This window comes from Stomoxys calcitrans, chromosome 1, assembly GCF_963082655.1.
Source record: "Stomoxys calcitrans chromosome 1, idStoCalc2.1, whole genome shotgun sequence".
Taxonomy (NCBI): domain Eukaryota; kingdom Metazoa; phylum Arthropoda; class Insecta; order Diptera; family Muscidae; genus Stomoxys; species Stomoxys calcitrans.
Genome location: NC_081552.1, coordinates 160,373,383 through 160,491,119, shown reverse-complemented (window position 1 = coordinate 160,491,119; position 117,737 = coordinate 160,373,383). Strand labels below are relative to the sequence as shown.

The window sequence follows — 117,737 nt, the reverse complement described above, 5'->3', positions numbered from 1 at the left end:
TCATTCATACCAAGTATCCTTCAGATAGGTCAATAAATGGATATAGCTCTTATTTAAATCTATTCATGATATGATATTGTATATTGAGCACCTAGAAGCCTCAAATAAATCTAATAATAATAATAAATATATTTTTTATCTGGAATCCATATGCCAGTTTGCATATAATGTCGAATTAATACAACGAAGCCAGGAGCTACGACATTCAAGCGTATATAAGCAATAGTAATTATAAGATAGCTCAGCCAACTTTCGAACTGTTCAATAAATAACTAATAATTTTCTTCTATTTACTTGGATACTTGATGATAGAAAACTTCTTTACCAACATACTACTTTTTACCCAACGAGATAGAGCTGTGTGTGTCCGGACAATGGTCTCTCCGGTTTCGTGTGCTAAATAAAAGTATCACATTTAATTTTCAAAGGCATTACGTCCACCATGTCCAAAAGTTGGGGCGACTATGTTGGAGGTGAGATTGGCGAAAAAAGTGAGCGAAACATGCGCCCTTGTTGGAAAATGTACTCAAATTGTCAATTGAGTGAAATTTTAGCTCGGCATACATCAGTGTTAAAAGAAAATTGTTAGCTGCAAAAACAATTTTTAATGTTTGTTACAAGCGCATGGGGCTTTTGTTTTGCGGAAGAGTTTTATATCAGAGTCACTGATTATAATTGTGATTGATAAAATGTTACATGATAAGTAATGTCCACATCTTATAACAGCGAGTATCGAGTGTATGGTGGGATTGGCGTGGGTCATTTTAAACACTTGTGAAAATCGTAATCTACAAGCTCGGAATTTTGGTTTATATGAGAGACGATGAGGGCAAAAGTGGCTTTTACTTTGCAAATTGCAGGCCAATCTTGTTCCCTTCCCCTCATTTCAACAGGGAACACTGGACTCCCCGTGGTGTCACCTGGTGTAGCTGCTTTTATCACCTGGATTGAAGCCTCATTCTTAGTTGTCCAAATTTATCACGTTGTGATAGATGGAAAGCATTCATCCAGAGTGTTAGTCGCACGATCGATACGAGGAGCAAACACTAATCCGGATTATTTCGTTGTTGCTGCAAAGGTTCACGTGTCGAGATCTGACTCTTAATGGAAGCTTGACGTCGGACAGTTGCAATCGCAACAGGTGGCAACGGCATACTCGACTGCCATACGTTTCTTAGTTAAATCTAGTTCTGACTTCGAATTTTCGCCCGAAAAACGCATTATAAATAAGTAAAAGCGTGGCTCCAGAAGTCAAGACCCAAAATCGGTTTTTATGGCAGCTATATCAAAACATGGGCCGATTTGATGCATTTACAATCCCAACCGACCTACACTAATAAGAAGTATTTGTGCAAAATTTCAAGCCCATAGCTTTATTCCTTCGAAAGTAAGCGTGCTTTCGATAGACAGACGGGCGGACATGGCTAGATCGACTCAAAATGTCATGACTTATACTGTTTTTACTTTATGGTGGATGCCGTGGTGGAGGCTATGAAAAATGACGAAGAAGAAAGTGCGAAAACATTCCGTAGTAGTGGTACTAAGTTCTACGAGCAAAATAGAAACGACAAGTTGCTAAGTCAGTTTAAATTTCGCTTCAATTGCAAATTTAAATATATTATGCTCACGAAATGGGTATTAATAAATTCTACTTTAATGCTGTTGTCTTTACTGTTTTTTGTTGTTTGACTTTTGTTTGTGTTCTGGCGAAGAATAGAGTCCGTCGGACTTCGCAATAATTTAATTTCCAAAGAAGTCAGTACTAGGCTTTAGAATAGGAAAGAACCTCTCCGAAACGCTCAATAGAGCTCTAAAATTTGGCAAGCAGTTAATATGCAGGCAGAAAATACATATTGGTTTGTAAATGGCTTTTTCACAAATCGTACATTTTGGTACCAAAAAGTACTAAATAGTACGATACAGCTTATTTACTTTTACAATATGTTGTGCCAAATACGAAATGCTGCTTAAATGTACAAAATAGTGCTTTCGTCACTGACTGAGCTATATCTCTCAAAACTGGGATTTAGTTACACCTTCATTTTCTTTTCCGATTGAACAAAAACTGTCAAAATTGGTCATTAAAACATTTTGGAAAAGAAGTACCAAAGTGGAAAAATGTGTCGTTATACTTGGTACTATTTGGTACATTATTGCTTCATAATTTTATAAACTGTGTGACTGCATGGGCTTTCGGAAGTCCAATACTAAAACGGAGGTACTGCTTAAGGGTATCATTTCGCCCATAGTGTGGCGATAGGAAACCCGGATGGATTAGAAAAAGTTTCCGATCGGATACCTAAGACGACACTTGTGGTCGAGTACGAGGCACTGCTTCAGCGGCATAGTCGTGGATTGAAACGTTGGCATTGCCATCTGGAAGATCATGCTGGATGGATCAAAGATAGAGGATAGAGTGGGTTTGGGATCTGTTTTAGACTCCCCGAAAATAAAACGGTTCTGCACGCGGAGATCGGGGCGATCACGGAATGCATGGGGTGGTGTGGTGTTAACGCGAGGACATTAAGTGTGAACATCTTTACGGACAGTAAACTGGGCAATAACAACTAGGACTGTAAAACCACTCTGAGGATGGCACGATCCGCATCATTTGGGTACCGGGCCATAGCGGAGTAAGGGGGAATGAAAGAGCAGACAATTTGGCAGTGAAGGCCAGAGGACTGCCTTCAATAAATTTGGTTAACCTAAACCTATCAGGGCGACGCAGTCCGAGCTAAGGGCGTGGGCTACGTAATTCTGTAGAACAGCGAAACTTTCAGTAGGACAACGAAAACCCTATGGGGAGATCGGGATTGTGAAAAGACAAGGCTATTACTGATAGGAAGTATAAAGGAGGTCAGCATGGCTTTCAGTATCTTGACGGGCTACGAGCTCACTTGTGCAAAATCGGTGCGGCAAGTGATAGCATGTGTAGGACATGAGGGGAAGATGACGAGACGTTGTAGCATTTCCTATGTCATTACCCGGCTTACGCGGCTAACAAACACCGGCAATTACTTGGGGACACTATACCAAACATGGGCCAACTTAGAGGCGTGGTATGGAAAACAATTAAGGATTTTGAAAGTTGCACGGAATTCCTAACATAGATTTTATTTTTGGGGTTACTTTTAGAGGTGTTTGTCCATAGTGGCATGTGGCGGATTAATATCCGCACCCTTTTTCAACTTTACCTAACCTAATGGGAAAAAATAAGGCTCATATGTGTTTGAAAAAGTCATTCAAGGAACTTGAAAAATCGAGGTCAGATAGCAATCCACACGTACTCCATGAGTCATTATTGCATCTCGAAAAAATACGGTTTGGTGCGGCTTTGGGGCGGGCGGCATCATTTGACCGCACTCCTTCTGTGATGATCAAGAACGTGTTATCTCACGAAATGGTCCAGTCAATGGGCCGCTTTGGTCGTGCGATTTGAAGCCGTTGGACTATATGCTAACAAACCAACGATGATTGACGACTTCGTACGAATATCGAACGCGAGATTGCGGAAGTTACAGCCGATTTATCCTTGAAAACCGTCGAAAATTTGGGTTAAGCACCTGGACTTCTGCAAGCGTTCCCGCGGTGGCCATGTAAACTTTTACAAAAATAAAGACAGGGTTGTCGAGCGTGGTTAATGTGGTAATTGCATCATAGATGCGTTTTCGATATTAATACGATTCAAATACAACATACAAACGCACGGCCCTTGAAGCCATGACACTTAATATGGTTGAAAAATCTTCTAACCAAAGACGAAACGCGTCCCATAATGGTTGGTGTGTGTTGCTATCTTTGGCTTTCCTTTTCCATTTGCATATCCGATCATTGAGCTCGTCTCGAAAGAGAAACAAAGAACCGTTTGTGTTTTATTTGAAAAAAAGTAAAAGCGTGCTAAGTTCGGCCGGGCCGAATCTTACATACCCTCCACCATGGATCGCATTTGCCGAGTTCTTCTCCCGGCATCTCTTCTTAGGCAAAAAAGGATATAAGAATAGTTTGCTCTGCTATTATTATATTATTAAATGTTGGAGACCTGTGTAAAATGTCAGCCAATTCGAATAAGAATTGTGCCCTTTGGGGGCTCAAGAAGTAAAATAGAGAGATCGATTTATATGGGAGCTGTATCGGGCTATAGACCGATTCAGATCATAATAAGCACGTATGTTGATGGTCATGAGAGGATCCGTAGTACATAATTTCAGGCAAATCGGATAATAATTGCGACCTCTAGAGGCTCAAGAAGTCAAGAACCCAGATCGGTTTATATGACAGCTATATCAGGTTATTAACCGATTTGAACCGTACCTGGCACAGTTGTTGGATATCATAACGAAACACGTCGTGCAAAATTTCATTCCAATCGGATAAGAATTGCGCACTCTAGAGACTCAAGAAGTCAAGATCCCAGATCGGTTTATATGGCAGCTATATCAAAACATGGACCGATATGGCCCATTTACAATACCAACCGACCTACACTAATAAGAAGTATTTGTGCAAAATTTCAAGCGGCTAGCTTTACTCCTTCGGAAGTTAGCGTGCTTTCGACAGACAGACGGACGGACATGGCTAAATCGACATAAAATGTCGCGACGATCAAGAATATATATATATGGGGTCTCAGACGAATATTTCGAGTAGTTACAAACAGAATGACGGAAAAGATCCCATTAGGCATAAAATCCGATATTCCCTGTGTTAGTAAAGAAGTTGGTTGATTTGAGGCAAGCTTGTATTTTGCTGTCTTTTTCAGCTTTTCTCTTCACAAATATGAAATTTTGGAATTATATGGCGGTTTCCTCCAAATAATACAGTTGACCCACGACATACATAACCATCATTCATATGAGAGAAATATACCCGCTGTTCCTTAATGGGATGTTTGTGGTAAAATTTGCGTATAGGAACTATATCTAAATCTTAATCACGAAATCCTTTTACTTGCTTAATACAATTCTAATCTCAAATAAGAGAACTTGTTTTCCTGAAAAAATTGTCATAGTCTTATACTCAGATCTGGTATTAACAGTAAGTTTAAAAAGATGGTAAATTCAGAGTCATTTTCCTCTTTTTAGCTGTGTACGGAAATGAAGTATTATGAAGTAACTGACCTAATTTAAGACTTTCAAATATTATCGTACTTGGTCCCCTGAAGAAAGAAATTATGAAAATGGATTTGTTTTTATTTTTGTTGTTTGTAATTTTTATGATTTACCAATTCGACTTTGTTTACTATTCCATGTTCTTCCTTGCCTTAGACCAGATGGGGGAGGATTGTGTGTGAAACGAAAACGTTGCTTTAATATCAACCGGAAATGACTCCATGTTTTCGAATATCAAAATAAATATAAAACGGCTCACTCATTTGAATTTCTGTATAACACGAGATATTCAAATTTTTATTTTGTGTGCGTTTCAATTTTATAGTTTCTTTTTAGATTGTTTGTGCTATTTCGCTTAAGCTGTGTAAGCGCTGTGAATGCCAAGTCATGGCATGTTCCCAAATTCAAATTTTTGCTTAAAACTATTAGGTCGCAGTATTTTTGAAATGACAGCACAAGATATACCAAGTTACGGTGAATTTTTTTTAGAGAGCCATTTTGTAAATAAAAGCGTTTGGGAATGTCGAAACAAAGGTTCTGCTCTACCTTAGTGATAATAAACAGCGATTTATGCTCTTAGTCAGTTACGACAAATGTAATGCTCAAATGTTATTTCCATTTTTTCCCTTGTTCATCAATTTAGTAGGAGTAAAGAACTTATTTGTCCTTTTAATTGCATTTTGGGTATTTTTTTGGTACTTCTCCTTTAGAGATTCAGATAAAAATAAACAATATCATTGGAGGGGCATGAGCAAAAATTTTGAATTTCAAAAGTTATTGAAAACAAATCGACCAAGGTGGGACGGAAGAAGAGTTAAGCGTTAAAAAGTCAGCCATTTTTGAGCGGGTAGAGATATCTTTACGCCAATTTTAAATTGTTATAGCTGAGGTGTTAACCAGATTCCTTGGGTAATTTCGGTCCTACGCAATTTTGTGATTTATTGTTTTGTAAGTGTCTGAAACCCCATAAAAAATTTGCATTATATGTGCGATATCTCTTATAGACTGTATTAATATTCTATAACTCGTAAAAGGTAGTTATTTTCGAAAAAATGTTAAGTCACTGATGGATAGATACGATAGTGTCATCCAATCGAATGGACTCCAAAACCCAACAGCTGCGGTGGTGGTATCAGGGCGTACCATGTTGTCTGCTTCCGACACCTCGACTGGTAGAGGGTCAGCAGGTGACAGGTGACTAGTCAGCAGGGGCTTTTGACGAAGATGATTCTGGATTTAAACTACTCAAGGGTACGGGGAATGGGAGCCACAGAGCTTGTATTCTTGAGTTAAACTTTTTTCATCATCCGTCGCTTTCCTATATATGGCACACGATTCAAAGATGCCGCCTTCAAGCCTTAAATTGCCGGGTGTAGTCGGGTTTGCAGAGAAAAGCCTCATTGTAGGAAGTGATGCTAATACACATCACCAGATATGGGGAAGTTCGGATATCAACGAAAGGGGAGCTGATTATTGAATATATTATAAGTTTCAATCTGGCGATTTGTAATAAAGGGAAAAAACCGACCTTTATTATCAGGAACAGGAAGACGGTACTACATGAAAAAAATGGTTGCCCTAATTGCAAAGATTCGAGGCAAAGATTAGCAAAATTAATTTAAAGACGATCTATTTTCGAGCTTTCCCTTTGCACTATGGGCTTAAATTCAAAATTTGCGCTAAAATTATATACAATCAAGCTAACGTTTGCAAACTTTGTAAATTAATGTCTTATCACAATAAGGGTTACAAATGATTTAAAAAAAATCGGTTCAGACTTAGATATAGCTCCCATATATATCTCTAGAAGCCATAATTTTGCTCCGATCTGTTTCAAATTTTGCGCGAGATATTCTATTTGATAATAAAACACCTGTGCATTTCATCCAAATCGAATCAGATTTAGATATAGCTTCCATATATATATTTTGTCCGATTTGCACTTTTTGGCTGTGGTGGCCACAATTTTGGTCCGATTATTACAAAATTTGGTACGAGGAGATCTTTTTTTCTTCTTTCTTAATACTCGTGTCAAATTTTATTTAAAGTGGTTCAGATTTAGATATAGCAGGTTTAGATATATGCAGGCACATTTGACACAACGTAAAACCAGACACTCACACGAACAATACAAAGTGGGAATTATCAGTAACAAATGTTAACATTTCTAGTTCTAATTTAAATAAAATGGAAAATATGTTAAAATCTTCACAAAAAACATTACAGTATAAACCCCAAACATAACTATTAAAACAAAAATATATTGAGAATCTATACCACATATTTTAAGTACTCACCTTTACCATTAGAATCCATATAAAAACGTTATTGGAATTCAAACTCATTAAAAGAATATAAAACCACCGAAGTATTTGAAATTTCAGCTCTGTTTGTTGCTTACCATCTATTTAAATTTTGCAGACATTATCAGCTGTTTGCTTATAATCAGGGTTGCCAAATTTTATAATTACTTGTGATTCTTACTCTCCGGGGTGTTCTAAAGCAAATTCAATTAGAACATCTCATATTGAAAAATTAACTTTTTGCCACTGTTTTACGATTTAAGCCCATAGTGCTTTGGTGAAAAATATTTTCCTTTATATTAAGAATTTTTATTATAGTTAAAGAATTCATCAGAAAATAATAATTGGACAGTCATCTATGACGTAAAATAAGAATCAATCAGCGATCGAAATTTGGAACGGATGATCATGTATGGATTTCATAAAAAGAATTGAAATATAGAATCCTTATTTTAAAGTTTTCATTGCTTAAATCCTACAAATAAGGAAAAATCTTCAATTTTGGGCCATCTTTTTTTCAGTGTGGATGTTTCCTTTGTATCGGAGGATATATGCGGAAGAATATGCAACTGGAAAGTGTTTGATGGCCACAGTATCACTGATCATCTTTATATATTAAAAAGTTTCGACTCCTTCAAATCGCCAGGGTCTCGCCAGGGAGATACACTCTGCTTATATCAGCATGTCGTTGGATGGAGGGACACAAAGCTCATTTTCATTCCAAAAGCAGAAAACCGGTACCATATGAAGGCGAACATATTTTGACTTATAAGTCTGTCGTCCTTTATGTTGAAGATTCTAGAGAAGTTGACAGAAACATATCTTAGGGCAAAGATCCCTGGAGATCGCCTCTCTCGGCAACAGCATGCATATAGTAAGGGCAAGTCTACTGAAACAGCCCTTCACGACCTAGTCGGTAATAAGGGAGCTGGAGTTTTTAACAGAGCACTTAATTTTTTTTTTTAATTTAAAATTTTTTAAAAAAATTTAAAAAATAAATTTGTTTATTTCCTAAGCCAATATGATTTATAACAAAAACAAGTAAAAAGACATTAAGTTCGACCGGGCCGAACTTTGGATACCTACGACTTCGGGTGTATATGTAAACCCCCTTTCGCCAAAATTTGGTGAAAATTGGATAACTTATGCACCCAAATTCGACAAGAACATTGAGTGGTCTAAAAAATGTAAGTCACTGTGGAATTTTGTATTTCAAATTTCAATAAAATCAGGTAATAAATAAAGCTTTTATGAGCTTCAGACCCTTAACCGGCATATCGGTCTAAATGACAGCTATATCTAAAATATAGTCCGATATTTACCATATTTGGGTCGGATGACGGGTGGCCTAAGACTATTCACTGTTTCAAATTTTAGCGAAATCGGATAAAAAATAAAGCTTTTATGAGCTTCAGACCATTTATCGGCAGATCGCTCTGTATGGAAGCTATATCTAAATATTTTCCGATCTTAACCATATTTCGGACGGATGTCGGGTGACCTAAAACTACCCACTGTTTCAAATTTCATTGAAATCGGGTAACAAATAGAGCTTTTATGGGCTTCAGACCCTTTATCGGTAGATCGGTCTATATGGCAGCTATAAAATAAAATAAAGCTTTTATGGGCCTCAGACCCTTTATCGGCAGATCTGTCTATATGACAGCTATATCTAAATATAGTCCGATCTGAACCATATTTAGGTCCTATATTGGGAGGCGTAAAACTACTCACTGTTTCAAATTTTAGCGAAATCGGGTAATAAATAGAGCTTTTATGGGCTTCAGATCCTTTATCTGGAGATCGGTCTATATGGCAGCTATATCTTAATATAGTCCAATTTGATCCATATTTAGGTCAGTTGTCAAGAGGCTTAAAATAACACTGTTTAAAATTTCAGCGAAATCGGGTAATAAATAAAGCTTTTATGGGCTTCAGAACCCTTATCGGCAGATCGGTCTATATGACAGCTATATCTAAATATAGTCCGATCTGTACCATATATGGGTCCTACGTTGGGAGGCGTAAAACTACTCACTGTTTCAAATTTCAGCGAAATCGATTGAAAAATAAAGTATTTATGTGTGTTAGACCCTTTATTTGAAAATCGGTCTATATAGCAGCTAGATCCAAATATGGTCCGATTTGGCCCGCTCAAGAACTTAACCAGACGTATCTGTGCCAAATTTCAGCTGAATATCTCAATTTTTGAAGGCTGTAGAGTGATTACAACAGACGGACGGACAGACGGACGGACAGACGGACTGACACACGGACATCGTTAAATCGTCTTAGAATTTTACGACGATTCAAAATATATATACTTTGTAGGGTCGGAAATTGATATTTCGATGTGTTGCAAACGGAATGACTAAATAAATATACCCCCTATCCTACGGTGGTGGGTATAAAAATATTTGTTTAATATTTTATGGCCATTTAGCGAATAAAAGTGGATTTTAATGACTTTGACAACAAGGCTCTAAAACGGTTTCCAAAAATCTCACTTGTAAGAGAAGATTTTTTGCTTGATTTTTTGAACAATAAAAATATTGCCGACTTTCGACAAGCCAATTTTGCTCCGAAAACATGACCTTCTATGACGAGAAAATTTTTCTAAACTAGTTCCACTCGTCCACTTTACTCGTCCACAATTAAAATTTCACTAGATTACCTCTTTTTTAACTCGAGCTAGAATTTGTCAAAAACAGTTCTATTCTTGGGTATTTTTTTCCCCTTCATCGTTAATGGGTTAAGTCAGTCTACCCATATTCGTCCATCCGTTTGGTTTATAATATTAAACAATTAAAAAACACTTAAAAATTGTTTCATACAACGTTTCTGAATACGGACTTTCAATCTGTTCGAAAGCTGAGCATATTCTAAAAACGGGTGCAAGTTTTATACCCTTCACCATATGATGGTGATGGGGGTATACTAATTTCGTCATTCTGATTGTAACTACTCGAAATATTCGTCTGAGACTCCATAAAGTATATATATTCTTGATCGTCGTGAAATTTTATGTCGATCTAGCCATGTCCGTCCGTCTGTCTGTCGAAAGCACGCTAACTTCCGAAGGAGTAAAGCTAGCCGCTTGAAATTTTGCATAAATACTTCTTATTAGTGTAGGTCGGTTGGTATTGTAAATGGGCCATATCGGTCCATGTTTTGATATAGCTGCCATATAAACCGATCTTGGGTCTTGACTTCTTGAGCCTCTAGAGTGCGCAATTCTTATCCGATTGGAATGAAATTTTGCACGACGTGTTTTGCTATGATATCCAACAACTGTGCCAAGTACGGTTCAAATCGGTTAATAACCTGATATAGCTGCCATATAAACCGATCTTGGGTCTTGACTTCTTGAGCCTCTAGAAGGCGCAATTCTTATCCGATTGGAATGAAATTTTGCACGACGTGTTTCGTTATTATATCCAACAACTGTGCCAAGTATGGTTCAAATCGGTCTATAACCTGATATAGCTGCCATATAAACAGATCTGGGATCTTGACTTCTTGAGCCTCTAGAGTGCGCAATTCTTATCCGATTGGAATGACATTTTGCACGACGTGTTTTGTTACGATATCCAACAACTGTGCCAAGTATGGTTCAAATCGGATCATAACCTGATATAGCTGTCATATAAACAGATCTGGGGACTTGACTTCTTGAGCTTCTAGAAGGCGCAAGTCTTATCCGATTGGAATGAAATTTTGCACGACGTGTTTCGTTATTATATCCAACAACTGTGCCAAGTATGGTTTAAATCGGTCTATAAAATTATATAGCTGTCATATAAACCGATCTTGGGTCTTGACTTCTTGAGCCTCTATAAAGCGCAATTCCTATCCGATTTGAACGAATTTTAGCACGTAGTAATTTGTTATGATATCCAACAACTGTGCCAAATATGGTTCAAATCGGATCATAACCTGATATAGCTGTCATATAAACCGATCTGGGGACTTGACTTCTTGAGCTTCTAGAGGGCGCAAATCCGCAATTTGGCTGAAATTTCGCAAGACATTTTTTATTGTTACTTTCAACAACTATGTCAAATAAAGTACAAGTCGGTTCATAACCTGATATAGCTGCCATATAAACCGATCTGGGATCTTGACTTCTTGAGCCTCTAGAGGCCGCAATTATTATCCGATTTGCCTGAAATTTTGTACGACGGATTCTTTCATGACCATCAACGTACGTGTTTATTATGGTCTGAATCGGTCCATAGCCCGATACAGCTCCCATATAAATCGATCTCTCTATTTTACTTTTTGAGCTCACAAAGAGCGCAATTCTTATTCGAATTGGCTGACATTTTACACATGTCTCCAACATATAATTTAATTATGGTCCAAACCGGACCATATCTTGATATCGCTCTAATAGCAGAATTCGACAAATGCGATCCATGGTGGAGGGTATATAAGATTCGGCCCGGCCGAACTTAGCACGCTTTTACTTGTTTTATATTGCAATACCCTACACCACTGCTGTCGTGCAGGGAAGAGAGATAGATCCCTTACCAAGCAAACCGATCGACTCAGAATCACTTTCAGATGTATTAAAGCTATCTTTTTTGGCCTAGAGACGAAGTCTATTTAAATTGGAAGAAATGGGTTTAGATTTGGATAAAGCTCCAATATATATGTTCGTCCAATTTGGACTAACACTGCAATGATATCATTTGTCAACCGATCCTCGCGAAATTAGATACGAAGGTTTCTCTTGTGACTCTTCTGATCACTAGTGAATTTCATGTGTGTCGCCCGATTTTTACTTCTAGAGCCTTTGAAAGCGCATTTATCAACTGATCTTCTCAAAATTTTGCGCAACTTAATAAAATTTTTCCAAAAACAATTTTCAATGCAGTGTTTTAAGATAGAATTGCAATGATTTTTTTCTAAAGCTTAAAATTGTAATGATTTTTTTCAAACATAAAATTTTAGTGACATTTTTGCTAAACGCAAAATTTCAATAATTTTTTTTTATCAAAATTTCAATGAATTTTTATAAACAAAATTCAATGCAATTTTTTCTGAAGAATTTTTCATTGAAATCCTTTTAAAACAATCTTTAATAAAAAATGTTCTATACACAAAATTTCCAGGAAATTGTTTATGATAATATTTCAGACATTTTTAAAGAACTTTTCAATGCAAATTTCTCCAAAGACGAAATTTCAATGAGAATTTTTTCCAAATTTCTTAACACAAGGTTCTAATGAAATTTTTTCTTAAGGCAAAACTTTAATTAATCTTTTTTTCAAATTTCAATGGCATTTTTGTAAAAATTTATTGAGAGTTTCTTTAAGGAAAACATATAAATAACATTTTCTCTAAACACAATATTTCGATAAAAGTTTCTCTAAGAAAATTTTTCTTAAAATTCACCACCACCGAAGGATGGGGGTATATTCATTTTGTCATTTTGTTTGCAACACATCGAAATATCCATTTCCGACACTATAAAGTATAAATATTCTTGATCGTCGTAGAAATCTAAAACGATCTACCCATGTCCGTTCGTCTGTCTGTTGAAATCACGTTACAGTCTTTCAAAATAGAGCTAACTCTGTGCGCAGATTCTTTTTTGTCCATAAGCAGGTTAAGTTCGAAGATGGGCTACATCAGACTATATGTAGATAAAGCCCCTAATATAGACAGATCCGCCTATTTAGGGTCTTATCTTAGGCCCATAAAAGCCACATTTATTATCCGATTTTGCTGGAATTTGGGACAGTGAGTTGTGTTAGGCCAGTCGACATTTTTCTTCAATTTGGCCCTGATCGGTCTATATTTAGATAGGCTACAAAAAGGACCAATACTTTGTTCTCCAAAATTGAACGGTGACTTGTACTCATTAGACCACTTAATAATGTCCGTGTCGAATTTGGTCCAAATCGGACCATATTTCGATATAGTTGCTATTGACACATAAATTATGCATTATTCACTGGATTATGACGAAGGGTGGTTTACATATATACCCGAGGTTGTGGGTATCCAAATTTCGGGCCGGCCGAATTTAACGCCTTTTTACTTGTTATACCCTACACCACCACTGTGGTACAGGGTATTATTACTTTGTGCATTTGCTCTACGTCCGCGCAAGATGGAAGTGGTTCTTTTCAGCAGGAGATACAAGTTATCTAAAGTGGCACCAGTCTCCTTGGGAGGAGAGAATGTTACATTTACTGCAAACGCAAAATATCTGGGTGTTTTACTGAACAGGAAATTGAACTTCAAATCCAACATTTTGGAAAGGGCAAGAAAGGTAATTATTGCCCTATACACCAGCAAAGGAGCCGTTGGTAAAAGTTGGGGTTTTAAACCGCGTGTAATGCGCTGGGTATATACTGCAGTTGTTAGACCAATAATGCTATATGAGGTTGGCAACGGATGATAGATGGTCATAGAGTGCGGGTTGTGAACGCTGAATCGCTGAATCTAGAATTGATGAGGTTTACTGTTTTGCTGTCGTGGGCTTTTTAAAGCCATCGGGATGGCTCAGCGGTAGGAACTGGAAGGCATCTTGCTTCTGTTGTTCCTGAACGAAAACGTATGATTGCAGAAGCCATTAAGACTTATCCTAACCGATATCCAATTTGTTAAATATCACATGTCAACGTCCGTTCCTGCCGTCCAAAGTTTTACAGGATACAAATCAAGAGTATGTGGGAGATGTGTAAAACTGGAAAACCATTCGAGTTCTCAAAACTCAAAGCGGAAATCCCCATGGGGTCCTAGATCGGGCGCAAGAGAACTGAATATTCTTACGGAGGCACATCCACACGGCTTTTAAATAAGGCGAAGAGGAATAACACAACAACAGGCTGGGACGAGTTTCGCAAAGCCCTGAGCAAGTTAAAGAAGGAGACGTGGAGAGAGAAGAGGAGTTCCAGGGCAAAATTCTGTGCAGAATTGGAAGGCACTAGTTAGGCAGCTAGGCTTTCTAAAGTGTTCTTTAAGGATCCCAGCGCGCTAAGCTTCTTGAAAGGGGGTTTGGAACTTACGAGACGATAGACAATGGAACTGTTGGATGAGGTCAGCGATTAAGATTTCGCAATATCCACAGTAGCGGGTGTTACGAATGCCCTTATCGGTGACATTGTCGACGAGGAGAAAATAGTGTGGGCTATTCATTCCAACACGACTGTACGAATCTCTTACATTTATTCTGCCGTGGCTTAGTTGGACTTTCAGGGTAAGCCTGTCATGTGCTACATACCAAGGGCATGGAGAGAGGTTAGAGTGCTCTTTATCTCCAAGGTGGGAAATATAAAAAAGGGATTATAGACACATTATTGGTTTTTCTCAAAGCACTGGAAAGACTGCTAGACAGGAAGGTGGGAGAGGGATTGACACCGTAGGACTTCAGTGGTGCACAAAACGCACACCTGAATAGTTGGTCGGTGGAGACGGACCTCCACCAGGTAATAAGAGAATTTCCCCCAATTGAAGGAGTACGCTATGACGGACTTTTCCAGATATCGAGGGACATATAGCAACCATACGGGGTTTGGGAATTCTCGTCCTCCTTTTAAAAACAACCTGGAAACAACCATTGTAAATGAAGACCAAAAGTTTTGTTAGCAGCTAGAAGCTGTTGCATAAAAGTTTTATAATACTATACATTTGGGCTGATTTTCATTTGCCATAATGAAACCTAATGCATTGACATTAAAATAATTATGCAAAAAAAAAAAATTAAAAACTACATCAATTATTTTATACTACACAAAATGTTATTGAACAAACCCCATGGCTTGTTAGCAATTGAACGAATTTATTAAATAGTCATAAATCACACCAGGCTTGTGCCGGAAGATTGATGTACAGACACTCACATGAGTGTGTCCTGACACTAACACACACTTGTACTATGTATAATACACACGAACTGCGTATTTCAATTTCAGTGAATAAAATCGTCACAGATTTGAACGAATCCTTTTTTACAACAATAATAGAGACAAGTTTTGCTAATTTTGTGGTTGCAAGTAGATTGAAATCACAAATACTGCCACACATTGTAGTGATGGCTTGCTGACTGCCCTTCTAGAAGAGAGAACTTTGGGTGAGAAGATTTAAAAAATATTTTTTTTCTTCTTCTCTTTTTCGGCTATGAGAGAAAATGTAAACAATTGACTGAAGCTTCAAATGAAACACCGCCAAAGACGAAGAAAACCCATGTTCATTGTTCTCCTTCATCACTTGTTTTTCTATTTGAATGGTTGATTTGAGCATGAAATAAAGTTGCAACGTGTTACTGTTGGGGGTGGCTATATCTACTAGTGATGGATGATTGGGTCTATGTGTGTTGTATTTGATTGCTATTGCCATAGGCTTTCTCTCCATGAGAGAAGGTGAGGTGAAAGTGGTGATAATAGTTCTCGCTCAAACGAATAAGAAATGAGAGCTGCTAGCCGATTCCACCATTTCACTGCTCTGAGTGTGGGTGGTTTGCTAAGCGAAGGAAACTCACACAAAAAAGTAATAGCAGCGACGGCAACAACAAAGTCAACATCCTAATATTTGGCTGCAACAACAACAACAGTAACAACAAGTCTATTACTACAACAGAGAGCAGGCCACACCGAGTGTGTGCAGTTGGAAAATGTTAAGTTCAATACTCTGGGGTATTCTCGCATCCTTTTGCGTTAACAGCTTGCAAACGACTCAAGGCGGAAAATTCAAATCAGTCTACAGAAAACGCGTACGTGAATAAGAAGTAGCCGGTCGTGGCTACACTTTCGGCGTGTAATATTTTGTCGGTATGATAAATAAGTGATACACCCTGTAAAAGTTCTGTAAGTTGAGACATAAGCAAAAAACAAAAGAAGAAAACACAAAAAAGAAAGAATCAAACAAACATTCACATATTTATAATCAAAAATCAAAGAAACAGCGTCAAAAAATACTGCCATTTAAGAAATACCTGGCGGCGAGTGCTCTCACTCTCTTTCTATTCTCTGTCTATGTCTTTCATTGTTCATATGTACAAAAGAAAAGAAAATTAAGAAGAATTAATAAAAATTTTAATCTAATCAAGGTTTGCTTGCTTAGTGGAAGTTTACAGCCTGTTTCACAATATTTCCATGTGCAAGCTCAAAGGACCTCTACTCAAGGATACTTACAAAGGAATACAGAAATAACAGAGTGTTCTCGCTCTACAGAAAAAAAAAAGATCAAAACAAAAAAAAAAAAAAAAAAAATATATCAAGGAAATTAATAAAATGTGAATGACTTAAAAAAGGTTAAATGGATGGATAAACGGATGGTTGGATGGATACATACAGTTAAAAGAAAAACTAAACAAATGAATGAATAAACTACAAATAAATTAGCTAGAATTAATGCAAGCCGTTGAAAATAAAAATACAATGATTGTACTCATAAATCAAAAACTCACCCAAACAAGTGCAAACTGATTAACAAAGGACACAAAAACTCTTTCACGCAAAGGACTATTTTCTTAAAACCACAAAGACATGTCGCAAATTTGAAAATATTTCGAATCCGGTGTACTTTGCTGAGCCAAACATGACGTTAATTGTTGCCATATTGCTCATTGAAAACTCTTTTCACAAACATTTACAGTTAAGTTATGAAAGGACTATGCCTGGAGACATTGTGAGTCCCACAACAATTCAAATATTGTACTTACATATCTTCAGCAACTCAATATTCTAGTAATTATCTATACGCCAAAATAGATTGTTTGCTAATCCTACTCAAAATATCTTCTTAATAACCTCCTGCACCATATCCGCATCCGTTTCCTCCATTAATAGGCTCTGAAAAAAATTGATGAAAACTAATTGGATATTTAAAGAAAATTATGCAACAAAATTTGCTAAAATTAACCCTAGTTGAAAATTAATATCAATTGGAAATTGGTTGAAAAAAAAAAAAACAATATGAACCACCAATCAATCCCTAACCATAAATCCCTTTAATGCTCGTATTTGTGATGCTGCATACACATACATATGTACATAATATACATACATGCATATGTTGTACTTGTATATAATAACCCTTATTAAAATATATATTTATAAATATAACATTAATATACGTTTACATATACATATCTAACTACCACACTTTCGATTTGTTACAAAAAAATAATGAAATTTTAAATAAACAAAGTATAAAGATCATATGGAAAAAAAGGAAAAAGTTAGAATAAAGTTCAAGGGATCATTTTCGATCTTCTGGTAACTACGGGGAAGTCACTTTTTATACCCTCCACCATAAGATGGGGGTATTCTAATTTCGTCATTCTGTTTGTAACTACTCGAAATATTCGTCTGAGACCCCATAAAGTATATATATTCTTAATCGTCGCGACATTTTATGTCGATCTAGCCATGTCCGTCCGCCTGTCCGTCCGTCCGTCTGTCTGTCGAAAGCACGCTAACTTCCGAAGGAGTAAAGCTAGCCGCTTGAAATTTTGCACAAATACTTCTCATTAGTGTAGGTCGGTTGGTATTGTAAATGGGCCATATTGGTCCATGTTTCGATATAGCTGCCTTATAAACCGTTCTTGGGTCTTGACTTCTTGAGTCTCTAGAGTGCGCAATTCTTATCCGATTGGAATGAAATTTTACACGACGTGTTTTGTTATGATATCCAACAACTGTGCCAAGTCTGGATCAAATAGGTCAATAACCTGATATAGGTGCCATATAAACCGATCTTGGATCTTGACTTCTTGAGCCTCTAGAGGGCGCAATTCTTATCCGATTTGAATGCATATTTGCACGAAGTGTTTTGCTATGATATCTAACAACTGTGCCAAGTGTTCAAGGTTCAAATCGGTTCATAACCTGATATAGCTGTCATATAAACAGATCTGTGGACTTGGCTTCTTGAGCTTCTAGAGGGCGCAATTCCTATCCGATTTGGTTGAAAATTTTCATGAAGTATTTTATTCTTACTTTCAACGGCTGTGTCAAAGAAGGTTCAAATCGGTTCATAACCTGATATATCTGCCATATAAACCGATCTGGGATCTTGACTTCTTGAGCCTCTAGAGGTCGCAATTATTATCCGATTTTCCTGAAATTTTGTATTACGGATCCCCTCATGACCATCAACATATGTGTTTATTATGATCTGAATCGGTCTATAGCCCGATACAGCTCCCATATAAATCGATCTCTCTATTTTACTTCTTTAGCCCCCAAAGGGCGCAATTCTTATTCGAATTGGCTGCTAAAGGGTTTACAATGAACAAAGTTAGATACGTTCAATAATGCTACGTGTATGGCTATTGTTTGATATGGTGAAGCTAAATATTACACAGTTACAATAAAAGAAAAACTTCGTAATAAAAGTAGTTTGTCTGTAGTAAAAATGTTTCAAGATGTGTCAATGTTTGTAGAAACACTTATTTGCAGCACTATAAAGTATCTATTTGTAACACTACGAGTACTTTTTGTGTTAAGGCCGTTACTATGATCCATTTTTGCAGCAGTTTCGCCAGCTATTGTAGATTTTACAAAGAGGTCTTCATAAAAAATGCTTTCGCTACGTTGATTGGTACAAAATAACAATGTTTAAAAAAAGCTTTTAAAATTTTAAGCTTGCAAACTCTAAACATTTTAAGATTTCAAAAGTTGTTTTTTTAAGAAATATTTTGGGCATACTATGATATATGTATATAATATGAATAGGTTACCTTACTATGTTGATTAAAACGCAGGCTTGCCACCTTAAAATTGGTGTTTTCCTCTACAAACTATATTTATTTCATTCAATATTTCGCCCTTTCATTGAAGGAAATCATCCTGGAAACTATATTAAAGAATTAAAACATTTTTTACTACTTATTTACTAACACTAAAGGCATTCAAATGGAAGAGAAAAATTAGAGAAATTAAGATATTTAGTAATAAAACGAAATTCATTTGGTAAAATTTAAGTAGCATGTTCACGAAGAGTCGGTTTTTATAGGATTACCCTTATCCCAGCTACTTTTAGATTATTTTCAAGCAAGGAAACACCAATATGATGGTTTTGACTTGTGTTTTTTACAGTTTTAACACAATTTTAATGCAGTTTTTGCCAATCAGAATAGATTGTGGATAACATTTTGGAAGAGAAATATTTTAAAGGACGCAAAGACTTCAAGATACTAACTTTGACTGGTCTTAATCTTCGACATTTTTTCATACAAATTGCTAGAAACATGTTTCTTAATTCAATTAACAGCTCGTACAAGGCAAGTGATTGCTAGTTTTCTACTTGCCAACTCTATCACTGGATACAAAACTCTTATTTTAGCTTTTCAATGAAAACAATTAAGGATTTGAAGTTCTCTGACATAAATACTAGCATGAAGCGCTTAAACCAAACGGATTTTTCTGTGTCAGTAATTATCCGCTAAATATAATCTATACATTTTAGATGTATAACCATGGCCAAAAATGGTGCAACTGATACAAGTTAATACTCATTTTTGGCCACGTTTATACCCACAATTAGTTGCTCTTGTTTGGCACATTTGAAAATATATAATTTTTGAACAAAACCTCATTTATATAAAAATATCGGTCTTAAACCACGATTTGATATATGGCTTTTAATGCTCATAGTAGGGCAAAACTTTGCAAGCGCATAATGCATCACGTTGCTTTGTTTTGCATGACGCTGCATAAGAATAGGTTATATTAGGATAAGCTTTATTTAATTCATTAAATTGAATGGAGAAAGAAGAGAAATGAAGGCATCTCACGAATAAATGTTTCAATGTTGTCTTCCAATGCATCAATAAAAGTGTGCTTGTCTGTATAGACATGTGCTTTAACATAGCCCCAGAAAAAATAATCTAAAGGCGTTAAATCGCACGATCTAGGCGGTCAATCTCTTCTTCCTCAACTTCCTAACAGCTTCTGCAGAAGTCGTTACTTGCAACCCTCAGTCTGTCAGCATATTTTCTGATCAGACAGTGACAGCAAGGCCACATACTTTTGGAGTGTTCAGTTCTCCTGGAATGTGTAGGGTTGTTCCTAGTCTTGCTAGCTCCTCTGCTCTACAGTTTCAGTTAGCTCTGTGGCCCGGCACCCAAAACATTTGAATTTTGAACTGTTCCGCCATCTCGTTGAGAGATTTGGGACAGTCGTGGGCTGTTTTTGAGTTCAGAGTTATGTTCCCCAGAGATTTAACGGCTGCCTATCTGCAAGGATCTCTCAGAGATATACTTCAGAAAACTCTACGTACGACAGCAAAGTTGGTTAACGAAAGTAATCTAAGCGTAAATCCATGCACCTCTTTGACGAGTTTTTCTTCTGATCCATCTTTTCAGGTCTGCAGATCCTTAGCCTGCCGTAATGCATCTTTTAGTAGGTTAGCCTGGGTTGAAAAGAGGGGGCAGATATTAATCTAGATATAAAAAAAGTAACCTCGAAAAAGAAAATCTAAGTTAGGAATTCCGTGCTACTTACAAAATGCTTTATTGTTTTCCATTCCACTCCCCTAAGTTGGTTCATGTCAGGTACAGTGTTCCCACTTAAGTGCCGGTATCTGTCAATGACACATGAAATGCTCCAATGTCTCATCATCTTCTCCGCATGCCCTACATATGTCATCACTTGCCGTACCGATTTTATAAAAGTGAACTCGTAGTTCTGTGTCTCGTTATAATACCAAGAGCTATACTGACCTCCTTCTTACTTCCTTTCAGTAATAGCCTCGTCTTATAACGATCTGGAACCCCCATAGGATTTTCGCGGTCCTACCGACCGTTTCGCTGTCCCATAGTGTTGCATGCGCATTATTTTTGCAAGTATTAACAAACTTTCTAATGTTAATGCTTAAAAACTCCACCACCTTCATGATTGATGTCGGTTTAACATTATTGAAAGCAACTTCTATGTAAAGAAATGATCCCATTGTATATTCCTTGACAGCGAGAAAACTCTCTTTGTAGGCGACTAGGCTGTTTAATTGGACTTACCCTTACTATTTGCAAGCTGTTGCCGAGACAGGCGATCTCCAGGGACCATAGTCCTAAGATATGTTTGTATTAACCGCTCTAGAGTCTTCGGCAACAAACAGACTTATAGGACGAAAATCGTTCGCCTTCGTGTGGTACGGTTGCCCTGCTTTCGGAATGATAATGACCTTTGTGTCCTTCCACCCCACGATGGGTCCAATGACCAGTTTCAGAGGCAAAAATTCCATTTAGAACCTAGCAATTTTCAAAAAGGAAAGTTTTATGGTTAAAAATTAAGCGCCAAAAATTTAATATTGGCAAGCTTGTATTTATAAATCATCTGGTAAAGTTGTCCTATGCTGAGATGCTTAATGGTTTAGTTTTTCTTATATCCACCACCGAAGTATGGGGGTATATTCATTTTGTCATTCCGTTTGCAACACATCGAAATATCCATTTCCGACCCTATGAAGTATATATATTCTTGATCAGCGTAAAAATCTAAGACCATCTAGCCATGTCCGTCCGTTGAAATCACACTACAGTCTTTAAAAATACAGATATTGAGCTGAAACTTTGTATAGATTCTTTTTTTTTGTCTATAGGCAGGTTAAGTTCGAAGATGGGCTATATCGGACTCTATCTTGATATAGCCCCCATATAGACCGATCCGCCTATTTAGGGTCTTAGGCTCATAAACGCCACATTTGTTATCTGATTTTGTTGAAATTTGGGACAGTGAGTTGTGTTAGGCCAGTCGATATCCTTAGGCTCTTCAATATTCTTCTTCAATTTGGTCCAGATTTGGATATCGCTGCCATATAGATCTCTCGATATAAGGTTTTGGGCCCATAATAGGCACATTTATTGTCCGATTTCACCGAAATTTGGAGCAGTGAGTTTTGTTAGGCCCTTCGTCAGCTTTCTTGGCCCAGATCGGTTCAGATTTGGATATAGCTGCCATATAAACCGATCTCTCGATTTAAAGTCTTGGCCCCATAAAAGGCACATTTATAATCCGATTTCGCGGAAAATTGACGCAGTGACTTATGATACGATTTTCGACATCCGAGTCGTATGTGGTTCAGATCGGTCTATATTTGGATATGGCTACCAAAAAGACCAATATTTTGTTCTACAAAATGGATTTGCACCTTATATCCGTTTAGAATTTGGTCCAGATCGGACCACATTTCGACAAAGCTGCTATGGGGGCATAAATTATGCTTCTTTCAACGGATTATGACGAAGGTGGTTTACATACATACCCGAGGTGGTGGGTATCCAAAGTTCGGCCAGGCCGAAATTAACGCCTTTTTACTTTTTTAAATTCAATTATGAAAAATAAACGTTTGAGTGTCAAAAAAAAAACAAGTAAAAGCGTGCTAAGTTCGGCCGGGCCGAATCTTATATACCCTCCACCATAGATCGCATATGTCGTGTTCTTTTCCTGGCATCTCTTCTTAGGCAAAAAAGGATATAAGAAAAGATTTGTTCTGCTATTAAAACGATATCAAGATATGGTCCGGTTTGGACCACAATTAAATTACATGTGGGAGACCTGTGTAAAATGTCAGCCAATTCGAATAAGAATTGCGCCCTTTGGGGGCTCAAGAAGTAAAATAGAGAGATCGATTTATATGGGAGCTGTATCGGGCTATAGACGATTCAGACCATAATAAACACGTATGTTGATGGTCATGAGAAAATCCGTGGTACAAACCATTCAAATCGGATAAGAATTGCGCCCTCTAGAGGCTCAAGAAGTCAAGACCCAAGATCGGTTTATATGGCAGCTATATCAGGTTATCTACCGATTTGTACCGTACTTGGCACAGTTGTTGGATATGATAACAAATTACGTCGTGCCAAAATTAATTTAAATCGGATAAGAACTGCGCCCTCTAGAGGCTTAAGAAATCAAGACCCAAGATCGGTTTATATGGCACCTATATCAAAACATGGACCGATATGACCCATTTACAATACCAACCGACCTACACTAATAAGAAGTATTTGTGCAAAATTTCAAGCAGCTAGCTTTACTCCTTCGGAAGTTAGAGCACCTGGTCATTCGAGTCGATCGGCGAAGGTTAAGAAAGTTATTTATTTACCTACTTTCTTAAAGACATATTAAGGAAGGCTAGAGATTTTGACTTTGGAAGAAAGCGGTTATGACGTTATTATTTCGGTTAGGGTTTCTCGGCACTGTTAGAGAAGGAAGCTCTAGAAACGACGGAGAGGTGGGCGGCCGAACGTGGTCTGAGCTTTAATACGTCCAAGGCGGAAGTTGTTCTTTTAAGCCTTTCTTCCTGGTAGGAACGCGCAAAATTCCTGGGTGTTATTTTCTGTGCAGGAGGTCAACCATGTGTTTTCATGAAGGTTGTCGACGAATGTCTAAAATTCTCCTATGGACACCTTAGTCTATAATTTGAGTCTTCGATTTCATGTTTTGATTCAATATGTAATGTTTTTAATATACCCAATCAAATATTGTATTTGACCTATACAAGTTTTCCAATGGCGTAATTGTTGTGTGGCATTATCAATCATAGTCGTTTCCTGCTATAAGCCAATGTGCGGATTTTATCTTTATAAACAAGCAAAAAATAATAAAGTTTTTTAGATATTTTTATTTCAGCGATAAAGTATCTTTTCGGAACCGTTACTTCGCTCCACGATAATATTCCACATAATGTGTAGCACACGTTTCCCCAAAAACAAAAAACAGGAAATCTATCATCGAGAAATTACAACTGAAAAATATGGGGGTTGTTTTAAGTGTTGCTAGGACTGCATAGACTGGCAAACTGGTTGTGAATTGGTGTAGAGTCGTTCGGGTGTTGGACTCAGAGGGGGTGGGTGGTTCAAGTGTGGGTGGTTCATTCTTTTCGTTTGGCTGGGTGCGATGGTTATTGTTATGAGTTATTTGCCAAAGATTAAAACAATTTTTAATAATGTTCAGTAATGAAAATATAAAATTCTTCCCTTAGCCGCCAGCCCCTGCCAAAGAGGTGGTCGGAGGACAAGCAGGCAAGCGAACTAGACGATAAGATATTTTCAATGTGTTTGTGTGAAAACGAAGCCATATAAAAAGCAAAGGGAAATAAAGTTTTGGGGCTAAAAATATTTGTTTTTATATAAAAATCAATAAATTCTCCATTGCTTGATATGGCGTTTACTTTTTATTGTAGACATTCTGTATTCCGCTCTGCTCTGTGTTGGGCTGCCTTGTGCTGCTAGGTTTTTGTTCATCTCATGCTGGTTCTAGGGGTTTCTATACTCCTTTAATGAAATTTATATATTTTTTTTTTACTTCACTTTTTTACTCCATGTGAAAGAAATCCATGGAATTTTAAATCGATTTTTGCTGGAAATGTAGGTCATATAATTTAAAAATTTTGAAGTATTTTTTATATATGGAAATTTTAGGAAATTGTCGCAAGTTTCATTTTATTAAGAAAAATTTTTACAGAAAGATTTATTTTATTTTTTTGTCGTAAATAATCCATCATGTGAAACAATTAATCTAAAAGGAATTCCATTACAATATCATTATTTCATTTCTTTGGGAATTATTTTCAACATTTATTGTCAGCATTTAATTTCTGCAGAATGTTTTTCTACAGGAGCACTGCAATTTGGACAACATTAAAAATTTCATTCATCATACAAAGTTTGTTAAAATTTTATTTTTCTAGCATGTACTGTTTTTCTTAGAATGCGAAGATATATTTTGTTTACATCTTAAGTTTGAAACAGCTTCATAGAAATGTTATAAGGACAGCAGCTTAAAATCCATTTCCACAGGAACTAATGTTCATTTCATCATTTTTATTCAGAGAGAAATTTTCTAAAAAGTTTTTTTTTTTTTTTTTAAGGAAACTGAATTAACATTTCATTTCTATAGCAACTTTTGCCAATTTTTATTTGTTAAGAAAATTTTGCAAAACTTTAATTATTTTGAAGATTTCATCATTACAGATTACAAAATCATTGCAGAGCCAGAGCTCCCTAATTGGGAGCTTTCTCAAATTCTGAACAGAATTTAGTGGACTTCGGTGGAGGTTTTCAGATGGGTTATTATACAATCCGTATTAAATTTCGAGCAAATGTGTTCAAAATTGTAATAAAAAAGAATCGGTCAACAAATGACCCCATTAATGCAATATTACTCAAAATCGGACTAACATATCTATGGGAGCTATGTCTAAATCTAAACAGATTTCTACCAAACTCCTTAGATATTGTGGCAGTTATGGAAGAAAGCGTTCAAAATTTTAAGAAGATTGGCTAGGATTGTTGCCAAAAAGATAATAGCTAAAAAATCAACCTTTATATACACATTTGTTGTATCTCTATTTTGCGACTGATGATGGCAAATTGATACATTACATCAAGCCAATGCTCTATATTTCTGTGATCAGAGGAGTGTTTTGTGTAATAAACTACTGAAATCGGGTCAGACGATCACAGCGGAAGTGTACTGAATACAATTGATTCGTTTGAAGAGGGCAATTAACCAAAAAAAACGACCCCAGAAGTTTCCTTCACGACAACGATCGGTCACAACACAAGGCCGGTCAAAACTTTTTCGAACACTGTGGACTAGGAGTTTTGACTCTCCCGCCCTCCAGCACAGACATTGCTTCTTCTGACTGCCATTGGATTAATTTATTCTTTACCTCAAAATCGGAGCAGTTTTTATGACAATAATTAGGATATTAAGGATATTAAATAGTGTCCAATGATGGACAATACTTGGAATATTTTACAAAATGTCAATATTTTTCACCTATACACCCAATATAATATTTTTTAACGTAGTATTCGTAGGTCATCCTCGATCAACTTAAATTTAAATTCTTTTCTGGACCGATCGGAGCCAAATTGAAGACGGATATTGAGTGGTCTTACACAAATCACTGTCCCAAATTTTAATAAAATCGGATAATAAATGTAGCTTTTATGGACCTAAGACCTGAAATCGGCGGATCGGTCTATATGGGGGCTATAGCAAGATATAGTCCGATATAGCCCATCTTCGAACTTAACCTGCCTATGGACAAAAAAGAATCTATGCAAAGTTTCAGCTCAATATCTCTTTCCGTCCGTCTGCCGAAAGCATGTTAACTTTCGAAGGAGTGAAGCTAGACGCTTCGATCTTGACTTCTTGAGCCACTAGAGGGCGCAATTCCTATCCGATTTTGCGTATTGTTTTACTATGACTTCCAACAACTGCGCAAAGTATGGTTCAAATCGGTCTATAACCTGATATAACTGCCGTATAAACTGATCTTGGTTCTTGACTTCTTGCGCCACTAGAGGGCTGTAGAACGGCTTCCCCATTACCTACAACAATATGGTCTGAATAGATCTTTAGTCTGATACAGCTCCCATATAAACCGATCTGCCGATAATGCTTCTTGAGCCCATACAAGGAGCAATTCTTAACCAGATGGACTGAAATATTACCCAATGACTTCTACTACGGTCTTCAACATTCAGTTCATTCGTTTCAGTTTCATCATTTTCGGTCTGGTTCACACTATAACTTGAAATTGCTCCAACATCATAACAATTCTTATCCATTATTCTTTGTTTGCCCAAAAAGAGATGCCGCGTAAAGAACTCAACAAATGCGATCCATGGTGGAGGGTATATAAGATTCGGACCGGCCGAACTTAGAACGCTCTTACTTGTTATTTCTTAAATATTACTGAAAGTAGAGGATTTTTTTTTAAATTTAAGATTTATGATGTAATTCACATATCAAAATGTCGGTACTTCCTTTTAATACACATCATCAAAAAAAAAAAAAAACAAAAAAAAAAAAATATAATGGGCCTCTTGTACGGTTCAGAAAATGGCGTTGTTCGTTCACTAACATATAGATTTAACTACTCACTTTTCAAATTGAGTTGACTCATAAGTCAACTCATTGAAGTTTTAATACTCAGTACTTCGTTCGCTACTGCTTTGTCTGAGAAGAAGTAAAACAATTGAGTTTTAATATCCTGCATCAATATAAAGTGGATTTTTTCATATTTTTCTCGCTTTTACTTCATTCCGTATTGCAAGCATCCGTTTGCCGCTTTTGTAGTCGTGCCCTGGCGTTAAAAGTTTTCATATCAGACTTTTATATTTTTAGGGATATCGTTTTCTATTTGTTAAGGAAAATTTGTTTCTCAAGTGATTGTTATATTTTTCCTTTGATAAAAGAATAAAAAATTAAAACAACTAAAAAATGGTAACACTGCACATAAAAAAATGATGTGAAATGCATTTATGGCAAGCTGAATAATTCTATTCTATTCTAGCAGTTATCAACTGAATAAACCAATTTATAGGAAAACTGTTTATTTTTTCAAAAAAAAAAAAAAAAAAAAACATTTAATTGACCTAATAAAATAAATAATTGATTTAATAATTGATAGATGATTGTCGAATTATCATTTTTTATCATTCCTCGAAATATTGATCTAGGACCCGATAAAGTCAGTCAGTCGGCGCCATATGGGTTCAGGTTTAGATAAGCTCCCATATAAACCGATCTCCCTATTTGACTTCTTCAGCCCTTACATGCCGCAATTTTTGTCCGATTTGGCTGAAATTTTGTACATAGTGTTCTGTTATGACTTCCAAAAATTGTGCCAAGCACGGTCTAAATCGGTTTATAACCTGATATAGCTCCCATATAAACCGATATCCCGATTTGACTTCTTGAGTCCTTATAAGCCGCAATTTTTGTCTGATTCGTCTGAAATTTTGCATGCGGTGTTCTGTTACGACTTCCAAATACTGTGCCACTTACGGTCCAAAACAGTCCATAACCTGATAAAGCTCCCATTAAAACCGGTCTCTCGATCATCGTTGTTCGGTTCCTAAAGACGCTCTTGTATGTGAGGCTAATTTGCCTTTAATTACGTTTCTCTGTAGTCTTGTACCAAGGTTACTTTCCTAACTTTCAACGATATTTTGACTTCATTTAAAATGTTTCTCTTTAATAACAAGACATAATGTAAAGAATTTATTAAACTACAATCTAAAATGAAAATCCTTAATATGAAGGAATGAATTGTTCACCAAAGGGAATGCTTACTTAAAAATTGGAAAATTGTTCATCTTTAAATTATGTTTGCCAATCTTTGACTCGAATCTTTGAAATTAGGAAAACAATACTTTTCAGTGTATGGACAGCAAACGCTTTTTTTGATATATGATATAAGGGGCTCTAGATAAGGACTTTTCCTGACGCAAAAACATTTTCGGGGACTTGCGGCCGAAATTTAAGCACAAAATGCGTCTTTTCGTGTGGTTTTGACGGCTTAAATTTGGATTTAAACCTATTTAAATATTTTTGAATGAGTATATGGATTGGAAAACCGGGAACAACAGTCTTCTCTAAAAAAACTGTTTGAAGGAAAAAACAGTCCTGGGAGTTATACGATTTCATATCAAAAAGGATAACGCAATGGATCCTTAAACAGGATAAAGATATTACTTATGCAATATGCTGAAAAAAACGTCGTACTCAATTTAGAATGCTTCACTAATAATATTTGACTTTAACTTTCATGTCTATACCAATTTCAATTAGGATGTTCTTCATCATTCCTTCATTCATTCCTTCAAAATGTTTCTTCAAAAATTTTGCTGCAAACAGGTAAGCTCTTGAACGGGCCAAATTGGGCCATATTTGGATATAGCTGCCATATAGACCGATGTGCCGGTTAAGGGTCTCAAGCCGGTAACATTTATTATCCGATTTCGATTAAATTATAGACAGTGAATTATTTGAATCCTCCCGACATTCGACTTAAATATGGATCAGATCGAACCACATTTAGATATAGCTGTCATATAGACCGATCTGCTCATAAAGTCATAAAAGCCGCAATTATTATCCGATTTTGCTGGAATTTGACACAGTGACATGTATTAAGCCTAACAGAATGACTTGTATTAAGTCAGATCAGACTATATTTAGATATAGCTGCCATATATATTGATCTTCCAGTTTAGGGTCTTATAAATAATAATAATGTCAAAACAATTTCAATTGTTTTGCACCACAGTTTGCCTATTTTCATAGTTCAGTAGCTATCTTAACCACGATACAATAAATAGGGTTAAAAGAAGATACTACTTACCTATATATCAGTTTCATCAATCATTTTCATAAAAATTAAATTCATTTTACTTCTGCCAATTGTATCCACAACTTTTTATTTTCTGCAGTATCAAAAAGAGTTAGCACATCGCCCTTACGGTAGTTTGCTTATTACCCTACTGATAGTTGTGCTAACTGCCATACCGTAGTTCTACTAACCCCTAACCGGTAGTTGTGCTAACTATCCTTTCGGCAGTTAGAACTGCATATGACATATTCACACCTCTAAAGAATTCGGAAACCGAGGTTCGAGTCCCTCGGCCGGCCAATTTTTTTGTTATTTTTTCTTTAAACTTATTAAAGAAATTTCGGCTTAAAATATATATATTTCTTATTAAACATTTTTTTTAAAAAAATGGATTCTACACATTTTTTTAATTTTAAATAAATTTTTATCTGTACAGTAATGCTTATTGCCCATTATCATCATCATCAAATCTCCCCTCGACCACCGACAAAACTAATAGAATTAATTTTAAAGCGTAAAAAGTCAAGAGAGAAAAATCCGAGGGAGAGCAGTAGCAAGCCAAAAGGATGAAAAAGCGCAGCCCACGAACGACGACAATAACCTTGTCACAGCAGCAAAATTGCGGTTGGCGAAAAATTTGATTGAAGAAACAAATCTGTTTTGCGGGGTGTGCCTAATTTTGCTGAAACTGTGACTGTGTATCCTCTGACTAGCCATCACTTAATAAAAAAAACCCAAAAGAGAGATGTTAAATCGTGCACCCTTATACATGAGTTCACACGAATGAAAGAAAAACAAGGGAGATAAACAAACAGATAAACATTTCTAACGAGTCTCCTTTTCCTATAACAAAACATTTTTTTCCTGTAAACAAAACTTTTTTGGCTTAATTTTTCCCATACTGCAGTGATTTATTTGTAACAAAGATTTTTCAAATATTTTATTAATTACTTTGTCAGAAGAAAGTGATTGGAGTTGTGAAGTATAATTAAAATTCACAGATGAAGACAATTGGCGGTTTTCGAAATATTGAATTTTTCAAGAATAAAACAATTACCAAAATCGCACACACCAGGTTTTCAATAAGTGTTATCATGGCCTCGAGCCTAACAAACCAAAAAAGATAAAATAACAAAGGGCAACCATACACAACACAGCAAATTTTTTTATGTGTGGTACATATAAGTTGCTCACCTCTTAAAATACCCACGAAATGGACACGCAGGTCTTCCGAGACAAATGAAAGGTCTATTAGAGTAATCCACCTCAAAAAAATCCCCAAAACAGACTCCGATGAAAGGACTTTGGTAGAGAATACATATTTTTTACATGCGAGTTAAGTATTCTTAACTCATTTATCTGGGCACATGCCTCCAAACATTCAACGAACAATCTTTTTCAGAAAGTTATTTTAGGTTTGTTTGTTTCGAAAAAGTCTGAACTAATTTTTTCGTAAAAATTTACACATATGGTTTGAAAGGAATTAAAAGCTAAAGAATTTTTTGGTATCGGAAAGGGGCGCACCCTTCCTAAACTGAAAAGGGACCGATGGGGACAATGGAAATGGAAATGTAAAGTATTTGTGAGTAGAATACGAGACTTTCACCCAGAAAGAAAGATATGAACAAACAAAACGAATCACCTTTTCGTGTTACAAATCATATTTTTTTGAAAAGACTTTTTGAATTTTTGCATAAAAGAGCCATGTTGCACAGTTGCTATGCAAATGTAATGCAATGGAAATTTGCTCATGAATATTCCATTAAGGAACAGGAGCAAACTTCTCAAATATCAATGAGTGCTGTTCCATTCAAGATTTAAGCTCAATGATACATGACCACCTTTTTTTAGTTCAAACGCAGCGGTGTTCCGCAGGCGACACCTCTTTTTGGAGAAGTTTTAACACCGCATAGTACCTCCCAAATTTCGCTTGCAAAAGGAGAGGATAACCACCGCTGAAAATTGTTTCTGATGTTCTCGCCAGGATTCGAATCAAGGTCTTCACCGTCATAGGCGAATATGCTAACTTCTGCGCTACGGTTGCCTCCATAAAAAAAGTTTTTCCATAATAAAACAGAAATGGTACTTATAGGCCATGTATATGAGCAACATATAATATAAACAAAGATCAGAAAAGGTCCGGATCTCCGGATTCATATTTAAAGAAATAGTTATTTTTATATCCACCACCGAAGGATGGGAGAATATTCGTTTTGTCAATCCGTTTACAATGTATCGAAATATCCATTTTGGGTCATAAAGTTTGTATATTCTTGATCGTCGTAAACATCTAAGACGATCGAGCCATTTCCGTCCACCCGTCCGTCCGTCTGTATGTGTGTCTGTTAAAATTATGCTACAGTCTTTAAAAATAGAGATATTGACCTGACACTTTCCACAGATTCTTTCTTTGTCTATAAGTAGGTTTAATTCGAAGATGGGTTATATCGGACTATATCTTGATATATACCCTTTATAGACCAATCTGCCGATTTAAGGTCTTAGGCCCCTAAAAGCCACATTTATTATCCGATTTTGCTGAAATTTGAGATAATGAATTGTGTTAGGCCACTTAACTTCCTTCTTTAATTTGGCTCAAATCGGTCCAGATTTGGATATAGCTGCCATATAGACTGATCTCTTGATTTAACGTCTTGGACCCATAAAATGTGTATTTTTTGTGCAATTTTGCTGAAATTTGAGACAGTAAGTTGTGTTAGTTCCTTCGACATCTTGTTTCAATTTGGCCCAGATCGGTTCAGATTTGGATATAGCCGCCAAATAGACCGATCTCTCGATTAAAGGTTTCGGGCCCATAAAAGACGCATTTATTATCTGATTTCGCTGAAATTTGACGCAGTGGTTCTTCGACATCCGAGTCCTATATGGTTCAGATAGATCTATATTTTGATATAGCTGCCAAAAAGACCTACATTGAATCAAATTGAACAGTGACTTGTATATATTAGACCCCTCAATGTTCGCGTCGAATTTGGCCAAATCGGATCATAGTTCGAAATAGCTGCTATATGTGCATAAATAAAACATTTTTCACCGGATTATACCCGAGGTGGTGGGTATCAGAAGTTCGGCCCGGCCGAACTTAATGCCTTTTTACTTGTTAACAAGTAAAAGCGCGTTAAGATCGGCCGGACCGAATCTTATATACAAGTGACAAGTTCTTTGAATGACTTTTTCAAATATGTGGGAGCTACATCAGGTTATTGGCTGACATGGACCGTTCATAACACAGTTGTTGGAGGTCACAAAAGAACACCATGTGCAAAATTCAGGCCAAATCGATTGAAAATTGCGGCTCCAGAGGCTCAAGAAGTGAAATCGGGAGATCGGTTTAAATGGGAGCTATATCCAAATCTGAACCGACAGGGCCCATTTGCGATCCCCAATGAATCAATATTACATCAATATTAAGTATCTGCGCAAAATTTCAAGTTTGTAGCTTTATGCGTTCGACCGCTATCGTGATTTCGATAGACGGACGGACGGACATGGCTAGATCGAATCAGAATGTAGAGAGTATCCAGGATATATATACTTTTAGGGTCGCATATCAATATTTCAAGGTGTTACAAACGGAATGGCTAGATTTGTATACCCCCATCGTATGGTGGTGGGTACAAATGTAAATGTGTGTCTCAGTGGATGTTTATAATCACTTTATATATATGTATACTTTCCATAATGTTTATACTCTACACCACCAATGTGGTACAGGGTATTATAACTTAGTGCATTTGTTTGTAATACCCAAAAGGGAGAGGCAAAGATCCATTTATAAGTATACCGATCGACTCAGGTTCACATTCTGATTCGGTTTAACTATGTCCGTCTGTCCATATTAATTTTCGGCCTAGAGACGAAGCTTATTGAAATTGGAAAAAGTCGGTTGAGATTTGGATATATTCATATATATGTTTGTCCGATTTGCAGTAATAATTTAATAAAATGGTCATTTGTTACCCAATTCTCTTGAAATTCGGTAGGAAAGATTTTCTATTGAATCTCGACATTACTGGTGAATTTCATAGAAATCGGTTCAGATTTAGATATAGCTGTCACATATGTATAACGCCCGATTTTCAATTCTAGAGCCTTGCAGTGCTTTTATTGACAAGTCCTGCCAAAACTTTGTACAACGCTTTATTCGACAACTACCACAATATCTGAGAAGTTTGTTCAAAATCGGTTCAGATTTAGATATAGCTACCATAAATATGTTCGTCAGATTTTGGGTAATTTGCAATAATGTTGTCATTTGTCAACGATAGTTACTACAGTTTGAACATATTTGCTCGAAATTTGATAGGGATTGTTTAATAACCCATCTGAAAACCGCCGAGGTCCATCAAAATTAGTTCAGAATTGGATATAACTCCCACATTGTACTTATGGGGTAGGTGTAGGGTATTATACAGTCGGCACCACACGACCCTTACTTACTGGTTTTTCTTTAAATTTTGATACAAAAGGCCATGCCAGTCATATGCACAATAGTAGAGCAATAACAAAAAATGCGAGCGAGCTCACCCACATTTAGAAATGTATGGCAATAGGTGGATCAGGTAGCTTATTTACAGTTATATTCGACAAATTAAAATCAACTCTTCCCACAAAATTTCTAAAAAAATTCAAAAACTGCCTAAAGTAAACAAAACAAGTAACAGGCAACCATAAAAAGTAGCATACATTTTTTTTTCAGCAGACTTGTGTATTCGAAACAGCAGATTTTGTTAGTTCAAATAGCAGTAAGAAATTTTTGTTATTACATCAGCCCTATATTTGCTAAAACAGCAGTAATGTCTGCTTTCTCATTTTCAGCAGACAAAAACTGCTGTTTTAGCAAACATTTTTGTAGTTTTGAATAAAAAATTTGGATGAGTGTAATTGCACCCTTCGGAGGCTCAAGATGTCAAATCGGGGTTCGGTTTATATGAGAGCTACATCAGTTTTATGGCAATTATGTCAGGTTATCTAACGATTTCGACCATGATTGACATGGCTATTGAATGTTAGAGCAAAACACTGCATACAAAATTTCACCCAAATAAGATAATTATTACGCCCTTTAGAGGCTCAAGATGTCAAACATGGAGATCGGTTTGTATGGCAGCTATATCAAAATATAGACAGATTTGGCCCATTTACAATCCAAATGGATCTCAACTAATAAGAAGTATTTGTGCAAATATTCAAGCCCCTAGCTTTACTCCTTTGAAATTTAGCTTCCTTTCGACAGACAGTCAGACAGACATTCGGATCAAGAGGATCAAGAATATATTGCTTCGATGAGTTAATAACGGAATGCTATGATGTTGTACACTACGATAGGATGGAGGTATGCTATTCCAGTCATTCCGTTTGTGACTAGAAATATTGATCTGCGACTCCAAAAAGTATATGTATTCTTGCTCGTTTCGATATTCTGAGTCGATCTTGTAATGTCTGTCCATTCGTTCCTTCGTCCGTCCGTCTGGCAAAATCACAATGGCGGTCGAACGCGTAAAGCTAGCCATTTGAAATTTGCACAGAAACTTCTTAGTTGATGTAGATCGTTGGGGATCATATCGGTTTCGATTTGGGTATAACTCTCATATAAAGTGGTCGTTCGACTTGAATTCTGGAACCCCTAGAAGCCGTAATTGCTATCAGAATGGGCACGATGTGTTCTATTTCGACACTTATGCAATGTATCTATAACTTGATATAGCTCCCAGCCTTGAGCCCCTGAAAGCCGTAGCTTTTGTCCGATTAAGCTAAAAATCACATATGTCCCGGTTCTAGGTCCCGGATTAACCCGATGGAGTCCTTCATCCGCCAATGGCTACCGACTCAGTGCACAATAAACTGCTACGACAACAAAAACAAATGTATAGAGCACCCCTACCGACACCCAAATTTTTTTTAGAATCCCCGCAGGGACTTTTTTTATACGGCTGCCCACGGACCTTTGCCCAAACAACGCACCTCAAGCTCATGTTCCTGGAGGCAAACATCTGTGCACCAAATATGGAAATCAAATCGAATTTAGAAAAAAATGTCAATCATTATTTAATTAGATCAATTAACAAATTAATAGAAAATTTCCAAAATTTTTCATTTTAATTGAAAATTGTAGTCATCTTTTTAATTGAATATGCAATTTTTTTAATTGAAAACTTTTTCAATAACTTTTCAAAAAAAGTTGATTATTATTATCATATTCGTGACTGAAGCAGTTTCAATTAAACAATTAATTGGATCAATTAACTTTTTGGTTGAAACCGATTTTTATTTAATTTTTGCCTGTTTTGGCAAAAAAAAAAATGGTACGTTGAGTAAAATTATGCTCTTAAACTAAATTTGTTTTGTGCACATTTTTGGCAGAATCCATGGTTGTGGGTTCCCATGATTCGGCCCGGCCGAACTTAGCACGGTTTCACTTGTTTTTATATAACGACATTTAATAGCAACAAATTATGGTATCAACGTGATCTAAAAAAAATGTTCGTTTGTTTCTATGGCCAACTTGTGTATGTTTAGCAGACGCCTGGTTCAGTGATCAAAAATTAATAATAATAGTAACTAAATTGAGGCACTGTCAAAAAAAGATGAAATCATAGGAAATGGCATAGATAAAATAGGATGAAGAAAATAAGCGTAGAAAGGAAAATATATTTTCTTTACGAATTTCATAATTACCAACACAAGTGCAAGTGACTGATATGAAAAAAAAGATATGACTTCTTATTTAATCATGGGCCAATTGGTCAAGTTATAAGCTATAGAAAGAAATTCTAACACACACCCCCACATGGACACAAGTTATACGCATGCATATATATTTATTTCGCACGAATATACAAATATACATATACATGTGTCTGTGTTATGCGCTTAGGAAGCACTCCTCTTACTTTCACTAGCCCCCTCTTCTTAAATGTTTTCATTTCTAGTAATTATCATCACTTTGCTGAATTTTATCTTTTAGATTTTTCTAAGATTTTCTTTTCTTTGTTGGGTAGTAGAAATGCAAAAGTTTTCTATCCTGTTTGTACGAAACAACGTTTACGGCCCTGTGGAAAGTTTCGACGGCGTGTGTCGGTGTGTTGTCCGAAAGCAAATACAATCCTACCTACCATCTTTCCCCAACAACGAAACAAAATATCCTTTCCTCACAAATCAGTCATGTACACCAATACAGCCGCACAATGAAAATATTCTAAACACCAAACCGGATCACAACGAAGTAAAGAGAAAAATCTTTGAAAAGCAATGGAAAATATTCCCAAAAGTTGCTGAAAATTCTTTGAATTGTTCGCCTCTGTCGAGGGAGATAAGTAAGAAAAATGAGAAGCAAGAAATGCCAGAAAATTACAAAAAGTAACAGAACGGGAATGTTTTCTTTATTTTTTTTTTTTTGTTATTTGTTCTTGGTGTTGCTCGACCCCATCCCTTCTGGGGGTGCCCGACTTCTTTGCACTTTCGAACATTTGTTAAGTTTACTCACTCGACTAGACCACAGCATGCCACCCTTCATGGACTTCGATCCGGCTAAAAGCCAACCACTACCAATTCTGCATCATCATCATCGCACTATACCCAGCCACCTCCTCTGCCTGTATAGCAGTCTATTTGTTCTCCGGTCTCACACTTACTCTTATGTATGTTTAGAACTACATCCTACTAAACAAGTGAACATACATACATATGTACATATGGAGGTTTGTGTGCGAGTGTGTGTAATCCTGTATAAATTGCGACTTTGTAAACCATCAAATTATTTTTTCTTTTCCATTTTTGACGCTCAAAAGAATAAAATATGAGTCCTCTTTCATGCGCTTTACTTCATTACACGTCTATCGTATTTGCCTTATCCTTACAGTGACTAAAAGTGGAACATGTGTATCGAGCTATATACTGTATGGGTATGTGTGTATGCATGTGAGTTTGAATAAGTTTTATTAATTCCTGTAATTTTCTATTAATTTCGTCGTACAAAACTGATTTCGCCAGAAATATTGCAGATCCTTTACAAAAACTCACACTGTACACAAAACGTTTTTGCTCTCCCTCTCTCTCTCTCTCTCTCTTATTTGGATTTTTCAACATGGGCTAACTTTAAGTGTGAGTTTGTTGTAATACTGTAGTATTGTTAAAGAAGATTTTATCACATTCGTAATCTTCTATAAATTTATGATCTAACTTTTTTTTAACGTATGCTTAAAATTTGAAAAATTTTATGTCATAGTTATATGAAATTTTTTGGTTAAAATCTTTTCTGTTCGTATTGTCAATGCAACTCACAGTTCCAAAATTTAAGAGAATTCGGTTGATAAATGCTGTCTTTAATAGGGTTTAGACTTAAATCTTAACCGATCCGAACCATATTCGACAGATATGAGTATGGTTATATTGGGTTTTCCAATGAGGACTTGACAAATTTTTTTTAACGCAAACTGTTTGAGATATTACAAAAACTTTATTTTCGGCTTGAAGTGCAACCAAAACATTTATGATTGGAACTAGACTTTGTTCATCGCTGTCACGTTTCCCTCTGTCAATACGTTGAACCTAATTTTCGATGACTCGGGCACACATTTCAGCCGAAGCGGTCACTATTGGCTCCGAGCACTTACAACTTCGGCTTTTTGGTTATTAGCGTAGACCAATAACTTGACGTTGCCCCAAAGAAAATGGTCTCTAAGCGCCAAATCGCACGAACGTGGCTGCCAATCGATTGGGTCATTTCCTGAGAAATGGCGCTCATCAAACTTACTCTTTAATAAATCGGTTGTAACTTGTGCTGTGTGACTTGTGGCACCGTCCGTTAAAAATCACATGTCGTCCAGGTCCATATCTTCCAATGCAGACCAAAAATAATCAGCGAGCATGGGCATCGGTGGCGAAGAAGTATGGCCCAATGACTCCGCCGGCATACAAACAGCAACAAGAAAGTGTGCCTTTTGCCCTTAAGCCTGGAAATCGCCAGATATGATTCAATGTGACCCGATTTAGATCTCATACCGCATGGATTTCGAGAGTCTCATTAAACTCACCGCTCCAAAATCCAGATGGCGCTGTTTGCGTGGTAAATTATTTGCTAAAAGTTTTAGTTCATAATTTCTATTATTCAAGAGTGTTTTTATAATGTTGAGGTAAATTAGGTAAGTAACGGTAGAATGTTCTCAGAAGTCAAACAAAGTGGTTATCAAAATCGGTATCTACGAAGAATTGTTAGAACATTTGTCTAGGAAACCATAGGACTAAAATTAAAATCAAGCTTCGGGTATTTTAGAACAAAGTCCGTCCGTCGAGTGGCATATGGGATCTATATATACAAATTTTAAACGATTTTGAACCAATTTAACAGAGACTATCAAATGGGAATCAAAACTTTTGGTTCCAAATTTAGAGCAAATAGGTTTAAAATTGTGGTCAATATGTCCTTTTATGCGTAAATTTGGTGATAAGTCTACATGGGAGCTTTATCTAAATCTGAATGAAGTTTTACCAAAGTTCGTAGCGTTTTCCTCTATGCTAACAAGTAATGTGTATAAAAGTAAAATTTCGTGATGATTGGATTACAAATACGACATCCACCTTGATTACAAAAAAAGGACAGACGGACAGACGATACTGAAAGAAAACACAGAAGGACGAACGTAGCCAAGGAACGTTCAACCGTTACGTCTGCGAATATAACATAACTGAGTTATGGATGGAATTTGTAGTTAACAACCGAAAGCTCGATTCTGATTTAAAACCTATGGTTTCTTGGGCAAGTTTTCCAAGTATTCGTTGCAGATTTCGAACTTGGTAACCGCTAGGTGTTTATCTTTTTTGGTCCACACAAATTCACTCACCCTAACGGAAAATGTTTCTGGAAAATCTCTTTGGAGGCCACCGTAGCGCAGAGGTTAGCATGTCCGACTATGACACTGAACGCCTGGGTTCGAATCCTGTCAGGAAAATCAGAAAATATTTCAGCGGTGGTTATCTCCTCCAAATGCTGGCGACATTTGTGAGGTACTTTGCCATGTAAAAACTTCTCCCCAAAGAGGTGTCGCTCTGCGGCAGGCCGTTCGGACTCGATTATAAAAGGAGGTCCCTTATCATTGAGCTTAAAATTGAATTGGACATCACTCATTGATCTGTGAGAAGTTTGCCTTCCTTAATGGAATGTTCATGGGAAAATTTGCATGTGCAATAGAAAATGTCGTATTAAGAAACACTTGGATTACTCGTGGTAGCCTAGATTAGTTTAGATAAGGTTAAAAAAAGGATGAGGATTTTGATCCGCCCATGCCACATACACCTAAGCCAGTAATCGGCTTGTTGTGCGCTCTAAATACTTAAAAGAAACCTTGAAAAAAAGAAAATTTAAGTCAGGAATTCTGTGCTGCTTACAAAATCCCTAATTGTTTTCCATAACACGCCCCTTGTTTGGTTTATTAAAAGCCGATAAAAGCCGATGTCTGTTAGCCTCGAAAGCCGGGCAATGACATAGGAAATGCCGTCTCATCATATTCCCCACACGACCTATACAAGCAATCACTTGACGCACCGATTTTGGATAATTGAGCTCGTAGCCCTCGTGATACCGAAAGCTATACTGAGCTCTTTCTTACTTCCTTTCAGTAATAGCCTCGTCTTATCACGATCCAGATCTTTGCATAGGATTTTCGTAGTCATACCGACCGTTTCGCTGTTCCATTGTGTTACATGTGCGTTCGTCGCCCACGCCAGGACAGTGTCACGCCGAAATCTTCGGGTTAACCAACTTTATTGACGGCCATCCTCAGAGAAAGCTTGAATATTCTTCTTTTAATCCAAGACTGTTAACTGTCCATAAATATATTCATAATCGACGTCCCGTTAACACCAAGCGTGATGTGTTACGCATTCCGTGATCGCCCAGATCTGTGATAGCAGACCCGTACTATGGGCAGGCCTTCGGAAACAGATCTCAGTCTCTGGATTTTCAAATAAGACTCTCAGACCCTCTCTGTCCTATAGCGTTGATCCATTTGCGTAGCATGAACTTTCAGATGGTAATACCAGAGTTGCGTCAATCCAATACTGTGCCACTGGCAGCAGTGCCTCGCGCTCGACCTTTAGTTTAGTCTCAGGTATTCCTCTTCCATTGCTTCCAGGTTTCCTATCGTCGCCACGACTGTACCATGTGACCTGCTCTTATCCTCCCATCGCCTTTAGTCTCACAGCCGCAGTGTCTGCCTTACAGTTAGTCTGTATGTCTATGGGTCGGATATCTAGAATAATCTTTTTCTCCATCGCAGTCCACCAAACTACTGAGGCGTAAGTAAGCATTGGTCTTATTTCGCTCCTGTAGAGCCAGTGGACTATCCTTGGAATCAGCCCCCATTTGGAGCTTATTGTCCGTCTACATAGGGCCCAACATCTGGGAGCCTTCTCAGTACGCTCCTGAATAAAACACTTCCCATTCAGTTTCTTGTCCAAGATCACTCCTAAGTATTTGACCTTGTCTGATATCGAAATCATTCTATTGAAGAACCGTGGTGCGGTCCACCTTCATCTTGCTCGTGAACAGGCAGATTTCAGCCTTCTCTGGGTTAACGTTGAAACCCCTAGGTCCAGCCCAGTGATATGTCATCTGCAATACCCTTCAGGCCCTTCTGCATAGCTGATTCGGATCCTTACCCCTAAAAACTATTATAACATTGTCTGCGTAGCACATTGATTCAAATCTCTTCTCAGTCAGAATCTGTAATAGTTTATTTATGGTGGACACCCATAGGAGTAGCTATAAAATGCCCCCTGTGGCGTGCCCTGTACCACCTTCCCCCTTATATTTATATCAGGGGATTTATTTATCTGTTGCTAAGCATATGGTTTATCCAGTCTCTAAGGACCCGGTGCATCCGATGGTCTAAGGATTGGATCAGTGTGTCAGTCCACACATTGTAAAAAGCCCCCCTGATGGCAATACATACCGTCAATATGATACTGAAGGATTCTTCATCCTTGCCTCCTGCCAGGAGTATATGTAAATCTATGCACGCTGTGAAAAAAGTGACCTGATGGGGCGCCAGATAGTCGGGCGCCTTCTGTAGTAAAGCCGGAAGTATTCCATCAGGTACGAATGACGTAAATTGTTGGAAGCTCCTCAGGTCTTCCTTTGCCATAAATTCTGTAATGACAATCCTTTGATCTACCTCATTATTCCAAGATTCCGTGGTCTCCGAAAGTTCTGTATTAAAAAATTTTAAATTTGCCCATGAACATTCCATTAAGCAACCAGGGCAAATGAGTTTCCATCAAAAGCCTCTTCATCTTCCTCCGCTTCCTTTGCTCGCACTCCCACGTCGTCTACTAACGTTTCAGTTTGTACATGGGTTTTCTCTCAGATCATCCAGGGTTTTCCTTGGGCTGATTTCCTTTCACGAAGAATACAACTATCTTCTAAAGATCTAATAATGAAGTCGTAATTTTGTTGATGTTGTTTTCAATGTCTTCTATGTTTGGACAATCTAAATTATCTTGCCCAAGACTTTCTCTGTGTAGCCTTCCGAATTTTGGCCAGTTTGTTTTTACCTTATCCAGGAAGCTTATCGGATTCGGCTCTGGCCGTGGTATTCTAATCCTAATGGAGCGATGGTCCGAGAATGGGTGCTCCATGGAGACCCTCCTATCCTGAACCTCATTCATTACATTTTCCGAACATATTGTCACATCTAAAGCCTCCTCTCCAATCCTATTATCAAAGGTAGCGGTCTTAGCAATATTAAGTGTTATTTGGTCGTTAGTGTTCAAGATTTTTGCCAGGGCTTGGCCCCGTTAATTCATGTTAGTACTACCCCAAATGTGGTGAGAGATCGTATCGTACCCTATTAGTACCTCATTTCCAGTCTTTCTCACCAGCCGTTGCAGCTCCGACGTGGGTGGCGGTGTCGGAGAGTCGAAAGGCAGATAACCGTCTCCCTGTCTCCCCACTGTTGCTTTCCACGTTAACAACACTGGGGAAAATATATAATTAACATTTTTATGACAAATAACGCGGGTCCTCGGCCGAGTACCAGTATTAGCATAGAATAACTGGTAGTTGATATGGTTAAGTCCAGAAACTTTGTTCCTGATCGTTCATGGCTCCTGAATTAAGGCAATATGAATCTTGCCCAAGCTGATTTTCTTCATCAGAGCGTGTGTAGCATTTTCGCTTCGGTGGAGATTTATCTGGATGACCTCAATCATTGGTCCTCCAGTAAATGGGTGATGGTCTCGTAGTTGGCTTCCTGTTCCTAGTTCCTAATGATTTTAAAACCTCGCCTGTCTCGACAACACCATGCCTACAGCAAGGATAAGTCCACAGAAACAGCCCTCCATATCCTCCCTCAATGTCGAGGAAGGGCGTGACCTTAATAATGTAAAATCGACTTCAATTATTAAGGAGCTGGAAACTCAAGGCAACAATACCACAGTAAACAAGTAAAAGGGTGCTAAGTTCGGCCGGGCCTAAGCTTATATACCCTCCACCATGGATCGCATTTGTCGAGTTTTTTTCCCCATAGTAGAAGTCATTGGGTAAAATTTTAACCAAATCGAATAAGAATTGCGCCCTTTAGGAGCTCAAGATGTAAAATCGGGAGATCGGTTTATAGGGGAGCTGTATCAGGCTATAGACCGATTCAGACTATATTTGACATGTATCTTGAAGGTCATGGGAGAAGCCGTTGATCGGATGAGAATTGCGCCTTCTAGTGGGTCAAGAAGTCAAGATCCAAGATCGGTTTATATGTCAGTTATATCAGGTTATGAACCGATTTGAACTATACTATTTTGGATTACAACGCCAATAAATGGGGAGTTGATACAATGGACCATATGCTTGGCACATATACATGCAAGCGCTCAACAAACCGCTGGCCATTGGCCATGTTTTATAATATGGTGGACATTGCTGTAAAGGGCGCAACTCTTTTTCGATTTGGTTGAAAGTTTACACAATGATTTCTGTTATGGTCGCTAATATTTTATTCAATTATGGTCTGAATCGGATCATAACTTGATATAGCTCCAACAGCTTATCAATTCTTTTCTTTTTCCTTTGTTTGTCTAAAAAGAGATACCGGAAAAAAAAACTCGACAAATGCGATCCATGGTGGAGGGTATATAAGATTCGGCCAGGCCGAACTCATAATGCTTTTCTTTGTTTTTTCTTACCTTTACATCAAATGCTTCCATTGCTTTCCGTATCCTTGGATATGCGTGTGTAGTACCAATTGTTTTGTCGGCATCAGTAGAAATGAACGTTGTCTGACACTTCTTTTTATTAGCTTCTTCTTGTTGTATGAAATAAATACAGCAATGTCCACCATATTATAAAACATGGCCAATGGCCAGCGGTTTGTTGAGCGCTTGCATGTATATGGGCCAAGCATCTGGTCCATTGCATCAACGCCCGATTTGTTGGCGTTTTAATCCAAAATAGCAAACGGATTCTGTACGGAAATAACTGCTTTTCAACGGACACTGCATCATGCGGAGTGCAAGCTGCCGCCAAGTTAGACTGCAACATTTGCCAAATATCATCAATAGCCGCAGTTTTGCTGTTGATAAGTCCCAGCAGACCTTTTCACACATTTAAATCTCAATAGAAACTAAACTAATGGTCGGATCGCTTTGAAACATTTCTTCAAACTATTCTGAATTAAATTTTCTTGGAATACATGGGTATACTTCCCATAGACCATCAAGGAGTTATTTCAGTTGGAAAATGGACCCTACGGACCTTTTCACCCACCGGAGGGTTAAATATAGGTCAATGGTCCCGTATATTCAGTTGTTTGAAAACATATTTACTTGGGTTGAATAAAGTAGAAATCCCTTATTTAAATGCAAGATTTTGTTTTTAAATCTTTTTTCAAATCAAATATTGTTTGAGGTTATAATTTATTGAATTTGATAAAAGATATTGAGTAACGGCATATTGGCCCAATTGATAGTTCTCATTTTAAGTAAATACGTCTTTTTACTGTCATGTAGCATGTGATCTTTTGGATTGTAGTACAGAGGGCTAACATTGATAATACTATCCATTTGTATTTGGCCGAGTTCACGAATAGATTGGGCAACCATCTGCTGCAACAAAGGGTAGAAAACGGGGGTTTCATTTTGGGGAAATGACATACTCGTACATATTCTCATAAAAGGTGTTACAATTCAAAACGCAACCACCCCACATGAAACATCAGCAGGACAAACATGTCCTGAAATCAATCATAAGTCAACAGAGTTTTTGAAAAACAAATAATTATGATAAATGAAAAGAGCGTTGAGGTTGGCAATGAAGGGTTCACGAAACATTAATGTTTTTCTTGTTGTTGGTTTTAAAATTTCCAATTATTGGGGGGGGGGGGGGGGTGTTGTAAGACCTAATGAGTTTTGCCGGTGTCATTGGCTTGTTGGTAAACTAAAAGGGATACATGCGACAGGCAAACATTACTCCCATAGTACGAGTATTTGTGAGTTCTTTTGTTTCATTGCGTACTCATATGTGTGTTTGTATTTGTTAGTAAAGCAACCATGTGTGTATTCTTAATAGGATTATTGCTTTTGTTTGGTTGAGCACAAGGTGAAGTTTTATCAGAATTCTGAATTTAATTACAGGACACTATTGTTGGTGTAGGTGTTTAAATGCAAACAACAATGTTTTTTCTCTTTGAGTGACAAGAATTAATGAATTTGTTTAAGGGTTGTGGGTATTTTGTGTGTCGGTTCTTTTTTCAAAATTTTCAAAAAGACCTTTTGGGATAAATGAAACTAAAGGGAGATATATAACTGTAATTCCTAGCAGTTATTTTTGCAATACTTTATTCTCTTATATAAAAATGAACGTTTTGCGCTTTATTTGTTTGCTCCGAATAGACTCCAAAACGGCTGACCCGATTTTCATGAAATTTTCACAGATGGTAGAGTTTTTTCCTCCGGTGAAAGTAGGGTACTTAATTTTGTGATATCCACGAGGCGGGCGGACCCTCCCCTAAAACAATATCCAAAAATGCTCTCGATCTCGGAGATGGTTGCAAATCGATATCAGGTAACGGAGGGCTCGCCTCACCACCAAAAACCGATTGGGGCAATATCAAATGAAGTTTGCTGGAAGTAGAATACGTCACTTATATAAAAAATTTGGAGTCAAGACCCAGGAGGGCTCGCCCCATCCAAAAAATCAGCCCCAAACACACATGTATGCCGATCAGGACAATATGCAATTTAAACGAAAGCTACTTCAGACTAAAATACTAAACTCATATAAAAATTTCGGGTCTATTCTCAAGCGGGTCACAACAATTATGCCACACAAAATAATGTCCCAAATGGACATGTGTATCAATATGGGATTCTAATGAAAGGTGTTTGGGAATTAGATACGAATATAATTTTTTTTTTCAGATTTGGACCATGTCAAAAGCGTACCGCAAACACTTGAGGGTGTAGTGAAGCACACCAGGCCAGCTAGTATAGCATCAGGCCTGTTTCGATAACCGCAATCACAAGAATTTTGCGAATTCAACACGAATTTATATTCCGGTAATCGAAAATCGCAGAAATTTTCCGGTTCTAGTCGGTCAGACTTGCCTCTTCGAATAACGACAGTTCTCGGAGATGGGTGTATTGATTTAAGCGAAATTTGGTATGTAACATTATTATACCACAAAAACACGAAATTGGTATAAAATTTTTGGGTCAAATAACCTAAGGGGACGACCCATCCCAATACCCACCCAAACGTACATGTTTACCGACTGCGACAATATGATCAACTAAAAGGTATTTAAGAGTAGAGTATAGAGTAGAGTAGTTAAGTATACCTCTGTTATAAGAATTCGGTCCAAGGTGTTCGGGGCCTCCACCACCCCAAAACGGGCATGAATGTCCAACGTCACTAAATTGGTTTCGAATGAAAGTTCATTGGGAGTTAACTGCGAATCTAGTATACACATTTGAGACAGAGTCTGGGACTGGCCCACCTACTAAATACTCTTGAATAGGGCGTGTAGTTCGATCGGGGTAAAATGGGAATTAAAAGAAATTTCTATGACAGTGGAGTTCGAATCTAATGTTGATATAAGGATTCAAGTATCTGGGTCACGTCCTGCCGTTCAGCAGGACATATAGATTGCGACAATAAAGGTCTCAAATAAATTGTATTTTGGGTCTTTGCGTCGGGGGACCCTCTCCTCCCAATAAAAATAACACCAAACTGGAATATAGGACAACCTAGAATATATTGTACTCAAATAAAAGGAGGTGTCATCTTACCAAAAAAAAAAAAAAGAAATTAAAAATAATATATGAATACCCCGATCAGGATACAATAGGACAGCAATAAAAGGACTTTGGTAGTAGATTACACTCTTTGCCCTCAAATTGGGATGCCCTCAAATTGGGATCCGCTTAAGCGAATCTTTAAAAATTTGGTATCCCAAGTGGTAGCTTCGAAATATGAATGTAGATAAGCAATACAAAAAAGTGGATCTGAATGAGATGCAAAGCCCAGAATATCATACCTTCAAAATGCTTGACATTATGGTGCTCAAACAAAAATGCTCTAGCACTATGCTAATATACTGACTATAGCAATATGTAGCTCAAATGTGGTTTTTGGGAGAAGAGTATGATTCCACCGAAACCAAGATAATGAAATAGATCTAATATCTAAACTTTAATGAGCAGATTCTCCACTTACCCTATATTCAAAAAGCCAGATCTCGGAGATGGGTCGATTTAAGCAAAATTTTTACCCGGAAAAATTAGAAAAATTAGTAATTTTTGAACAAATCCTTTCATAATTTTTAACTTCTAAACAACAATTGAGACAGCTTTTGAAGCTTTTTAAGTTGTTTTTTTTTTAATTTGAAAACAGCAGAAAATGTTTGCTGTTTTAGGAAAAACTTACTGCTGTCCCATTTTCTGACTTACTGCTGTCCCATTCAGACTTTCTGCTGTGGTATTCTATTATTTCAATGTATTTGCCTTGGGTAGCGTTGTGACCTCACCGTTAACGCCTTCGCTGAGAATGGCACGATCCACATCGTTTGGGTGCTGGGATATGGCGAAATAAGGGGGAATAAGGGGAATGAAAAAGCAGAGCAGGAGGCTACCGTAGCGCAGAGGTTAGCATATCCGCCTATGACGCTGAACGCCTGGGTTCGAATCCTGGCGAGACCATGAAAAAAGCGGGGGTTTTCCCCTCCTAATGCTGGCAACATTTGTGAGATACTATGCCATGTAAAACTTCTCTCCAAAGAGGTGTCGTACTGCCGCACGCCGTTCGGACTGGCCTATAAAAAGGCCAGTCCGAACGGCGTGCGGATTGCCTCTGTTCCTTAGTGGAATGTTCATGGGCAAAATTTGCATTTGAAAAGGCAAACGAATTGACAGTGACGGCCAGAGGACTGCCGTCAATAAACTTGTTAACCCCGAAGCCTTTCGGGTCGACGCAGTTCGACTTAGGAGCGTGGGCTACGAACTCGCGTCTAATACTGTGGAATAGGAAAATGGTCGGTAGGACGAGGAAAATCCTATGGGGATATCCGGATTGTGAGAAGAAGAGGCTGTTACCGAAAGGAAGTAAGCAGAAGGTCAGTAAAGCTTTCGGTAACATAATAGGACCCATAGGACTACGAGTTCACTTATGCAAAATCGGTGCCACAAGTGATAGCATGTGTTGGGCATGTGGGAAAGAGGATGAGACGTTGAAGCATTTCCTATGTCACTGCCCGGCTTTCGCTGCTAACAACCACCGGCACTTAGGTAGGAACACAGTACCAGACATAAACCAAATAAGGGGCGTGGTATGGGAAACAATAAGAGATTTTGTAAGCTGCACAGAATTTCTCATTTAAATTTTATTTTTCGGGGTTATTTTTAATATTTAAATCGCACAACAAGCCGATTACTGGCTTAGGTGTATAACCATAGTGTCATGGGATGGATTAATATCCGCACTCTCTTTTCAACCTAACCTAACCTATGGTGGTGGGCATGAAAAAATTGCTAAGAAAATCATGTATGTGTAATTTAACAGCTAACGTTAGTTTCTTCTATTTCGATTATTATTTTCAAGACAAGGATATTCTTTCAAATTAGCAAAATTCAAACTGTGGAACGGAAATTAACGTTGAATTACGTTACGGGTTACTGTATCCGCTGCAAAATGTCATTTAAATTTTTACACACATACACACTCACCCACATACGTAAGTGCGTCAATGTGGGTCTGCTGGGAAAGGGCCAATGTTTATGAAAAGCCGACATTGAAGCAACCAAAATAAATTGCACACTGACACGAACTTTTGTTTACATGTCAATTTGAAGGCTCAATCCCATACGAGTTTTGTACGAAATTACTACGAAAGCCGACATCAGAAAACGTTCTCACACACACATTTCGAGTATATTTAACAAGTTCAATGTACACACAAAGTATTCATTTTGCCACTCACGCATACATACACACACAGACACACTCCCTCACTATTTCGGTAACGCGTGTTGGTTTTCATGTAATGTTGTTACGGGAAGGAGAGATTTAGAAATTCTAAAAGCCCCCCAGACCAATGAAAATGAAAGTGAAAATTGAGAAATACATGTACACGAGTACACGATTTTAGGACTTGTGTGTGTGAAAGTGAAAGTCAATAGAAAACCTTGACCATTCGCTGTTGCTTGTTCTGACTGACCGACCGACCATTGGTTTTGAAAGCTAAACATATTTTCAAATACACTTTAAGCCTTACACACACAGCAACACATACCTATACGTATAGTTGGCTGCACGATGTGTGTTACCCACATGCATGAATGAAACTGGACCCAGAAATGAGGAGCAAACATGTTGGGCTTTTGTATTTTGTGGATACCGTATACACTCACACCATCGACAACATAAAGCGTACAAACTACAAAAAATTGTCGTCCATTCGCTTGAGTGCACTCTGCAAAGTAAACATCTACATACGTATACTCTATTATCCACACAGTGTTGCCAAGCATGGCTAGGGAAACGGTTTAGATTTCCAGAAGGTTTCCTACGTCGGAGGGTATAAAAATGTTTCCAGGTCGAATATTTTGGACATTATAAAAAATATCCTACACACGAAAGCTCGTTTTTTGTCCTTTCGATGAAAAGTGTCGGTGTTTTTTAGAACTTTTTTCAACGCTCAAATTAAAATATTAAATTTCGAATTTTCTACTCTCTTCTGATCCAGCAAAAGCGCAAAATAAACGAGCCCCTTGAAATTTCACAAAACAGACAACATAAAAAAATTTTTGGTGAATCTCTTGTTTTGTTATTCGACAATATTCATCGATCAACGGGTATATTTTATCCACATCCGCATTAACTGAACTGTATCGCCTTGCTAGAACTGTATATTTACCCTTTTAATAGTACAACAGTAAGATATAATTAAAATGCTGTTTTGGATCTTCCATCTTCCAAACAAAAACTACACCGAAAATCTAAGATTTTCCTTATTCGAAGGAGAAAAAAAGTCACGATGCAAAATTTCAGCCCTTTAGAGGCTCAGGAAATAAAATCGGGAAATCGGTTTATATGGGAGCTATATCAAAATCAGACTAATATTCCGATGCGTCACAAACGGAATGACGAAGTTAGTATACCCCTTCCTATAGTGGAGGGTATAAAAACATTAAGATCTTTTTAAATAAAAACAAAAGTACTTCAGTTATTGTTTTAATTCCTTTAATGTCCTCCACCATAGAATAGGGGTATACTAATTTCGCTATTCTGTTTGTAACTCTTCGAAATATTGATTTTGACCCCATAAAGTATATAAATTCTTGGTCGTCTTGACATTTGAAATCGATCTAGCCATGTCCGTCCGTCCGTCTGTCTGTGGAAAACACGCTAAGTTTCGAAGGAGTAAAGCTAGGCGCTTCCAATTAGTGTAAGTCAGTAGGATTATAAATGAACCACATCCATCCATATTTAGATGTAGCTCCGATTTAAACCTCTAGATTATACTTCTTGAACCTCTAGAGGGCGCAATTCTCATCCGATTGTGCTGAAATTTTGCACAATGACTTCTCCCATGACCTTCAATTTACGTGTCAAGTACGTTTTAAATCGGCCCAAAACCTGAAATAGGACCCATATAAACCGACCCCCCGATTTGACTTATTCAGCCTCTAGAGGGCGCAAATTCTTGAGCCTATAGAGGACGTAATTATTTTCCGATTTTGCTGAAATTTGACACAGTCACTGGAACCTACAATATGGTCTAAATCGGTTCATAACCTGAGCTCCCATACAAACCGATCTTCCGATTTTACTTTTTGAGCCTCTAGAGGGCGAAATTCTTATCTTAAGATGGTTTCGACGGCGAAAGCCCGCTGCACAGTGGTGTTGCTTGTATGGGAAGATGCGACAAAAATATTTCTAATAAAGCTATCGATCTGAAATTTGCATTGTAAGTTTCTAGTGGGTTAAAAACACTATTAAAAAAAATCATGAACATTGGTCATGATTAGGTCATGGTTTAGGTATTGCTCTTATATAGCGGTACCGCCCGATTTCACAAATGTTTAAGGGTTTGACGATATTTTTCTACAAAAGTTGCCATAATTTGGCATTTTGGCTTCGCAGAGAGCAAAGAATGCAAAACTATGGCCGTTCGTCTGTCGAAGTCCCGATAGCGTTCAAAAGCGTAAAGCTAGCCGCTTGACATTTTGCACAGATACTTCTTATTGATGTAGGTCGTTGGGGATTGCAAATGGACCATATCGTTTCAGATTTGGATATAGCATATAAACCGGTCCCCCGATTTGATTCTTGAGCCCCTAGAAGCCTCAATTCTCATCCGATTTCGCTGAAACTTGGAACAAAGACTTGAGTTGTGACTATAAACAGGTATAGCCCCCATATAAACCGATCCCTGGATTTGATTTCTTGAGCCCTCAGAAGCCTCAATTTTCATCCGATTTGGCTGAAATTTGGAACAATGTATTGTGTCATGACTTTCAATATCCATGCGAAGTATGATCTGAATCGGTCTATAAACAGGTATAGCCCCCATATAAACTGATCCCCGGATTTGACTTCTTGAGCTCTTATAATCCTCAATTTTCTTCCGATTTGGCTGATATTTGGAACAAAGACTTTAGTTATGGCTTCCAATATGCATGCCAAGTATGATCCCAATAGCCCCTATATATACCGATCCCCGGATTTGACTTGTTCAGCCCTAAGAAGCCTAAATGCTCACCTGATTTGGCTGAAATTTGGCCCGAACCCCTATCTAATGACTTACAACATCAGTGCCAAGTTTAATCCGAATCGGTCAATATGGTGATATATGCCTCCCTAAGTACCGATAACCCGATATGACTTCTTGAGACCAAAATAATTCAAATACAAACTCAGTTGATAATAGTATTTTTTTTTTTTGCGGAATATATGATGGTGGGTACCCAAGATTCGGCCCGGCCGAACTTAGCACGCTTTTACTTGTTTTGCTTCGCTTTGCCAAGTACCATTATAAATAATTAGATGTGTTTGGAGAAGATTTGTTGACTATACAATCGAGTCACAATCGATTTTTGTCGCGACTGTGGCCCAACGCTGCTCGCGAGATTAGAGCATAATGGCAACTGACTGAAGACAGAAACAAACTAGATGCGCTCAACCTCAAGATGCGCTCAATCTCGACCCCTTCCCCACCCAACTCACCGCTTGGGAGTTTTTTCAAATAAGTTTCTCTGGCGCATGCAAATGCAAATTTTGCCCATGAACATTCCACTAAGGAACAGGGGCAAACTTCTCACATATCAATGAGTGCATTCCGATTCAAGTTTAAGCTCAATGATAAGGGGCCTCCTTTTTATAGCCGAGTCCGAACGGCGTGCTATAGTGCGACACCTTTTTGGAGAGAAGTTTTACATGGCACTAGGAGGGGAGAACCACCGCTGAAAATTTTTCTGATGATCTCGCCAGGATTCGAACCCAGGCGTACAGCGTCATAGGCGGATATGCTAACCTCTGGGCTATGGTGGTCTCCTGGCGCATCATGTAGTTAAAATGTTTTAATTAAAATTGCAAATAGCGTAAACTAAATGCTTCTTTTTACCCTCCACCTTGAATTGCGTTTGTCAATTTCTCTAATGATTTCCTTCTGTAGGCAAAAACTAAAAGGGCTCAATCGGAGGCTGTAACAGAAGTCCACATATAAAGCTTAGAATTATCGGATAAAAATTGCTTCCGGTATGTATTGAAAAAGTCAAATCGAAAGTTTGTGTGTTATTCCAGGTTGTGGACCGATTAGTACAAATGCAAAATATCCACATGAAAAATTATTTTATTGACCAATGAGAAGTTAAATGAGGTGATCGGTTTATATGGCAACTACATCAGGATAATCTAATATTTGGGTCATATCATATAGCAGAGGAAAAAGGAGGTTATATGGAAGCTATATCTGGAGGCCACCGTAGAGCAGAGGTTAGCTAGTCCGCCGTTGATGCTGACTTCCTCGGTTCGAATCCTGGCGCAACGATCAGTACAAATTTTCAGCGGTAGTTATCCCCTTCTAATTCTGACGACATTTATGAGGTACTATGCCATGTAAAAACTTCTTCCCATAGAGGTGTAGCGCTGCGGAAGGCCATTCGGACTTACTGATAGAAAAAACATGTTGCAAAATCATGCACCAATGTTCTTATTATCATATATACAGACGTTGTTGAAAATATTGTTAACAAGCATGGATGATTTTGTGAACATGCGTTGTTGTTTTATGCACCGACCGTTGTGAACATCATCGCTACAAAATGTGCGTGAATACCAACCAACCTTAAGTTAAAATCTCAAAACATTATTTGTTTATAGGCGACTGTGGTGCAATGTGGTAAACATTCAATGGAATGGATAGAATACAGGTTCGATACTCATGCAGTCTTTTAAAAAACTGTGCCCTAGATGTTGTCAGAATATGAACGGGTGTGGACGTTTCACAAAAACTGTTGTTGGTCAAGAACATTTATAATTTATCTGATTACATCTGTGTGATGTTTCACTTTTGTGAACGAATGTGGTCACTTTGTCATCGCCGTGCTTGATTTTTTCAATGGGTGATTGGTTATAAAGAGGAAGCCCTTATCAATGAGTTCAAAAGTTGATTCGAACAGCACTCATTGATATGTGAAAAGTTTGCCCGTGCTCGTTTATGGAATGTTCATGGGCAACTTTGCATTTACATATCAGGTTTTATGGGTATTCAGATTACCTGTGCGGGACCCGTGAGTTGAATTCCCTCCAAAGGTTTTGGTCTATCGCTTCTATTGTTACAATGGACAAAAATTGTCTAAGTGAGTTATATTTCGGATTGGAATTTGATTGAAATCGGTTCATATTTGGTCTAGGGTTTTGGTCTATCGCTTCAGTTGTTACAATGGACAAAAATTGTCTAAGTGAGTTAAATTTAAGATTGGAATTTGATTGAAATCGGTTCATATTTACATATAGCTCTCATACATTTGCTCGTCCGATATTGAAAAGTATTGCATTAATGTTGTCATTTTTTAACCAAACCTTACGCAATTAAGCACAAAGTACTCTCTTGTGACTGTTGATCTTACTAGTAAGTTTTAAGGAAATGGAAAGGTATTACTCGCATATTAACGCCTCGCTTGAAATGCGCTTATAGCGCTGAAGTTATATTATTGCCTAAATTAGGTGTTATTAAGTATCTGAACACCTATGCCGAAGTCCATTAATATAGTTCAGAATTAGATATAGCGTCCATTTATTAATGTCGCCCAATTTAATTGGGTGGGTGTAGCTTATTATATAGTCGGCACAACCCGACTTTTGCCTTTCCTTGCTTGGTTTTGAATTGGGCCAGAGAATTTAAATCGGGAAATCGGTTTATGTATATGCCAGCTATATCCAACTATAGACCGATCTGAACTATATAGATCATCAATGCCGAAGAGCTTAAAAGCGCTCACGGTGCCAATTTTTAGCAAAATGGGACCGTAAATGCTCCTTTTATATGTCCAAGACCTTAAATCGGGAGATGGATCCATAACGCAGCTATATCTAAATATAAACCGATCTGGGCCAAATTGAGCATGAATGTCGAAGAGTCTAATACAGCCACTGTATCAAGTTTTCCCAAGAACTTAAATCGGGAGATCGGTATATATGGCAGCTATATCTAAATATGCCCGATCTTGATCATACTTGGTACCAATGTCTAGGGACTAACACATTTCATTGTGCTAAATTTCAGCGAAATTGGTAAATTAATTCACTTTTAATGGGCCTGGAACCTTCAACCAGGAGATCGGTATATATAGCAGCTACATTCAAATTTGGACCGATCTTGGCCTATTGAGCCCAAGACCGTAAATTGAGAGATATGCCTATATGACAGTTATATCAAAGCTGAACCGATCCGGGCCAAATTGAACAAGGATATCGAGGGCACTAACACTACTTTCTGACCCAAATTTCTGCGAAACCGGGCCCGCCTATTTGGGGCCCTAGACCTTAAATCGAGAGATCGATCTATATGGCATCTATATCCAAACCTGGACCAATCCGGGCCGTATTCAACATGGATGTCGAAAGTCCTATCACCACTCACTGTCCCAAATTTCACCGAAATCGGATAATAAAAATGTTCGAATTTCCCACATCTAAGACTATGACTCAGAAATTGTTTCACTGTGTTATTAGCTTAGTTTATATGAGGATTATTATTAAGGAAGTAAATGGGTCAATGATTGCAGATTTTTGTAAATCGGCCAATGATTCTTGCAGAAGACGCACTGTTCTTCTCTACGTTATTGAATACTCCCTCCATGCTCCATATCCAGTAAGGCCGTCATGGCGTATATCGTCATAAGGAGAGACGACTAGATACCTCGTACTACTACTAGGAGGGTCGTCTCCACCGACATATCCTTCAGGAATGCATGTTGTGCCCCATTGTCTTTTAGTCTTTCCAGTGTTATGATTAACAACGATGGCAGACAGATTGGCCTTTAACTCTTTGTCATGATGTAAAACCAGCCATGGCAGGGTAACTCCAAGGGTTTTCTGATTGCTGTAGTAGACCAGGGATGATTTCATCCGTTCCCGTCGATTCAAATGGTGGAAAAGTGCATATGGTCCACACAAGTTTCTCCTCGTCGACAATGCAAACGATGACATCTTCCGTAGAAGCAGCCCGAGATAACTCTCGATTGTTATGAAGAAATAGATGTACGGGTAACACTGAACACGCTTTCATATCAGGTATAAACACAAGGAATTCCAATTCGAACGCCTTATGAGTGAGTGTGGGGCACACTTAATTTCTATGAATACATACATGTGTGAGGCTACAGCCGGCTTTTCTATACTATCTATCTATGATTTCGCTCTTCGCTCTCTCTCTCTCTTTCGGCAGCACTCTTTCATTTTCTCTCTGATGCCAGGCGCCGAATCCATATGAACAAAGCTTTGAGTGAATTTTCTCAAATGTTTAAGAGTAGAATTGTATGTCAACGTAAACTGCTAAAACTTAGCTGCAGGAGTAGGGGATTGTTTTTATTTTACACATTTGTAATTATTATTTTGATTGTGAATAAATTTCAGTATCATTTCTTATCTCATACATAGAATCGCGCGTACACACAAAACACACACACACACACACATACACACACTGCTATTCTACATAATTTATATAGATATTTAATACATGCATATGTACATATGCATGTGCTTATTACTCTTCGATACACCTAAATATATATACAAATATGTCTTTGAATATTGTTCGATATTATTTTTATAGATATATAAAGTGCACATATATACAATTTTATATAGTACATACAATACATATTTACAAATCCATGTGTGTTTCTATATGGGTTATTGTATTAGCATATTGCGTGTGTAAGGATTTGATTTTATTTATTTATATATGTCGCGTCAAATCTTCCTTCTGTGGCTGATGTGCAGGTCGAAAAGTCCCTCCGTTTGTCTCTACTCTGTATCTTCTCCCGAATGTTTTTGATTTTAGATGAGTGTATGTCAGTGTGTACGTGTGGGTATAGCATATCCTGACATCAAACCGTTCAAAGAAGCACACATACCTACATAGTGTAAAAACATTCTTCCTTGGGTCTGCACTACTGTCCTTTTGCGGTGTGCGTATGTTTGAATTGGATGGATGGATGGAAGTAAGGATAGATGAATGAATGGATACACATTCTAACCTGTTGAATTGGCACATTTCATGTTACACTTCGTTCGCATTTCATGCCGAGGGAGGATTACATTTAAACACACTGCCACTTCGCCCCCACCACCCCCTATGTTAGCAGCTAAGAGCAATTGTGGTTATTTTTACACATTTAGCCTTGAAATTTTAAAATAACTCTAAACGTGTGCGTCTGCCATTTGTCTACACAGAGGCCATTGACATTCGAGATAGACTTTAAAGAGAATTTAAAGCAATTGTTGCTGCGATTGAACTTAAAATAGGGAATATGCTTTAAAGCTTCTGGGAACTTTGAAAATATGATAAACCGTATTATTAAGAGCTTGAGTTAGATTTATCCAGGCTAAATTAATACTGAAAACATTTTATATTCAACTTAAAATTCAAAATAATCCCAAAAATATTTACAATGCTGACATTTTCGAAATTATTCTTAAATTGTTTACCATTGCGACTAAAATGTTCATAAAAGAATGTTCATAAAAGAAAAACAAGAAAAATCATATTGAATAAGTCAGTTTGGTTTATTCAATGTGATTTTTTCAAAATAGAAATAAGGATTGACTAATATTGAAAATTCCAAACGAATTTAGATATGCCTACCGTTAGGCTCATTTGAATATATCGATTGTGTGACGAAACTAGATGGAGTATATACTCCATCTAATGGTGAAGCGAAAAAAAGAAATGTTATTTTAGTCCAAGTCGCCACAGTTAGTGACTTCTGCTTCCCATAGGTTAATATGACCGCCAATAGGTTGGTCCGATTTGAACCAATTTCGACACGAACATTTAGCGGTCCAATAAATACAAGTCACTGTTTAATTTTGGTCTTTTTGGCAGCTATATCGAAATCTGGCAGCTATATCCGATCTGAACCATATAGGACATGGATGTCGAAAAGCCTAACTTACATCACTGTGTGAAATTTCAGCGAAATCGGAAATGCGCCTTTTATGGGGCCAAGACCTTAAATCGGCGATAAGGACGTTGAGTGGCCTATCACAACTCACTGTCCTCAATTTCAGCAAAATCAGACAAAAAATGCGCATTTTTATGGGACCAAGATCTATAATCGGCAGATCGGACTATATGACAGCTGTATCCAAATCTGGAACGATCTGGGCCATCATGAAGAAGGATATCGAGGGGCCTAACACAACTCACCATCCTAAATTTCTGTGAAATAGGACAAAAATGCGCGTATTATAAGTCCAAGAACTTAAAGCGAGAGACCGGACTATATATGGCAGCTATATCCAAATCTGGATCGATGTGGGCAAAATTGAAAAAGAACGTTGAGTGGCCTATCACAACTCTTACTTTACTTTAATTGGCGTTCTAAGCGCCTCGATCTTCTGCGCTCATTCTAAAATCTCTGACACCAAGTTTCGACATGTCTCCCACCATTTGATCTTCCATCGGGCTTTTGGTCTTCCCGGTTAGAGAGTACCACCGTGTTTGCCTTTAAAAGGTTTCTTTTCTGGAGCTTCCAGCCGTTGTATTTTGATACGTGTAACTATGCTATCGTCGAAATACAGCTCGTGGTTCATATGTCGTCTATATTCTCCATTAATGCAAACTGATCCATATATTTTACGAAAAATCTTTCTCTCAAATACAAATATCTCAAAACTGGTGTCATTCGTTTCGTTTCTCAAAGTTGTGGTTCCCAACTTTCTCCATCTTCTATATACGCTCGGTTGTTCAAGGCGTTTTGGGAGTTGAAACCATCCACTTCGTCTTATCTCCATTTACTGCCAGACCCATTTTCACTGACTCTCTTTCGATTCTTTCAAATGCTATAGTTACAACTTCCGTTGACGAGTAGCATGTGTTCTCTTGTGATTAGTGTGCCATATCTATTCACATCTGCATCTCGTATAATCTGCTCCAGCAGGATATTAAAGAGATCACACGATAGGCTGTCTCCTTGTCTGAAACGTCGTTTGGTATTGAATGGTTCGGAGAGATTATTTCCTACTCTTACTGAGGAATGCGTATCAGCAAGTGTCATCCTGCAGAGTCTTATTAATTTTGCAGGGATACCAAACTCAAACATGGGTTGAAATACGTAAAGGTATCGAAAGCGGCTTTGTAGTCAGGTGTTGATTTGTCCTTCTCGGGTCCTTTCCAGGATTTGACGTAGTGTGAATAACTGGGTTAGGGTGGATTTACCAGGTCTAACGCCGCATTGATAGGTCCCAATTATCTCATTGACTTTTCGTTTTAATCTTTTACACAGTACGCTCGAGAGTATCTTGTATGCGATGGGGAGGAGATTAATTCCCCTATAGTTGTCACATTCCGTCATGTCTTCTTTCTTGTGTACGGGACATATGCCGAGGTTGCAATCATCGGGTATGCGTTCTTCTAGCCAGATTGCGCAGATAAGCTAATGCATACGCCTTATCAGCGTGTCGCCTCCGGTCTTAAATAGTTCAGCGGGTAACCCATCGGCCGCCTATCACAACTTACTGTCCCAAATTTCAGCAAAATCGGACAAAAAAAGAGCCATTTATGGGGACAAGACCTACAATCGGCATATCGGACTATATGAAAGATGAATCCAAATCTGAAAGATATCGAGTCGCCTATCACAGCTCACTGTCTCACAGTTTAGTAAAATCGGACAAAAAATTAATTTTTTTTGGCCAAAAACATAAATTGAGAGATCGGATATGGTAGATATGGTAGCTATATTCAAATCTGGACCGATCTGAGCCATCTTCAAGAAGGATATAGAGGAGCCTAACGTAACTCACTGTCCATAATTTCAGAGAAATAGGACAAAAAATGCGCCTTTTAAGGATTCAAGAACGAGAGATCGGACTATATGGAAGTATATCCAAATTTGGACCGATCTGGGCCAAATTGTAAAACGTTGACAAGTGACCTAACACAATTCTATAAAAAATTTCAGCGAAATTTGATAATAAATGTGGATTTTATGGGCCTAAGACATTAAATCGGCAGATTGATCTATATGGGGGTTATCAAAATATAGTCCATCTTCGAACTTAACCCGCCTATGGACAAAAAAAAAGAATCTGTAATTTTTCAGCTTTTTTTATACCCTCCACCATAGGATGGTGGTATACTATTAATTTCGTCATAAGACCCCATTTAGTATATATATTCTTGATCGTCATGACATTTTAAGTCCATCTAGCCATGTCCGTCCGTCTGTCCTTCCGACCGTCCGTCTGTTTGTCGAAAGCATCCTAACTTTCGAAGGAGTAAAGCAAGGCGCTTGAAATTTTGCACAAATACTTTTTATTAGTGTAGGTCGGTTGGGATTGCAATTGTGTCAAATCGGTCATTGTTTTGAAATAGCTGTCATATAAACAGATCTTGTATCTTGACTTCTTGAGCCTCTAGAGGGCGAAATTCTAGTCCGATTTGACCGATTTGCACGTGGTGTTTTGGTATCACTTCCAAGATATGTGCTAAGTATTAAGCTTAAATCGGTTCATAGATTGATATACCTGCCATATAAACCGATCTGGGGTCTTGATTTCTTCAGCTTTTAGAGGGCGCAATTCTTATCCGATTTGGCTGCAATTTGCACATGGTAATTTGATATCACATCCAACAATTGTGTTAAGTATGATACAAATCGTTACATAACCTGGTATAGCTGCCATAGAAACCGATCTTGGCTTCTTGAGCCGCTAGAGGGCGCAATTCTCATCAGATTCGGCTGAAATTTTGCACGAGGCGTTTTGTAATGCCTTCTAACAACTGTGCTTAGTATGGCGCAAATCGGTACATAACCTAATATAGCTGTCATATAAACCGATCTTGAATCTTGACTTCTTGAGCCTTTAGAGGGCCGATTTGGCAGACATTTTGTACAACATGTCCAATATGGTCTGAATCTATCTATAGCCTGATACAGCTCCCATAAACCGATCTCATGAATTTGCTTCTTGAGCCCCTACAAGGCGCAATTCTTATCCGAATGGACTGAAATAGTATACAATGACTTCTACTATGTTCAGCATTCAATTAATTTATGGTCCGAATCGGACTATAACTTAAGATAGCTCCATTAGCATGACAGTTCTTATTCATACTTACTTTGCCTAAAAAGGGATGCTGCGCAAAGGACTCGACAAATGCTATCCATTGTAGAGGATATATAAGATTCGGCCCGACCGAACTTAGCACGCTCTTACTTGTTATTTTTAAAGACTGTAGCGTGATTTGAACAGACAGACATTAGGATAGACTGACATGGCTCAATCGTCTTAGATTTTTACGACAGTCACGAATCTGTATGATTTATAGGATCGGAAATGGACATTTCGATTTGTTGCAAACGGAGTGACAAAATTAATATAATCCCAAACTTCGGTGGTGGGTATAAAAAAAAATTCATTAAAATCTAGTCTCTAGAATTTTTTTTTTTTTGAAATTTTGCGTTTAGAAAAAACATCAGTAAAACTTTCTCTTTTTTCAGTGAAATTTTAGCTCTAGAAAATTGTAATTGCAATATAGTCTTATGGTCATTGAAATTGTGTTATTTAGAAAACATTTCAAGTTATGTCACTAGAAACAATCTAATTGTTTTTAATAAATGTCTTCTAAATTTGGTGTTCAGAAAAAATTTTATTGAAGTTTTGTCTTTAGAAAAAGTTTAGTTAAAATTTTGTCTTTAGAAAAAATTTCATTCAAAGTTTTTTTGGAAAATTTTTGGGGAAATATCATAAATGTTGTCTTAAATCACTTTTTTTGAAATATTGCAGTTTCGTATTTAGATTTTTTTGTTTTTATATTCTGTCTTTAAATAACATTCGATTGAAAATTAAATTTAAATTTTGTCTTAAGAAAACACTTAATTGAAATTGCGTATGTACAAATGCAGATTTTCCCCATGAACATTCCAGTAAGGAACAGGGGCTAACTTCTCACATGTCAATGAGTGCAGTCCGATTTAAGTTTTTAAGCTCAATGATAAGGGACCTTTTTATTTATAGCCGAGTCCGAACGGCGTGCCGCAGTGCGACACCTCTTTGGAGAGAAGTTTTACATGGCATAGTACCTCACAAATGTAGCCAGCATTAGGAGGGGAAACCCACCGCTGAAAATTTTTTCTGATGGTCTCGCCAGGATTCGAACCCAGGCGTTCAGCGTCATATGCGGACAAGCTTACCTCTGCGCTACGGTGGCCTCCGCTGCATACGAATTTGAAAAAATTTCAATAAGATAGCAGGGCAAAAAGTTCATTACATTTATATTATACTATCTGACCCGGGCCCGCTCCGCTGCGCCTTCTTTTATTTTATATGGTTTTCTTGGAATATTTATTTTCGAAGATCTTTTAGTGAAATACCATGCTAACTTGACTAAAAGTTTGAGAATGTAAGTGCCTTTATCTGAATCCCATATGATCTTTATTGGTCTACGAATTTAAGTTTGGATGTAACGTGTACTCCATTCTTAAAATACTTAATTTCAGCCCCATATTGTCATGATTTGTGATTTAGTGCTGTTTTCGGGGGAGAGGTGGTCCCCCAGATACTTGGCCCTGAAAAAATATCAGCATCGTGCTCTTTCCTTAAATAGCATTTATTTAAACCCCATATTGCCATTGGCTTAAGAGGAGTTTCCAGGATGAGGCGTCCCCCAAGCACATGGCCACAAAATAGGTTATCAAATTCGTTTTCTAATCTCAACTACTTTTCATTTGAGCCACATATTGGCATGGTTGAAAAATTTTTTCCCTTTGGTGACGTTTTGGGAAAGGGGTGATGCCCTAAATACATGGTCCAACATTCAAATTCGTATTCTACTCCCAAATACCTTTATTTGAGCCCCATATTGCGATGGTCAGTAAAAAATTGCTCTTTGTGGGGTATTTTGGGAAAGGGATAGACCCCCAGAAAATTGGTCCCGAAAATGGGTATCAATTCTTGCTCTACCCCCCAATACCTTTCATTTAAGCTCCACATTGACATGGTCGGTAAATATGCCCAATCTAGGGATGTTTTGGGGAAGGGGTGGACCCCCAGAAACTTTGTCGCACATTTCGATATCAGATTCGTATTCTACTCGCAAATACCTTTCATTTGAGTCCCATATTGCCATGGTCGGTGAATATGTCCGATTTAGGGGTGTTTTGGGACTTGGAGTGGTCCCCCTAGCACTTGGTCCGACAATTGGATATCAGATACGTTTTCTTATCCTAAATACCTTTCATTTGAGTCCCACATTGTTGTGATTGGTCTAAATATATGTTTGGTAGGTTTTAGGGTGGGGCGGCCACCCTAGGTACCCCATCCGAAATTTGGATACCAAATTTTTATTTTTAGGGTACTATATGAGAGCACACAAAATTTCGCTTAAATCGCTCCACCCATATCCGAGATCTGGCGTTTATGAAAATTAGGGTTAGGGGGAGGGTCCGCCCCCCCTTTCAGATGTCAAAAAATGTAGCACTCGGTATAGCCGTTTCTGAGTTTATAAGGAACACACAAACAAACAAATCTACAAACACAAATTGATTTTTATATATATTAGTGTAAATTTCACTTTTTAGATTTTCTATATTTTTCCTACATACTCTGCAATGGGTATTTAAAAATATCAAAAACATGCACACAGCGTTGAATAATCTCATGTTTCGAACAGTTTGAAAGCCCAATTCAGGAAAAAATTGGTTCATTAAGCACCTTAAAAACATTCGCAATACGAAATAATTTTTAAGTACATAGTTAAAATTTTTTTGCTTTTGCCCAATATGGCCAATATTGAAAGGCAAACGAGCCACAATAAGAAGTATCTATGCAAAATTTCATGCGGATAGCCTCAGTCGTTCCGACGGTTTTATGATTTCGTCTAACTGAGCCCAGTAACAAGATTCTGATGTGCCTTTCCGGGGCAAAGGCCCCTCGATCCTCTAATGCCCGCTCGGAACAAATGAAAATTTCATTTACATAATCTACTCCTTAATACCTTTCATTTGGTACCTAAATTGCCTAGGTTTGATGAGCGTCCAAATCTTCAAGATCCCGTAGGTCTTTCCTAGGTCAAATGTTTTTTTTTTTTTTGATTTTACAGATTCGTAATTTACTCGTTAGTACCTTTAATTTGAAACCCATATTACCATACCCCAGATTGGGTATCACCCCATTCTTTAATGGTGAGTTTAAATATAGCATTTTTTAGAGCCCGGCTTTGATTCCCGAATCGGAGTAGAGCAATTTGCAGCAATTTAAAAATTGTTCGACTCAGCAGCTTTGTTTGCAACACATCGAAACTTCCATTTGCGACCCCACAAAATTCGTCCTCAAAATTCCAAGACGATTTAACAATGTCCGTGTATCTCTCCGTCTGTTGTTATCACGATACAGCCTTCAAAAATTGAGATATTAAGCTGAGATTTGGCACAAAATGGTATTTTGTTCATAAGCAGGTCACGTTTTGAACGAGCAATACAAGACCATATTTAGATATGTTGTAGCTGTCATATAGACCGATTTCTCGATTAAAGAAGAACATTGGACATTTTTCAGCAGTGGTTATTCGCCAGCATTACTCGGCATTTGTGATGTCTTCAGCATCACGCGTTTGTAGAATCGAGCATCACTTTATAGTACAATATATGATTAAAGACTTATTCTTATCTGTTATAGCACGATATCGATAACTATCCAGTACTCCATTGCACTGAATTTTAAAATTTTATCCGGAACATCTGATTTGCACTGGATCGGATTAATATAATACATGACAATTATTATTCAACGGCCTTGAATTTGACTAAAGTCTTCCCGATGTTTATTATTGGCATGTTGATAAAAAAATCTGCATTTGTGACATATTCCACCTTTCACTGGCACTGGGGATCCATGTCATTGGGGTTATACGAACTTCATCAATTTCTTTCCAGCTTACAGATTATTTCGATTATCCGGGCCTCTATAAACCGGTTACCGGCATGCTGTGCTTTTAAATGCCCACTCAATTACTTCTATTATCCGTGCACAGTCCGTCCGTCTCTATTGGGAGCACGAGTAGGATTAATCGATGGAGATTATGCATAAATACATACTTCTCTGTGATGTTTAGTCCCAACCGATATACATCAATGTATATCGGAGAAGTTAGCTTTGCTCCGTCGAGAGCTAACATACTTTTGGACAGACAGATTTTCCTTTGGTTGAAGGTATAAAAATGCTATATCCTAACAGCCCTGATGTCGCCATATGACAACGCTCAATTTTATTGACACAAGTAAAATCGTGCTAAGTTCAGCCGGGACGAATCTTGGGAACCCACTACCATGGATTCTGCTAAAAATGTAAACAAAATAAATTTAGTTAAAGGGCATAATTTTATTCTACATACTAAACTTCTGTCACACCAGCACAAATTAAAGCTTTAAGCCTAGTACTGACTTTGACTTTTCGGCCGAAAATCTGTCAAAACGCATTATAAAACATGGTGTCGAAGAAAATGCGAAGACATTCCGCAGAAGAGGTACTGAGTTCTATAAGCAAAATATTAGCGACATGTCCCTGCGCCAATACAAATTTCGTTTCAATTAATTGCCAGTGTAAATAAATGCTTATGAAATGGGCACCAATCAACTTTATTACAATGATGTTGTTCTTGTGGTGTATTTTTGTTTGACTTTTGTTTCCCGTCTGGCAAAGAATAGAGTCCGCCAAATTTCGCAATAATTTAATAGGTACTAGATTTTAAGGAACCTAACAATGATGATCGACGAACCGGTTTACATGAGAGCTATATCAGGTTATAGGCTGATTTGGACCGTATTTGGCTCCGTTATTGGAGGTTATAACACTGCATGCAAAATTTCAGCAAAATCGGACAAAATTTGCGGCTTGTAAGGGCTCAAGGGGAGATTGGTTTATATGGGAGCTACAATATATTAGGTTCTAAACTGATTTAGACTGTACTTTGCACAGTTGTTGAAAGTCATAACAAAACACTACATGCTCAATTTCAGCCAAATCGGACAAAGGGTTAAGAAGTCAAGTCGGGAGATCGGTTTATATGGGAGCTATATTAGGTTATAGACTGTTTTAGACTGTACTTTTCACAGTTGTTAGAAGTCATAACGGAACACTACGTTCAAAATTTCAGCAAAATCGGACAAAAATGCCAGGGGTTCAAGAATTCAAATTGGGAGATCGGTTTGTATGATAGCTATATCTAAATCTGAACCGATATAGCGCATTTGCAATCACCAACGACCTACATCAATATTATGTATCTGTGCAAAATTTCAAGCAGCAAGCTTTACGCGTTCGACCTCTATGGTGATTTCGACAGATGGACGGACATGGCTAGATCGACTCGGAACGTGGAGACGATCAAGTATAAATATACTTTATGAAGTCTTAGACGAATATTTCGAGGCGTTGCAAATGGAATGACTAGATTGGTATACACCCATCCTATGGTGCTGGGCATAAAAAGGCCACAAAATTCTTCAAATAAAATTTACACAGCACCCTAAAAACTTAATATCTTACGAGAAAGCATTAACTTGTTTCCATTCAAAGTACAGGTACACAGTTGCCAATTTGTCAATTTTTGCATGCCTTTTTTCAAGGTCCAATTTTGCAACCATTTTGTATGAGAACCAATCTCATGACCAAGACAATTGACCAATTGTTAGAGAGACGCACTTGTCATCTTTCTGAAACATGCAACTTTTCCCAATAACGACAAACAGTTGCAATTGTACAGTTAAAAGTTGCGTGAAATTTTGCATTGCCATATGGCAACACCAGGGCGATCAGGATTAATGGAATGTGCATGGGCAAATTTTCAATTTGAGCCACCGACAACAATTGTTTGCATATTTGCCTGTAACTTTTGCCAGTGCGTGGTGGAAGGTAGATAAGATTCGGCTTAACCGCATCTTACACCAATTGGACACACAACTGGAATTTATTGTCACCAATAATTCCCAGATCAAAATCAAAATCTACAAAAGTGATATTAAATATTAGGAACAGGCCTACTTTGAAACAAATTTTGGATGTTTAAAGGTTAAGTGATATGCCTTTGGAAGAAAGTCCACTTTATTTCGTAAGTACAGTGGTTGATTAGTAGAATAGAAAATGCTTCAAGTCATGCTTTTTTTCAATCAATAAACTGACTTGATATTAAATCTATCTGATGCTGGAATGACACAGATTTCTTTGGTAGAATAAGATTGGAAATTTATATAATGATTTTCGAAAACTCTTTGGTTATTTTCGTATATCTTAAACGAAATACATATTCTTTTAATTTGGGCGTTACGAAACTTCAAGAATCCTGCAAAAACTGTTTGGTTGTTCATACTAAAGGGTGATTTTTTTGAGATTAGGATTTTCATGCATTAGTATTTGACAGATCACGTGGGATTTCAGACATGGTGTCAAAGAGAAAGATGCTCAGTATGCTTTGACATTTCATCATGAATAGACTTACTAACGAGCAACGCTTGCAAATCATTGAATTTTATTACCAAAATCAGTGTTCGGTTCGAAATGTGTTCATTCACCGTAACGTTGCGTCCAACAGCATCTTTGAAAAAATACGGTCCAATGATTCCACCAGCGTACAAACCACACCAAACAGTGCATTTTTCGGGATGCATGGGCAGTTCTTGAACGGCTTCTGGTTGCTCTTCACTCTAAATGCGGCAATTTTGCTTATTTACGTAGCCATTCAACCAGAAATGAGCCTCATCGCTGAACAAAATTTGTCAAAATTTGAACACATTTCGAACCGAACACTGATTTTGGTAATAAAATTCAATGATTTGCAAGCGTTGCTCGTTAGTAAGTCTATTCATGATGAAATGTCAAAGCATACTGAGCATCTTTCTCTTTGACACCATGTCTGAAATCCCACGTGATCTGTCAAATACTAATGCATGAAAATCCTAACCTCAAAAAAATCACCCTTTATCATTGCAAATGCTCTATTTACTTTGAATTCGTGGCAACGAACTGAAAATACATTAAATCATTAAGTGACAGTGATAACAACATTTCGATGATGTGGGTGCTTGTGGAATCCGAAAGGCTATAGTGGGGAGGGTAAAAAGGACTGTGACAACAAACCCATTAAAGAGACATTCACGCTCTAACACCCATTTCATTTCCGTCTGCGCATACATTCTGTAAAAGTGTATCTGATTCAGTGTGTGACATTTGAGCTATAAAAAAATCATAAAAAACTATAATGACAATACTAATGTTGTTACATCAATGAACATAAGAGGATGTTTGTCCAGACATACTGCATATTTAGATGTGTACAAGCATATAGATGTATGAAGGACTCTGATTTACTTCAAGCTTGAGTGACATGAAGAAGGAAACTAGGTCAACTCATGTGCATTTTGGTCTTTTGTAATAATTTTGGGTTAACCACACTGGTGGGATTTTGAATTAGATATTTTTGATTATTCATAGCTAGGCTAAATAACATAAGGGTAAAACTAGTTTTCATCAAAAATCCATTCGATGATTTAGCTGGCATTTTAAATTAATAAATCCTAACATTGAAAACTGTTCTTGCTAAATGTGGAACAGTTTTAAATCACCTGTTTTGGGTGACGGGAAACAAAATTATAGCAGGGATTTGTAGTGCAGACGAGCTTGCAAGACTAGGAACTAACTTCCAGATTCTACGAAACTGAAATATGTGGGTATGCCTGTAGTCACATTCATGCTAAGTATCCAGGATGAGTGGTAGATGGTCACAAAGTGAGGACTCATATTAGATTTGAAGAGGTCTATCGCTTTGCTGTCGCTGGCTCGAAAAGACGTCGGTCATAGTGTCCGTTATGACAGGTCACTGTCTGATCGGAAAACATGCTGATAGACTGAAAGTTGCAAGTACCGACTTCTGCAGATGGTTCGAGGACGTCAAGGAATTGGAGGCTGTGTGTGTTCTGCACTGCCAAGCTGAAGAAGTTTCACTTAAGCCTTTCATTTCTTTGAGGGCTTGTCTGAATTAGTGGATGTGAACAACATGCGAGTTGTTGGGCGGTCTGAACGGTCCAACAGTAGGAACTGTTCCTGAGGTATAACAATGGACGAAAACGTCTATATGAGTCTGATGAAACCTAACCTATACATTTGGGGCAAGTCATGATGGTTTGCTAAATGTTATTCAATTATTTATCAGGCAAATCAGTCATTCATAAATGGTTTAATTCATCCACTATTATATATGTTATGTTTGATAGTATAATAAAGTTTATTGAAATAGTTCAGGTCAGGTTAAAAGACACGATAGATGCTTCACTAGGATACCGTATGGCCATTGTATTTATTTTAATAAGTAATACTAGAGGAAAGGACCGAATTATACAGATGGTGTTCGCAAAAGTTCTGTGAAAAAGACAAGGGTTTGAAACGAGAGCTCGTGAGAAAATAGGTTGGGAGCCCGGAGAAACGGAGTACACTTCAGGCTCCAATGGTTCACTCTGACAAATATGTCAGTAAAACCATCAAAAATGTTTGCTAAAACAAAATTTTTTGAAAAAGAAAATCAGCTATGTTTTACTAAAGCTGTTAACTATTTCTGGGGTTTGCAGATAGAAAAAAATTGTAATACTTTTAAAAATTTCATAAATATCTCAGTATGTTTCTATATAACAGAAATTGGTTGCATATCGCAACCGATTGCAGGACAGTGGTAAAATATATACTTTTTAACTTATCCCCACAAAACCCCAGTCTTTCCTTGCGTCCAGCAAAATGTCAAAGACCTGACATTGCAATGGTCAGTCAAACCCCTTAGTAGCCCGAGGTCATGCATCCTCAGCCCCAAGATAAAAGTCGTTCTTGAGAAACTTGGCCAAAGGGCCATAGCCGCCTGCGAACCATAGCATCAGCCCACGTTTTTTGGTGCAATCATCGAAGAACTCGTATATACTAACAAGAGTTGGCACAGAAGAGGGTTTTATTTATTCGGGTTTTATTTTCCGAAATCGGGACTAACTTTTTGATTTTGGGTGCTTGGGGATTCGTAGCAAAAATTGGGGATATTTTGGGGAGGATTTTTTGTTAAAAATTTTGTATTTTACCTTAACTATTCATATTCATTTAGTAATTCCGTTCGCAGCACATCGAAATATTCGTGTAAGACCCCGTCATGACATTTCAAGTCGATCTAGCCATATCCGTCCGTCCGTGGATAGCACGCTAACGTTCGTAGGAGTAAAGCTAGGCGCTTGAAATTTTGCACAAATATTTCTTATTAGAGTAGGTCGGTCGTTATTGTTAATTGGCCAAATCAGTCCATGTCTTGATATAACTGCCACATAAATAGATCTCCTGATTTGACAGTTTGAGCTTCTAGAGGGCGCAACTCTTATCCGATTTGGCTGAAATTTTGCACGTTGCGTTTCTTATAACTCTTAACTTCTGAACCAAGTATGGCTTAAATCGGACTAGAACCTGGTAACCTATACCATATAAACCGATCTCCCGATTTGACTTCTAGAGTCTTTATAAAGCTCATTTACTGCCCGATTTGATTGAAATTTCAAGCAGAGACATTTCCTATGACCTTTAATATAGATGCTCAATATGGTTCGAATCGGTCCATAATCTGATATAGCTCCCATAAAAACCGATCTCCCGATATTACTTGAATCTTTAGAGGTCGTAATTCTTATCGGATTTGGCTGAAATTTCGAACAGTGACTTTTTCTATGACCTTAAAAATAGGTGCAACAAATGGTCCCAATCGGTTTAAAACGTGATGTAGCTCTTATATAAACTAATTTCCCGGTTTTACTTCTAGAGCCTTTAGAGGGCGTAATTCTAAACCGATTTGGTTGAAAATTTTACATAGTGATATCTACTATGGTTTCCAATATCCAAGCCAAGTATGGCCCGAAACAGTTCATAACCTGATATAGTTCCAATAGCAATTCTTATTCTTTATTATCATTTGTTTGTTTATAAAGAGATACCGGGCAAAGAACTTAAAAAATGCGTTCATGGTGAAAGGTATATAAGAGCCGACCCGGCCGAACTTAGCACGCTTTTACTTGTTTATAGTAATTTTTGATTAACATATAGATACCGTAAATCGCTTCAATTTATACCAAGTTATACTTGCTGTGTTTTTTTCAGTTCTATGTAGTGCAAATTACGATAAACCGGTAATTTTTATCTGTAATCGCATGATATCGATAACTATACAACACAACTTTTCATTGAAATTGTATCGAGAATATGTGACTTACTCTAAATCAGATACAAATAACTGACAGTAACTCTGCCAATGTTTTACAGTGCAAAGCACGTGTCATCGACCATAATTGCTTTATAACGATAACAATGTATCCAGTCCAACTTGGTAATGGTTCTGTTTCCAGTACACCTGACTTGCATTGAATGTATTGGGTTGCCCAAAAAGTAATTGCGGATTTTTCATATAGTCGGCGTTGACAAATTTTTTCACAGCTTGTGACTCTGTAATTGCATTCTTTCTTCTGTCAGTTATCAGCTGTTACTTTTAGCTTGCTTTAGAAAAAAAGTGTAAAAAAGTATATTTGATTAAAGTTCATTCTAAGCTTTATTAAAAATGCATTTACTTTCTTTTAAAAAATCCGCAATTACTTTTTGGGCAACCCAATATAACACTAAAAAGACACAGACCCTATATCTCTGTCCATTTTTTGCAACTTAAAAATTTTATATACGTGACATACATCCATAAGGCTGGTACTACATTAAGTTTTCGCGACATTTTTCGCTGATTGCTTTTTTTAAATAATAGATTTTAAAGCAAAACTGCTCGATACAATAGGACATTCCCTCATTACTTACAGTAAAATCTTAATGAAATTGTTATTTTATCACTGATATTTGTGTAGTTTTTCAAAAAAGTAATCGCGAAAAACATGAAAAATGAACATAGTACCAGCTAATAGTCGGTTTGACCGTTAGCGGAAAGTATTTTTGTCCACGAAATGAAATCCAATTTTTTTTATAAAAAGACTGTCGAAATTGTCTAGGGATTTTTATTGGGGATATTCATTTGCAATTGGGAATTCTTGGGGACAAAGGATTCGGACAAGGGAGGAAAAATACAAATCCTGCATAACAAGGCCAAGACCTATCAGCAACCCATTCCTGGCTAGCTCGGCACCTGCCTCATTTCCAGAAATCCAGCAGAGCTTTACAGAGCCCTATGATTCAGATATGATTTTTTAATTTCTCAATAAATTGTGAAATCACATGACCAAAAAATTCAGCGACACCTGACTGTTTATGGACTGTCGCTCTTGGCCTGATATCGTTTCTAGAGTATTTATGATCGAGATAACCTCTGCCTTAAAGACTTACATCCGAAGTTATTATAATTCCTTATATGTGCATATTATTGCTTTGTAGTTCTAATATAGCCCCCCATCAAATTTAATTCTAGCTACGTCTCTGATATAGGGTATATGTAGAATTCGTCCAGGCCGAATTTAACTTTTAAAACAAGGGAATTCGTAAGACAACATAATTGAGAAATGACGAAAAATGTCATCGCATATGTATGTACATATCTTTTGACTTTTCGAACATACAGTCGATTTATGTAATATATGAATTTGCATGGTATGTGGATTTGCATGTTTTATGAACAAAAGTGTGATTTTTGATAATAACTCACACATTCACTCAGGGTTTTTTAATATCATGGTGTGAAAATTAAAACAAAAATACATAAAAAAACTAAAGCATATCATATCAAGTCAACTATTGAATATTGTCAACAAAAGTCAGACAAGGCTGGTTGTCGTGGAAATGTGTGTGACACAATAGAAAAGCCAACAATAACAATGGAGTGAAATGTTATAAAAGCAGCAACAATAAATTGGAAAATAAAAATTATTAGTATTACTAAAGGAGGCGGAGCCTGATAGGTTTTCCCCACACACATCACAATTCTAACCCACATACACACTTGCATACATTAATGACGACGAAAAACTACTCTCACTCATTTCACTGCTGAAAATGCTAACAGCAGCAGCAACAACAATGTAGCAAAAAGCCTGCTTTACTCAGGCACACTCTCAAAATACTAGCTGCATACACACACATACTCCTACATTCATATTTACAATATTCCATATTTACTTAGTAAACATTACTCATATTATTATAACTTTTTCCTATTACTACCGTTATCAGTTGTTTATTTTCCGGATGTAAGAGCAAGTATCATGCTCTCCCTGTGAGAATGGATGTACATACATATGTATGTACGTTCCCTTCGTTTGTTTGTCGACTGTTTTTGAGGGAAAATCTTTAATTTTTGATATTTTGGGGTGTTTTTATTGAGGTTTTTCACAAAATTTCCAAATAACAAAAAAATTAATGCGCTCTTATTCTCTCTCCACTCTCTACCAGTCAGTGATGTATGCCATATATGAGTGTGTGTGTGTTTTGTTATTGTTATTGTTATCAAAATTAAACACACAAAAAAAAACATAGAAAAGTTGTAGAAAATATTGTCGCAATAAAAGTGCAACACCAATGGTTTGTGTGGCCGGCCGTTTGTCCGCCTGTCCTTTGCTAGGAGGCTTCAGCCTTTTTGCCTTGGGGAGGGGATGTTAACTTTTCCAATGCTCGTTTGTTCGATCTCTGTATGTCGTTCGATTTTTGATTTGGTTGATTTGTGCGGTTGGTGGCGCAGAGCCGCGCTGCCACACATCTCTCCGTCCGACCATCTATTCATTGTCGATTGGGAAAATAATCGGGAAAACAATAACAGCAACACCAACAATGTAGAGAACTCAATTGTAAAATAAAACAACAAAAATTGAATGCATTTTTAGGGGGAAAAACTGGTGCTTTTATGGTGTTGATTTTTTTGCTGCATCATCCAGTGTTGAAGTGCACGTTCCAAAGGATACACACGTGAAATAAAAACGTTGCGCATGAGCAGTTCGTACTCATATTTTTTATCGATGTTTTTAAAATTCGAAAATTTACGTAAACATTTCAACGTGTATTTCATAGAAAATTAAAAGAGACAAAGGATTTTATGGAGAAATTGTGATTTAGTTTTAAAATGAAATTTTAAATTTCATAAAAAAAAATTTACAACGTGCATCCAAGAAAAAAATAATTGTATGAGTATGTAGTAACTATAAAGCGTTTTGATAATAAGTTACTTTTCAAACAAATTGTTGCAATAAAACGACTCCTATAGTATATACTGTCTAAAGTTTTCAAAACATTGAAAGAATGAAAGCTGTTACGAAATTGTGGATACCAAAGCCTTTCAGCTGCGAAAAACTTTAATTATATACAAAATAAAAAAAAAATACCAGAATTTAACAACAACAACCCACCATATAGTTAAAGAGTAAATAAATTCGCACTAACATTCGTACGAAAATTGAGTTAGTTTAGTAAAGTGGCTTTTTAATGGAAATTGCATGTAAAAAGCGGCATGAAAAGATTAAGATAAATTGAATTCAAAATTATTTAACTGCCTGCATGTATCAAGTATTGAACATGCAGAACTATGGGCGTTAAAAATTTACTATTATTGGGTTGCCCAAAAAGTAATTGATTTTTCATATAGTCGGCGTTGACAAATTTTTTCACAGCTTGTGACTCTGTAATTGCATTCCTTCTTCTGTCAGTTATCAGCTGTTACTTTTAGCTTGCTTTAGAAAAAAAGTGTAAAAAAAGTATATTTGATTAAAGTTCATTCTAAGTTTTATTAAAAATGCATTTACTTTCTTTTAAAAAATCCGCAATTACTTTTTGGGCAACCCAATACTATATAATTTGTTTTCTAGGATAGGATTAGACATTAAAAGTAGCATTGCAGCTGAGTTGGTTTTTGCTAAGATTATGAACCTTAACTGAATTTATTACATTCATTTGAAACTTTATTCTTTTTGGGAAACCCCATTTAAAAATAAAAAGAAATCGCGCAAATTATCGTGCGCTAAGTTTTAGCGTTTGATGACAACAACTGATCTTATTGCAGTTTTTTGATTGTAAAAAATGACCCGCATTAAAAAAAAAAATTTGTCCGAATTTTAAGCATCCGAGTCAAAGATAAGTGAAATTAACTTAACGATGATCAACATTCCAACTTTTTAAGAAAACTTTCACTTTGGCGAAAAATTGATATTAAGAATTTTTGATCTTGAATGGTAAGATAATAGATCTCTAGCTATGTGTCATACTATTTAAGATAAAAATCTTTTAATGAGCGTCTTTGAATGTTTGATTTTTATGCCCTCCACCATAGGATGGGTATTTGACTAATTTCGTCATTCCGTTTGTAACACATCGAAATATTGATCTAAAACCCAATAGAGTATTTATATTCTAGATCGTCTTGAAATTCTAAATCGATTAAACTATGTCCGTCCTGTCGAAAGTACGCTCACTTTCAAAGCAATAAAGCTAGGCGCATGAAATTTTGCACTACAACTTCCTATAAGTGTAGGTCGTTTGGGATTGTAAGTGGGCTATATCGGCTCATGCTTGGATATAGCTGCCACATTAACCCATCTCGGATCTTTATTTCCTGAGCCTTTAGAAGGCGCAATAATTAACCGATTTAGCTGACATTTTGCACAATACTTCTTGAGCCTCTAGAGGGATCAATTATTATCCGATTTGGCTGAAATTTGGCATGAAGTGCTTTGTTTCGACTTCCTATATATACCAAGTATGGTCTAAATTGGTTTGTAACCTGATATTGCTCCCATATAAACTTATCTTGGATATTTACTTCTTCAGCCTCTAGAGGGCGAAATTCTTAATAGATATGGCTGAAATTTTGTACAACGACTTCTTCTATGACCTTAAGCATACGCGATAAATATGGTCTGAACCGGTCCATCACTTGATATAGCTTTTATATAAAACGTTCTCCCGATTTTACTTCTTGGGCGCTAATAAGACTCAATTTTTATACGATTTGTCTCAAATTTTGCACAATAACTTTTACTATGGTCTCCAACATCTTAACCAAATATGCTCCGAATCGGTCCATAACCTAATATGGCTCCAATAGCGTAGCAGTTCTTATAGCGCCAATAGCATAGCAATTCTTATCCATTATCCTTTGTTTGCCTCTAAAGAGATGTGGGGTAAAGATCGTGACAAATGCGATCCATTCGGCCCAGTTGAACTTAGCACAATTTTACTTGTTTTAGGGTAAAATGCTAAGTTTAAAAAAGAATTTGTCAAAATATAATAATTGGACAGTCATATTTAAAGTAAAATAAGGATCAATCAGCGATCAACAGTTTTAACTGATGGTCGTGTACGTTAGTAAATAGGAACTTAAATTTAAAGACAATGTCTTTATTTTAAACTTGTTGTTCTTTGGCTCGTTTTCATTGCTAAAATCCTTTGGATAAGAAAAAATCTTTTATTTTCAGTGCAGTTTTTGTTTGGAAGATGGAAGATCCAAAACAGCATTTTCAAAATATTTTGCAGTTGTACTATTAAAATGGTAAAACTACGATGTATGATGTGTAAGAACATCCTAGCAGTCCTGTTGCAGCGGATGATGATAAAATAAATCTGTTGATCGAGGTTTACCAGGAAAAATTTTAAAGTGTTTTGTGATCAGAAGAGAAAATTCATAATTCCATATTGTAATTGGAGCCTTTTAAAAAAGTTCTGAAAACATCGACACTTTTCATCGATCTGAGACCCAACAATGTGTATATATTCTTGATCGTATTGAAATTTTAAGTCGATTTAGCCATGTCCCTCCGTCCGTCTATCCGTCTGCCAAGAGCACGCTAACTTTCAAAGGAATAAAGCTAAGCGTTTGAGATTTAGCACAAATACTTTCTACAAAATTAAGTTGGGATTGTAAATCACCAATATGGGTCCATGGTTTTGATATAGCTCCCATACAAACCGATGTCGGATCTTGACTACATGAGCCTCTGTAGGGTGCAATCCGATTGTTCTGCAATTTTGTATGACGTTTTCTTTTGTCTTTTAACAACTGTGTTAAGTATGGTCTAAATCGGAGTTTCACTTCTTGAGCCTCTAACGAGCGATTTGGCTGAAATTTTGTACAACAACTTTTCCTATGGCCTTCAACAAACGTGTTAAATATGGTCTGAACCAGTCCATAACCTGATATAGCTTGCATATTAACAGTTCTCCCGATTTTACTTCCTGAGCCCCTATAGGGTGTAATTCTTATTCGATTTGGCTTAAGTTTTACTCAATGACTTCTACTATCCAACATCCAAACCAAGTATGGTCCGAATCTCTCCATAACCTCGAATACCATGCCAATTTTTATCCATAATTATTTGTTTACCTTTAAAGATATACCGGGCAAAGAACTTGGTAAATGCGATCCATGGTGGAGAGTAATAGAATTCGACCCTGTCGTACTTAGCACGCTTTTACTTGTCTTTTTAATGGTTTGCTGAAGCTGAGATCTTATTTTGTGGTTTGTTAAGGCATTTCTGAACCGTTTTTCAATTTGTATACCCTCCACCATAGGATGGGGGCATACAAACTTCGTCTTTCCGTTTGTACACCACCACCTTCGTGCAGGGTATTATAACTTTGTGCATTTATTTGCAATGCTAAGAAGGAGAAGAGCTAGACTCATTGATAAGTTTACCAATCGGCTTAGAATCACATCCTAATTCGAGTTAGCTTTGTCCCTCTGTCTATCCATGTATTCTTGAAATGTTGCCCGATTTTCTCAAAATTTGGCACAAGCCACTTTTTTGAGTCAAGAACAAACGCAATTGGTTTTGAACAAAATCGGTTCAAATTTAGATATAGTTCACATATTTTTCTTTCATCCGATATGGCCTTTTATGGCTGTAGTAGCCACAATTTTGGTGCGATCTTTTCAAATATTTTATTAACGTCCTAACATGTTTGCACAATTCCATCAAATTCGGCCTAGATTTAGATATAACTCCCATATGTAATTTTCATCCGATTTGGCCTTTTAAGGCTGTAGTGGCAACAGTTTAGATCCTTTTGTAAGAAAATATAACATTTCAATAGGTATTCGAAATTAAAATCTGACTAGATTTCGACATAGGTTCAAAAGTCCAACTTAGAACAATGGGTTTTGGTTTCTATTTCGAAAAGAAAAGCAAGACAACAAAAACACCCTTTAAAATTATAAGGCAAAATGTGGTGTGCAAAATGTTTTGGGCAGGCTACAGTGATCGTGATTTTACCAGGGGCCTCGTCGGACTGCTTTGTCTCTTCGAATATTTTGAACACTATATCCCACACACGAAACCCTTTTTTAGTAATGTTTTTCTAGCACTTTCAAAAAAAAAATTAAATCGGATAACGAAACCGACAGCCCGAACAAAATTTCGTACGGCGAGGGGATTAACTTTAAAGGTTAACCAATGGGTCCCTGGTTCACTGGTTGTTTAAAAGCATAAAAACACACAGAGAATTTAGACTGCTGATATCAGCAAACACTGTGTGATGTATTGCATTAAAATGTTGCAACATTTGAATAAGACCATGACAATTTTTTGATTTTCTTACCCACAATGAAACATATCATATTTATTTGTCAATTTTTGGCTAACATTTTTTTTAAAGCATAAATATGATTTTAGTATTTAATTTTGTCTGCAGTTATTCAAAATCGTTGTGAAGTGATCATCTTGTGGAAGATTTGAATAATTTACGCTATTTGCGTATTAAATTAGAAGAATTTCAAATTTTTTCAAACTGAAAACAGCAGAAAATTTTGCTGTTTTAGCAAACATTTAAGCTTATCATTGAGCTAAAACTGCTGTCCCATTTCCACGATTTTTTGTATTTTTTCTAACAAATTTTACTGGCGAATTTTAGAGGCCACCTGGTGCGTGGATAGCTTGTCCGCCTATGACGCCGAACGCATGGGTTCAAATCCCGGTGGGAACATTAGATAAATTTTCAGCGGTGGTTAATTCCTTATCAATGCTGGCTACATTTGTGAGGTATCCTGCACTCAGAGAAATTAGGCTGCTGATATCAGTAAACACTGCTGATATTAAATTGAACATGTAAAACTTTTGAATAAATCCTTTCAATTTTTTTTTTTTTTTAATTCTAAGCAACAATTGAGGCTTTTGAAATATATTTATTTATAAAAAATGTCAATTTTAGGCATTAATTTTTATTTAAGAACATATATATAATAGTGGAAATTATTTTGTGTCCTGTTTTTTTAATTTTGTTCGCAAATTACAGAACATGGGAAAAATTTTACGTTATATGCTTGTTAAATTTAAATATAAAAATTGTAAAACTATGAAATATTTATGAAATTTTTGACCTTTTTGATCTTTTTTAACTTTTACCCATTTGAAAACAGCAGAAAATGTTTGCTGTTTCAGCAAACAATTACTGCTGTCCCATTTTTAGCTGACTTTCTGCTGTTACAGCAAACATTTTTGCTGTTTTTACTAAGAAATTTCTCTGAGTGTGCCTTGTTAAAACTTCTCTACCAAGTGGTGTTTTTATGAGGCACGCCATTCGAACTCGGCACAAAAAAGGGAGCCCCCTTATCATTGAGCTTAAACTTCAATCGTTCTATACACATTGATATGTGTAGAATGATTGTTGCTTAATGGAATGTTCATGGGAAATTTAGTAGTTTAATAAAATCTAATTTCTCTGGGTGCATGTTCTTATACCCCCCACCATAGGATGGGGGTATACTAATTTCGTCATTCTGTTTGTAACTCCTCGAAATAGTCATCTAAGACCCCATAAACTATATATATTCTTGATCGTCATGACATTTTAAGTCGTACTAGCCATGTCCGTCCTTCCGTCCGTCTGTCTGTCGAAAGCACGCTAACTTTCGAAGGAGTGAAGCTAGACGCTTGAAAGTTTGCACAAATACTTCTTATTAGTGTAGGTCGGTTGGGGTTGTAAATGGGATATATCGGTCCACGTTTTGATATAGCTGCCATATAAACCGATCTGGGACCTTAACTTCTTGAGCCGCTAGAGGGCACAATTCTTATCCGATTTGGCTGAAATTTTGCATGAGGTGTTTTATTACGACTCCCAACAACTGTGCTGAGTATGGGTCAAATCGATCCATAACCTGATATAGCTGCCATTTAAACCGATCTGGGGTCTTGACTTCTGGAGCCACTAGAGGACGCAATTATTACCCGATTTGGCTGAAATTTTGCATGAGGTGTTTTATTATGACTTTCAACAACTGTGTTAAGAATAGTTGAAATCGGTCCATAACCTGATATGGCTGCCATATAAACCGATCTAGGGTCTTGACATCGTGAGCCTCTACAGGGAGCAATTTCTATCCGATTTGGCTGATATATTGCGTGACGTATTTTTTTATGACTTCCAACAACTGTATTAAGAATGGTTCAAATCGGTCCATAATCTGATATAGCTGCCATATAAACCGATCTGGGGTCTTGACTTCTTGAGCCTCTATAGGACGCAATTATTATCCAATTTGCCTGAAATTTTGTACAACGGATCCTCTCATGACCATCAACATACGTGTTTATTATGGTCTGAATCGGTCGATAGCCCGATACAGCTCCCATATAAATCGATCTCTCTATTTTACTTCTTGAGCCCCCAAAGGGCGCAATTCTTATTCGAATAGGCTGACATTTTACACAGGTCTCCAACACATAATTTAATTGTGGTCTAAACCGGATATTATCTTGATATCGCTCTAATAGCAGAGCAAATCTTTTCTTATATCATTTTTTGCCTAAGAAGAGATGTCGGGAAAAGAACTCGACAAATGCGCTTCATGGTGGAGGGTATATAAGATTCGGCCCGGCCGAACTTAGCACGCTTTTACTTGTTTATTTTGATCTTTTCGTGATTTTTCGAACAGTTCGAGATCCTATTCAAGTCTTTTTATTCAAAGAATAACATAGCAAAGAATTTTTAAAAGTTTAACAAGTGTGTGTTATTATTTAATACACTTTGACTGGCTTGGTGGATCATGATTTCTGATACTGATAGTTATTTATGACATTTATATGCTTATTATATATGTACCATTTGAAATAGAAGAAATGTTTGCTATTCAAGCAAAAAATTTCTGTTGCCCCATTTCTGTTGTTTCAGCGAACATTTTTGCTGTTTCTACTAATCAATTTCTCAATGTGTATTAATATTTTTTTAAAAATAATGATTTTGTACTGCATAGCACAGTATATGCATCTTTGCTTTAAATATAAACTTTTTTAAACTTTTGCGACTTTATTGTAAGTATATAACTCGATCAAGAACAATTGTTATTTGATTTTGTTGGGGACTATTTGCTGTTTTATTTTAATACTGGATAGATAAGCCGAGAAGGACAGAAATTAAAATTAAATTTACAACTTGTGTGGACATTGAAGTCAAATAAAATGTATTGAGTTTTGTGCATTAAATTTTTAAGTTATTTGTTCTAATTTTATTTTACCATTCTCAAAAGAGGATCTCTGTTAGTGGCCACACTTATTTGTGATAAACATATCATTTTTTGTTTGTTTCTCTTTCGAGACGAGCTGAATGATCGAAGATGCAGATGGAAAGGGAAGCCAAAGGTAGCAACACACACCAACCACAATGGGACGCGTTTCGTCTTTGGTTGGAAGACTTTTCAACCATATTAGGTGTGTTGGCTTCAAGGGCCGTGCGTTGGTATGTTGTATTTAAATCGTATTAATTGCGAAAACGCATCTATGATACAATTACCACATTAACCTCACTCGACAACCCTGCTTATTAGCTGTACTTTTTTCAATGCATTTATTTTTGTGTAATGGCAGACATTCTGTCTGTGGTAACTTTTCAAGTTTTTTTGCCTGTTAGGGCGAGATCATTAAATTTTACAATTTTTTAATAAAACAGCTAATAAATAATGTAAAACAAAATTTTTTGGGCCCCTTTTTTGATTTCTTTATTCACTTCTTTGTAGCTCAGGCGCGACATTCATATGGGTGAGACGGTGTTTCAGCATTTTATTAAAATTACTCGTAATATGTTTTAGATTTCAAAATAAGCCTTTCACAACTCCCTCTTAACTTATATGTTTTATGACATTATCTGTATATACGTTAATGTATTGTAAAACTTATCAATTTTTAGCAGATAAAAATATAGCTTTTATCTCTCTCTCTCTTATCGTTTGGAAAACATAAAGACCGACACGTGTCAAATGGTTTACTACTTGCAGTAACAACGAACAATTTTGCGAACGAAATACGAGGGGAAATTGACGTTTTATAACGTATTCGATGATATCGAAGATTATTTGAAGATAAATTGTGTTATATTTGTGCTTTCAAGGAATGAAATAATTTCAATTAGCTGAATAACCACCACTAACATTTTCATTGTTAAATGTATACTGTACTTGGTGTATTTTAACAAAAATTTGTTCTTGGATGCCAACAAATCTTGAAAATAATTTAACAAAAATAAACCAATTTGCTGTGGGTATCCCCTGGTAAATGCATAGAAAATTTGCGAGTATTTCACTCTATAATAACTTCTCTATATGGAAACTTCTTATCATAGAGGTGCAAAAAAATGTTGTAGCAAAAACAGAAAATCAGCAGTAATTATTTGCTAAAATAGCAAACCTTCTCTGCTGTCTTCAGATGATAAAAAGTTGCAAGTAGACTAAAGCCTATCCTTAGGCTACAGCAATGGGTTAATGCCCCATACTCCTTATACGCGTACACCAATTTTTCATTTTCACAAAAATTACGCTCACATAAATTTTCTTTCTGGTAACAATAACAAGACTCATTGATTTTAGCTGGACGCAATTCCAATAACAAAAAGAATTAAATTTTCGATTTCATTCGATTTCAAGACCCTTAGTTTTGATGTCCATTCAACAACGTCAAATTCTATGGAAAATTATGAATCTTTATTGGTTACCAAGTGAAAAAAGGACTACCAATTTCATATCAACAAAGAGTAGGCCTAAGGCCAAGAAGAATTGTTCAAATATCCCAGCTAGGCGTATAATAATACTTATATATACGTACATACATACATGCATTCACTTATATCTCCTAACAAATATTTGCCTTATGAGGATGTGTGTACGTAAACGAACCCCACCCACTGACAGCATACAATATAATAACAACAACTACATACCTAAGGAAAGAAATCCCTTTAACTTTACTACCAGAACTAAATTGGAAAAAAGTGCAAAAAAAACTGAAAAAAAATAACGCCAACCGAACTGTGTATTATGAAAAATAAAGCTTGGGCCAAACTATGAGCGAACATACACACACAAACATAAATAGAATCACACAAACAACAATAATACTAGCAACAATATTATCGGCATTGCTGCCACCGACGTCGCCGCCGAATCGCTGCAGCAGCAACAACTAACCAACAAATTCAACCATGGAAACTTAATTTATGTTTCTCCCATTTACCCCAACTACACCCCACCCTTTACTTGTATACAAAACCATCAACAAATGCCTGATTCCTTCCCCCTGCTGCTCTACCAACAGAAAAATAGTTTAAGAATTTTTTTTATAAAAATTTGCCTTAATTTTTCGAGTTTATTTTTGTGGGTTTCTCCTTTTGTTTTCGGGGGGCTCTTTTAGTCCTAGTCGTTGTTCTCGTCCTTTTTTTGCTTATCTTTGTTTACGTTCTTGTGCTCGTCAACGTCTTCGACTCCACGTGAATACCTATTTGTGTGTGTGTTTTGTATTCTGTTGCTGCTTATTTTTCTGATTTTGTTTTGGCTTCCAGTTTTCGCTCAGCTTCTTTGGGGATATATGCCTTCTTTAGACTATGCGAAATGATGTGGCACAGTGGGTGCACTATGGGCCAAACTCTTGATTAAAGAGACTTTTTAAATTCTTATGGAAAGTGTTCCAGATAGGATGGTATTTAGCTATAGCTGCCATATATACCAGTATCCCGATTGAACTCCTTGATTTTATTAAAAAAACATATTTTGCAGTCATCTTTTAATTGAAATTCTAGAGATTTTTATACCTCAAACCACTACCGTAGTACAGGGTACTATAACTTAGAGCATTTGTTTGTAGCATCCAGAAGGAAGAGATATAATGGGTATACACCTCGACTCAGAATCACTTTCGATTGGTTAGTTTCTGTTCAAAGTAGAGATGGTAGTTTCCATTCCATCATCTTCATATTTGGAACAGACTTTTTTCTCGGCTATATGAAGGGGAAGCTTAAAATTTGAATCAGATAGCACTCATTGATATGTGAGAAGTTTGCCCCTTGTATTTACTTAATGGAATGTTCATGGGCACATTTAAAATTTTTTGCGTGCGCATTTATCAACCGATTTTCTACAAATTTTGCACAGTCTTTATTTTATTTATTTATTTGTTATTCCTGCACAACAAGACAAAAAGTCTTCTAAATAACAGAACAGGACTTGAAATTTAGATACATATCTGTCTTAATCAAGCACATGAATAAAATAAAACAAATTGAAGATTATAAAAGTTAAAATGAAATGTACAAAATTGGGAATAAAATTTAACTGGAAAAAAAAATAAATTAAATGGGGTAGGGAAGTAAAAAACCAACAAAAAAAAATATATTAAATTGGAAGGGTCTCTCTACATTCGAAATATGCGAACAAGCTCTTATTGAGAGCGGTGTAAAAGACAACGTGCTCTTAAGAAATCTTCCTGCAGTCCAGCTGAGCGAACAAGGCCAAGGTGAGGTTGTAGGGGAATTTCCGCGATTTGGTAGAATCCCCCTACAATCCAAACTAGCGAACCAGCTTCATGGCAAGTTGTAGGAAAACTATAAGAACTAGTCTTTCTACGTCGAGCTATGTGAACAAGCTCAAAGGAGGGGTGTAGAGAAGGAACAAGCCTATCATTTAAACTTGAATAAGATAAGATTACATTAACTTATGTTGTTCAATGTTCTAGGAAAAGGCTTTTAATTGCAAACAAAAGTTAATACAACATAATTGTGATACATAACAAATCTATACATTTAAATACAAATAATATTAGAAAAGGGAAAACTGAATTTTGTTTAAAAAATTAAGATTATAATAAAAATTAAATTATTATTAAATAGAAAAGGAAAATAAAAAAAAAAAATAAAAAATTAGGTGATTACAGCGAAAAATGAATAACAAGTTTTTTCTTAAAATTTAATGCGTTGCTGATGGATTGTATCTCATGCGGTAGTGCATTCCAAAGACGTGTTGTGTTTATGAAGAACTGCCGTTCGGAAACAAGACTACGCGGTCTAAATGGAACTAGCCCCTTACCTCTACTTGATCGGCTAAATCTTAGTTTACCGTACAGATATGTAGATTTCTCTTTAACAATGATTTACTGCATGAACGATAATGATATAATTTTATCAATACCATTATTAAACTTTGATGAGTAGTATTTCAAGTTCGCTGTCTTTATTGCTTTATTTCCTGGTTTCTCACAGCATGAAATTCCTCTTCATTTGAGTGTATGGAACTTGGTCGAAATCGGTTCAGATTAAAGTATGCATATATTGTATGTATGCATGTTCGTACGACTTGGACTAACATTGCAATAATGTAATCATTTGTCAACAGATCTTCGAAAAATTTGGCACAAGGGCTTCACTAATGACCCTAAACATTACTGGGGAATTTTATAGCAATTGATTGAGATTTAAATCATTGATTTTCACTTCCAGAATCTTTGTCAGCGCATTTATCTACTGATTTTATTAAAATTTTGTTCATGTCTTCTTCTTTGCGGTCTACAATCTAGAACTATTTTCGATAGTTTTAATAATAAATATCGATAGTATCGATACTATCGTTAATATCCCATAACCTATTGTATATTTCAAACGAATATGAGAAGTAACAATCAGGAGATGGATTTTTACAAAAGCAATTTCAATGCATAGACCAAATAAAAGCAAGGTTAATAAAGTCAGTTGGAAGTCATGAGAGAAATCATGGTACAAAATGTCCACCATGGACATATATCTTAGCCAGTAATTGGCTTGGTGTGAGCTCTATATATCGGGTTTTTCAATAACAGCGCTGCAAAAAATTTTTTGAATAAAACAAAACCGGTTGTGGATATCAATGAAATTCTTCATTCTGTGAAAGTGCGTTAGATGCATTTATGTAATGAACTTTTTTGCATGGTCACCACGCTTGCAGAAGTTCAGACGCTGAATCCAATTTTCGACGGGTTTCAAACATAAATCGGCCGATACTGCTGCAATGTCGAGTTCGATATTCGGACGAAGTTCATCCATCGTCGCTGGCTTGTTGGTATACACCATTGACTCGACTTAGCCCCACAGGTAACAGTTTAACAGTGTCAAATCGCACGACCGAGGCGGCCAATCGACTGGACCATTTCGTGAGATAACACGTTCTTCAAACTTGGTTTCCAATAAACTGATTGTGACATTCGCTGTGTGGCGTGTATCGCCGTCCTGTTGAAACCACATGTTTTCCAAGTCCATATCATCCAATTGGGGCCAAAAATATTCTGTTATCCTTGAACGGTAGCGATTCCCATTCACAGTAACGTGTCGGTCTTGATGATTAAGGAAGAAATACGGCCTAAAGACGCCGCCGGCCGTAATTTTTTCGGGATGCAATGATGGCTCATAGAGTACGAGTGGATTGCTGTTTGACCAACAACGCATATTTTGCTTATTGACGAAGCTATTCAGCCAGAAATGAACCTTATTGCTGAAGCTACTGAATTTCGGTTGTAAATTTTAATAATTTCGACCGGTTGCTGGATCGTATTTCTTTCCATCATCAAACGCCGAACTTTACTGAAGAGAAATGTTAAAAGAGCGGCAAAAATATGGCGTTGTTTGTTGTTCCTATAGGCCTACTTTTGTAGCGTCCCTAAAAAAACCCTGTACTAAAATGTTACCTCGAAAAAATTTCGTAAAAAAAATAAAGTTCGTTCTAACTAACTGGCTCATTAATTCATAGTGGGGGTAAGCCTCCTGTTAAAAAAATTTGGTTTTCTCGTAACGTTTTTAGGTAATTTGGAAGATATGGCAATATTACGAAGCAATCACCTATAAGAAAGTTTTGGAAAGTTTTGTAATGAGAGGTTAAAAATTTCTGCTGAAGCTTTTACCACAGCAGAAATTTCTTACTCCACTGTAAATTTTTATTGGCAAAATAGTACCTCGATAAGAACATAACTAATATTAAGGCTGGTACTATATTCGTTTTTCAAAGGTGAAAACACATGTTTTTCGCGGTCACTTTTTTGAAACACTACAAAAATCTCTATATTAAGCGAAGGTTTTACTGAATGAAATTAGCAAGTTATTTTTTGCTTCAAAATCTATTATCTAACGTTTCGCTAAAAGGGAATATTGTTCGAGCCCTTACACAGCAATCGGTAAACAAAAAACAGCTAATTGTATATTACCATCTCATCTGTTTGAATTTATCGGGACGAAGTAAAGGTTTATCGTTAGAGTAAGCAATAAGCATATATTCGGAAAAACAAATTCCTTTAACTGAAGAAATATCGATACTACAACATTTCATGAAACCCGGCCTAAGTAAAAATTCCTAGTTATTCTCCATTCAACGAGCCTTATATTGTATTCCCACCTTAGTGTCGGTGTTTGTTAGTTCGGAAAGCCATGCAAAGACGATCAGAAAGAAGATCCTACTATTCGGATCTTTCCATAGGATTTTACTTGTCCTACCTACCGTTTTCACAGTGCTACATCCGTATTCGTCGCCCACGCTTTTCTTCACCCCGAAAGGGTTCACATTAACCAAGTTTATTGACGGCCGTGCTCTGGCCTTCACGTCCAAATGGTTTGCTTTTTCATTCGCCTTACTCCACTACAGCTGGGCACCCAATGTGGATAGTAGTAACATCCTCAGAGAAGGCGTTAATCCCCTTCTTATGCTGCAATATTGTTCGTGACGTTGCCGTCCTGGTTGTACAGCTCTGATGGCCAGTTTATTGACTGAAAGATCTTCGTCCTCCACTTATTCCTTCCAGGTTTCCAATTGTCGCCTCGATTATATAGATTATAGCATGACCTGCTCTAATCTCAACCCATTCTCCGATTGCCCTGAGTCTTATAGCCGCAGTGGCTGCCTCACACTAAATCTGTTTGTCTATGAGTCTGATATCTAGAATAGTCTTAATTGTTCTAGCAGGCGTGGACCTCATAGTCCCGCCCATACCAAGACAACACGTTCTCTAAACCTGTTGCATACACTTTTTCTCCATCGTAGTCCACCAAACTGCTGAGGTGTAACTAAGTTTTGGTATAAGGTGCCATTTTTAGCCTATGGCCCGTTTACATGGTGCCCAACATCTTTAAGCCCTCTCGGTATGCTTCTGAATTTGACACTTTCAATTTAGTTTCCTGTCCAAAACCACTCTTTAGTATTTGTCGAATATCAAAATCATACTATTGAAAAAAGGTGGTGTGCTAAATTGGCCCACCTTCGTCTTCCTCGTGAACATGCAGATTTCAGTCTTGTCTGGGTTCACAATGAGGTCCCTTGGTCTTGACTAGTCCGAAGCATCTCCAAGATGCAAAGCCAGGCGTTCAGCGTCATAGGCGGACATGCTAACCTCTGCGCTACGATGGCCTCGTAGTAATTATTGCACGGATTTCTCCAAAATTTGGTACGATTTCTCCATTACCCATCTGAACAGCGTCAATATTATGATGTTACGCAATTATAGAGCAGGTGTCGACTATATCGGCACCGTCCGAATTTTGGCTTACCTTACTTGTTCGACACATGTCAACGTTGAAACGCATAAAAATCCATAATCAATATGGGTGTATTCTGTTTTCTTTATGTGGACTATCTGTTGTTATAGCATATATTTTTTTTTCTACCAAAAAAATTCTCGGAATGTGTATAGTTGAAGAAAATGGAAAATTAAAATCATCTTCCGTCAATTTTTAAATTATAAAACTCCCCTCTGGATTAAGTTATAACGCTCATACTACAAATAAAACTCAATGGATTTATCAACAAAAATTGTCAGCATTAATCAATTATCAACAGTTAATCATTTCGATATTTTACCCACTGTGAATGCCTCGGACAGACAAGCATGTATTTTCATGGGCTCAAAAGTTTCTTAAGAATGAAATTTATTTGAAGCAAGTCATGCTGCTGAATGAAAGCCAGAAAAACAAGACTAAGAAAAAGTAAAGACGCTGCAGGGATAGGGGGAAAAGGCAGAAAGGAAAAAATTATAAGTTTTATAAAAGACATCAACTCATGCCTCGCAACAACAAAAACAAGCCCACTGAGAACACAGAGTGTTCGAGGAATAACAACAAAAACAGGACAGTATGGAACATTGTTGGCTAGCAGCTGCGGGGGTGGTAGAACTAAAGCAAGGAATTGTGAATTGTGGAGCAGCCGCCAGCCAGTTGTGAAGGGGGAATTGGTGAAGGGTGAGAGGATGATAGGAAGTTTATAACATGATGTTTGTGTATGTGTAAGTAGGCATATGTAATTGAAGTTTATGTGTGTGTGCGCGCTTGTGTTTAATACAACAACCAGGACGACAACGGCTACAACAATGTTGAACGTTTTTGTATTCCTTAAATCGGATGACTTTGTATAAAATTTCTTTTTCTGCGTTATTTTATTTTATTTCTGTTGATATTGTTATAGGTGTTGTTGCTGTTGTTGCTGCTGCTGCTGCTGCCGCCGCCGCTACTACTGCTCTTGGTTGCCTTCACTTTCCAAGAATCCTGTATGCATGTCCTATATTGTATGTCTGTGCTCGTGTGTGCCTGTGTAAATGTGCCGGCAGTAGTGGCTTGATGGTGGGGGCGTGAATATTGGTTGGCTGTTTTGTTGGCCGTATGGCTGGCAGGCTGGCTGCCTCTTTCTAGGCCGGTTGAATTTCCCTTTAATTTTTATATTTTTGCTTTCTTACAATTTCTCTCATATTTCTTGTGCTGCCCCTGCCCCTGCCAACTACCAACATCGATAAGGGTGAGACATGCCAAAAACGAAGAAAAACCGAAAAATTATGTATAATGGAAAATTTCTTTTCAAAGAATTTTTGCACAAAAATGAAAAAAAACCTAAACAAAAATAAAATAAATTTCTGTGGTATGCAAGGATGAACAAGGAGGTACTTGTGTGTGTGTGTGTGATGGCGACAAATACATATATGAATGGGCATGTACGTCGTAAGTGCATACATAAAGGGATGTATGTTCGTACGTACGTACGTTGGTGAGATGAAAGCGGCTGGAAAGAGGATAGTAGTTTTCTACATTCTCCTTACAAAATACCCAACAACAAAAATACTTATTGTGTGGTAAGAAAAAAATTTGAAATTTTTTCTTTAAGTTAGCCCCAGCTCCTTTCGGTTGTTCTCCCACCCAACCAGCGCACCCACACCCCTAACCCCCGTGGTTCGACACCAGCACAATATGAGTTAAGGTTGAAAAAGTGTTACCAGGCAAAAAACGCTGCTGGCGTAAAGGGAAAAAACATTGATATTGCTGAGTATGAATGATGAAGGGAACTTTTTTCCTTTGGCTTGTTGGAGGATGTATCTGCAAAAGGGAAGACTAGGTGGGTGGTTGGGTGGATGGGTGTTAGTGTGAGTTTTTGTGGAAAAGCTTATTATAAAAAGTTTAATAATGAAATATGTACACACATACAGACTTACATGCAAAAGTCTACAAGTATTTGTACGTACGTTTGCGTGTATGTGGGTATTTATTTGTGTGTGTCTGTACATAAATGCGAGGCAAAAAGAAGGAAAAATAATACAAAATAAATTAGTCATGCGCAAAAAATCTCAATATTGGAAAATATTTTAATTAAACAGTTTTATTAAATTTCATCTCTTCCATGTTGGCCATATACTCTCCATTAAGCTGTAGCTTCAGTGGCATTTTGGGTGAATATGAAATATTTTGTTGTTTCTATGGCGGGTCAATGCAGAGGATTGAGTAAAATGGGCAGCGACAAACAAAATTAACAAATTTTATTAAAGAGGTTTCTTTTCTTTGGGCAGTATAATTTTGATTATAAAGGGATTCAGTTTATTAATTATCTTAACAACGATGGTGACTAAAAAACATATTTTCTTAAAAATTATAATATTGCGAAGAAGATTCAAAGATTTATATTTTTTTTTTTAAGAATTTACGACCGTTTAGTTAACAGTCTTAGCATCTTAAACAGGAGAAAATGTTGCCAGTTAACAAAAAACTGTGTTCTTTTAAGGCTAGTATAAAACTCGGTCAAACAGATATATCAGATCATTGTTTTTTTTTTCAGCTACCATTAAGGGAAATATGAATATTTGTATGTATGATCATTATGCAAATACTGTTTACTGCACTCAGAGATATAAGCTAAATGTAATCAGCAAACACTATCTGCTAACATTTTGTCTTCATTTTAATTTGGACAGAAATATTTCCAAGCAAACATTTACTGCTGTTTTGAGATGATAAAAATTTGGCTATAGACTTAAAATGTCACGAATACTTTAACATTTTTACGCTTGCACTTATTTATTAGTTTTAATTGTATGTAGCTTAAAATGTTCCTTATTCTGCGTAATATGATAATTTTTTAAAGATTTTACGTCAGTGCGGACAAAATATCTACGTTGAAAAATATATCACTAAAATTTTATGATTAATAATGTTATGGAAAATAAAAAAGTTTTCAATTAAAAAAAAATAATTCTTTTATTGAATCTGAACTTTTTCCAATTGCGCCAGTGATTGACAATTTTATGAATTTCAGTTTAAAAATTAATTGATTCAATCATTTTTTTTATTGAATTCGAAAAAATGTCCACTAAAATATGGGATTTAAAATAGTGTAATTTTCAATTAAACAATTAATTGTTTCAATCATTGTTTTAATTGAATCGGATTTTTTTTAAATTAGAAATATGATCTTAGACACGATAAAGTATATTCCATTTCTCGTCCTATCAATTAAGCTCCGTTATGTCCTATCAATTAGGCTCTGTTAAAGGGTGATTTTTTTAGCTATTATCTTTTAGGCGACACTGGTTTAACCAGCTCAAGCACGTTTCGTGTTTTCTTTCAATGTCAAACATCTGCAGTTTTGTCTTTAATTTAACCATGAATCCGTCTCACAACCCAAGAACACTTGCAAATTATTGAATTTTATTATCAAATGCGTGCTCTGCTATGAAAGTTCATATCGCGTTTCTTCCATTTTACGACGAAGCTCATTTTTGGCTCAATGCGTACGTAAATAAACAGAATTGTCGATTGATTTTCGAGTGAAGATAAGCCAGAAGCATTGCAAGTGTTATCAATGCATCCAGAAAAAGTAACAGTTTGGTGCAATTTATGGGCTGTTGGCATCATTGGACCGTACTTGTTCAAAGATGCTGCGAATCGTAACGTAACTGTGAATGGTGAGCGCTACCGTGATATCCAACTTTTTTGCCCCAAATGCAAAAGCTTGACTTGCGTGACATATGGTTTCAAGAAGACAGTGCCACATGCCACATAGCACGCGTAACAATAGACTTATTGCGAGGCGAGTCCGTTGAACATTTTATTTCACTTTCGGGACCGGTCAGTATGCCGCCTAGATCGTACTATATAACGCTTTTAGACTATTTTTTGTGGAGCTATGTTAAAGCTCATGTCTATACAGACAAGCCCGCTTCAATTGACGCATTGGAAGACAACATTGAAGAATTTATTCGTGAGATACCAGCCGATGTGTTGGAAAACAATATGCCAAAATTGGACTAAGCTGATGGACCATATGAGACGCAGTCACGGTCAACATCAGCATGAAATAAGCTTCAAGCATTAAATTATTTGGACCGTGCTAACGATTCAAATTAAGATTTCGAATTTTTCTGAATTTTATGTGTGTGTGTGTGTTTTTTTTTTGAAAAACTTTGCCTTAGCTCTTAAAAAATCACCCTTTTTAAATACTATAAGTTAAAACTCCCAAGTAAACAGTCGTTCGATTATATTTTAAATCTCTAGACATATTCCAATTTGTGATCTAACATATCGGAAAAACCATTGGTGTATAACCATTTGAAAACCAAAAGTACATTCTTAGAAAACCCCGTAGCGGAGTTTTGTATCGTAGGAGTGCTCTCGGTCCATTTCCCCAAATATGAACCTCAAATTAGAGTCCCAGGAGCTTCACATATATATATTTATTTCATTAAATTAGTAAGTGCGCCCTTTAAAGTGCAATTTTTGGTGCATTTGAATATAACATTTGCACATTTTTGATTTAATTTTCCATTTCTTGCCCAATTTCTCAATGCAATGAATACATTCAGTAGATTTTTTAATTGTGCAATTAAAAAATTAATTGGAATTTTTAAAAAATTCCAACACTTCTCTAAGTAGTTCAATTAAAAAATGAATTGAACATTTCAAAAAAATGCCAATTTAATTGAATCAATACATTTTTAACCATTTTTAATACCCAGTACCATCGAATTGGGGTATACTAATTTAATCGTTCCGTTTGTAACACCTCGAAATATTCGTCTAAGACACCATGACGTATATATAATCCTCATCGTCTCGACGTTCTGAGTCGATCTAACCATAGCCGTCCATCCGTCCGTCTGTCGAAATGTCGATAGCGGTCGAACGCGTAAAGCTTGAAATTTTGCACAGATACATGATATTAAAGTAGGTCATTTAGGATTGCAAGTGGGCCATATCTGTTCAGATCAGTGCAAGCCGCAATTGTTGTCCGATTTGGCTGAAATTTTGAATGTAGAGTTTTGCTATGACTTCCAACAACTGTGCCAAGTACGGTTCGAATAGGTCTATAACCTGATATAGCTCCTATGTAAACCGATCTCCCGATGTGACTCCTTGAGCTCTTACAAGCCGCAATTTTTGTTGGATTTGGCTGAAATTTTGCATGTAGTTTTATGTTATGACTTTCAATAAGTGTACTAAGTACGGTCCGAATCGGTTTATAATCTGATATAGCTCCCATATAAACCGAACTCCAAATTTGACTTCTTGAGCACATACAAGCTGTAATTTTTGTCAAATTTGGCTGAAATTGTAGTGTTTTGCTATGACTTTCATCAACTGTGCGTTGTACGATCCAAATCAGTCTATAATCTGATATAGCTCCCATGTAAACCGGTTTCCCGATCACCTTTGTTCTGTTCCTAGAAGCTTTAATTTTTGCTGGTTTGACAAAAGTTTGGTATGTGAAATAAAATTATGCCCTTCAACTAAATTAAATTTTTATACATTTTTAGCAGGTGGTGCGTTCCCAAGATTCGGCCCGGCCGAACTTTTCAATTTTCAATTATATTTTTAATTGATGCAATAAAACACAGAACACTACACGGCGGGGTATTCCAAAAATTTGGGTATGTCGAGGGTGTATTCATATAAAGGGAGATTTTCTAAAAGCTTTAGAAAAGTTAAAAAAAACACTTAAAATTCAGAAGAATGCACGAAATCTATATTTGAATCGATAGTACGGTCTATATAATTTATTTTTATTATTTTAATTTTGACTGCGCCACAAATGGTGCATCCGCTTAGTCCAATTTTGGCATACTCTTTCCAACATATTGGCCGGTATCTCACAAATAAATGCTTCAATGTTGTCTTCCAATGCGTCAATTGAATCGGACTTGTCTGTATAGACATAAGCTTTAACAAAAAAAATTTATACCATATACCACCCCTGCCCAGAGGTTTGCACTGGCGAGAATATCTGAAAAAATTTTTCAACAATGGTTTTTCCCTCCGAATGCTGGCGATATTTGTGAGGTACTACGCTATGCATAGAAGCCATGTAGAAACTTCTATCCGATATAGCCTTCTTAGGCTGTAGAAGCGACAATTTTGGTCCGAACTTTACCAATTGTTGACATTTTATTTGACGTCCAACATGTGAGTCAAATTTCATCAAAATGGGTCAGATTTGTATGTAGCTCCCTGAAGCCAGTATTTGGGTCCCATTGTAAAAACATCTTGCTGTTATATTCAATATTGCAATTAGTACACAAAATTATAGTCTGGCAAGATTTAGACCTAGGTTCTGTTTATTAAAAGTAGTTAGTAGACTCGGTGGTGTATGATATTATATAGTCGGGTAGGACCAACTTTAGCATTTCCTTACTGATTTTTAATTGAAAATGTATTATTTTTTTAATTGAACTTTTTTTCAATTACCTTTTCATACAGGACATTATAACAAAGAGACGAAGCCTATTGGAAATGAGAAAAATCGGTTCAGATTTAGATATAGCTCCCATATATATATATATATATATATATATATATATGTTCGTCCGATTTGGACTTATATTGAAATATTGTAGTCATTTGTTAACCGATTCTCTCGAAATTTGGGGGGAAGGATTTTCATTAGACTCTCGATATTATTGGTGAATTTCATAAAAATCGGTTCAGATTTAGATATAGCCTGCATATATATATCGCCTGATTTTCCCTCCCAGAGCCACTGCAAGCGCATTTATTAACTAATCTTCCCAAAATTTTGCACAACGCTTTCCTCGACAACTACTACAATATATATAAAGTTCGGTCGAAATCGGTCCAGATTTAGATATAGCTCCCATATATATGTTCGTCCGATTTCGAGAAATATTGCAATAAAGTGGTCATTTGTTAACGGATTCTCTCGCGAGGATTTCCCTATTACTCTTAATATTAATGGCGAATTTCATAGAAACCGGTGCAGAATCAGATATAGCTGCCATATATGCAAATCGCCCGATTTTCACTTCTAGAGCCACTGTAAGCGCATTTATTAGCCAATATTGCCAAAATTGTGCATAACGCTTTCCCCAATGCCTACCACAATATCTAAAAAGTTTGGTCAAAATCGGTTCAGATTAAGATGTAGCTCTTGAACATATTGTTTAATAAATCATCTGAAAACATCCGCCGAGTTCCATAAAAATTGGTTCGGAATTAGATATAGCTCGCACTTTGTACTTATAGGGTAGGTGTAGGGTATTATAAAGTCGGCACCGCCCGACTTTTGCCTTTTCTTACTGGTTTAGAAACTGTAATTGATATTATCATTTTCAGGACTGAAGCAGTTGCAATTAAATAGTTAATTGGATCAATTAATTTCGTGATTGAAACCGATTTTTCTATTTTTTTGTGTATCAATGGAAGAAGCACATATTTACGTTTGTGTGGTACTATAGTTGTTGTAAATATTCTTGACTTTGTTCATGTTTCTAATATACAATGAAATAAGTTTCCATATAAAGAAAATATCAAAAAATATTTACACATTATATTAAAGTGCATGTTTGGGCATATATGCATAGTCCCCTCTACTCTAATTAATCCCACATACATTTAAAACATACTTTTATAATCATAACATAGTACAACAATGCTACTGAAATTCAATTATAGTCAAATACCTCAGCAAACTTTGTAGTCCAAATAATGAAATCTTAGAGGAAATTTTCAAATTGTTCGTTTTAAGTGAATTACAAATAAGCAGTGATAATACTGCCCTTATTCTGAATATGGGTTAACATGGACATTTACATATCATCGTGCCTAATGCCGATACACAATTTTTTATGACGTACATCCCTTAGTTTTAGATATTGAGATGTACGTTTGTTCCTTATCCACATAAAAAACAAAAATTGTGAATTTTGTTCATATCATGGAACAAAAGTACATATATATTTGACAAAACAAGTTGATTGTGATATTATGTTCCACTTTCTCAATTTGTGTGCAATTTATTCAAAAGTATAATTAAAAGAAATAATTAATATTACAAAAAACAGGAAAAAATGTGCCATTTAAGTACGGATAAAGATTACTCTTTGAAATTTGAAATGAAGTGTTATCGAGATCATGTACAGAATTGCAAGTTTCTAGTTGGTCTGGGCGGCTCTTGGCATGTCCTGAAGTTGGTCACCTTGGCGTTTCGGAAAATGTTTCGGGTTGCCAAATCTTCATATGTGGTCCGGTTTTTAAAATTTGGTGGATACTGCTAAAAAATACAAAGACCTCCGCTTGAGATATACCATATCTCACGTAGTTTCGGGGATATTTGACTTTTAATTTTTTTTTTAAATTTTGGCCGAGATTGGCTTTATATTGTTTGGTGCAAAGATTTTTTTGATTTTTTTTTTATTACTACAATACATTGCTTGCTGGAATATATTCAAAGATAATTAATGATTTCCTTTTGTAGCACAGTGTAAGAGGTAAAGAATAAATTTTGCTAATTTTTCGCCTTTTTCTCCTCTCTTATTTCTCCTTTACAGTAATACCAACAATGGCCGCTTCTATATATGCAACCCCACCGCCCGATTTAAGTAGTGAGGATACAGCTCTATCTGATGTATCGAACACTTCATCGACCAACAACAACGTAACAGTAGCATCAGCTGTAACCGTCTCCTCGGCCGTATCTTCTACCTCCGCCACAGCATCGTCTTTGTCGTCGTCGTCTTCATTAAACCAAAACACCACGTCATACAACCCAACACATCACCAATACCAACAGAGTACTAAAGTCATCAACAACAACAACATAATGACCAATACCACCTGTGAGACTAAATCATCTGCCTCGCCGAAATTGAGCACCAGTAAAACCAAACGAACAATTGCCGATGTGTTCAAGGATAAAACGATGACGATGATGACAGCGCCAAACCAATCTCAACATCACAACAGTGCTTCCAGCTTTGCCCCAGAGGAAAGCCCCACAAACGAAACTGATGAGAGTGGCGGCAATGCAGCCATGGCCGCTGTGGCTGTTGCTGCCAATGCAGCCATGCAAATGCAGTTGCTGGAAGCCCTAAACGATGCTGCCAAAAAACGTCGCAAACAACACAACCCCACACGTATGGACGATGAGAACAAGCGAGGTGGAGTTGTTGGTAGTAGTGGCGGCGGATCCAACAGTTATGATGATGCTGTAGATGACCAGCAGCAGCAGCAGCATCTTCAAGTTGTGCATGCCATTAAGCGAGAGCAAGTCTCGCCGGACCGCACCTGTGGCAGTCAAACCCCGGCCGTAGATTACGAGGATAAATTGTCGAAAATGTTTTTGCCCAAGTCCATGGAGCATTTGAAGGAAACTTTTGAATTATTGCAGCAGCAACAGCAAAAACAATTGGAAAACATATCAAAATCGCACAAGGCGACAGACGAGGAGAAGCCCCAGGAGCCGAAAGGAGCACTCCTTGACGATATGGCAGGAGAGGGAGACGCGAATGAATACCAGCATCAAACAATGCCCGTGCAGGAAGATGATGAAGCACGGAACTACAACAATAATCCATATCAGACGTTTTGCAAGGAATGTGGAGAGAATTTTGAGAGTGAATTTAAGCTGGGTCTACACATGTTGCAGGAACACAACGAGGGTCCGAGTGGTGCCGATGCAGCATCCGATCAGTTGACATCCATGAGTTTACTGGCCTCGGTGAAAGTAAAAATGGAAAGGAAGCTGACGGAGAGTCCGCTATCGGGTCACAACTCGAGTCAGGGTCACCTAGGTGAACACCAAAATGCCCACGGATCTACAATCGGTAAAGAACAGCATCAGCAGCATCAAGCTTGGATGAGACAGCCACAAATGACACCTATGGGGTTCCCCTTCCCACCCGAGGCGGCAGCTGCTGCAGCTCTTCAGGCCGGAGGATATCTTCCTCTTTTAGCCGTGCCAGGTTTTGGTGCTGTTGATGGTCTCAATCGACCACCTTTAAGAATTTTCAACCCGGAAGCCTTTTGTGAGCTCTGCAACAAAGAGTTTTGCAACAAATATTTTTTAAAAACGCACAAGGCCAATAAACATGGCATCTACGACCCGGTACCTGAGGTAGCGGCAGGTTCATCGGCCCAACAGAACAATACCATGAACGCCATGAGTCAAATGTTTCAACTTCAAATGCAACAACAACAGCAGCAACATTTTCAACAACAGCACCAAATGCAAATGGATATGAATGCCCAACAACAACCGCAACACCAACAACAGCAGCCGCCACAGCACCATTCGCAAACCCCCTCTTCGCATCCCAAATTACAGAACGACAATATTCGCAAGGACAGGGATGAGAAATCAACCGTCAATACCGGTAACCCTCAATCATCGCCCGTTTATTGTGATATTTGCTCAAAACGCTTCACTAATATTTTCGCCATGAGGCGCCATCGCATTAAGGTCCACGAACAAAATGCCAATACCAATGTCGCGCAACGCAATAGCCCCAATTCCTCGCAGCCAAGTGGTGTGGTGGACTCGCAGCCTGACGGACAAGCCTCAAAACAGTTTCAAATGCCCGAGGGTTTCCGCCAAGACTTCGCCCTGGAGCAAGAAGAAGTCTCCTTCACACCACAACCCCGCAAGTTGTCGCCCCACTTGCAGCAACTGGCTCGCGATGCAAATTTTGCTCATGATAAGCTAAAACGGCTGGGAGTTATAAATCCAGAAGCTTTCTGCGAGCTTTGTTGCAAGGAGTACTGCAACAAGTACTTTCTACGCACACACAAATGGAAGCGCCATGGAATCTTCATGCCTCCCGAAGAAAGTGATGCCGTTCCAAAGATGTCCAGTTGGCCATTCGTGAATATGGCATCTGCTGGTCTACCAGTCAATCTAATGATGGCTCAACGTTTGATGGCCTCCGTCGATCCCAACAATGGAGAAATGGATCAGCAGTCGCAATCTCAAAGGCATCTGCAGCAACCGCCTAGCAAACGCATTAAACTTGAAACCACTGACCCAGATGAAGAGCTGATGCCAAATAAGGAGCCACCAAACGATGAAAACCAGGAAAATCGCAGTGAAAACAATCAGCGTTCCAGCGTACCTTCCACCCCAGATCCACACAAAGCGCAGAACGAGAGTCAAGCGGCCAGCCCTGCCAGTGAGGCTGCGGTTGGTTTACAAAATTTACAAAAATTGCAATCGATGATCCAACAGCTAAGTGACTTGAATGGGAAGCGTCCGATTCCCTGTCATCTGTGTGGGCGAGAAATGGAGAACCAATACGCTCTACAGGCTCATCTTATGACCGAGCATAGTGGTGGCGCAGAGGGAATTGATACTCCGCTAACACCCTTGAACTTCCCCCCTTCCTTGATGTTGCAGCAGCAACACCAACAGCAAACTTTGCTCAAACACTCCCCAAATAGTTCACCAATCGGGGCTCTTATGCCACCGCTTATGGGCGGCTTGCCAGGCATAACGGGTGAATTGCGTTGTACACCGTGTGATCGCGAGTTTTCCAATCTGCCAGAATTTCAAAAACATATCACTGAAGTTCATCTCTTGGCCAATATCAAGGGTGGAAGTCCATTGCGTGAGGGTTTTGTAACGCCAGACCGTCCGGTCAATAGCTCATCTTTGGGAGCGTCGCAGGCGACGAGAAATCCTTTCAGCATGACCCCAACCAGTAGCTATTGTGAAATTTGCAACAAGGAACTTTGTAACAAATATTTCATGAAGACCCACATGCAACGCATGCATGGCATTGAGATCGAAAATGGCGCCCAAATCGGTGGGGTGGTGTGCAACATATGCAACAAGGAATTGTGCAGCAAATACTTTCTGCGAGTGCACAAACACAATACCCATGGCATCATTGAGGAGGGATCTCCATTGCCACAGCCTCGCCAAAATGGGGTAAGTGCTGAGACTTCCCAACCACAGCCACCAGGACAACTGCCAACAGGAGCACCAGAGGCGGACAACTTCAATATAAGTCCCTTTGGCGGCGGAGGTCCGGATGCAAAGTGCGAAAATTCTAATCCCAATGAATTTTGCCCTTTATGCCAGCGTCGTTTCCGCAGCCCCAAATGGCTGCGGTCCCATTTGCTCAATGACCATGGAGCCAGCGGCATGGAAAAACTCCGTGAATTGGAGCAACAATTTGGCAGCTTCAGCAAGCCTTCCAGTCCGACTTTAAAGATTCCCAACGGCTCCAGTTCAACTGGTTCCACATCCAATGCGGCCACACCCACTCCACACCAGAATATACCGTCTCCAGCTCAATTGGCCCAGGCATTGCAGAATCTCAATGCCCAGCAGCTGTTACAAAATCTACCCAAGAATCAAATGCCAATGGCTCATCTGAAGCTAGAACAGAATGATGCATCTCCTTCCAGGCTGAAGGAGTATCAATGTTCCCTATGCTCTTTTTCCACTCCATATTATGCTTTTCTGTTCATACATGAGCGTACGCACTCCATTATGAACAGCGGCCAAGAACAACAAGAAGAGGAAGACGATGAGCATAAGACACAGGATATGGAGCCAGAGAGCCGAGAGCCAGCCAGTAAAAACGTACGAGCTAATGTTGATGGTGATGGTGATGATAATCAAACTACAGAAGAACATCACATGGCGGACGATACTCAGCCCACAAATTTGTCTCTACGCACACCGTCTCCAAGGCGCAATAGCGTTACCATCAAAGAGGAGTTAATTAAGGATAACTCAAATTCCCCCCCTCCAACGGCCAGATCTCCGCAAGAAAATGCCATGAAGCCAAGCGAAAACCATAAAGAGAATCCGATCAATTTGGTTAAATCCGCAGCTTGTTCGCCTATTTTTGGCATGCCCAATCAGCAACAACTTCTGCAGGAAATGGCGGAGCAGTTCGGGAAAACCGCCTCATATGCTGTGCCACGTGAAATGACTAGCGCCAATGCAAGTGGTGCAGACCCACCGCCCCACATGCAGGCCTTCGTTTTGGAGGAGCAGCTGGCAGATAATGAGTGTAACAGGTTTGTGCCCGCTATTATATATTTACCGGTAAGAGAACGCCTAACGGGCCCCATGACATTATCCTTTAATTTAACACCAGTTTAAATATGGATCTTCAGTAACGCCTAATTTGTGTTTAATATGGCAACCCTTAACAAGTACAGCTGACCGACTACCATTTGACAAAAGAAAAATACAGCTCCAAGAATTGTTATCAAATTCCACACAAAAAAAAAAAAAAAACAAATAGGAAATGAAAAAAGACTGAGTGATCCCTCTAAAAGTTAAGAGAAGTACTTCAGAGTGAGTTGCAACAACAACGTCAAATGATAATCAGCTGTTTTGGTAGAATGGGGGTGTGCTAACACGCTAATTTCTCTTATTTCCGTATTTATTAGTAAAGTTCCTATATGTTGTGTGTATATTTGAAACAGGCCTAAACGATAGATCATAAATTTAGTTTGTTGTTTTGTTTAATTGTTTGTCTCTCTTCCCTTAACTTATGCATTTTTGTGTTCCATTGTTCAGAGAAGGCCAAGATATACATAATTAGTTATAGAAGAATTGTCGTAACATTAACGCGCATACGTAACATAGAAAATATCAGTTGAGCCAGAAAACCGACTAACCTAAACTACACAGGAGCATATAAATCATCACAATTCATTTAAAAGCATAACTGCCATATATATATGGCTGAAAATAAACCAGTAGTTAAAAATTACATAGCAGGGTTTATAAAGAATTTAATGGACAACAAACCAAAACCAGTTTATATACAATACATACATATATACTAACTATATATATACATATAATAAAACAATTTACATAAAATTCATCCCAGACACCCACCCCTCTCCAATGATCGAAAACTGCTTTGCTCAAAATAACTGTCAAAGGACATGAAGTAGAATGTAATGAAAATTCGAAATTATATAAGATCCCCTATTCTTCCCAAAAACCAATCCGTTCCCTATCCTTGATAACTGTCCTTCACTTCGAAATAAATATAGGCCAAAAGTGTTAATTAACTACACTTTGTACATAGACATAGTAAACCAACCTACTTCCTCATTAACCAAACTTAGAGAACAAATGCATATATTTAAGAAGCAACAGAAGAAAAAGAAAATCTTCACAAGGCATAGGCATAATGCATAGACAGCATAAAAACAAATAAGAACATCAGGTATATCCTTTAATAAAAAATTCAAACTATAAAGGATAACACGATTAACTTTTCTCAGGGCTAAAGTACAATTTCTGTAGTTTAAAAGCAACAGAAGCATAAAATGATATAAACGATAAACTACAGATAGTCAAAAGATAAAAAATAGTAATTTAATACAAAAAAAAAAAAAAACAAAAAAATTTTAAAACGAAGGCTACCTCAAGACAAAAGAAAAACAAACGAAACAACATATTAAGTAAACTTCTTGTATTATTTCTCGTTGTTTTTTATCGTATCATTGTATTTAAAAATATTTTAGTTTCCTTTAAGTTTAAAACATTCCATTTAAGAAACCAAACTAGTCAACATTCCCAAAGAAAAAGTCTATTAACTAATCTAGTCAAAGATCATAGCATTACATTTTAAGAATTCTTACATGCATAGCGTGTAGTATTTACTCCAAAATCATATACCCAATCCACGTTTTTACAAAAAGTTTCAGGCTCCCTGCTCAATAGAGGAAATATAATGCCAATATTTCTCAATGTATAGCGAAACTCTTGTAGATAACATTATGTTCGGACATTGGTTTGTTGTACAACTAGTCTATAATTATAAAGAATGTATTACTCCTGGTTTTATGACTTCTCTTGGTAGCGAGCTGTGCTCGGATCGCCAGTGCGTTAATTGTGGTTTCGATTGCCACCAAGTGCTTTGATCTGTCGCGTCTGTGGTGTCACGATTGATACAAATCATCTAAGTGAGACTGACTTCACACAGGCACTATAAGCTAACTAAACATACTTTATTTTATGACCGCCCCGCCCCTCACCGCTCAGTTGGTAGTGTTGTTGGATTGTCAATGAGGTGTTTGTGGGTTCGATTTCCACAATGGCGTTTGTAATGTCACTACAATATACAAATCGATGATAGACTTCAAATGGTTTAAATCTCTTGAATATTGACACGGTTTTATCTGTTATTACTAGTGTCCGGATATTTATGGAAAATCGAAATTTTACCATCTATTCCATCTATTATTGGGAAAATACGGTGATATTTTTATGCCCCATACAGCTATTGTGGCACAGGGTATAATAACTTAGTGCATTTGTTTGTAATACCCAGAAGGAGGAGAGATAGACCCATTATAAGTATACAGATCGACTCAAAATCACTTTCTGATTCGATTTAGCTATGCCCGTCTGTCTGTGCATGTAAATTTGTGAACAAAGTACAAGTCGCAATATTTATCCAATCATCTTCAAATTTTGCACCGACGTTTTTTATAGCTAAGAGACGAAGCCTATTAAAATGGGGAAAATCGGTTCAGATTTGGATATAACTCCCATATATATGTTGTCCAATTTGGACTAATTTTGCAATAATTTGGTCATTTGTAAACGGATTCTCTCGTAATTTGGCAGGAAGGATTTTTCATATAAATTGGTTCAGATTTGTATATAGCTGCCATATATATATCGGCCGTTTTTCACTTCCAGCGCCACTGCAAGCGCATTTACTTACCAATCTTCCCAAAATTTTGCACAATACTTTCCTCGACAACTACAACAATATCTAAAAAGTTTGATCGAAATCGGCTCAGATTTAGATAAAGCTCCAATTTTGACTAATATTGCAATAATGGGTTCATTTGTTAGCCGATTCTTTCGAAATTTGAATTTCTTATGACTGTCGACATTACTAGTGGAGTTCACGACTACCACAATACCTAAAGAGTTTGGCGGAAATCGTTTCAGATTTAGTTATAGCTCCCATATATATGTTCGTCCGACTTCAATAATGGGGTCATATGTCAACCGATAGTCACGAAAATTACCATACGGTACAAATCTCTTATGACAATACACCCTTTTGTTAAATTTTTTTCAAAATTGGTTCAGATTTCTTTTAAGCTTTTAAGCATATATACCGCCATATTTGCACACATAGAGCCATAGTTATTACAATTTTGAAGACCATAGCTCGAAATTGTATACGGATTGTTTTATAACCCATCTGAAAACCTCCACCGAAGTCCACTAAATTCGCTTCAGATTAAGATGTAGGTCCCAATTTCCACTTATAGGGCAGGTGTAGGGTATTATAAAGTCGGCTCCGCCCGAATTTTGCCTTTCCTTACTTGTTTGTAACAAAATTTACCTTTTCGAAATTTACAAGACATTATATGTTAACAAAATAAAATATTATTGCAAATACTACCGCGAAATTTCAGCTGGTAATCTATTTTCACCTAACGATAATTTCTTCTTTAGCCTTGGGTTCCATCATTACCTTTAAACATAAATACTTCGTATTATGGTTGGTTGGTACTATGTTCGTTTTTCACAGTTGAAAACTCATGTTTTTCTCCATTATTGTTTTGAAACACTTCAAAAATTCCAATGAAATTATTGTATAATACTTTTATTAAAATGTTTTCAAAAGTAATGAGTGTTTGTCCTACTGAATGGAATCAGCAAGTTTTTTAATTCAAAAACTCTTATTTAAACAAAATGATAACGAAAAGATACGGAAAATCGAACAAAGTCCCAACCTTTATATTAGCAATAATGATGAAAAGGTGGCAATACTGCGTCATAATCATAATCTTGCAAAGCATGTGAGGGTATAGAAGTCAAAAATAAGATTTCTTAAGATGTGTGCACGCAATTGTGTAAATAATTGGTTTTAATTTATTTTCACATTCACAATAGAGGATTTCTGGGATCTGGGACATATAGGATTTCACCTATATGTGAAAAACATATCATGGCAATCCTGACGACAGATGTTCTGCATAAGCCTGCACTGGTTATTCATCCAGAACTTCGTTGTCTTGAGTAGATGTCATTTTCATACAAAGTTCATTGCACCGCACTATATAGTAGTAAAATAAAACACAGCTATTATTCATCGATTCAATTCAACACCAAAGCAGCAACTGATTGTGCTTTTCCACCATAACCTGTAGCTGGGACTACCAACAGAACTTCCGGGCAGACCGTTTACACTTGAAAAGCGTGCCGTTTGCTTTTAGAATCAGCTCCCACCCCCAGTCGCCTGTAGTAGCTGCACTGAAAAATTTTGTCATAATTTTAAAAATACGATCCAAAGTTAAGCAAATAATTTTCCAACATTTCTTTTTTTATTTCAAATGACAGGTTAATAATTCTACAACTTTGCGTCTTGGTATTAACACCAGAAAGACTAAGATATGTTATATACCCAGTTAGATCAAACCGGTCAAAATGACCAGCTAAATTTTTAGCTGGCAACTTTTAAAAATGAAACATTTAAAAAAAACTATATTCCTTTAACAAGTCTGAATATATATGTATATATTCACAGAAAAATATATAGAGCTGCCTATATATAAATAGAAATTAATTTGTGTTTGTGGGTTTGTAAATTTGTTTGTTCCGAATAGCTCAAAAACGGGTGAACAGATTTTCTTAAAATTTTCACACATTGTGTATGTTGATTTGTAAGGAGAAATAACTATATAAAAATTCCATATCGGAAGGGGGCGGACCCTCCCCTCTACCACCATAACGGCACCCAAAATCAAAAGAAGGTCGATGGAGCAATATGGGACTTAAATGAAAGGTATTTGGCAGTAGAGTACGGATATGGTATTAAAAACTAGGACGTCCCTACCTTAAAACTGCCCAAATAGACATATAGTATGATAATGTCAATATGGAACTCAAATGAAAGGTATTCGGGAGTAGAATACAAATATGACATTAAAAATGAGGGCCTTATTATGGGGGCAGTCCCATTCCTAAAATCTCCCAAAAAACTTCCCAAATGGGAAAATTAGCCGATCATGGCTAATAGGGGGTTCAAATGAAATTTACTTTGGAGTAGATTACGAATATGACATTAAAATGCATGTCCAAATATCTGAGGACGTAGCGGAGAGGGCCGAATTCAGTCAGTAGTCGTGTAAAATATGTATTCTTACTAAAGTTTCACATTTATTATAGAAACATGAAATATATCCCAAGAAATGTTAAGAGTTTTTTTATTCGTCACTTGAAATTATATTGTGTAAAATTTCACTGCAAATTTGGTTTTAGTGGTATTTTGATAAAATATGGCGAACAGTAGTACAATTTTGTATTAGGGGTCAAAATCACCGGTTAGTAAATCTAGGTATACCACATAGTTATCTCCGTAAAAAAATTTGGTAAAAGAAGTTTAACATAGTGTTTACGCCAATTTAATAAAAAGATACATAATTTTTCAAACAAAAAAATATTTTCTTTGAAGAAAATTTCGAATAAAATTAAAAAAACGGTCAAAATGACCGGTTGGTCCTCCTAGTGTTAAAGACAATAATATAAAATGGAAGTCAAAATATCGTTAAAAGTTAGGAAATTGACTTTGGGACAAGACAACAGTGTAACTTAATTAAAATACGCAACATAGTTTTACAATTAGAAGCGTCTTTAAGTGTTTATTTTCATAGGTTAAGAGGCTAAGTTTAAAAAAATAATAAAGTCAAAAAAGAATTAATCAGCGATCAGAATTGAAAACTAATGGTCGTGTCCGTTAGAAACTAGGAAATTAAATTCAAGATAGCATCTTTGTTTCAATGTTTTTGGTTCTTTTGCTCGTTTTCATTACTGAAATCCTACGAATTTGGAAACATCTTAAATTTTTTGGAAACTTTTTTTCTCTGTGTGCCATGAATTTCATTGCAGGGCAGATGACCGGAGTGTTATTAATTCAAACTACCACATTTTTTGATGTGAAAATATTTTTATTAATTCAAATAACAAAAGTGAGTGAAAGTTTTCCAATTTTCAGAATCCATCGAATTTTGCTCGATGAGACCTTTTGTTCGATTATTGCTCTGAGTCGGCCAAGAAATTAGTTGAAAACTTCATGAATGAAATCTGTCGGTTTTTTGGCAGATTCCTAAACAGAAAAAGAAGTTGGTTCAAAATATAACACCGTTATTCACAAAACTTAAAACAGCTTTTTAGTAGGCTTATTGGACAGTTCTATAAAGGAAATCTGTCAAATAAGCCTACTTTAACGCTACAATAAGTTTGTGTATATGGGCATAAGATTTTTCCTTACTCGAAGAATTTTAGCAATGATAGCCAAATAACCGATATTTCAAATTAAGATGCTATCTTAAAATTTTAGTTGCTATATACTTACGAACACAGCCATCCATTTTGAATTTCGATAGCTCACTGATTATTATTTTACTTCACAGATGACTGTCCAATTATTATTTTCCAAAAAAATTATTTTTTAAACCCTCTACCATTACTCAAAAAAAATTCGCGCCTTTTTGTAAGGAAATTTTGTGTCTTCAATTAAGGTACAACTTTGCCTTTCCTAAAAGTTAATTTTGTCACATCCAACCACATTTTTATAGTCATTAAAAGTTGTGTGTCTTTAATAATAAATTTCAAAGTTAGGTTAGGTGATATTAATCAAAAAATTTGTCATCAAAGGAAATGTGTCCTTAAAAAGTTGGAAAATTGGTCATGTTTATATTATGTTCGTTATATTTGGCTCAAATCTTTAAAATTAAGACCAACTTTTTTTAGTGCGTAAAATGCCTTTTCAGCGCATTCCTACTGGCATATTGTGTGGACGAAATGAAGTGCGGAACAATGATGTTTAGTCATTCTTGGTATAGACGTACTAAACGTGGCGGTGCCAAGTCTTCGTTTGTTTCTTTCAAGACGAGCTCAATGATTGGAGATTGTTTTTTGCAATGGAAAAGGAAAGCTAGAGATGACCACACACACACCAACCATAATGGTTCGCTTTTCGTCATTTGGCTCGAATAACCCATCGGCGAAAAGGCCTCTATGGTACAAATACCACATTGCCCACACTCGACAACCCTGTCTGCTACCTGTTTCTTTCCCAATGCATGTGTTTGTCTAATGGCAGCACACCATTAAACTACTCCCATGGCATACACATGACTCTGTGCACCTTTTGTACGTCCATAGTCCATGACCAAAGCAGCTTCCAAAATGATTTCCGATAATAACACATATTTTATTGGAGGGAACTCTGAAAAAAAGGTACGATTTTTTCTAATTCGTAGGATTTTAGCAATACAAATGAGCCAAAGAACCAACATTTTAAAATAAAAATTCTATCTTTAAATTTAAATTCCTATTTATTAACGGACATGACCAACCGTTTCAAATTTCGATGGCTGCTTGATTCTTATTTCACTTCATAGATGACTGTCCAATTATAATTTTTTGAAAAATTCTATTTTTTTTTTTAAACTTGGCATCTTTACATAAAAAATTTCAAGATGTTCCTATCCGTAAAGCTTTTTGCGTCTTTAACTACAGCTCACTGTTGTCTTGTCGCAAGGCCAATTTCCTAACCTTCAACGATATTTTGATCTTCATTTTAGATTTTTGTCTTTAATAACAAGACGCAAAGTTAAGGATTTATTGACCTACCATTTAAAATAAAAAAATCCTTAATAGAAGGAAAATATTTTTCACAAAAGGGAATGTTTCCTTAAAAAGTTGGAAAATTGTTTATCTTTATATAAAATTTGCTAATCTTTGGCTCTACTCTTTAAAATTAGGACAAAAATATTTTCAGGGTATCTATCGGGGGTCATACCTCCACTTTAGATAGAAATCTATTTTGAGTGGCCATTTGAAGGCTCAAATTCTCGATAAAATAAACACGATCAGTTTTGTAGTTTACGAATCGAGCCTTCACTCGCCGAACCATTTCAGGTGTTGTTGCAGTTGTTTTTGTTCCACCTCAATGGTGTTTGGCTACCAGTGTCATTATAACGATTTATGGAGCGATACACACAAACATTTTGTTCACTGTGAGGTGTGTGATTTCGCCAACAATATCAGTTTGTAAACAATAAAATGAAATGTCAACAAATATCATATAGCTGTAATTTTTTTGGTAACAATTCGCATGAGCTATCCTATAAATACTAGCGATACCTATTGACCCTCTGGGATTCCAAACTTGAAACTGCTGATAGTCCCCTACTGCCCGTACATCTACTTTACGTACACTGAAAAAAGTGTCCCAAGGTCAATTTACCAACTTTCAACGATGTTTCGACCTTCATTTTAAATAGTTGTCATCAATATCAACACGCAAAGTTAGGGATTTATGAGCCTAACATTTAAAATAAGAAATCCTTAATATGAAGGAAAATATTTTTCTACAAAGGTAATATTTCCTAAAAAGTTGGAGAATTGATTATCTTTAAATTAAGTTTGCTAATCGTTGGCTCGAATCTTTAAAATTAGTACAAAAAATTTTTTAAGTGTATGCATATACCATAGATGGGTTACAACCGCAAGTACATTGCTTTGCCCTCGGGCATACGAAAAACGAAAAGTTGCATGCGCAAAGTAAAAGCAACTTAGTGTGGCTTCGTTCGGGTAACGCATTGTTGTTATTTTACATATCTGCTTTACTTAGTTGATCGTTCGGGTTTTACTACACCTCAAACAAGCACAATGAAGTATTTTCAACTGTATTAGTGTGCCCTTCACTGGTTTGAACGGATCGTTCCACCATCCGAAACTGTGGATCTATATCACTCAACTGTTCGAGGAGAAGAATAAGGTGAGCAATTCAAAGAAATAAGATTGAGTCTTATGGATTAATCGCATCACTCCCTTAATGGGTTCTATGGTGCTTGTAGAAACTATTTCGTATTGTACGGTTGAAATTATAAAATCTGTCTATCTTTAACAACGATATTTCTCTATTTAATATGGGGAAATCTGTTATATAAAATGGGTTTCAATTGAAGAATTAGAGTAAATCACATATCGTAGTTTCAAATTTGGGCGTGATCAATTAAACGAATTACTGGAATGCACTTGATAGTCCCTTCCCTCATATATACCAAAATAGGCGGTGTAGTGAAAACATTTTTCCTAAAAATGTGTTTTAGATTACTTCATTCACTTTTATAAAATTAATTTTTTAATACACTTTTTTTATTTTATGCTAACTTTTATATTTACATCACGACATAAACTTGAGGTTTACAAAATATAAGTTGATTACAATTCAAAAATGCCCTATACAACGCTTTCAGAACGTCGTATAGGATTAACATTTCCAAACTAACAGGTTTACAGTTTTAATTATTTTTTTTAATATACACTATTTTCATTCATTCATTCTTAAGCCAACAAGTGTAGCAGTTACTATTTTTCAAAGATTTGGAAAGCTTTTTTTAATGCTGCGTGCCTTAATAGTAATTGCCCAAGGAAACCATACGAAAGACAAAATGAAACCAAACAAGAAATGAAAATAAAACAAAACCATAAAAAAGAAATATTGTACAATTATAATTATTTAGAGCAAACAATATTTTGATGGATATATACATACATATATTTCATAGAAATGGTTTACCTTTATTTGTATAAATGTTCATGACAGATACACCTATTTTTAAAACAAAACTAAGTTTTAATTTTTTTAAGTTAATTTTCTTATTTTATTTAAGTTAAGTTGATTAAATATAATAGCAAAATTAATTTGTATAATTTGTAATTTACAATTGAATATAAATATGCTTAAACTAATATTTATGCAAAAATAAAATATTATTTGTTTACAAAAAAATTTTGTTTTCTGTTTACTTTGATTTTTTTTTTTTTTTAATTGTGAACTTCATTTCTTTCATCATCTCTTGCTTTGGTAGAATTTATTTTCCTTTGCTTAAATCAAGAATTGTATTTATAATACCACATGGGGTTTCCCCACATTAGTCTTATTTATTGAGAATGACGATATTGCCATTTCTGACACCCTATCAAAAATTTCGAAAAAACATGAATATAAGGACAACATGTTACACTTCGGTTAATCTATTTGCGTTCTCGTACCTTTTTAAAAGGGTTGTCCTTTTCTTGGTTTTAGTTTTCTATGCCATTTTATTTTCTATTAGTTTCTTAATACTACCATATACGGGTTTGCTCCTCTCATCAGTGTGTGCCTTTGCTGGGTTTTGAGATGCTGGCCCCTATATTCTTTGACGCCTTTTTTTCATATATACTCTTGTCACTGAAGTTCTTGTATCATAATCAGTTTTCTTGTTTCATATGATTTCAGTTTTTATTGATCTTTTCAATTTGGGTCTCATGCTGAGATTCACATTAGAGAGATGTGTGTCGCCTATGTCTGAGGAACACATTTTTTTAAGGTTTCCCTTAACATATGACATTTTAATTAGATACTACATGGGGTTATTTTCAATTAATGTTTGTATTTCGTTGTGGCCATACTTTCAAATGTCATTGACTACACAGCGCTTGAGCGGGGCAGTACAAGCACATCCCATTAACTTCAATTTATTTTGATTTTAAACAGCTTTGATAGAGATTCATTGAATAGCTCAATTTGTCATAATTATAGGCTTGAACAAATTGAAAATCATGTAATTACTTTTGTAATTTTAAAGATTTGGTTGCCGAGAAGAAAGGGCTGGTATTGCTTCTCATTGATTAAATTGAGAATAATTAACCTTGTTATTTGAGGCGATAAATTGGAAAGTGGGCTAAGCCACATATCAACATCAGTGGAGTGCTTATATGTTTATACAATTCTTCCACCTCACAATTGAAGTTTTAAAGTGCAACTTTTTTCCGAACTCTTTTGAAATTTAAGTTAACCTTAGATTATATTAGATAGTAGTGTTACCTCTTTATAGACCTACTTATGCACTTTTTGGTTCATTTTGATACCAAGACCTCCACACTCGTAATCATAGCTTGCTAATAACTCAAGAACCAGGACACTAAAAGATAAGCTTTAGTTTATCAAAGATTACCTTAAGTTACAATCTTTATCTTTCAATACGTACATTTATCGAAACAGTGATGTTTAGAAAATAGAAGTTTTATTTTGGATAGATAGTCAGAGAAGAGAGATGTGTGTTCCTGACATCGAGCTCAATTCATGATAGGATCCTTAAGATACATACATATTCCCACGGAAAATATTGGGCGGAAGCTAATGACCTTCAGGACAATGAAGCCTTGATCTTCACGAATGGCTCTAAGATGGAGTGCGAAACGGGTTTGTGGGCCTACTCTGTTGTAATTGACTCGACATATTGTTGAGCTGTAATATGTAAGTATGATTTTCAGCATATTCCTTTGCGTGGAAAAGTAGAGTTTTCCATCCCTAATAAGTTGGGTTTATGTGTACTCTATTACAGCGCTAAAGTCTTTGAACTACCCAAATAGTGTTAGACTTCACATACGAGCAATGCATCGAACTATGGATGGACTATGATATTTGCGGAAATAGTGCCAAGGTAGAAATCTATACATAACTGTTGAATTACGTGATCTCTATGACCTGCCGTTATCCAGAAAGGGAAGAATGAATTACTTGCTTTAGTAGTAATTCATTTTTTATTACTGGAGACATGAGTATTGGGTATTGGGTCCTATGATTAAAATTCCGTATAATGATTAACATAGAAAATGTATTCACAAGGATAAAACAAAGGAGCACTTGCTTCGTACATGTCCGGGTTTGCACCAACACAAGTTTTCCATCTGGAAAGACAGATCTTCTCTATTTTGAGAAACTTAAGAAAAAGTCTAATGCTGAGAATACAAACTTGTCCTGAACATTCCATTAAGGAACAGGGGCACACTTTTCACATACCAATAAGTGCCGCGCGATTCAAGTTTAAGGTCAACGATAAATGGCCTTCATTTTTTTTTTTTGGCCGAGTTCGAACGGCGTGCCGCAGTGCGAAACCTCTTTGGGCAGAAGTTTTTACATTGCATAGTACCTAAAAATTCCGCCAGCATTAGTAGGGGCAATCCTTCAGGGATTTGGCTCAAAGTTTTGGTATGTTACCGTATTCTACTCCTAATCTAGTCAATGTTAGCATTTCCTATTTCACTGCTCGGCTAGTCGTGTCTAGCAGCCACCGGCGCTTAGGTGAGGACAAATATGAACCAACTTAGGGGCATGGTATGGAAAAATTAGTGATTTCGTAAGTAGCACGGAATTCCTGAATTGCATTTTCTTTTTCGAGGTTACTTTTTAGTATTTAGAGTGCACAGTGCCAATTACTGGCTTAGGCGTATGTCCATAGTGGCATGGGGCGAAGTAATATCCACACCCTCTTATCAACCTTACCTAGCCTAACTTATGGTGATTTCGATTGTGCAAAAATATGTAGCATTTTTCGGCATGTTGCACTGAAATCGAAATTTTGTGCCTTTTTTTAAAAATAATGTAATCCCACCACCGGGTGTAGTGTTTGTTTGTAATAGTGTTGTCTACAGGGAGTAGAAAAATATTGAATATTGAATATTACACCGTGCGAATTTTATGGTGGAAAATGTCGCACTTTAAATCAGCGGCTATCTTTCAGGCAAATTTTGTTTGAACAGAAGAAGAAGACAAAATTTGTTGAATGTTTGGAATAGGGATCAAAATGAATTTAAAATGACGATTTCACGATACCCATGTGTATTTCCGTCTGTATGTCCTTTTATTGTAATCACGCTACAGGCTCTAAAAATTTAAATATTGAGCTTTAATTTGGCACAAGTCCATGTTTTTCCATACGCAAGTTCTTATGCGGACCAAATCGGACCATACTTGGATATAACTGCCATAAACACCGATGACCCGATTTAGAGTCTTATTGCCATAAGAAACATCTTTATTAACCGATTTCACTGAAATTTAAAACAGTTGTATTGAGCCTCCTGATATTCAAACTGAATATGGTTCAGATCGAATCTAATGTAGCTGCCATATTGACCGATTTGTCAATTAGCTCCTGGCCCTCGACTCCCATGTCCGATTTGGATGAAATTTCATACATTCATACATAGACGTAGTAATTTAAAAAAAAAAAAACAATTAAAAAAGGTCAGTTGGGATTGTTAATGGGCCAAATCGGTCCACTACCTGATATAGCTTCCAATTAAACATCATAGTTCTTAAGTTTCTAGTACGCACAATTACTATCCGATTGGGCTAAAATTTGGAACGTAGAGTTCTGTTTTGACTTCCAATGCTCACACCAAGTATGATTTAAATCGGTCTTGATGTAGCTCCCTTATAAACCAATCGTCCGAAAAGACTTCTTGAGCCTCTAGAGGGCTGACTTGGCTGACATTTTGATCGTGGTATTTTTTATGACTTCTACCAGCCATTACAAGCACTGTCAATATCGGTCCATAACTTGCTATAGCTCCCATGTATTTGAAAAAGTCATTCAAAGAACTTGTACTAGCAATCCATACTTGTTTACGTTTTCGCTCAACAGCTTTTTATTTTAGTTCCATATTGCCATGATGGATCAATTAACTTATTTGAGGTGATTCAATGATACTTGAATCACCTAGATACTTGTACACAAATGTTAATGCTATATTCAGTAGATTTCGAATTGCATTCATTTGAGTCCCATATAGCCATGATCGACTTATATACCCATTTGGAGGATTTTTGGAGCTGGGACGTCTCCTATTACTTGGACTTTATTTTTATACTATATTTGTAATCTCCCCAATGCCTCTTATTTGAGCCCCGTATTGACATGAACGTCCAATATGTCTGTTTTGCGCAGTTTTGGGGTTGGAGCGGCCACAAGGGTACTTAAACCCAGTTTTTAATATCATATTCGTATTCCAATCTCGAATACCTTTCATTGGATATGGTCTCGATCGGTCCATTTTTGATTATGGGTGGTGTTTATCGATTTTTTGACTTTCTATGATAAAATGTCCATTTTGAGTTATTTTTGGTATATTTCCCTCTAAAGATTACTTTTGTAACTATTGCAAAAAATCTGTTCACCTGGAACTAAATCCATTTAGATTTTTTTCGATTTTCGATTTTTTTTCAACTTTAAAGTAGATTATTCGACTTCTTTAAACAGTAAAAGTCAACTTCGACTTTTTTATTTGAACACATAATGTCATGATCAGCTTAAATATTTCTTTGAGAAGTAATGACACCAAAGATTGCTTGATGTCTAGAATAGAAATTAAAAGTGGCAAGTCCATCCATTGCAAGCAGGAAATGACAATATCTAAAGCTCGGAAAGCCGAGAACCAAACTTTCTGATATTGTTCATGAGCCTAAAAAGAATGGGCAATTCCATCCGCTACAGTAATGAGCAATAATTCTCTACATTTTGGGATATCTTATTTGTAAATACACATTGTTCCAATAATTATCAACGAATAATCGTTGCCTAACTAAGATGTGGGCGTTTTGTTCGCAGTTTCTCAAAAGTTTTTTATTTAAAGGGAGTTTTGCTTAAAAAATCAAAAACTTTAATGCCTACATATTTTTTATTTAAATGGTTACAAAAAGAATAATATGCGGGGACTCTGTGGTAAAAATGTCTTATCGATCAATTTCATAAAAATCTAACGGCACTCATAATAGGAGACTGTTAATTAACATTTTTTAATGGAATGGAGAAACCTTTGTCCACAACCCAAGTATGCAAGTCCTGGTTTCCAACAATTGAAACTAAATAAACGCCCTTATCAATAAACAATCATGCATTTGTAGTTCGAATGAGAGGGGAATCATTACCAATTCCATCTAATATGCATAAAAAATGTAAGAAAATCGAAATCACTTCCGCTTAGTAACGATTTAGTGTCGAGTTGTTTAAAAAAACGACAAAAAAAAAGAGGCAAATAAAACAGTCAATAATCGATGATTTCTCCTGCTGAGTTCAATAAGAGTTCTTATCCTGCTCAAACAAGAGGAATCAACCATGCAGCTAGAATATCCCTCAGTTTTCTACTAAAAAAATGCATCTGCACCATGAAATCCACAAAAAACACTCCCCTATTCGTTTGAATAATAGACAAGGAGCTGAGAAATACCAGCAACAAACAAAGCACGTGCCCGTGTCCCTGTCCAAAAAAGGAACAAAAGCCAACAAATGTCCATGCCAAACACTTGTATGCGTTTTTGGGAATACCCAAAACATAATACGGTCAAACGATTCTATTCAAATTTTTCTCTCCCTAAAAAATTGAGGAAATGCACCCATTGCTAATGCAAAAGCGGATCCAGCTGCTACTAACACTGTTGGCTACATCATATTTCGGCTAATGCTGGTCTAGCATTCTGCCGTTTGGGCTACTTTGGGATAATATAAAGTCTATCAAGTATGGTTTTTTTTTTGTTTCTCATTTTTTGTAATGAAAAAAAAAAAAAATTAATGGAAATCGTTACATTCTCAAATCATTCTACCAAGAGAACAAAACACAAATATTTATAATGGTCATTTGAGATTGAAATGGAAGGAGGGTTAAAAAGGATATGCTTACCTATGATTGTTAATGCAACGCATTTTGGCTAACCGTAAGTGGACAGGGGTTGACTTTGGGTTTGTGCAATGGTCATAGGATATCCTTGCTATCAATCCAATATCGGCCAGTCGAGCTTCACAATGCGGCATAATATTATGCTGTAACTGATAAGACAATCTGAGGCACTTATCTTCTTTTTTGCAAAAACAATTGCAAAAAAAATAGGCCATATTTCATGCCTATTTCAAGAGTGTGACGAAATCAGTTTTAATAATTTTTTTTTTTCGAAGAATCAATGGCCATAAATCAAAGGTTGATATCAGTCGTGTGTCTTTCCTAAGGTCAAGTATGTTAGAAGGAAGATCACAATAGGCTTGGTTTGTTGATCAAGGATTTGAGAACAAATAACAACTAGCACCTCCTAAAAGATAAGATTTGATTTTTAAATTTGGAAATAATAATGAAACTATTACAAAAACAAATAAAAGGGCATAAAGTTGGACCGGACCGAACTTTGAATACCCGCTACCTCAGGTATATATTTTAGCCACATTTTGACAAAATCCGGTGAAAATGAACTATTTATGAACCCATAGCAGCTATGTCGAATAATGATCTGATCTTAACTAAATCCCAGCACGAAATTCGATCATCTCACGCAACCCACTTTTCCAAAATTGAGCGAAGTCCGATGATAAATA

At 36.8% G+C, this 117,737-nt stretch overlaps 1 protein-coding gene across 2 annotated transcripts; it reads left to right on the top strand.

Annotated features, from left to right (window-relative positions):
* Nucleotides 1-16,145: 16,145 nt before the first annotated feature.
* On the top strand, nt 16,146-102,440 carry LOC106092218 (uncharacterized). 2 transcript variants are annotated; one of them, XM_059360905.1, is made up of 2 exons: nt 16,146-17,053; nt 97,082-102,440. In XM_059360905.1, the coding sequence occupies exon 2, from the start codon at nt 97,093-97,095 to the stop codon at nt 101,641-101,643; it is 4,551 nt and encodes a 1,516-aa protein (XP_059216888.1). In that variant the 5' UTR covers nt 16,146-17,053; nt 97,082-97,092; the 3' UTR covers nt 101,644-102,440. The 2 variants fall into 2 exon arrangements, with proteins under 2 accessions (XP_059216888.1, XP_013114462.2); XM_013259008.2 differs by having other exon boundaries at nt 16,146-17,112.
* The last annotated feature ends 15,297 nt before the right edge of the window (nt 102,441-117,737 follow it).

Coding starts and splice junctions, on each gene's coding strand:
- LOC106092218 (XM_059360905.1), top strand. CDS start 97,093: ATGGCCGCTTCTATATATGCAACCCCACCGCCCGATTTAAGTAGTGAG.